This window comes from Panthera pardus, unplaced genomic scaffold (genome assembly GCF_024362965.1).
Source record: "Panthera pardus isolate Hobbes unplaced genomic scaffold, ASM2436296v1 HiC_scaffold_24, whole genome shotgun sequence".
NCBI lineage: Eukaryota > Metazoa > Chordata > Mammalia > Carnivora > Felidae > Panthera > Panthera pardus.
The window spans coordinates 72727121-72849911 of record NW_026526810.1 but is presented as its reverse complement, the minus strand read 5'-3'; the positions used below and the strand labels follow the sequence as shown (position 1 = coordinate 72849911).

The 122791-nt window shown below is 36.4% G+C and overlaps 1 protein-coding gene and 1 non-coding gene across 7 annotated transcripts; one reads left to right on the top strand and one right to left on the bottom strand.

The window, feature by feature from the left end:
• Positions 1 to 1165: 1165 nt before the first annotated feature.
• On the bottom strand, positions 1166 to 65065 carry G2E3 (G2/M-phase specific E3 ubiquitin protein ligase). Of its 6 annotated transcripts, none has more exons than XM_019428047.2 (15): positions 64954 to 65059; positions 45123 to 45163; positions 40024 to 40121; positions 36906 to 37007; positions 33067 to 33191; positions 31041 to 31206; positions 23747 to 23853; positions 22941 to 23057; positions 19689 to 19813; positions 19451 to 19583; positions 16257 to 16564; positions 13419 to 13600; positions 9564 to 9736; positions 4883 to 5073; positions 1166 to 3759 (listed from the first exon to the last, which is right to left on the bottom strand). In XM_019428047.2, exons 2-15 carry the CDS (start codon positions 45157 to 45159, stop codon positions 3503 to 3505), a joined length of 2121 nt encoding a protein of 706 aa, XP_019283592.1. In that variant the 5' UTR covers positions 45160 to 45163; positions 64954 to 65059; the 3' UTR covers positions 1166 to 3502. The 6 variants fall into 6 exon arrangements, with proteins under 6 accessions (XP_019283592.1, XP_053745293.1, XP_019283593.1 ...); XM_053889318.1 differs by lacking the exon at positions 64954 to 65059 and adding an exon at positions 64596 to 64725; XM_019428048.2 differs by lacking the exon at positions 64954 to 65059 and adding an exon at positions 52325 to 52635.
• Positions 65066 to 82583: 17518 nt separating this feature from the next.
• LOC128773354 (small Cajal body-specific RNA 20) lies at positions 82584 to 82714 on the top strand. Its single transcript, XR_008417619.1, has one exon. It is a non-coding gene; the product is annotated as a small Cajal body-specific RNA 20 (non-coding RNA).
• Positions 82715 to 122791: the final 40077 nt, after the last annotated feature.

Below are 122791 nucleotides of genomic sequence, written 5' to 3'. Positions count from 1 at the left end.
TTTAAAATCAGAAAGAATCAAACTATGGCTTCAGAGTGTTAACCCCTTATTTACTGTAGCCTGGCTCTACCTATCCAGATTTTTGGCTTAAATAATTTATCCTGACAAAAAAACTATTATTTTACATTAGGGAATAGTTTTAAGTTTAACACAGAATGTCACAGAATGGCTTACTGAAGAGGTTCTCAGGTGTCAGTCAGAGGATTCAGGATCTCTCAAATGTGAAAAGGATCTTGGATCTAGTATTGTCAGAATCTTAACCTCAATAAATCCTAACAAGTTATTTAATTTAGCTCATATAAGCACTTCACATTTAGTAGCATGAACATATTTATTTAACAAACTTCATTGTAATTATCATGTTTTCTGGTTACATCTGAAGTCTTAAAAAAAAAAAAATGGAAAAATAGGCTGACACATCAACTATCACCTAGTATAATACCTGGCATATGTTGGGCAACTGGAAAAGATAAGAGTCAAAATGAGAACTTGAAAATTGGGTCTTTTCAAAACAATCCAAAATTTTCTAAACTACATACACATTCAAGTAATCCATTATTCAATGTGTTCTTATACTCTGTATTGCATTACTTAAAGCATAAAACTTTGTATTGCATTACTTACAGCATGAACAGTAGTTTAATAGCTTATTCTAAAACTAACAATGAAGCATGTGATAATCCCTATATAAAAAAGAATTACATTATCATAAATAGAATCTTGTTCTAATCATTTTCTTATAATGACTAAATACTAAAGGCAAAGTCATGGAGAAAACTTACCTATTATAATCTCCTTTACTTAGCATTCAGTATTGAGTATAAAAGTAACAATAGATTACATAAATTTAGGGAAAAAATTACTGAAAGTTTTAGCATAAAGTAGAAGCCAAAGTGAATTCTCTGGTTAGTAATCAAATGAAAGCTTTTTACTTGACCCAAACAATGGCTTATTCATAATATGGAAATTAAATATTACAAAGTATAAAATCATAACCCAGTTTGATGAAGTATTTTAAAGAAACTTTAACCTTAAATACTAAAACACTAAAGTGACTAAGTACAAGAATACAAAGAATTGTATAAAAGGTCTTCAGACGAAGTTCCCATAACAAAAGGCTTAAAAGATGTCTAAAAACAAAGAATTTAAAACTAACCAAAGACCATTAGCAGATGTGTAATAGGTGACTTTATGGTTTTCTTCAATATTGAGACCAATGGAAAACAAACTTGAAATATATGGCATTTTAACAACTCAAACAGTTAGGAAATACAAATACACATTGATAAGGTTTCATAGCATAATGACTTTAGAAATTCAATGTCAGTAAGAGTTGTGCACTGGCTATAACAATGAATAGAAAAAAGAAAAAGAACAATCACAATATTAACCATTTGACATAGTAACACTGCAGAAAATAAATATAGGATTCTCTACTATGCCTTAACTATACAGATTAACCTAAATATCAAATTAATGGAACATCCTTAAACCCAGAAGATGCTTTGCAATAAGTATGCTTCACTTTAAAATGTGAATATCCTAAATTATTATTTACATCATACCTTATCCCTAAGTCCCTGTCTACACATAACATAGTGAAATGAGGAACTGAAATACTGTTTCTAGTTATCGCCAACCAAGCATATTGCTTCCATACAAACCCTACCCTACCCAAAAACTGTGTGAAATTTCATCAGTTTTAATTACCACTTCAGGAGAAATTAAAACTACAAATGACCAGAAAATAGCTTTAATTAGGTTTTTTGGTTTATACTGGTTTTTAATTTCATAAAATCTAGGTAGGGTTGAGAAATATCCAATTTATCATCACATTTAGAATAAAAGCTATATGGAAAATTTGAAGTTTATATTAGGTATTCAAACTTTTATTAATCCTTTAATTACTTTTGATAATTTAACAATTCAAGACAAAGACATGCCTTGTGTCAAGTTCTTAAAAACTTCAAGTTGAAATGAAACTGTAATTTGCTGGATCTGTCAGTAAGTGTAACAAAGGAAATTGTATTAGGATTATGTTTTAGTTTTCCTTTGGTATTAAGAGATATGTTGTTTTCCTTTAAAAAGTATCAATAATTAAAGGATGTCTTGGGGAGAATATGATAATAGTTGATTATCTGCTATGTATATTTAAAAAATGTGATTAAAACCAACCTCTCATAAAGATTTACCTCTTATCCAATTTACCTTGGTGGAAAACCCATTTAATATTTGATAACAGATTAGGGACATAAGACTTTTCTACTTTCTTCTTTTGTAAGAACATACACATGGGGACGTGACCATGGGACTATGTATCTTCAAATTGTTATTATATGATTTTTTTGTTACTTTTAGGTGTTCTTTAATTTTTAGTAACATTAATAAAGTTTAAAAGGCAAGGAAAGGTAAAGAGTTTATAGTAAGATACAATGAAACACTATAGTTAATTCTGCATGATGACATCAGAGTGGGTTTTTCATTCTATTTGCATTTCTTTCTCATGTTTCTAGGTTGCTTTTATAATAACAATATCTTTCAAGAGCAAAGAAGATAACTGTATAACACAATGGTACCAGTTTACCTATCATACAACCATCTTGGTAATAAATAACTGTCAAATAGTCAAACCTACCACATGGCGATGCAGACATAACTGAGACACCAAAAATGATTCCGGATCAGACATAATGTGATTTAATACAACACGGGATACAGAGAGGGTAAAAAAATCCTATGATTAAAGACAAGGCTTTAAAGAAGACACTTTCTTAGGTATTTTCAACTATATTTTATCCACCTCAGAAGTGTTTTTAAGACCATACGGAATGTCCATAGATTTTAGAATATTTGTGCAATTCTGCTTTTCATATAATACTTCCCATTAGGCATAATCTAATTGCAGTGAAGGTCTGTTTTAATATAAATCAGTAATCTAAAAGCATTTTTAATCAATTTAGTGCCATCCTAGAAAAAAAAAAAACAAACAAAAAAAAACACTTATAACATGTTCCCTGGAATATATGCCTTTGATTTATATAACAGGATTTATCAATTAGCTTTTCTATTTAATGCTTTAAAATAAAATAAGAAATAATTTGAAAATTTTGTAAAACTAGAAAAAACATTGTGGCATCCTATAGCTAATACTAATTTGCAGAAATAGTGAATACAAGTTTTTTCCCCCATATATATATATATATCTATATATATATCATGCTATTATACTTGAAAAAAGTCTGTACAGCTATTTTAAAACTATTTATATTAAAGTTTATGAAGCATGTATTTTAAGAAAATAGAAAAATATCAACTTTGACTGGTATACTTTAACACAAAAAGTTTTTAGCTTAAATGGCCAAAACATCCCTTTATGTTCATATCATAAATTTTATTGGGCCAAGAAGCTGACAAGTTTGTTCAAAAATGATGATGGACAGATTTCTGAAACAAAAAAGTATCAATAGCAGCTTTTAAAGAAGGATGTCTTTGTTCAAAACATTTAATGTCCAATGTAGTGAGTACTTTCTTCCTTTTCTAGTCTTAGAGTGTTTTTTATGGCAAAATCCATATTTTCTTGAAATTCTTGATATGTATTGGTGATTGGAAGAGCTAAACAGTTATTACACTTGTTTCCAACAGGAAAATCCATATGAAGACACTCAATTGAAGGAGTGGGTTTAAATCCAGCAGGTGGAATGGAATTGCAACCAGTTGCAAAAGTAAGAATGTCTTCCATTGTTACTGCAGATTTACCATCTGAAAAGTTTACCAAAAAATAAATCCATGTTATATATATTGCTATCATCATAGACTCTTTCCCAACTAGACAGTGAATGAATATTTAAAGGCAGAGAATCTAACATCTATCTTAGACAAACTAAATCACCAGATCAAATATAATAAGAGGAAAACTGTACATCCAATAAATGTTTATTTGAACCTCAAAGTAGAACTCAGAAAATCATTTAGTAGAACTACTCATTATACATTCGAATGCCTTCCCTAATTTAAAATTATCATATAATTAAAGAGGTTCAGTGGGCATGATAATAAAAATAATTTTAAACCATTTCCGGATCATCCCTATTTAAGAAACTAGTTCATCAAATGCAGAGAGGAAAAATAAATGGTGTAAAACAACTAAACAGCCCACCTAAAAAGAATTTTAACTAAAATTTAAATCCTTCCTGCTCAATTTAAATGGAATGATTTTACATAGCTAATGCTCAATGATATTTACCATTTCCATAGCCCTAAGCAATGGATGAAGAATAATTTAATTTAACTTAACATTGCAAAAGATGAAATCGATGACTAGTTTTAGGATTACTCTATGCTGTGGCAATCCCCTATTTATTTATTTTTCAAGTTTTTATTTAAATAACAGTTAATTAACATACGGTGTAATATCAGTTTCAGGAGTAGAATTTAGTGATTCACCACTTACATACAGCACCCAATGCTCATCACAGCAAGTGCCCTCCTTAATGCCCATCACTCATTTAAACCATCCTGCTGCCCACCTCCCTTCCAGCAACTCTCAGTTTGTTCTCTATAATTGAGTCTTATGGTTTGCCTCCCTCTCTTATTTTTTCTCCTTTGCCTATGTTCATCTGTTTTGTTTCTTAAAATTACACATAAGAATGCCTTTCACCTCAAATTATCAAGAGGACAATATATTGCAAAATTTAACTTTACTCTGTAATCTTTCCTGATCACTTTTAACTCAGTCATATAAACTTGTCTTGAAATACATTCTGTAAATATGGAGTTAGATGAAAAGTCTTATTACCAAAAAGCAAAACTCAAAGAAATAAACTAATATACTATAACAAATTTTCTAAGACAATTAAAAAAAAAAAATAAAACATCCACATACCCTCAACAGCCTGTAAATAACTGTTCCAAAACCCCAAAGACTGTACATTGGATAATGTGCGGACTGTAAAAAGATCACTAAGGATTTCTGCAGAAAGATTCTCAGGTTTATGACAGAAGATGCTATAAAATGCTTCTGGGTAAGTCTGAATTTTCTCCAAAACACCAAGAGTTTTCAGACCCTGCTTAAAACTTAAGAGAAATAAACAATAAGCCAACATTTATACATGTGTTTGGTATTACAATTACAAATTAACATTTCTAGCTAATTTACTACCACATATACTTACATATGAGGAAAAATATATAATAATATAGATATACATGATATGATACTTTTAAATCAATAACAAACAGGTATACTAATATAAAATTAATATTTTATCTGCTCACATTATTTGAGTTTATAAACTAGTTATAAATTAAGCTAACAACTTTTTAAGAGGAAAAAAGCAGACATGTGAAGTATTTTACACTGCAAAGTTAGTTGGTAGAAGAATGAAGATGCCTGGAGAATGCAAAGAAAAATAGTAGTAATAAATCTTAGCCACATAAAAAAATTAAAATATGTACTGCTAAAAAGAAATTAAGAAGACAAAAAAAAGTGGGAATATGTTTGTTATATACATGACAGAAAACTAATTTCTCTAATATACAAAAAATTGAAGTCATTTTTCTGAGAGAACAATCTAATAGGAAATGAGCTAAATATGAATGGATAATTAACAAAATACAAGTAAACTTTTAAAAATGCACATTCTTACTAGTAAGGAAGAATGGAGGTTTATTTTTGCCTATTAGACTGACTGAGCCCTACCTGTGGCTCTAGATCCCCTACCCACCTTCTTAGGTACCTGCTACAGATTCATCTCCTTTTCTATTGGCTTTTCCTCCAGAGCACAGAAATGTGCTTATCTTTCCCATCTTTAAATAGAAAAAAAAAATTCTTTCAATCCCATCTGTTTTCCTTTCTAAGTAGATGGTCAAGTAGGAGACCACCCACTTGAAAGATTCATGTACATTCACTATCTTCATTTGCTTATTTCCTATTCACTTTTATTCCATTCCTGTCTGTATCTGAGGAAAAACTGCCCTAAGTTCATGAATGATCTCCTTCTACAGCATCAGTCTTCTGGTTTCTCTTATTTCTCTGGCCAGATCGTTTCAGGCTCTTACAAAGCATCGTCTTTCTTTATTTTGCCTTAAATGTTGCTGTTTCTCCCTCACTGATCTGTAACAAGGCCAATTTCTCTTCTCCCTTACCCTCTCCCATGGCTGTATTTAGCAGGTATACACTCACTCATCACTATAAAATCTATTACCTCCAGCCCAGAAATATACCCAACAGGCTAATTGTTACCATATATTCCAAGCAACCAAACAATTATCAAGTCCAAAAGAAAGTTAATTAGCTTGCTACCAGAATCTGAACCATAATTGACAGTATATGACTCCATTATCCCTCAAATTAGGATAGCTAAATCTAAAAGTCATCCTTAACTATTTCCTCTTCCATCCCTTATTACCTAGTCCTATGAATTTCCTTTTCTGAAATCCCTTTTATCTACTCATTTCTCTGTATACCCCTCTACCACCCTATTACAAACCACTTGCAGAGGAATTGTATCAGGCATGCAAATTCCCAAGTTTGTTTCCATGCTCTAGCTCTAGAGATGTGCCAGAAACAAACCCTAATACTGTCAGTCATCCTGACGTAGACTGAAAAGACGTAGACTTTTTCCTTTGGAAAAAAGGTCTAAATAAATATAATTAAAGATCTTGAGATCATCCAATCTAGATTACTTGGGCTGTCTAAATACAATGACAAGTGGATTATAAAGTGTCTCTTTATAAGAGACACAGAGAGGAAAAGGCCATGTGATAGAGATTCTAAACTACAAGTATTTTCTACTGCGGAGTGATCTCCAGAATATATTGCCAATTAAAAAAAAAAAAAAAGACCAGAAAAAAGAGTGGATGGTATGTTACTATTTATCTAATAAAAGAAATTAGTACACATTCACACCAATATTTATCTGCTATCATTAAAAAAAACCCCAAGTAGAGGTGCCTGGGTGGCTCAGTCGGTTAAGTGCCTAATTTCCCTCAGGTCGTATCTCATGACTCATGAGTTTGAGCCTCGCATCAGGCTCTGTGCTGACAGCTCAGAGCCTGAAGTCTGCTTCGGATACTCTCTCCCTCTCTCTCTCTCTGCCCCTCCCCCACTCAGTCTCTTTCTGTTTCTCAAAAATAAATAAACATTAAAAAAAATTTTTTTAAACCCATAAATAATAGAAAGATAAACAATGAAAATCACTAAAATGATTACTTCATCAGGGAATGAAAGGTGAATGTGATAAAGATGAAAGCTATACCCCCCTGAATACAACTGGTATCATAGAGCTGAGTTTTTTTTGTTTTTTTTTTTTTTGAGAAAGAGAGGGTGAGAATGGACACAAGTTGGGGAGGGGCAGACAAAGAAAAGTGGGGAAAGAGAGAATCCCAAGCAGAGTCTGTGCTGTCAGTGCAGAGCCCAATGCAGGGCTTGAATTCACAAACTGTGAGATGGTGACCTGAGCCAAAATCAAAAATCGGACACTTAACCGACTAAGCCACCCAGGTGCCCCTGAGTTCTTCCAATATACTTTCATTATAGATTAGACTTTGGAACCATGCAAATATTTGACATTATTTAAAAATAAAACAAAATTTTTAAAAATAACAAAAATAGAGGTGCCTGGGTGGCTCAATCCATTAAGCATCTGACTCTTGATGTGAGGTCACGATCTCACAGTGGTGAGATCAGCATCACGTTGGGCTCTGCACTGAGTATGGAATGGAGCCTGCTTGGGATTCTCTCCTTCCCCACTTTTCTCTCTCTGTCCCCCCCCCCCCCAACTTACGTCCATTCTCACCCTCTCTTTCTCAATGGAAATAAACATTAATAAAAATAATAAGTAGGGGCTCCTGGGTGGCTCAGTAGGTTGAGCATCTGACTTTGGCTCAGGTCATGATTTCATGGTTTGTGACTTCGAGCCTCACATAGGGCTGTGTGCTGACAGCTCAGAGCTTGGAGCCTACTTCGGATTCTGTGTCTCCTCCTCTCTCTGCCCCTCCCATGCTCATGCTCTGTCTCTCTCTCTCAATAATAAATAAATGTTAAAAAAAAAAAAAAAAAAGAAAGAAAGAAAAAAGAAGAAAAATAAGTAAAAATTATTAAAAATAAAAAATGAAAATAAAATGTATATTCAGTTAGTAGTATAAAAACAGAATATTCCAAATGTTTTTAAAATACAATAATTTACACAGCGCTAGAAAAATGTTAATCTGTTTTCAATACTAATATGGTATTGGTGATAATGTTGGTAATGTTATTTGAGACTGTTATTAATGAAATGTGGAATAAATCAAGTGAGTAATTATTTCATACTTTAATTCTCCTGTGTTGTTGACAACTAAGATTCTCAACATGGAGCAAAGAAAAAGTTAAAAATCTTGTAGTAGTGAATTTGAAGTTATCACTAAAAGCCAATATATTTTTTACCTTAAAAACCTGAAACCAAACCAAAACAGCCCTGTATTTCCTAGTTTGGCTCCACTGAAAAGGCCTAAAAACAGTGACTGATCTGGCAAAAATAAGCATTCCTAGCATCCAGATTGTGTTTTTCAAATACTATTCCCCTTTCAAAGAAACAAAGGTTCCTTAGTTCAAAATGCAAAACAGAACCTGAAAGACCTCATCATACCATACAGCAAGAAAGCTATCATAGATCATTAAGGTTAACATCAGAAGAACTCAAAAAAGAGGCGCCTGGATGGTGTAGTCAGTTGAGTGTCCGACTTCAACTCAGGTCATGATCTCATGGTTTCATGAGTTCAAGCCCCACATCGTGTCACTGCTGTCAGCTCCAAGCCTACTTTAGATCCTCTGTCCCTCTTTCTGCCCCTTTCCCGCTCATGCTTGCACTCTCTCTCTCAAAAATAAAGAGACATTAAAAAAAAAAAAAACTCAAAAGAAACAAAAGAAGATTTACAATGGCAAAATATGGAGACAATTAGAACTTAAGTGTAATGGTTTTGAACGCATCAAATGTATTTAAATCTATGGATTAACAAAGGTAAATGAACAAGACTGGCCACAGGCTGACTAGTAATTATTAGATTTGTGTGGTGATTACACGGTGTCCCAGTATGCTTACTTTCATATGTATTTTATATTATGAGAATAGAAAAAATGTGAGAACCATAAATTTCCAAACTTCTTTTAAGGGTGACTAGAACAAAAAGTTTGAAGACCGGTGTTCTAAGCTAACAAAGAGCAAAGCTCACACCTACCTTCTTAATCAAAGAATGCTTAGTACTTATTACCCAGCAGACAACAGGTGCTCAATAAATAGTTATTAAGTGAATGAGCAGAAGTCGAATAGTTGGCTTATATGCTAAGAAATTTAAAATATTTTTTATTTAGAAAAATAATTATAAGTTGAGACAATGATTACTTTTCCTACCCAAGTATGAGACATTTACACAAGTCCATATAAAAGGGTTAGAACAGTAACTATCCTTAAGACATTAGTTTTAAGGCACTATTTAAAATAGCTTAAATTTTTATCAAATGTATCTAACATTATAAGACAATCACTTTAAACATCTAATTTGAGAGAATCATATAAACAACTTACCTTTCAAAGGGTGCTTGGACTCTCTTAATTACATGGTAAACTAGTATATCTTTTGCCAACATGTATTTGTCACTTATTGATGTTATAAGTCTTAGACATCCAATAAGCTCAAGATAGTTATAGCATTCATTTACTATTGAGTTTAAGTCAGCCACAGTTGTTGCAGTATTTACCTATAATGAAGAAAATATACCCAGTTTACCCATTTACGTGTGAATGATATTTACATTCAAATGACACTTACTACTTTAAATTTAATTCTAGAGAACACCAGAGTGGAGTGAAAGTATATCAAGAATTATTTTTCTATAATAAATGTATGGCAATCCAGTTTAATAAAGTGTAAATTTCTGCCTTCAAGAAACATAAGAGTATAATGCCACTTTAATATAGAAATTTATTTACATCTGAGGCAACAATTGACACAGAACAGTTACATAGCATGAGAGAGGCAAATGAGATAACCTGAGATTTCATGAGAGTATCAGCTAAGACTTAAAAGAGGGATAGAATCAAAAGAATAGTTGAGGGAAAAACATAAAACAAAGAAATTCTTGACCATTTATATGCCAGACACTTCCATATAGGTTAGCTCTTTAACAAAATTACACAGGGAAAGAAAGATTAAATATAGGAAGCATTCAGGGTGCCTGAGTGGCTCAGTCAGTTAATCGTCTGGCTCTGGACTTTGGCTCAGGTCATGGTCTCATGGTTTGAGATGGAGCCCCGCATCAGGCTCCACACTGATGGTACAGGGGCTTGGTATTCTCTCTCTCTGCCCCTCCCTCGCTATAAACAAACTTAAAAAAAAAAAAAAATAGAAAGCAGTCAATAGTCTATTTGAATAGAAAACTTCCTTTTTATTTCTTCCTTCCAAAAGACTTTTTTTCAGAGATTTACATGATTTTCCTCATTCATTTCAGATCTCTGCTGAAATCCCAGAAGTTTTTCCTGACTACCCTCATCAAAATACTACCTTCACACTCAGAGACTAACAGTTGGGTAATATTACCTTATGCCCCCAAACCCAACCTGAGTTTTAGTTAGGCACACAGCCAAACTTTCCTTACAGCTCAATGTGGCTATATGTGATTAAGAGCTGTCTAATGGAATGTGAGTGTCAAACTTCTCTGAACTCTACTTCTATTTCCTCCTTTAAGAACAACCTTCATGTAGATGAAGACGATGTCATGATTACACAAGAGATGAGGGAATCCAATTCCCTAGATGACTTGGTGTATCATAACTATACTGCTAAAATAGAAGCCCTCTGAAAGGTCAGAGACCATTTTACACTTTGTGAACCATAGGGCGTCTATTGCAACTACTCAATTCTGCCACTATAGTGTGAAAGTTGTCACAGACACAAAACAAATGGGAAATGGGTAGGGTTGTGTTCCAATAAAATTTTTATTTATAACAAAAGAGGCAGCAGGCCAGACTTGGCCTACAGCCATAATTTGTCAGACTCTACACTAAAATCTAGATAACAAGTTTTGGAGATATGAGTATCTGTTGGGGTCTCTGTTAGGGAAGCTAAGACTAAGCTCCAACTTATTATACCCCAAACATTATCTCCTCTCTTATTCTGTTTTACTTATTTTTTTAAATGTTTGTTTATTTTTGAGACAGAGAGAGAGAGAGAGAGAGAAAGAAACAGAATATGAGTGGGAGAGGGGCAGAGAGAGGAAGAGACACAGAATCTGAAGCAGGTTCCTGGCTCTGAGCTGTCAGCACAGAGCCCAATGTGGGGCTTGAACTCACAAACTGTGAGATTGTGACCTGAGCCGAAGTCAGATGCTTAACTGACCGAGACACCCAGGTGCCCCCTGTTTTACTTATTTTTATAATACATTTTACTACATGACAGTATATTTATTTATCTTCTGTCCTCCCTCTAAAATGTAAATTTCAAGGAAGCAGGGACTTTGGTTCACTACCCTATCTTCAGTGATGAACCAGTACAGGGTACCTAGTTACTTGTTAACTAAATGAATGAACAAACATGGATAGAAGCACAGAAATAGGAGTAGATAAAGCCATGAGGAGGGCTGGAAGTCTTAAATGCCCTAATGAAGAGCCTAACTTTGTTCAATAGGTACTGAGAAGTCACTGAAGATTCCTGAGGAAGAAAGCAATGTGGTCATAACTACCTTTCAAAGAATCATCCTGAATAAGAGTATTAGAATAATATCCTAATTATTTAAGCCTAGACATAATTTGAGTTTGGTACAGTAAGTGCATTTGAAATAAGAAGGAAGGGCTGAAGATAAGCCACTTTTAGAGACAGATGACTTGACACACACTGATAAATAGAATACGGAGGAATGAAAATGACCCATTCTCCAGAAAGGCATGGAAATAAGAAATCTCTTGAAAACAAAAATCAGGCAAAAAAACCCCACAAATTCTGGGGAAAAAATAGTTCTGTCTTAAATATATTTGGCTTAGTGTGTCAGCAAGATTCAGATCCTATTTGATATAAAAGTCTAGGGGCTCAACAACACAAGTCTGGGAATCATTTAGAAGGTTATGGGCGAGGAGAAGGTTTCCAAATAGTACAGAGTGAGGACTGTTAAGACAAACCTAAAAACTATGCCAAGTTTCAGGAGTAGGAAGAAGTAAATATTAAAAAAAAAAAAAACAAAAAACAAAAAACAAAAAACCCACAAAAACAAAAAAACAAAAAACTGTAGAGATGAATTCCAAGACAGTAGTGATTACAAAAGGAGATGAGGAAAGAAAGGCCTTTGCATATGGTGATTTAGATCCCTGGAGATCAGCTACAAACTAGGGAACTTGGGATAATGGTGGTGGGAACAGAAGCCTGACTATAAGAAGAAATGAATATGAAAGAGAAAGCTGAAACAATGAAGTTATAATAAAGTACATGTTTTAGTAAAGAGGAAAAAAGGAAAAATGAGTTGAAGAGTTAAAGGGTTAATTTAAACTACCATTTTAGGATGAAGTGTTTTGGGCCAAATAAAAAAGACAGACTTCCATCGTTCTTACTTTGTAGTTTTAAAACTGAGGCTTAACAAGATTAACTGATATGCCCAAGGTTACACAGTTTATAGCACTTATTTTAAATTAAAATCTGACTTCTGAGCATGTGCTTTTAAACATTAAACTATACTACCTATCAATTGAGACAACAGAGTAGGCTTAAACAGGAAGGAGGTTAAAGGAAAAAAAGTTGAATGGATTTCAGTGTCTCCATTAGTTTCCAAATCAGTAACACGTATGTAGACAGGGATACTTATAGGGCATTATGATAGTTAAATTTTGTTTGTAAGGTCATATGTAGTACAGGGCTCAAAAAATCGTAACTATTTTTAGGTGGAAACACTGAGTCTCCCCACTGTTTCCATAAAGAAGAAATTCAGCCTTGTCCTTCTCTCCACCTAGCACTCTTACCTCCCTGTAGGAGTTAGAGTAAGTTTTTTGACTGATAAGCCAAGTCCTTGCTCTCTTCATATCCATGTGCCTATAGGAAAGTACACTTTCATCTGCTCTCTAGCAGGCAACAAGGAGCCTGCCTTATGTTGTTTCTAGCAGGGTAGATAAATCCATCTAATTCTGAGGAGTGTTAACAAGCCATTTTGACCAAAGACCAAAGTCACATTATCCAATTGGTTGTATCAACATTAAGCCTGGCCCTTTGATCTCTAGTTGTCTGACCTTACTTAACATCTATCTCTTAATTGGTTGTGAACTCTGCTGGTAAACAGAACTACTGATGTTACACCTTAACTACCACAAAAAGAGAAGTATTATTCTATCATAGGTCCATCATTTATATTCAAATATAACTAGAATATAGTCTTTATTTTAATAAACAAGTACATTTCTTACCCTGATTATCATTTGTGCCACGTCAAAGTCTGAAACATCGTCTAAAATTGGTTGGGTATTTTCTGGTCCATAAACAAGGCAGTTAAACAAGGTTTTAGAAAAGAAACCAGGTGAAGGACCACCATGAACCAAGGAAATGGCAAGGATTTTGCCAGCTTCATAGTAAAGATTCTCTTTCAGAGCTGTAAATACAGATAAAAATACATCAAATATAATTATTTTATTATTATAAGATAACCATCATATGTGATGAATACACATACAGTAAAATTAAATACCCCAAAACTTAGACTTAAATAAATGTAAAATAACTTAATTCACAGAAATTAGAATCATGTATAAAATATAGATCTCACCTAAATATATTTTTCTGAATAGAAAATGACCCATAATAGAAAAATGTAAATACAGAAAATCTTTTAATACAAAAATCACCTATAATCCTATCACCAGAATAACCAGTGTGCACATTTTGATGTAAATTTCTCATATGTATATTACTATATACACAAATAGTTTGACTTCTGCATTTTTTCACTTATTATATTGTAAACTTTTTCTGTTATTCAAAATTATTCAAATTTACAGTTAATAAATGTATTAAGACTAATTTACAAATGTGCTACAATGTAAACCATCTTATAATGGCTATGTTAGCTAAGTTACATTTTCAATTATATGAGACACAATATTAACACCTATTTCCATATTCTTGTTTATATATCTTTGGTTACTTGATTACTATAAATTCCTACATATGCTAGTAGTTCAAAAGACGTAAACATTTTTAAGGTTGTTGATACATAGCGCTAAATTATCTTCCAAATGGCACAAATTTACTCCCAACAGTATATGCTATCTTACCATGTAATCACAGATTTCAATATTTTTAAAATTATCATTTAAAATGTTTTAGCTAAGTGAAGTAAGTCAGAAAAAGACTAATATCCTATGATTTCACTCATATGTGGAATTTAAGAAACAAAACAAACCAGCGAAGGGAAAAATATGACAGAGAGAGATACACACACAAATCAAGAAACAGACTCTTAAGAATAGAGAACAAACAGATGATTACCAGAGGGGACAGAGGTGGGGGGATGTGTTAAATAGGTAATGGGGACTAAGGAGTGCACTTGTCATGATGAGCAGAGGGTGATATATGAAGTGTCAAGTTACTATATGGTACACCTGAAAGTAATATAACACTGTATGTTAGCTACCTTAAATTAAAATAAAAACTTAAAAATAAATAAAATGTTTTAGGTACTTTGATAAATCAAAAAGATATCATGTAAATTTTCCTTAAAATTGTTCTGAGCAAATTATTAATAAGTAACATTATCAATACATGAACTAAATGAAATCTCCTCAACAATAATAACTTTATATGCAATGTATTAGCAGTCACATTTTACAGTTGAACACCCTGAGTTCCAGAGAGGGCTACATAATTAACCTAAGGATGTAAAACTACTGAAGCAGATGTGTACGAAACTGAATTCAGATTTTGTGAATTCATGCACTCATTCACTGCACCAAAACTATCTTGAGTTAACACTGCTGATTATTTGGAGTGTGTTTTGTTGTTGTTTTTTGTTTTGTTTTGTTTTCTTTAAAAATTTTTTTTTTTTAACGTTTATTTATTTTTGAGACAGAGAGAGACAGAGCATGAATGGGGGAGGGTCAGAGAGAGACGGAGACACAGAATCCGAAACAGGCTCCAGGCTCTGAGTTGTCAGCACAAAGCCCGACGCGGGGCTCGAACTCATGGACTGCGAGATCATGACCCGAGCCGAAGTCGGACACCCAACCGACTGAGCCACCCAGGCGCCCCTGTTTTTTGTTTTTTAAAAGGAGTTTAGAATTAAACTCAGTGTAGTGCATATAATACAAATAAATCTTGATAGTTCTCAATTATTTTAATGATTCAGGCAAAAGTGAGGAAGTTCTATGACATACATAGAAGGAAATTCAAATGGAATAAAATGAGACTTCTTTCAAATTTCCTATTACAGCAAAAGTGGTATAAAAGCTCCTAAAGAGTGCTAGAATTAACCATGCTTTTTTTTTTAATTAAAAAAGGTTTTTTAACCATCTTCTGAGATGCATGTTTTAATTCCTTACCAGATAAGTATCATATACATAATTTCACACAAAAAATTCTTGAAAGCAAAAGTACATTAAAAAATCCATTACAGGGGTGCCTGGGTGGCTCAGTCGGTTAAGTGTCCGACTTCGGCTCAGGTCATGATCTCACAGTTCGTGAGTTTGAGCCCCGCATCGAGCTCTGTGCTGACAGCTCAGAGCCTGGAGCCTGCTTCAGATTCTGTGTATCCTTCTCTCTCTGTTCCTCCCCTGCTCTGTCTCTGTCTCTCTCAAAAATAAAGATTAAAAAAATTAAAAAAAAATCCATTACATATGGACCAGAATAGTATCTGATAAAAATCCTAGGTTGTAAAGAAACATCCTATCAGCAAACTCCAAATATGTGAACAAGAAGGGCTCAAATAATCATCCATTCCATTTGGCTACATTATTCAAATGAAATTACAATGAATATAAAGTACATTTTTAAGAAGCTACACTTAATTATGAATTCACTCCAAGGAGGATATTTGTTATAAAGAAATTAAGCATATTCTTAAAAAACGTTTCACTATAAAATTTACTTGTAAAAGTATCACTCCCCCTTCTCTTTTCTGTGATTCAATCGGTATTTTATGAACAAAGTGAACTATACATTTCGACCACAGGACTGAATAGTAATTCTAACCAACTATTTCCTTCTTTATACATGGTATCTTCAGTAGGTACAATAATAAATAAAACAATTACCTTGAGAATTTAGAGACAAGTTCTTAGACAAGGACCCTTCAAATATTGGTGAATTCTCAAGATGCTGCATTAAGAGACTTAGGAATTCTTGCTTTGATCCAGGATGTTCTCTTCCAAAATTATCATTTTCATTAACATATGCTACTTCAATTGTGTATGAAGGATTAAAGTTTTGATTTCTGAATCCATCTAAGGCACTATTCCAGATATTGGCTTTATTAATCCATAATCTTTTAGCTTTTTTTTTAATTTGAAATCCTAATTCCATTATTATTGTTGATATATCTCTTCTAAATTTGCTGCCTTGCCTATAAAACATGAATTTAAACATAAAAGTTAAGTACTCTAAAGTACTTCATGTGACACAGCAGTTATATAGCCAATAAAAAAATAGAAAATTACATTAAAAGGAAGTTCTTCACCAACTCCCACCCAAAAGCACACAATAGGTCCCCTATTATTTGATTTGATTCTAAATTCTTGACTTCTTCCCAATTTCCTACCAAATTAAAATGTAATGTCATAAATGATTTATGAGAACGTTGATAGATCTTTATATCAAATTTGATCATTTTAGTAGATTCAGATATAAGAGTCAGAAGCTCAGAATCTCACCATCTTGGCCAATGGCTATAATAAACAGTTGCTTAAGTGTATTTCAAGTTCACGAGATCCTTTAAAAATAGAACAAATATAATCTTTGCTTACTCTATGAGAAAACCACAGTTGTAAGAGATTACACAATGTATTTTTAATCATAGAGTTAGTTAACAGCAGAGCTAATATTATAAACACAATTCACAACCCTTTAAATTGTACTTTTTAGTATAGGCCAGTAATTCTCAGAGTGTGGTTCCAAACCAACGGCAGCAACATCATCTGGAAACTTATTAGAAATGCAAATTCTTTTTTTTTTCTTTCAAGAAGATTTTATTTTAAGTTATCTTGACACCCAATGTGGGGCTCAAACCCACAATCCTGAAATCAAAAGTTGCATACTCCACTGACTGAGCCAGCCAGGTGCCCCAGAGATGCAAATTCTTGAGCCACACAACAGGTAAACAGAACCAGAACCTCTGAGCGTGAGGCCTAGCAATCTGTGTCTTGATAAGACCTCCAGGCAATTGTATGGACTGACTCAATTGTCCCCGCCTCAATTTCTCCATCTGTACGTGGAATTAATGTACTCAAAATAATTCTGTTTGGAGCAATGCCCATGGATCATCTTTCTACATCAAGTATAATTTTTTCTCATCCTAAAACATTATAATGCGCCAATGTGGGTCAGCCTTTGCTTTTTTTCTTCACACAACCCTCTCACTATTCATTAACCCAAGTTGCAGGAAAACCAGTCTTTTGGAAATTAAGACTATCCTTCAGAAGTATGCCTTCATGTAGCAGGTTGATTTCTTGCTCCTGCCTGGAATGGAAATGCCAATGCTATTCTTTTAGAATATGATGTTAAAGCATGGAACAAGGAATCAAACTTCCCTGGTATAACATCTTTGGAAACCTACATATTAAAATTTTTAAAACTAAGGTGAACATCTTTTTTGATACTAAAAGTAATATAAAAACATTTTTAACAGATTTTCAGTTAACACAAGTGGTATCTTACAACAGCAATTCTTTACTTTTTGAAATAACTTCATATTCAAACACTTTTGGAATATTCCATATTCCATTTCTATCCATAAATCTAGTTATCAAATATTTTCACAGAAATTCTTTACTTTCTCAGTTTAAACTCGATACTATTGTTAACAAAAAATATTTCAACATGTTTAGCTACTATAATGTTACTTGTCTGTTTTTTTTCATAAGCTCCTTTGTAAAGTTATATATACTTAAAAATCTTAACTTCGGCTGAATAAATACCTGACACAGAATAAGGTTGTAATTCTAGTCTTATTTAAATGTTTATGAATGATTTTAAAGTTACTTATTTTGCTTTTATGAAAATATTTAAGCATCGCTGAGCGCGGTGGTGCGCGCCTGTAGTCCCAGCCATTAGGGAGGCTGAGCCAGGAGGATAGCTTGAGCACAGGAGTTCTGGGCTGCAGTGCGTTATGCCAATCGGGTGTCTGCGCTAAGTTCGGCATCAATATGGTGACCTCCTGGGAGCCGGGGACCACCAGGTTGCCTAAAGGAAGGGGTGAACCGGACCAGGTAGGAAAATATTTAGGCATTAATACAATACAATAATACTTTTAAGTATGTCTTAAACTTTCTAAAGAGGTGACATTTAGACCTCTGACATTGACAGCAAATATATTAAGCAAATGATTATAAAGTAAAAAAATAGTATCTATATTAAATGATTCCTTCCTTTTAATAAAGTAACACGGTATACTTGATATTTTAAACTACCTTTAAAATGATCTATAATATGTATTTTACATCATGATTTAGTACACAATAAATTTCATACACATTCTTTCTATGTGCAGTGCAATCTGGTATTTTACATTCTATTTTAGCCTGTTTTTCTTTTTTTCATGTCGGTTACACTGACTTCATGATGATATGTTGGTCCTATAGTTTAAAAAACACTCTTCCAGGGGCACCTGGGTAGCTTAGTTGGTTAAGCTCCTGATTTTGGCTGAGGTCATGATCTCATGTTTTGTGAGTTCAAGCCCCACATCAGGCTGTGCACTGACAGCCTGGAGCCTGCTTGGGATTCTCTCTCTCCCTTGCTCTCTGCCACTCCCCTGCTCTCTCTCTCTCAAAATAAATAAACATTACAACAAAAATAAAAACGAAACAAAAAAAGCCTTTCAGGGATGCTTGGTGGCTAAGCTGGTCAAGTGTCCGACTGTGGCTCAGGTCATGATCTCTCTCTGCTGTCAGCACGGAGCCCGCTTTGGATACTTTGTCCCCCTTCCTCTCTGCCCCTCACCTGCTCACAGTCTCTCACTCAAAAATAAACATTAAAAAAAAAGGAAAGGAAAAGAAAAAGAAAAAACACACTCTTCCAGAATACTAAGATCAGCTAATATGCTAAGTGTATAAAGCTACTTCCTATTGTAATTTTTTTCAAAATAGAGTTTTATAGGGATTGCCTGGCTGGCTCAGTTGTTAGTGCAAGTGACTCTTGATCTTGGGGTCATGAGTTCAAGCTGCACATTGGGTATAGAGCTTACTTTAAAAAAAAAAAAAAAAGTTTATATTTTTCTCCAATTCAAAATACATACCTCAGAAGATCTTTATGCTGGGCTCCAGGTGACTGTCTGGGTAATTTAGGTGATGATTCTTCCAACAAACAATCAGTTATTCCCACATTATTAGTGTTGGGTAATGTATGCTTTTTGGCTTTTTGGAAATCCTCTGCAGATTTAAAACCCTATGTTAGCATTATAGAAATATAGGAAGAAACTTTTCAATAATATACATTTGAAAAAAAAATCTTTATTCAAAATTGCAAAATATTACCTGAATTGTAGAGAATACCTCTACATTCCAAACACTCCCAATTTTGCTCCCATGATCGTAATGAGGAACAAGCTAAATGTGTTCCGCTAGAACCACAACACTGACAGCGCTTTATTTCCCATTTGCTGAGGATATAAAGAGAAGCAGATGTTTACATTTTGGTATTAACTTGGTCTAATTCCAACCACTAGCACTACCATAGGCCAGCACATATAACCACATATAACCAGCTCTTCTACAAAAGGAGGAAAAATAGATTATCTGCTTTGATACTATATTACTTTTTCTTCAAGTATTTTTTCCTATTTCATTTATTATGTTTATAACCTCCTCCTCTAAATATTCGCTAATTTAAAAGACCTAAACTAAATATCAACATGTACATGCACATACACAAAAATATAAACACTAGAAAGAATATGATTAAGAAAGAAAAATTTCTTTTACATTTGGAAATTACTACAGCCAAAGGGAGATTGCTATGTGAATGTGTCCAACATGGAAGAAGCATTCAGTAAATATATTATTTACCTAAAATATCTTTCCAATTCAATGTGAGGAATTACTTCCTACAAAAGATTGTTCAGACACCGATACTGGGCAGCTCAACAGGATCCAGATCTTACTATCTTGCCCATATTCATATTCTCTTATTTGTTCCCCTCCACCCCCACCCCCACCCCCACCCCCATGTTTCCCACTAGGCTGTGTGGTATGTGTGTTTTCTGTATAGGTGTGGGTATGGGTTGTGGTGTGGTGCCTACTTTTCGTTTGATTATGAGTAGACCCTCAATGAATCAAAATGGATATACATTCCGAGTGCATGGATGTGTAGGTGATGAGAGAGGCAACTGGAAACCCTCCTGTCCAGTAGGTATAGGTGAATCTCTCTCTGTGTGGATATGGGATATGGGTCTACAGCTGTGTGTCTCCCCAGCTTCCCCCGATAGTTCTGCCAAATGATGATGAAGAGAAAGAAGAGCACAGCGCTTAATATACACTAGGACCAGTTCTCACTCTTATACGAAAAGTTTAATCCTTGTAATTTTAAAACGTAGGGAAAACCACTGTTACCCTTCATTTTAAAGAAGCGGAAACCATAGCATAGACGGGTAAATAACTTGCCCAATTAAATTTACACTGCTAGTAAGTCTCAGTGAGGCTTCCAACCTAGTTTACCCGGCTTCATTCAGGCCCATGCTCCTAACCACTACACCATGGTGCCTTTCAGCAAAACTGCTTTTCTATCACTAGGATGAGGGAGTGAGATTACTAGAAAAAGCATTCAAATGGCAGGTATTGTGCCCCAGGAGAAATGAGAAGGGATAGCAATCTCGAATAACTGCTAGAAAGAAAACGGAGCTTGGTAACTACTGACTGGGTGAATAAATTTAGAAAATATCAGCATTAATGAATGTATTTGCTTCTTAGAAATCTAAAGTGCTGGGGCGTCTGGGTGGCTTGACTGGTTAAGCGTCTGACTCTTGATTTCAGCTCAGGTCATGATCTCACCATTCATGGGTTTGAGCCTTACATCAGGCTCTACACTAACAGTGTGGGGCCTACTTGGGATTCCACTCGTGCTTGCCCCCGAACCTGCCCTCAAAGAATAAATAAATAAATAAGCTTAAAAAAAAAAGAAATCTAAAATACCTTATTGTTTACAAAGCACATCTATATACATCATCTTATCTGTGTGTCAGCACAACTCTTCAGAGGGGGATTATTGGTGTTTACAAATGAATAATCAGGATCACCAGTCACATAAGAATATACAACACTTGCCATCTTTGATAAGATCTCTGCCCTTAAAGAATTTTTAGTCTAATGAAAAAAACAAACTTGAATAATGTCAATCATATTGTAACATGCACACAAAAGAAAAAAACCCAGCCCAGAATGGGAAATCAGGAGTGGTAAGAGCTGCTTAGGGAAATTTTTCAAAGCTGGCAAGACATCAGCTGAGTCTTTGCAAATAAGAGGTATCTTACCCAGCCAAATCACTTTCCATGAGAAACAAGGCTCCTAATATTCTGCTTTGCACTTTAAGTTTCAGCTTGCCATGTTAAGATTGCATAACAGGGATTAAAAATTTATTGAAATATCCTCCATAAATTTCAACAAAACTAGATTGGTTACTGTTTATTCTACATCTTAAAAAATGAAGATACTCTTGATTTCTAGTATCCAACACAGTATAGTGTACACAGAGGGCACATAATGATTATTGATTCAGATTAGAGCCAATATCCACTGACAGTACTTAAGAATAATCAATAAATTTCAAATGCAAAACCCTTTTTATAGTGATCCAAAAGAATACTGCTAGATTATTTTAGTTAAATTAAGCTATGGAATAGTGCCATCCAAAAGAAACACAATGCGAGTCATTTAATTTAAACTTTCCTAGTACATGATTGAAAAAGGTAAAAGAAACAGACGAAACGAATTTCAACATTTCCAAAATATGATTTTGCTTGACATGTAATCAATATAAAAACAAATATAAAAAATTATATTAACAAGATACTTTAAAACTTATTAACAAGATAAAACTTATTAACAAGATACTTTAAGTTATTTTTGTCTTACTGTTATGGGCTGAATTGTGTCCCCTCCAAATTCATAAGTTGGAGTCCCCAAACCTAGTACACCTCACTATGTATCTGTATTTGAAGATAGGGCCTTTAAAGACATAATTAAGATAAAATGAGGTCATATAGATGGGCCCCAATTTAATATGACTGGTGTTCTTACAGGAAAAGAACATTAGGAAACAGGCAGAGGGACAATCATGCGAAGACAAAGTTAGAAGGGAACCATGTGCATGACAAGCAGAGAGGCTTCAGCAGAAATAAAACCTGCCGGTACCTCTATCTGGAACTTCTAATCTCTAGGATGGTAAGAAAATAAATTTCTGTTGTTAAGGCAGGCTTAGCAAATGAAGACACTTAAAACACATCTCAATTTGGAGTAGGCACATTTCAAGTGTTCAACAGTCAATGTGGCTAGTAGCTACCATATAGGACAGTGTAGCTTTAGAAAATGAAGGCTCAGTAAATACACCACAGAAATAAGTTACAACTATGCGGACAACAATAATTTCTCTGTAAAAGTGCATTTAATAAATATACCTGCAAGTTAAAACTTCAAACATTCTAAGAGCCAAACTACATTTCACAAACTAGAAAACTACTTCCTCAACCGACGGTTTAAATAAGGACACTAAATACATGGGACTTCCCAACATACCTATCAGGTGCATTATAGTCTCGCCCTTCTTTGCAACGACATCTCCGGACATCACAATGCTCATAGTGCTGCAGAAGTTCTTGATAAGCATTTTCCTCTAATTCCCAAGATGCATCTCTGTAAATGAAGAAAGATATAAAATACACTTTGAACTAAAATTTTACATAAAAGGATTGGTAATGAATATAAAAAAAACTTTTCACATACTTGGGAATAAGGATAAAACTTTTGTTTTTTAGGATTAATCATTCTCTTCAAGATATATATCTATCAGTGTCATTTTATCCTACAGTTAATTATTCTTACAGTGAATTTTCAAATGTTAAATGAAAAATTAGAAATTTTCTAAAATTTACATTTTTCCTAATATTTCACTTCTAATTTTTAAACGTCAAGTTTAGTGCCATTATTTCTGGATTCCTCCTCTTTAAGTATTAAGAAAATCCTTCTTATACACTTTAAACCACATCCTGATTCTCTTAGATAATTTATACATACCATTGTGAAGTCTGTTACTTGGGTATAAGTCAACCAATTAATATTGTACACACTGAGGTATTTATTAAGAGACTGTAAGTCAATTAATGAGACATTTAAGTCACAGCCCCTGCCCTCAAGAACTAGCAATCTGGGAAGAAGGAGGCAGTTTTTTTTTTGGGGGGGGGGGGCAGCTTTACATTTCCCCATTTAAGATAGCTGCTTATTTATAATTTTAATCATTCATACATGATTATTTTGATTATTTCCACTGTTATTAAATACTACATTTAAATTATCTTTTTTGTCAAAGGCTAAATGGTACTCACTTTTCAGGAATATGAATTCCCATTCTCAACATCTCTTTCTGAAATATATCACTATTATTGCATATTGTGCATCTAAAGAAAAACACTCCTGCATTTATTGCTTGAACCTGTAATAGAAAACAGAAATCCATTGTTAACAATTTAATAAGGTATCAGGTTATAAATTATAACAGCTAACAGAACATGTGCTATTTTTTACTTAATATATTATGAAAACAAATTTTCTATGCTAGTTCTCAAGCTTTGATAAATGAAGTTATTCTATTGCTAAAATTTTGAAATTTTTCCCCCAATGATCAAAAATAATTGTTAATGAATCGGCTATTCTTAGCTTTACATCTATCACTCACATATTTTTCTCAACCTTTGTTATTTTTTCTTTCTTAGGTCATTTTCTTTTTTTACTGTTTACTTATATGAGAGAGAGAGCAAGGAGAGGGGGAGAGAGGGAGGGAGGGAGAGAGAAAGAGAGAGAGGAGAGGGAGGGGGGAGAGGGAGGGGGAGAGGGAGAGGGAGAGGGAGAGGGAGAGGGAGAGGGAGAGGGAGAGAATGAATCCCAAGCAGGCTCCATGCTGTCAGCACAAAACTCAACATGGGACCCAAACCCACTATCATGAGGCCAAGACCTGAACCGAAATCAAGAGTCAGACACTCAACTGACTGAGCCACCCAGGTGCCCCTAATGTCATTATTGTCCTCAAATATTGTGTTATCCATCACTCTCTGTGAATAAAACAGTAAAAATATTGACTTACTTCATCTGGAAGGGTGTTTAAATAAGTATTACTATAAATCATTCTTGGTTCTGTTTTTAGCTCAATCTCGAAGTTACTTTTTTCCTAAGAGGGGAGAATTATAAAACCTATTCTCACTTTCAGCACATAGAAATAGAGCCCTCAGGCAGAGAGTACAAGGAAACAGAAAACTATAAACCTATTAGAAAGAGTAGCCAATCTCTATTAAAAAAAACTAGCAGCACATATTCATTTAATAACTATCTACCCCTCATTGTGTAGGTGCTGAACACTATGCTATGTACCAAAAATAGAAACATAAAATAACTTAGATCCTATATCAAGGAATTTTTGTGAGGTACAATTATAATCTGTAAAAGAGTGTGTCTTTAAGTATATACATGGAAGAGAGAGGAAGAAGTACCTAAGTCTATGTAAGAGCCTGACAAAAATGTCACAGGAATTGCGAGGTCAAAGCAAAATTTGGAAGAGGAAACAAAGGTTTACCAGGAAAATAGGACAAAAGACATTATAAGGAAATGGAATTGCACATATCAAGTTTCCATGGCAAGAGAGAGCACAATGTGATCAGGGAACTAATTAATAATATACTTCGGGATTACATGCTGGCAATACTGAACTCAGTAATGAGGTTAGACAGGTAAATCAAAGCCAGTAATGTATGTGAAAAACTGGTAAGGAATAAAGCATGCAGGAGAAAAGGACAGTTAGTAGGCTCCTTCGAAAGTCTAGCTTAAAAAAAAAGTGTCTAAAGTTGTATCACAGAGGGTTAAGGCAGAGGCTAGCAACAAATAAAGATACACAAAAATATCTACCAGGTTGAGCTGACAGATGGGGAATTTATGAATGATAATGAAAACAAATTATACTTGAGGTTCAAAAAACATTAGTAGTGAGGCACCTAACTGCTATGTCAGAAGAGTGAGCAACTGTTGGTCTCAGGCTCATGGGTTCAAGTCCCACATTTGGTGTAGAAATTACTTAAATAAATAAAATATAAACAAAAGCTCAGGTCATGATCTCAAGGTTCTAGAGATAGACACATGGAGCCCCAATGGTCAGGTTCCGTGATGACAGCTGGAGCCTGCTTGGGATTTTCCCCCTCTCTCTCTACCCCTCCCTTTCTCTCAAAATAAATAAATAAACTTTAAAAATGTGCGAGGGAAGCAACAAGTTACTAAAATCTGTGAACTAAAGGGTTTTTAAGCAACTTTACACAGATACCAAGATCTTCGTAAATAGAGTATATAATACATGAAAGTGTCTAGTATGGAGGAAAAAACAACATGGGGCATATGGAAGATACCAACAAGACCAATGCAATGATGGAGGAATCCAAACTGAACAAGAATAGTGGCAATTCTCTACATACACAGAGTGAAAAGTTTCCATCAATTTTTAAATGCTTATTTTGAGAGAGAGAGACAGCATGTGTGCACACAAGCAGGGGAGGGGCAGAGACAGAATCCCAAACAGGGCCTGTGCTGTCAGCACACAGCCCAATGTGGGGTCCAAACTCACGAATGGTGAGATCATGACCTGAGCCGAAATCAAATTGGACACATAACTGAGTCACCCAGGCACCCCCAATTTTTAAAATATTAATCTGCATGCTCTCCTCACAAAATCCCAATGTAGTGGTCACAAATGATGAAATATGCTTAACCAAATACAATTCTCATTCTATTTCTTCAGTCTGTTTTTCCTTCGACTTTTTTATGTTAATGAAGTTCAGGAATTAAAAAATTTTTTTCTTTGAGGGGCGCCTGGGTGGCTCAGTCGGTTAAGTGTCCGACTTCAGCTCAGGTCATAATCTCACAGTCCATGAGTTTGAGCCCAGCATCAGCCTCTGTGCTGACAGCTCAGAGCCTGGAGCCTGCTTCGGATTCTGTGTCTCCCTCTCTCTCTCTGCCCTTCCCCTGCTCATGCTCTCTGTCTCAAAAATAAATAAAAACATTAAAAAAATTTTTTTTTTAATTAAAAGAAATTTTTTTTCTTTGGGTATTGATATATAATGGGAAAAACTCCATTTACTATTTCAGTTAAGACCTGTGACAGAATGGCAAAGGCACTGTCAGCTCCTTTATTGAACATGACTCAAGAATTAGCTTTTACTGGGCTCTAATCAAGTAATAACGGCATGTTAGTATTTGTCATAGGTGTCCGTGTGGCTGTGATTTTATATTATATTTGCATAAAGTAGGCCTACACTGTTGTAAGAATATTATTTTAACTTTTTAATGACGGGATTAGAAATTTGGTATTTTCAGTGTTCACACAAAGCCATATGAATACTAGGGTCAAGTCTGAGAACCTGTTTCATTATCAACAAATAATTGAAACAAATCTTAATTGTTTTGAAAAATAATATACTCTTACAAATCAACAAGAGGATACATTTGGTAATAATTACATTCTTTCAAATACAAATTCTTAATGAAGAAAAAACTGTTTTTGTAAAATTGTCATAAAATGTGAATTGTTCCTCATTAGGCAAAGATAACTCTTCCTGATATTTATGAATTGCACTCTCTGGATCCTTTTTTACAAACACTTCTTTGTAAGAATTGACAGAATTTATGAAATTTACCCAACAAAATTAGGCTCCGCCCTGCCATTTTTAACTGAATAATCCTAAATATAAAAAAGTTCAAGGCTCATGCAAAAAACAAAAAACAAAAAACAAAAAAAACCCAAAAAAACACTCAAGTATTTTTCTTTATCTAAATTGCATTTTATTAATAATACAAATAAAAACTGATTTATCAGATGAAGCTAAAAAACAAGGCCTCATTTTAAAACATAATGTACCATATTAAGGGCTTTTGGGTCTATGGTATAACTAGGACTGTCATATTTCTTCCCAGATACAACCTAGAAGTCAAGGTTTTGACATTCATCTAAGATTACCTGTAATAATCCTAACTCACATAAAAAATCTCTTTTGCAGACATTTACAGTGGGTGACAGTTAACATTATCTCCTACCTTTTGTTACATTTTTGTCACATCCCTTTACCCCACTGTTAAGTGAATATGAATATATAATTTCATAATTGTTTTTTAAAATGCATACTGTTGTTTCTTTATTTCATTTAGTTATATACATTCCTGATCATCTGATTCACTTTATCAAAATATATCATCAAAATAAAGATATGTTTGAGGTTGCTTCAGTGTTCAAGTTTGCGTGTGCTTTTCTTTTTCTCAGCTTTTAATTGTCCTAAACATGACTAGCTTCATTTTACAAATATACATGATATTGCTACCAAGTCAGGTTTGATACTGATTGTCCCGACAGTAAAGCATTTAAGCTTCTCCCCAAAAAGAGCTGTAGGTACTGCTGCTCTTGCAGGTTTTGAAAACTGTACTTTCCCAACAGTAATCTCTTATGAAAGTTCTGCTTAAGGTTGTTGTTCTTTCAGTGGGTTAAAAACCTTTTGTTTTAAGCTTCCCTGTGGAAGACTAACCGCTGTGTTGTGCCACCCACTGCTAAACTCAGTATACAGTGTGACTTAAAGACATAAGTTCTGTAGTATTTCCTGCAATACACTGGCCAGCATCTGTCTGTATGTCTTCACAGAACACTGGCACTCATGAGGACAAAGTACAGAAAAGTTGTGCACGGTTTCATTTTATTAATGCTTTTTAATTTTAAGGCACTGCTTTTCTCAGGTAAAGCTAAAAAGGGACATCAATATGCTTAATCACTAAGACGAAACAAGAAAATAAGTTAACAAAAGATTACCACACTATACACATAGAAATAAAGAAAATAATAAAGAAATCCTTTAAAGCAGACTCAAGATTGGTACAGTTGGAAAAGCTTTGGGATATTTCACTGCATGTTTGTACAAACAACACACGCTGCTTTCCTTTTCATCCTTAGATCCCAGAAGCTGGCTTTACCTAGTGGAGATGTTTTCGGGACAACAAAGACAAGGCCAAGAGTTCCACGAATTCATGAAGTTCTTCCCCTATCCACTGGCACTATGAGGCAGCAACAGTTTTTAAATAATTAAACCTTGTTCTTTTTCTTCACGTTTGTAGTGTTTCACTGAAAACTTTTTAAATTTTATTTTATTTTATTTTGAGAGAGAGAGAGCACATGTGAATTGAAGAGGAGCAGAAGAGGGAGGGAGGGAGGGAAGGAGGGAGGGAGGGAGGGAGGGAAGGAGGGAGAAGAGAGAAGAGAGAAAATCCCAAGCAGGTTCTGTGTCAGCACAGAGCCCAGCGTGGGACTCAGTCTCACAAACCAGGAGATCATGACCTGAGCCAAAATTAAGAGTCCGACACTTAACCAACTGAGCCACCCAGGCACCCCCTCACTGAAAGCTTTAAAGAAAGAAAGAAAGAAAGAAAGAAAGAAAGAAAGAAAGAAAGAAAGAAAGAAAGAAAGAAAGAAAGAAGCCATCATTCTACTCTTTCCTCCCATCAAAACTCAGTAGTGACATGAGGGTAAAAAGGTAACTGGGAACACCTAGGCATTAATATAACAAGAAATATCCATAATGGGCTACTGGTAACACTGTATATGGTTAGACAGTGGGCAACCAAGATGAATTTCAACTGCCCATGACATTAGATTGAGGTATTATTAGCTCTGTGGGCTGACATTTAACATTAGAGTAACAGCATCTTGTCACACCGTCACTCTGACAAAATCCTATGCAGCAATGAAACTTGGATGACAGACCAGTTTCTTGAACTTCACATGTGACTTTAGAGACATAGGGCTTTTTGGCTCAGATGCCTTGGCATCTCACATTGTTTGCAGCAGATTAAGGCTGGATAGTTCAAAAAAATACAGGCAGTACAATTCCACTGAGACCCCTCACCATCTTCTGTGTCTTGAGTCCTTGGTGTTTTGATAGTGGACCTTTGATCTTTGGGTATTGGTGGCACAGGATCTACAAATCCCATATTGTCACAGAAGTTATGAATAGTGCTGAGATTAAAATGTGGTCTTCAGGTTTAAAAAAGATCAATTTCTTTGGTTAATGTCAAGGTCAATCTGGAATGGTCTACTACAATTCTAAACTGCTACATTTCTTTGAGAGAAGATATTTGGGGATGTGGAATTTAATCTTTTCGGGTGCCCCTGAGTTAGAATATTTTCCATTTCAATGACCTCAGATTTTAGTTTAACCAGCTTTTTCTTTTGAATTTCGAGTTCTTTTTAAGTTGTTCTATTCTGGCCTTCTGGTGTACCAAAAGAGCTTGAGTGTAGACACCATCATCAGATCCCACACTCAACTTCTGTGCTTCACTCATTCTATTCACATGTGCTACAAAATAGGGTCCAATAGGTGCATTTGAATATTCTCTATTTCTACATAATGATCAGGATGGCTTAAAAGATTTGTAAGTTCAAAGGTAGGGGACACAACCCCTGGTGAAACTGCAGAGGGTTTATTACGAGAAACTGTAATTTTGAAAGTATATTTTTTACTGGGCTGAGTGACCACTACTTGAGAAGAAACTGAAGTTATTGCCTATTGTTTGATTCATTCAAGTACTTTACTATTATTAATACTTTTAAGACTGTCTTGAAATATGAGAATTTATAACATCTTTTAACTTTAAAAAGTACTTTTGTGGATAACCTATAATCAACAATAATATTATATTTTACTAAACAATAATAAAAGCCAAACTTTAATAAAAGCATTAAACTTAAATCCTTTATTATTTGGCATTCTATTAACTATAACTATCAGTTGGCCGGTTCACACATGTACATTATTGTATATGATGTTATCAATAAGTGAGATCTTTTTAAAATCTTCAAGAATCATCTGAATCAATGTTCAATTACTTAATGTTATGTGTTGTATGGTATTTACTTAATAACTTGTCATCAAGTTTAACATACAAGGTGGCTTTCAAAAAGAACTAATGCTTTTAATTCATTAAATAGTAATCAGTCCCTATCAAGAAGCTGTCATATAGTGTTGACCACAGTTGTTTCTGTTTTTTTGTTTTAAAGGCCTCTTAACATTTAAGTATCTTAGCTTACAGTTAAATTATCATTTCACATATCTTGGTCTTCTAAGCTTAAATATGTAAATGAACTTGGGAATTAAATCTGTGTTTTATTCACTGTGAAATACAAACAAAAGCCTTAGGTAAAAACAACAAAAATGTTCAAGCATAATAAAAACTAAAAGGTAGTATTCTAAACTATTTATTAAAATATTAGTTTGATATTCACTTCAAAAGAGTAAATTTCAATAGAGTAATTCTTCAGTACAGTATATTTCATATGTAAAATATGCTTTAATTAAGCTGTTTTTAAGTTACAAGTACAGGTAAAATACACATGTCAACTCTTTCCAATTTAAAATTCAAATCAGGGCACCTTGCCATCTTCAGTTGGAGGAGCATATGACTCTTGATCCCAGGGTTGTGAGTTCAAGCCTCATGTTGGGTGTAGAGATTACTTAAATAAGTACATAAACTTAAAAAAAATAAAATAAATGAAATTCAAATCAGCAAGCAACAAATTTTATATCAGAAAAAGTTTACAAGATATCTTACCTGTAAACAGTCTCTATGAAACCAAGCATTCTTACAACAAGGACTTCGTAATATGCTGTAAGTTGGAATAGGCTCAATAAATTCCAAGCAAATGGTACATGGTAAGGAGTCTCTATAATTATTAGATGTAATTATTTGAACAGGTCGATGGTTCCAACAAAATGACCTAAAAATATAAATTATTTAAAAATAACATCTAATTAATTGCAAAGCACAATCAGGCTAGCATTGTAATTTGCATTTAATAAAAGAAAACTCATTTGTATCATAATTAACCTACAATAGACAGGAACCTTGGCACTATAAATCCATCTCACAGGGAGGGGGGATGGGCTAAATGGGTAAGGGGCACTAAGGAATCTACTCCTGAAATGACTGTTGCACTATGTGCTAACTAATTTGGATGTAAATTAAAAAAAAAAAAGAAAAAGTAAAGGAAAAATAAATTCGTGGTTGTAAGACATTCATATGAATGGGTATCATTTAAATTTAACTTCATATTTCTCTCTAAAGGAGTGATAATGAATAAAAAGTTGAGAAATACTATTGTAAGATAATGAGAATTTGAAGTTGTTCTGTCTCTACCTCTTTACCTAATAAAGCTTGACTATTACTAACTTTTAAAAAAAAACTGGAGAGTGTTATGCTAAGTGAAATAAGTCATACAGAAAAAGACAGATACCATATGTTTTCACTCTTATGTGGATCCTGAGAAACTTAACAGAAGTCCATGGGGGAGGGGAAGAAAAAAAAAAAAAAAAAAGAGGTAAGAGAGGGAGAGAGCCAAAGCATAAGAGACTCTTAAAAACTGAGAACAAAGAGGGGCGCCTGGGTGGCGCAGTCGGTTGAGCGTCCGACTTCAGCCAGGTCACGATCTCGCGGTCCGTGAGTTCGAGCCCCGCGTCGGGCTCCGGGCTGATGGCTCGGAGCCTGGAGCCTGTTTCCGATTCTGTGTCTCCCTCTCTCTCTGCCCCTCCCCCGTTCATGCTCTGTCTCTCTCTGTCCCAAAAATAAATAAAAAAAAAAAAAAAAAAACAAAAAACTGAGAACAAAGTGAGGGTAGATGGGGGGTGGGAGGGAGGGGAGGGTGGATGATGGGTATTGAGGAGGGCACCTTTTGGGATGAGCACTGGGTGTTGTATGGAAACCAATTTGACAATAAATTTGATATTTAAAAAAATCCATTTCACAATCTATGAGCAAGGAGAGCTGGACATTCAGAATGTGTACCTTTTGTTGGTTAAGACTTAACTCACAGAATTTCAGTAACTAGTATTATGTTGAGAATCCTATGTAATAATATTGTTAGCAACACCATTATACTCAACAATGCACAAAAGAAGGAATTTAAACTTAAAAAATATTTTAATCAAGTAACACATAAAATGTAAGTAAAAACTTATTTTAAGTCACTAAATTTATTTCCTCTTGTATTTTCTAAACTGCAGTTTTATACATGGTAACAATCCATTAAATAGTTCAAGAACACAAAGACCACAAGAAATAGGACACTAATAATATCAAATACAAAAATTCATAAATTTTGATGTTTAAAGCTTGATTCAGGAAGTAAACATTGTCTGGGGCACTCCAGGGCATAATATTTTTTTTTGGACTCCACCAAATTTAAATGCCTTCAATTTACTCAATGAGAAATATATCTGGCCCTGTGGAAGAAAAGTGGATCATAAATCTAAAAACATGACATAAAAATCTAGACTTATGAAAGGTGGAAATTTTTATTAAATATGAATAATTTAAGGGTTCCGTATCATAGTCTAGAGTTGAAAGCTGAAAGTGAATATTAATTGTTATGCCCATTCTACACTGGCAATTTCAAAGACTTTGAAGACAGTGATGACTCCATAAAAGAGGGGAGTATTTAAAACATAAATGTACATATATGTGTAAACTCAGTGTAGCTCTGAAAAGAAATTTTACAAAGGAATTATCATTGGGATATCCATATCCATTTTCTACTTTTCCCTAACATTCATCGTTCATATTCAATAGTTAATTAACTTACGCAAAATTGCCAGTAAATTGGAAAATGCATTCTCTCTGAAGTCCACATGGAAAATGATAACTTCGTTTACATCGGGGTGCAACACATCCAATTGAAGCACCAGTTTTCTTGCAAATACAGCATTTCTAGAAGAAAATATGAAAACAGAGATCATAACATATAAAAGCTGAGTACTATAATATGACCCAGGTATAAATGAATATTCTTTGTGGGGAGTCTGAAATTATTTTCATCTTACAACAGCTATGATGATGGTATATTAAAGCAATTTCCTGAAAAAAACTGTCCAACCCAGAAACAATCTAAAGACACTAAAGATTCACTACTGTAACAATTTTTCATAAAGGATTCATCTCCCATCTAACATGTGGATGAGACAGAGATGCTTCTTTTCCTTTCTACCTGGCTAAAATACTTTCAACTAAAGGATTTGTAAACATAACGGCTATACATTAAAATCTCAAATCTCAGGGCGCCTGGGTAGCTTAGTTGGTTAAGGATCCAACTCTTGTTTTGGCTCAGGTCATGACCTCACAGTACATGGAGTCATGCCCCATGTCGGGCTCTGTGCTGACAGCATAGAGTCTGCTTGGGATTCTCTCTCTCTGCCCTCACCTCTGCCCCTCCCCCACTCTGTCAAAATAAATATATATAAACATTAAAAAAAAGGTCTCAAATCTAATAAAAAACACATAACTAGGAAATACTCATCAAGGAGAACAGTCGAACAATACTAGAAACCAATCTGTAAAAAAGAAAAAAAAAAAAATCTGCTAGGATCAATCACTCTATCCTAACTAAATGAAAAAAGTGTTATATACTCAAAATAGGTTACATAGTGACCTCCCCCCAACAAGGTATGTTCAAGTCCTAATTCCTGGTACTATGAATGTGATCTTATTTGGATATAGGGTCTTTGTAGATGTAAGTTAGTTAAAGATCTTAAAATGAAACCATCCTAGATTTAGGGTGGTCCCTAAATCAAATGACTAGCGTTCTTATAAGTGAAAGGAGAGGGACATTTAAGACACAGACACACAGAGGGGAAAGCCATGTGAACATGTGAAGCTGGAAGCAGAGACGGAAGTTATGGTGCCACAAACCAAGGAATGCCAAAGGTTGCCAGTAGGCACCAATAGGTGGGAGAGAAGCATGGAAGGGATTCTCCCTCAGAGCTCCCAGAAACAATCAATCCTTCTGACAGTTTCATTAGGAATTTCTGGTCTCCAGAACTGTGAGGACAAATTTCTGTTTTAAGCGACCTAGTCTGTGGTAATTTATTATGGTAGCCCTAAGGAACAAACACAATACCAATGACACTAACTAAAATATAACACTGGTATATGAACACAAAGACTAATATTAGATAATTCAATCATTAATAAAATACAGAGCAGTATCTAAAACATTTTGGAACCCTTGAGACAGCCGTTATAAAATGGTCACTGATGAAGGGAGTATGTAGTCTTATTGCTGACCCTGAAGTACCATTAGGTCACTGGAGAATACCTTGCCAACCTGAGGCTCCTCCCATAAACTGACATATGGAACTCTAGCTTCAGGTCACAAATGGAGACAACTCAAGGATGAGGATATTTTTAAAGGTTCACAATATGTTCACAGAGGATTAAGATGTTTTTAGAAAACAGGTATTTCCAAACTGCAAGGAGACCCTTTCAGGTCATATTTCACCACAAGTTCACTAATCATCAGAAGGTTGAGGAATTCTGATACTAATATTCTCACATAGTCCTTAGATAAATGCCACTGCTAACCTTTCGCCCAAGGTTTCCTTTTATGCCCTACAGTTATATCCCACCATCTAGTCCCATGCCTCCTCAACATATTTAAAAATAACTGTTTCCCCCCCCCTTTTTTTTTTGCCTCAACTAAAATAAAGGTCTTGCTTCCCTTTCAGAATTTCTTGGATGAAATTTCTTATTTTCCCATCGTCTTTCATTTTCATTCAGACTTGGCAAGGGTTGGGAGGAGGGTATGGAAAAAAGCAAGGGGGATATCAAAATATTATTTTAGTTCTCTATTACAGACTATAGTCCACAACTCTACCTTCATACTTTAAAAACTCTGGTCCTTTGAGCCTAATGACATCTATCCTCTGTTACCTACTAACTTCTCCCACCTTGAGACTTTGGTGCCTTTCTCTGTATCTAATTCTTGCTATCATTGTAAACAACTCCTACATTGATGAGACAACCTTTCTTCGACTTCTTCAACTATGATGTGTCAATGCTCTTCATCTCTACTCCATAAAAATCATCAGTTCCAGTTATCATTTCCTCTGGACAGAATTCCCTATACTTCCAACCTTCTCATTTTTTTTTTCTCATTTTTTTTAACCTTCTCATTTTCTAATTCTCCTTATTTCTACTCACACATGGAAACCTGTAATTCTTTCCTTGTGTTTAATACAGTAGATATCACACAGAAGACTCACAAACTAATTAGATGAACAAGGGGTTAAAGTTTAGAATACAGTAAAACCTTGATTTGCGAGCATAATTCATTCCAGAAACATGCTTGTAATCCAAAGCACTTGTATATCAAAGCGAATTTCCCCATAATAATGGAAACTCAGATTATTCATTCCATGACCCAAAAAAATTCATATAAAAATGATTACAGGATTGTAATATAATACAAAATAATAAAGAAAACACAAAATATGAAGAAAAATAAACAAATTAACCTTTGAAGACCTTCATGGCTGAAGTGGGGGAGACAAGAGAGAGGAGGTTTATGTGTAGGACAACTTCCACTATCTCTAACAGAATCACTGCTCTTGGCTCAATGGAAACTTTTTCTGCACAGGGGCCACTGTATACACTCGCACAGATGTTGACTATAGTACAGTACTAATAAACACTTGTCATATACCGTATTTAATATAACTGGCAATAAGGCAGAGGAGGAAAGGGTCTGTTATCTGCAGGCACCCTGACCTAGAATGAAACAAAGCATTCCTAACCTAACTCTCGTATGGAAAGGCAAAGGACTGTAAATAGTGTTCTGAAGTGACAAAAAAAAACCATGAGTGCCAGTTGTGGGCACCTTTCAACGTTCTGAAAAATCACTGATTTCTGCCAAACACCACGAGCTGAGACAGAGCATCTGAGCATGGGAGATGATCACCTACAATCTCACAGTGAGAGCAAGAGAAGAACCACTGGTTCAGTTGTGATCATGTGACATTCAGTGTCACATACTACTTGTATAGCAAGACATCGCTCATTTATCAAATTAAAATTTATTAGAAATGTTTGCTCGTCTTGGAGATCACTCACATAACAAGTTACTTACAATCCAAGGTTTTACTGTACTTATCTTGGAGAACATGAGAAGGAAGTGAACAAAGGTACACAATGTCACAGAATGGCCACCACAAGAGGTATAGAGATCATAAATTACTGGTCTGCCCAGCTGCATAATTTCCACCTCAACCCATCATGCCAACTCAGTAACTGAGGTATAGGAATGAAAAGTGAATGACTGGGTTGACTCAGGATTAAAGATTTGAAGAAGAGCAGAGTAAAAGTATGTTCACAATTCTGATGGTAAGAGTAGGTGAAATGATGGATAGGTTGGAATAAAATAAGGATATGAAACCAGCATTGTCACATGTATTATTGAGGGTTGGTTAACCTCACTCTCATTGCAAATATACAAAGTGTTCTTTTAAATTTACTGTATTTGACAAAAATAAGCATTTGAACATAAAATCAAAGTCTTGTAAATTTCCAGTTGGGAAACTGATGGGAAAAAACCTCCCTAATATGACATACTTATAGTATTTAGTGTAAAGAGTAAAACAATTTACTTACCAGTTTAGAAGCTCTGTTCACTTCTTTCCTGATGTCTTCTATTAGAAAACCGTAAACTCCTTCTTCTTCTTTACCTCTCTGCCAAATTCCACTTGACATCAACTATAAATATATTCTCAATTAGAAAACAGACTCTAACAAACTAGTTTAGAAATATATGTATGTGTGTGTGTGTGTGTGTGTGTATATATGAAATATATCTGTGTACACATATACATATATGTATATATACATGTATATAAAATGTATAAATATATATATACATATATATAAAACATGTGTATGTCTGTATATATAGAGAAGATCAATAATGTTCCAATGAAAAATGGACATAACTCCAATTTCAAGCGCCTCTTATCTATAACAGTTATTTTTCATGGTCAAAGTAAGAGGCTACTCAAATTCTTTGATTTGGAAGACACTGTATATTAACAGTTCTTATAACCAAACTGGTTTCTAAAAGCATTCCAGAAAATAATAGAAAAAGAGAGAAAGAAAGGAAGGCAGAAAACACCTGTTTTAGAAAAAATAGTGGTAAATACTGTAAGGTGTAAATGTAGTATCAGTAAATGTTATGGAGGTAATTCAGTTTATCAGTGATATTTCAGGCCAACTTGAAATCTAGCTGGATTCTGAATCATAAAAGGAGTATTTACAGGGAAACCTACTGAATCATGGTTAACATAAATGTTTGAATTTTTAAAAATCTTTTAACTTCAGTTTAAATACGTTAAGGAAACATGAATCAAGAAAACACATGGGACTATGAATAAATCCTGGCTTGCAAACCAGGCTCTGTGTCCTGGAACTTTCTGGAACTCTAGGCAAGTAATTTAGTATCTCTGACCTTACACACAAAAATAAAAACACTGGACTAGATTGTCTCTAAGTCTCTCTTTTTTTTTAATTTTTTAAATATTTATTTTTGAGAGAGAGAGAGACAGAACACATGCAGGGAAGGAACAGAGAGAGAGAGAAGGAGACAACAGAATCCGAAGCAGGCTCCAGGCTCTGAGCTGTCAGCACAGAGCCCAATGCGGGGCTCAAACCGTGAACTGCAAGATCACGACCTGAGCCGAAGTCAGAGGCCCAACCAACTGAGCCACACAGGCGCCCCTATAAGTCTCTTTCAACTCTAACATTCCATTACCATTTATAACATTACTGTACTTTCCTGTTCACAATGAAATGGAATCTTTGACGTGTTGAGCCTTGGGTATGTTTTGAATTATCATACTCATTAAAGACAAACAATATAAAGGACATTTTCATAAAATTAAATATATTTAATAATTTAAAAATACTTTAAATTTGTGATTAGAGGATTATTTTAATCAATATAATACATCCTAAACCTAAAAAATACACATTACTTAAGAATTGGTTATGGGGGCGCCTGGGTGGCTCAGTAGGTTAACCTTTGGACTCTTGGTTTCATCTCAGGTCATGATCTCATGGTTGTGAGATTGAGCCCCGCACTGGGCTCTGTGCTTGGGCAAGCATGGAGCTTGCCTGGGATTCTCTCTCTCCCTCTCTCTCTGCCCCTACCCCACTCACGTGCTCTCTCTCTCTCAAAATAAACTTGAAGGAAAAAAAAAAAAAGAATTGGCTATGAAAACATAACCCAATTACTAATAAAATAGCTCCCCTGATTCTTCTGCATAAAAAGTAAAATAAACTCTTAGAAAAATGAAAAGGTTTTCTTTGGTGATACAAAATTTAAGACTTCCAACTTACAAATAAACTTGGAATGCCAAATTCAAGTTCCCTTAAATCTTGGTACAAAGTAATTAGGTTCCTAGGCCAGTCCAGAAGTCTATTTAATGCATAGGGTACCTGAGACACAACCCTATAGTCTTAGAGAATCACCAAGAAATATGTTAAATGGTTTCTCAAGAAGTATCTAGAGTTTTAACAGGGATGCTGGGGTGGGTATGAAAATAGATGTACATATTTATTGATACTTCATCCTTTAAGAGATGGGGCCTATTTCCCTTTGCCTTGAATGTGGGCTCAACTTAATGACTCACTTCTAACAAAGAGAATAAATTAAAAGTGACAGTGGTATGGGACAGTGAAGACTAGGTCATATGGTTCTATCTTGGTGTCTATCTATCTCTCCATTTTTTTCTCTTTCTCTCTCTTTTACCACTTCTTCTAAAAGAAGCCAGATGCCATGCTGTGAGTACCCTACAGAGGTACCCAGGAAGTAAGGAACTGAGGCTTCCTGCCAATACGTAGAAAGTACTAAGGCCAAAAGCCATGTAAAGTGAGCCATCAGAGATGGATCCTGTGCCCTCTCTCACCTTTATATGACTGAACCCATATTGCAATTTATATGCAATATGAATTGCAACCTCATTAGAGCCCCTGAGACAGAACTACCAAACTCAGCCAATACCAGATTCCTGACCCTCAAAAAGTGTTTGAGATAATAACTGTTTAAACTGCTAAATTTCAGGATAATTTGTTAAGAAGCAATATATAACTTACATACTATCAAGAAATATTGTGTCTACTGATGCAACCTTGGCATGCTACGGTAGTGAAGGTGCTATTAATATAAGGCACAGACTGAGTGAGGTGAGAAGTTGGTAAAGGAAAGGGGAAACAAATGAGAGACCAATTCTCAGTATGAAATCAGTTTTTCTTTCTTCCAAGTGACCCATAAACTCACCTATTTCCTCTTCCACAAGAATTTATTACCTTCATTCAAAACTTTTTTTTGCAGGTTCTCTGTGAAGTAAAATACTTTCCTTCTGTTCCCTGAACCTTCAACAACTCTTTTCTGAGATTTACCACTTGCAACAACAGAAACAAAAAAGTGAAAAAAAAGATACCACCTTAAAGCCCTAACCATTTTCTCCTTTATTCACTTAGGCCCTAAAGGGTTAGACAAAAATACAGATAATGATGACAGGTCTTCCTTCATACATACCAACTAATTTCAGGATCTTAGAATTTGATAAATGAAAAACCTTATTTTAGATATAGGCAAAATGAGATCCAAAAAGAAGTTAAATGACTTATCCAATTCTCAGAAACCAGCCATCAAGATCTAATTGTCTTCTTTAGAAGAATATCAAATTTCCAGGATTTAATTATAAATTATACTCACCAAACAATAGTAATGTACAGTGAGATTCCATTTCTCATTAGTTTTCTTTTCTCCATATTTATTAGGACAGTCATCATTTTTTCGACAAAAAACACAAGCTAACAGTGAAAAAAGTAAATAGATATAAAAAATATTTTTAAATTTTTAAAATAAAACCTATGGAACTGGAGCTTCTCTCAAGTGAGGTGTTCAATTCTTTCTGAGAGAGCAAATCACATTATACTATTATCAGTAACTTAAAATTTCTAACACCTATTTCTAAACAATAAACAGTGTTTTAGACTTTGCACTTTTTTTAATTTATCTTTAATGATGAATTCCAGTGTGTCGTCAAAATGGCAACTAGTAGGGTAATCACTGAAAATAGATTAGGAAACCCCAAAACACTATCTCCCCACTAAGACAACATTTAAGCTGCCAAAAACTGTCAGAATCAATTTTTTAGAAACTCTGAAATCTAGTTTTAAAACTTACAACACTTAGGAGAATGCTCAATAAAGAAACAAGCTGGTAAATTCTGATGAGCACTTTGTGGCATTTTAACTTACCTGCCTACCATCCCCCACTCTCCAGCTGAGCAATGGCCTTAGGTACGATGGCCCATGTTCCAGGTTTGGCTTGTCCAAGAGGAGGTGAAATGAACCTTGTTCTTAAAGAAATGTGATTATGTGTTTTGATCTGTGTGGTGGATCCCTGAGGGATGAGCTCAGATGCATGCTCTTGTTTTGCTTGCCTCAGAACTTTCCCAGGGCTGGAGTCTCACCGTTTGTCAAAAGCGCTTAGACAAATATACTAGCTGAAGCAGCTTGCACCAAAGGGTAACAGACAGGACAAGCAGGTAACAGACCAAAACACCCAGGAAAGAAGAGGCTGGGAAAAGGGGACACAAGGATAAATAAAGGCTTTGAAAAGCTCCCACAGATACCTGGGAATCTAGAAAGACACACACATGCTCAGGACTAGATACATGCTCAGAAAAAGACCCCAGAAACCCTAAGCTTTCACCTCTGGCTGATCTCTATGTAAGCCAATATGAAAAAACAAAGACCCCAAATCAATAACAATTTTAACCTTAAAGAACTAGAAAAATAAAAACATATTAAACCAAAAGCTGGCAGAAGGAAGAAAAAAATAAAGATTACAGCACAGATAGATAAAATAGAAAACAGAAAAACTATAGAGAATAAAAACTACAGTTTATTCTTTGAAAAGGTCAACAAAACTGACAAAACTTTAGTTAGACGGATCTGGAAAAAAAAAGAAAGGAAACTCAAAACTTAGGAAAAGCCACAGAAATCAAAACAGTGTTGTAGTGGCCTAAGGACAATGATATAGATCAAGTGGGGAAAAAGAGTCTAGAAATAAACCTATACATGTTATCTATGGTCAATTAATTTTGAACAAGGATGCCAAGATCATTCACTGAAGGAAAGAACAGTCTCTTCAACAGATGTTACTAGCACAACATGATAGCCACATGCAAGGTAATACAACTGAACCCCTACCTGACACCACATACAAAAATTAAATCAAAACAGATCAAAGACCTAAATGTAAGCACCAAAACTAAACTCTGAGAAAAAAATATAGGGTAAATCTTTATAACCTTGGATTGGCAGTGGTTTCTTAGGAATCACATGATACCAAAAGCAAAAGTAAAAAAGAAAAAATAGATAAATTGGACTTCACCTAAGTTTTAAACTTCTGTGCATCAAAGAACACTCAAGAGAGTGGAAAGACCATCTACAGAATAGGAGAATATATTTGGAAACATATATCTGTTAAGGGTCTAGTGTCCACAATGCATCATAAGAAATTCTTATAACTCAACAACAAAAATACAACCAATTTAAAAATGGAGCAAATGATTTGAATAAACATTTTCCAAAGAAGATATATAGCCAGTAAGCACATTAAAAGATGTTTAATATCATCTGTCATCAGGGAAATGCAAATCAAAGCCACAATGAGATACCACTTCACGTCTACTAGGATGGCTACAACCAAAATGTCCAAAAATAACAAATGTTGGCAAGGATCTGGAAAAATAGGAACCCTCATACGTTGCTGGTGGAAATGTAAAATGGTACAGCGACTTAGGAAAAATATTTTTTGTTGCTTAAAATTTTAAACATAGTTACTATATGACACAACAATTCCACTCCTGGGTATATACGCCAAAGAACTGAAAATGGATGTTCAAACTAAATACTTGAATACTAAGATTTATAGCAGCACTATTCTCAAGAGCTAAAAAAGGAAAACAAACCAAATGTGCATCAATGAATGGATGAATGAATAAATTAATACATTATATCTGTACCACGGAATATTATTCAGCTATAAAAAGGAATGATGCTCTAATACATACTACAACCTGGATGAGCCTAGAAACATCATGCTAAATAAAAGAAGCCAAGCACAAGAGGTCACATACTATATGACCCCATTAATATAATAGATTACATTATCCAGAATAGGTAAATCCACAGACAGCCCAAAAAGCAGATTGGTGGTTTCCAGGGGCTAAGGAGAGGGAAATGAAAAGTAACTGCCTAACAGGTACAGTCTCCTTTGGGGATGATGAAAATGTTCTGGAACTAGATAGTGGTGATGGTTGTACAACACTGTGAATGTACTAAATGCCACCAAACTGTATACTTTAAAATAGTTACGTGTACTTTGTGTTATATGTATTTTACCATAACAATAATAATTTCATAAAGGCAAACTGTAGAGTCAAGGAGATCTGAGTTAAATTTCAGCACCACACTCCTGCTGTGTAATCTTGGACAAGTCACATAAACACTTTATGGCTCTGTTTCTTCATCTTAAAAATGAGGACAAGAATACTTACCTCAAACTATGCCTTAATAAAGATTAAATGAGATGGTATACCGTAATATAATTAAAAGGGTGTGGCAGCTAGATAGAGCTGAATAAACATTAGTATTATAATTATCAAACTTTTCTACCTTATATTTACTTGTAAAGAAAATTTCTAATAACATACTAATAAAACTATGAGAAAATCTTACCAGCTGAAGAAAAAAGACTCTGAGAATCTCAAGGTAGCTGACCAATATAAGATGAAAGGAGCTTGAATCTCTTAAGTGATTGCATGGAGCAGAAACCCCCTATCTGCTCCAATTCCCCTAACCAATTCACACTGGACTGTAACTTAACCAAATAATAAACTTTCGTTGTGTTAAACCACTAAGACTTCAGCATTTACCTATTACAGCAGCCAGTCTTATTTACCTTTAGTTAATACATGTAATCAAGAATGGATGTTATGCATTGAAACGGTACAACATCTGGGGAGCCTGGGTGGCTCAGTCGGTTAAGTATCTTCAGATAAAGTCATGATCTCACGGTTTGTGAGTTTAAGCCCCGTGTCGGGCTCTATACTAATAGCACAGAGCCTAGAGCCTGCTTCAGATTCTGTGACTCCCTCTCTCTCTGCCCCTCCCCTACTAACACTGTCTCTCTCTCCCTCAAAAATAAACATTAAAAAAAAAAGAAAAGAAAAAGAAATGGTACTGCATTTAACAGTGTACTCACAAAATAGATTCCAGGACTGGAAAAAAAACATCATGAGCTAATATTTAATATTATGAAATATCCCCCCCTATATCTGCCCTCTGTCACTAAAGGTTAGCCATAACTGAAAGCCCTTTCCGCAATCTTTCAAAATATGTCAACTCCCCTTCTGTCCCCATACAGAGTAACTGACCACATCAACTCCAGCAAATTGCCATTTGTTTACAGGACATCTTACACCAGCAGCTCTCATCTGCTCTCACCTTAAATTCTTTCATCCCCAGTGCCTGTAATTTTAGCTGCAACTGTGCATGCAGCTATCAAGAGGAAGAAAAATACAAGGAATTAGCTAAGACTAAAGAATGGGAGTCCTCATGATGAGCACCGGATGGAGCTGCATATGCTATGATGCCATGAACCTGCAGCTTTCCATTTGTCCCCTTCCTACCTTCACCCAGTAGATGGAAACACTGGATGTAGAACACACTAGTTTTCAGGCATCCATTTTTATATGTAGATTGCTTTCGTTTGTATTTGTACTTTGTTGTCTTTTACTTTTAATATTTAAAATGCAGTAACAGTGTTCTTTCTGACTTCACTATATTAAGATCACCTTATAACTATAGCAAATGATATTAGCTGTATTAAAATAATGAAATAAACACATTCAGATACGTAAAAAACTGAGTCAATCTTAGGGAAAATATTAAGTAATAACAGTAAAGGCAGTATTTGCAGTTAACAAATACATGAAGGTAGTCTATGAATTACGAAGTTTCTGAACAATTAACATAGTTGGTAGAAGTCTGTAGGTAAAAGCAGAAAAGCAAAGTACAGGGAGGAGTAAGAGCACAAATTTCTTTATCAACCATGAAGGTGGAGTTAACAGACACTCTTTATTAGTGATGGTCAAGACAGAGTTTTAAGTACAATACTTTTAATTTGAGAGAACATCAAAAATTAAATCTTACAAAGGGTAAATGAGTGGAGTAATGGCAGAAGAGCATAACTTAAATTTCTCATTTTCCATGGTAGCAAATCAATATATTATTGTTTAAACTAACAAATGAAGAACAAGTAAAAGCAAAGGTATGCATCTATTTGAGACTGTTACGAGCACCTACAGATAAGTCTTCCTTTTCATGTTAGGTTTTGTGTATTGTTTAAAATGGTCTTACCTGCATTTTTCCTTTTCTAAGAAAAAGTCATACAAAAAAGATGAAAAAAATTGTGTTTATTAAATAATGCTGTTTTATTCAGATGAAACGCATACCTGATAAATACATATAGAGAATATGAATAAAATTTGACAAACTGTTATCTTACAGTGGATTTTTCTTGAAATGAATACACACGATATTATTATTTTAGTATATGGGTGTATGAACAAAGCATGGACCAAGGAACTCATTCCTATTTTGAGTCAGCACTCTACAAAGTTTTAACATAATAAAAAGGCAAGAGTAGAATATCTTAATATTATATTTGTTTATATTATATATAAACAATATATTTCAAATAATTATATCTGAAAATGTTTTAAATATTTTACTTACCAAGATTCTGTGAAGCACCGGGTTTATTTTCATTCATTTTACTAGGAAAAATAAGTACATACTATAAGCCATCTTAATTTTTAAAGTTTCAAATTACCCACTTTAATGAAATTTAGTCACTCCACGATTACAAATAAGTTGCATAATCATTTCTTTCTCTAGAATTTGATTTCCTTACCTTTCATACATCTAAACCCAATAGTTTTAACAAGTATGGCAAAGTTTGGGAACATTATTAAAGTTGGAGGAAATGTTTTTTTAGTTGTCAAAACATTAAGATGACTACTGGCTTTTGGTGGAAAGAGGTGAGGATTGCAGGATATCCTGTAATGTACCAAAAAGACCTACATAACAGTACAGACTTTCAAATTTCCAGCTGGAGCTCTGAACAGGTAAAAAACAAAAAAGAAAAAACAAAAAGCAAAAAACAAAAAAAACCCCAAAACTATTATAATTACATTAACCTAGAACTGAAGCCTATTTGACACATAAATACAGTCTTTTTTTCCTTGCTATTTTAGAATAAAATGAATTATTTCCAAACTAGAACTCCTATTAAATCAAGAAAATTTGTATTTTACTTTTGTTTATAACTTTACCAAGAATTTGTTCATTGTGTAGGGGAAAAAAAGTCACAGCATCAATAGCAATGCCATTCACATTTAAGTAGCCTACAAACCTTTATCAGACTACATTTGTGACTTGCATTTGCAGGGATTCTATACAGAGCTTTAAGCATCTGACTGCCATATCACTTCTTCTAGTACAACATTCAACCACGTACATACTGAAAGACACTGTTCTGCCTCTGTCTCCTCACTCCTTACTAATTAACAAAGTTACTTATATTCATTACTGAAATATACCTTCTCTAACTTTTCTCTAGTTCCAAAAGATCAAATAGAGGAAGGACATTATCTTTTTTTTTTTTTTTTAACGTTTATTCATTTTTTTTTTGAGAAATGGAGAGAGACAGAGCATGAGTGGGGAGGGGCAGACAGAGAGAGAGGGAGACACAGAATCTGAAGCAGGCTCCAGGCTCCGAGCTGTCAGCACAGAGCCTGACACAGGGCATGAACCCATAAACTGAGATCATGACCTGAGTTGAAGTTGGATGCTTAACCGACTGAGCCACCCAGGCGCCCCTGAGGAAGGACATTATCTTAACATCAAAATTTCACTTTACCAAAAATATATAAATAGCCTACTTGAAATGTTATGAGATTCAAGTAGATAATGTATGTGTAAGCTCTTGGAATTTAAGTAGAAAAGAATTAACTTAAAATGCTACTCAGTAAATGTAATCTCATTTTACAATTTTCAAACCAATGCTCACAGAGGTTAAATAGTTGTCCAAGGTCACAGAGCTCGTAAGTGGGAATAGACTAACCCATAACTGAGTGACTATGCCACTTCACATGAAAATAATAAAAGGACACAATAAATAACAGAATATTAAATATCAAAGGAAGGACAAAAATACCCACAAAGATGGCTATCAAATTCCATCAATGCTTTTTTACAATTTAGAACTTAGATTTCATACTGATTGTAAGAACTGATTTCTTATATAAAAAGTCACTTTTGTGTTTTTATAAAAAGTCATAGGCCAAATCTTTTGCATTATTTTGTCTTCAAGCCTTCATTATTTCCTGGTTCTTCCTTACAAAACCATCTGTGCTATCAATATTGGTATTTCTTAAAAGAATCTATAAAACAAAAGATCCCCACATTGAGCAAGCTTTGCCAATTAAGTAGGTCCAGCCTACCTTTCCCATCTCCTCTCCACACCATTAATGCAATGTTAAAGGAGTATTTTAGTGTTTTTAGGCTTTTTCTTTTTTAGAGGCACAGATCATACTCTATATGCATATGACAATACTTTTTTTTAAATTATTTTTTTAATGTTTATTTATTTTTCACAAAGAGAAAGAAAGAGCATGAGCAAGGGAGGGGCAGAAAGAGAGGGAGACACAGGATCCAAAGCAGGCTCCAGATTCTGAGCTGTCAGCACCTAGCCAGATACGGGGCTTGAAGTCATAAGCCATGAGATCATGACCTAAGCCAAAGTCGGACGCTTAACTGACTGAACCACCCAGGCACCCCAACACTTCTTTTTATTGTTTATTTATTTTGTGAGAGAGGAACATGGGGTAGGGGTAGAAAGAGAGGGGGAGAGAGAATCCCAAGAAGGCTCCGAACTGGCAGCATAGAGCCCGATGCAGGTCTCAATCCCATGAACTGTGAGATCATGACCTGAGCAGAAACCAAGAGCCAGACGCTTAACTGACTGAGCCACCCAGGTGTCCCAATGCTTTTGATGTTTGTACATGTTCATGCAATGACTGCAGACTGCCCCAGTGGCCAAAACTGAAAGAGGACCATAACCTAATTTTGAAACATGTTAAAAGGTGCATGGGGGTAGGGGTTCATCTTAAAACTAATGAAATACAATAGGAAGATAAAATGCCTCTTTTATTAGGACTTCTTTATAATTCAACCTCTGATGATGAATTCTACTTATCATAAATCCATTCATACATAAGAATCTATTGCAGAAAAGTCCATAAACACATAACAGTTCAGTTAGAATAAACATAAAAATTTTAATTTATAAATGATATTTAGTCAGTATCCAGCACCACAGGTTTACATTTGAGAGTCACTCTCTACAGTTTATAATTCCTTACCCTCTACCCTCTGTGGGTAAACTGAATCTATTTTTTACTTTTAGATTTATTGTAATTCAGAATAATGACTGAGGTCCACAATACAGACACCTATAATAAAGATATTTTAAATTCTCTCAATGACCTTAATGCAAATATTAATCACATATTACTCTGTATTATGTTTATTTCAATTTTTTTTTTAATTCTTCAGCTATACTGGCAAATGCCCTGAGGGTAAAATTCCCACATCATTCAGCACAGTGCTAATAAATATTTGAACGCAACTGATACATATTTGATACTGACATGATGGGCAAGGTTCTAGACTAAGCTTTCTAAGTGGCTACATCTTCTCCTCCTTTTCCCTTTCCCACTACAAAGACCCAGAGCATCTCTTGATGGACAGTGTGATGGAAGTTCTACCTAGATCTTTATAACACACTTAAAGATAACTATGTTACCTTAAAAAAAAAAAAAGGTATCTGAACTTTTTGGTTAATTACTAGTCTCAGAACTCTGCACTAAACAAGAACTTTCTCACACTTACAAATAAATATAAGAATTAAAAGTGAACATCAGTATCACAAGACATAAAAAAGTATCATAGAAGTATGTACAAAACCATGCTGAAAAGCCTCCAACAGTCATTGGCTATAAACTGATCTTAAGAAAGATCTCCTGGAATTCCTGGGTAGCTCAGTCTGTTAAGCATCCAGCTCTGATTTTGGCTCAGGTCATGATCTGTGTTGGGCTCTGTGCTGGGCGTGGACCTTGGTTAAGATTCTATCTCCCCCTCTTCCTTTGCCCCTCCCCTGCTCACACATGTGGTATGCACTCTCCTCAATCTCCCAAAATAAATAAACATTTTTTAAAATGCTATCAGGGTGGCTGGGTAGCCACCCAGACCACTTGGGTGGCTTAGTCGGTTAAGCATCTGACTTCAGCTCAGATCATGATCTCACAGTTCATGGGTTTGAGCTCCATTGCTGGGCTCTGTGCTAACAGCTCAGAGCCTGGGGCCTGGTTCAGATTCTGTCTCTCCCTCTCTCTCTGCCCCTCCCCTGCTCACACTCTCTCTTTCTCAAAAATAAACATTAAAATTTTTTTTCAATGCTACCAAAACATGTATGGTAAAGACTTTTCCCTACATATGCCAATATCTAATAAGCACTTTATGTAGTTTTTCAAAGTGTAGTAATATATACTATTCCATGGGTGCCAGGGTGGCTCAGTCGGCTGGGCATCCAACTTCAGCTCAGGTCATGATTTCGTAACTCATGGGTTTCAGCCTGGCATCAGGCTCTCTGCTGTCAGCGTGGAGCCTGCTTCGGTTCCTGTCTCCCTCTTTTTCTTACCTTCCCCAGCTTGTGCTTTCTGTCTCAAAAATGAGTAAGAAGATAAAAAAAATTTAATACACACACACTATTCCATATAGACCTATGGAACAAAACTAAAAAGCCCAGAAATAGATATTTTTCCAGTCATTCAATTTTCAACAAAGGTAACAAAGCAATCAATGGCAAAAAGTCTTTTCAAAAAATGGTGCTGGAAAAACTAAATATCCATATGGAAAAGAAATGAACAAATGAAAGTTGATCCATACTTTGCACCACAGAAATATTAATTTCAAGTAGATCATAGAACTAACTTTACAAGCTACAACCAAAAAAATTTAACAAGAACAGTAGTAATTATGGAGTGCTTGGTGGCTCAGTTGGTTAAGCATCTGACTCTTGATCTTGGCTCAGGTCATGATCTCATGGTTCATAAGTTCAAGCCCCACATCAGGCTCTGTGCTGACAGTGCAAAGCCTGCTTGGGATTCTCTCCACCCCCTCTCTCTCTCTGCACCCCCCTGCTCTCTTTCCCTGTCTCTTAAAAAAAATAAGTAAACGTTTAAAAAAAGAAATTATGCTTCATCAAAATTAAAAGCTTTCACTCATCAAAAGATACAATTAAGAAAGTAAATATGCATGCCACAGACGAGGAGGAAGTATTTGTTTGGTTTTTTTTTAATTTTTTTTTTAACGTTTATTTATTTTTGAGACAGAGAGAGACAGAGCATGAATGGGGGAGGGTCAGAGAGAGGGAGACACAGAATCTGAAACAGGCTCCAGGCTCTGAGCTGTCAGCACAGAGCCTGACATGGGGCTTGAACTCACAGATGGCGAGATCATGACCTGAGCCAGAGTTGGACACTTAACCGACTGTACTGCCCAGGCACCCCAGTTCCTATTTATATATTCATTTGTTTGTGTTTTAAATGTCTCTCTCCCCTATAAGTTCCATGGGGGCTCGGACCAGGTCTGTTTTGTTCACAACTAGGTATATCTGGTGCCTATCACAGTTCTTAGAACAGAGTAGGTACTCAATAGAGATATTTCTTGAGAGTGAATGACTCCAAAGTGTTCTCTTTGCACCATGTTGTGCTTCCTGTGACTTATAAAGAGAATGGTGATAGGATTCTTATTTTTAAACCTAGCCCGTACTGCTGACCTTTTTTTATATTATGATTTTGTGGACTTGGATTTAGTTTATGGTCAAACTTTATCCTGTTGTTTTCTGCCATGCTTGTGACCAGAGCCTGACGCGGGGCTCGAACTCACGGACCGCAAGATCATGACCTGAGCCGAAGTCGGACGCTTAACCGACTGAGCCACCCAGGCGCCCCGAGGAGGAAGTATTTGTAAAAGTTGTGTCTGACAAAGACTTAACACCTAGAATACATAAAGAACTACAACTCAACAAATATAAAGAAAATAATCCAATTTGAAAAAATGGGCAAAAGACATAAATGGACACTTCCTGAAGGAAGATATATGAATGGTCAATAAACATGAAAAGATGTTCAACATCATTTGTAATTAGGTTAATAAAGATTAAAAACAGGGTGCCTGGCTGGCTCAGTCTGTAGAGCATGCAACTCTTGATCTCAGGGTTGTAAGTTAGAGCCCCACATTGGGTGTAGATATTACCTAAAAACAAAATCTTAAAAAAAATTTAAAACCACTATGACAGACCACTTCATACCCATAGTAATGGCTAAGATTAGAAAGACTATCAACACCAAACACTGGAAAGGATATAAATCAACTCAGAAATTCACATAAATTGTTGGTGGAAATGTACAAAGGAACTTTTCATTCTGAAAAGTTTTTGCACTTTCTTAAACATATACCCAGACACTAGCCTTTGATGCAGGAATTTCACATCTATTTATCTATCCAAGAGAAATAAAAACATATATAGACAGAAACCTTATGCATGAATGTTCATCCCAGCCTTCTTCCTGCTCCAAAGCTGGAAACCCACCTGTCCATTACTAAGAAAATGGATAAACAAATTGCAGTTTGTTGATGAAATGCAATACTACATAGCAATAAAAAAGTAAGAAGTGTTGCAAGATGCAACAAAACAGATGAACCTTACAGATATTATGCTGAGTGAAAGAAACTACATACCATTCATACCTACATTATTCCATTTATATGAAGCTCTGAGGCTGACAAAATTAATCCACCATGAAAAATATCAGAACAGTGCTTGTCTCTCAGACAGGGAAATGACTAGAAAAGGACATAAGGAAACTTTCGCAAAGAGGATCTAAGTAAATAACTGATACAGAGAAAAAAATCTCAATTGCCAACAAGGTACCAAACACAACTTTCCTCCTTTCTCTTAATTTTGTAGTTTTCAAGGAAACAACACCATAGGTCCACTGTGCAGTCCAGATCTGATGCTGACTCCTTTACATACAGCTTAGCTGTGGCTTTGCTTTAACACTATCGGAACACTACTTCATTTAAATGTCACCTAGATGCCACTCTTCTCCAAAATCCTTTAATAAATCTGTTTTACCCTACAGTGAGAAGTCAATGGTTCCTCTGATCTTCAATCTCTCTCACTACAATGAGTTAATAAACCTAACTGTATCACACTACAGTTTTATGCCTGGAGGTTTTAGGCTGATTTTTAGGTTTTAGGAGAAAAATTAACAAGGCAAATGTCACAAAACAAACAACTGCTGAATCTGAAAAAAGGCTGTTCTTCAGGAATTCTGTATATATTCCTGTAACTTTTCTATAAGTTTAAAATTATATCAAAATTAAAAGCTACTCCCGAATTGGATGTTCTAAAGACAGCACTTATTTCATACTTTTGACCAGTTGACATTAGCCTTCTTTCTAATCCCCAGTACCTGAAATTAAAATTTTTGCTGGTTCCTGATTAATGACTGCTTTATTTCAAACAGTCTCCAAAACAAAACTTCGGGGGTGGGGAGGACTATTCACATATTTTTGATTGATTTTATCATTTGTTTTCCTTCCAGTGCATGAACTTTGAGACTTCCTAAATGGGAGGAGGAAAACAATGATATGTAAATATGTCTCAATAACAGCCCAAGTCTTAACAAACTTAGTCTTCAAAATAATATCAAACAATTCTCTCCTTCCTTGAGACATCAACAATTTAATGAAGAGTTCCAAGAAACCACTGTCAAGAGGTATTCTGAGTCTCTTCCACTGCTTACCTCTACTTGGTCAGTCAGGGATATTCACATTTTGATACTCCTCCCTTCAAAAGTTACAGCCTGACTTCCCTCCCTTTCCTTTACTGTGGCCATACTTAGTAACTTGCTTCTACCAAGACGCCTGGAAGAAATGGCAATGTATGACTATTAGGTCATATTAGGTCATATTATGACTACTAGGTCATAAAAGGCATTGTGACTCACCCCTTACTCTCTATCATGGATCACCTGTGCTGGAGGAAGCTAGCTGCCAAGTCATAAGGACTTGAAGATGCTCCTTACAAAAGGCCCACTTGGCAAGGAAATAAGGCATTTATCCACAGCCATGCTGAGTGAGCCATTTTAGAAGCAAATTCCCCAGGGTCGCCTGGGTGGCTCAGTTGGTTAAGCATCCGACTTCGGCTCAGGTCATGATCTCGCCTGTGGTTCGTGAGTTCGAGCCCCGTGTCAGGCTCTGTGCTGAAGGCTCAGAGCCTGGAGCCTGCTTCGGATTCTGTGACTACCTCTCTCTCTGCCCCTCTCCTGCTCACAGTCTGTCTCTGTCTCTCAATAATAAATAAAGGCTTAAAAAAAAAATTAAAAAAAAAAAAAAAAAAAAAAGAAGCAAATTCTCCAGCCTCAATTAAGTCTTCATATGACTGAAGACTAGCTAACAATCTGAGAGCAACGTCACAGGAAACCCTAAGTTAGAACCACACAGCTAAGCAGCTCTCAAATTTCTGACCCACAGAAACTGTCAGATAAGGTTTGCTGTCCTAAGTCACCATGTTTTGGGGTGATTTATTGTATAGTAATAGGTAATTAATAGAATAAAGTAAGCCAAATCCCCTCTTAATTCCAGGTGGATAGCTATTCTAAAAGTTTTTTGGTAAGATTTTTAGGATTTTCAAAATAGAAGATCGTGTCATCTTGCAAATAGGCAATTTTACTTTTTCCTTTCCAATTTGGATGTCTTTTATTTCTTTCCCTTGCCTAACTGCTTGGGCTAGGAATTCCGGCTATGTTACATACGAATGGTGATAATGGGCACCTTTGTTTTATTCCTGATCCCGGAGGAAAAGCTCTCAACTTTTCACCACAGAGTATGGTGTTAGCTGTGGGCTTGTTATGTTTGACCTTTTATGTTGAGGTATGTTCCTTCTGTACCCAATTTGTTGGGAATTTTTATCGTAAAAGGATGCTGAATTTTCTTAAATGCTTTTTCTACATCTATTGGTATGACCATTTGATGTTTACTTCTCATTCTATTAATTTGATGTGTCACACTGATTGATTTTCATAGATAGAACCATCTTTGTATCTGGGAATGTATTCCACTTGATCGTGATGTATAATCATTTTTTTAAATTAATGTACAGTTGACATACAGTATTACATTAGTTTCACATGTACAGCATAGTGATTCAACATTCACATTACAAAATGCTCATCACAATAAGTCTAGTTAGCATCTCTCACCATACAAAGTTGTTACAATATTAAGTATATTCCCTATGCTGTACTTCTCATCCCTTGACTTATTTATTTGACAGTTCTAAGTTTGTATCTCAATCCTCTTCACCTATTTTGCCCATTCCCTCCCACACCCCTTCTGCTCTAGCTACCATCAGCTTGTTCTTTGTATTTATGAGTCTGTTTCTGGTTTTTTAGTTTTATTTATTTGTTTTGTTTTTTGGAATTCTACACATAAGTGAAATCATATGGTATTTGTCTTTCTCAGTCTAACTTAGTTCACTTAGCATGATACCCTCTATATCCATCCATGTTGTCATAAATAGCAAGATTTCATTATTTTTTATGGTTAAGCATTCCAATGTGTATATAAACACACAATATCTTCTCTACCTATTGATTTATAGAGAGAAAGTTAGGTTGCTTTCACATCTTTTAAATAATGCAATAAACAGAGATGCAGGTATCTTTTTGAATCACGTGTTTTCATTTTCTTCAGATAAGTATCCGGATGTGGAATTACTAAATCATGTGGTATTATGATCCTTTTAATGTGCTACTGACTTTGGTTTGATAGTATCTTTTGGAGAATTTTTTCATCTACACTCATCAGGAATATTGACCTGTAGTTCTTTTCTTGTAGTGTCCTGATCTGGCTTTGGTGTCAGGGTAATGTTGGCCTTATAAAACAAGCTTGGGAGTTGAACACATACTTTAGAAGAAATATAAGGCCAACAAACACATCAAAGAAGAAAAGCTGGAAAAAAACACAAAAATGTGGAGATTAAGCAACACATCTTAAACAAACAAAAGACAGGAAATCACAAGGGAATTAGAAAAGATATAAACGAAAACAAAATACGCTAAAACCTAAAGCATATAGCAAAAAGTAATCAGTGGAAAATTTACAACTATAAATACAGACATTAAAAATTTAAAGACCTCAAAATAGTATCATAACTTTATACCTGAAGGGACTAAAAAAAGAACAGCAAACTGAAATGGAAGATAAAAGGAAGTAATTCAAAAAGATTAGAGTAAATATAAAAAATAGAAAAACAGAATAAAATTACAAGTTGCTTCTTCATAACAAACCTTTAGTCAGACTTACCAAGGTGTGGGGGGAAAGACTCAAATTACTAAAATTAGAAACAAAAAGGAGACATGCCACAGATCTTACAGAAATAAAAAGGATTATGTGAACTGTATGCCAACCATTTAGATAATTAACTAGGCTAAACAAATTATATAATCTTACAAATCAGACTCAAGCAGAAATAGAATATTTCACAGACCTATATCAAGAGATTGAAATCAGTAACTGAGACTCTTCCAACAAAGTCCAAGCCTATAACTTCACTGGTGAATTCTATCAAATATTTAAAGAAAATCTGGCAAAGTTTCTCAAAACCATCCAAAAAAAAAAAGAGGGAACACTCTCTAATTCAATCTATGAAGCCAGGATTACCTTGATACCAATGCTAAACACATTACTACTCAACAAAAAGTTAGCACACTGAATCCTTGTTAAGAGAATTATATACCACAACAAAGTGGGATTTATCCCAGTAATGCAAGGGTAATTCAACATAGGGAAAATTAATGTAATACACCACATTAACAAAATAAGAGAAAAAGGTCACATGATCATCTTGACTGATGTAGGAAAAGCATTTAACAAAACTCATTCATTTTTCATGATAAAAACTCTCATCAATCTAGGAATAGAAAACTTCCTCAGCATGAAAAGGCATCTGTGGAAAACCTACAGCCAATATCATATTCAATGGTGAAAGACTGAAAGCTTTTCACAAAGGATCTGGAGCAGAACGATGCCACTCTCACCACTTCTATTCAAAACTGTACTGGACATTCCAACCAGAATAATTTGGTAAGAAAAGAAATAAAAGGCATCCACATTAAAGCAAGAGGTAGCTCTATTTGCAGAAGACATAATCTTACATGCAGATATCACAATGAATTCACAAAAAAACGTTATCTAATAAATTCTGCAATGTTGCAGGATGCAAATGAACATGTAAAAATCAGTTGTATTTCTATACAATAGCAAAGAACAATTCATAAAGGAAATAAGAAATGAATTCCCTTTATAATAGCATCAAAAAGAACCAACTACTACCAATGAGTGCAAGCTCTGTGCACTAGAAGTCACTAAGCATTGCTAAAAGAAATTAAAGAGTCCAAATAGAGGACAAGACACTGTGTTCATGTTTGTAAGATTTAATATTAACATGGCAATGCTCTCCAAAGCAATCTATCTATAGTTCTGATGCGACCCCTATTAAAATCCAATATTCTTGTTTGTAGAAATGGAAAACCTGATCCTAATCATATGAATTGCAAAGGACCCTGAGGAGTCAAAACCAAAAAAGAAAAGGTGAACGATTCATACTTTCCAATTTGGAAACTTACCATAAAGCTGTAGTAATTGAAATAGGGTAATACTGGCATAAGGATAAACATATAGATTAAATCGAAGAGTCCAGAAATAAAGTCACACATCTATGATCAATTAATTTTTAACAAGTGTGCCATGACTATTCAATAGGGAAAGAACAATCTGTTCAACAAATAATTCTGGGACAACTTGGTAGCCACATGCAAAGCAATGAAGTTGGCTCCCTAACTTGCACTATATACAAAAATTAATTCAGGGGTGCCTGGGTGGCTCAGTCAATTAAGCATCCAACCTCAGCTCGGGTCATGGTCTCACGGCTCCTGAGTTTGAGCCCTGCGTCGGGATCTGTGCTGATGGCTCAGAGCCTGGAGCCTGCTTCGGATTCTGTGTCTCCCTTTGTCTCTGCCCCTTCTCTGCTCATTCTCTGTGTGTGTCTCTCTCTCAAAAAGAAATAAACATTAAAAAAAAATTAAAAACAAAAAACAAAACTCAAAGTGGATAAAAGACTTAATACGAAAGAGCAAAAACTATAAAAATCTTGAAGGATAATTCATGACCTTGGATTTGGCAATGGTTTCTTAGACAGGGCACCAAAACCACAAGCCAATAAAAAAATGAAAAAGAAACAAAAAAACAAAAATTAATTTGGACTACACAATCAAGAGAAAAAGACAATCTTCAAAATGGGGGAAAATATTTGGAAATCATATACCTGATAAAGAGCAAGTATCCAGAATATATAAGAAACTCTTAGGACTCAACAACAAAAGCAACAAAATTTAAAAACAGGCCAAGCGGTCTGAACGGACATTTCTCCGAAGAAAATATTTAAATGGTCAACAAGCACATGAACAGATGCTCATCATTAGTCATTAGAATATTCAAATTAAAACAACAATGAGATACCACTTAATGTCCACTCAAATGATTATAATTAAAAAAACAAGAATACAGAGAAATTGGAAACTTCATATGGGGCTAATGGGAATGCAAACTGGAACAGCTACTGTGGAAAGAAGTTTGGCGGTTGCTCGACAAATCACATGTAGAACTACCATATCACCCAGCAATTACACTAAGGACTTATCCAAAAGAATTGATAACATTTTCAAACAAAAACTTGTACTGGTTCGTGTACTTGAATATGTTCATAGCAGTACTATTCACAATAGCTAAAAAATAGAAATGACTCATTTGTCCATTAAAATGATGTTATACAAAATGTGGTCCATCCATAGAATAGAATATTATTTAGCTATAAAAAAGAAAGAAGCATTGATATATGCTACAACCTGGATGAACCTTAGAACCAAGCTAAGTGAAAGAGGCTAGACACAAAAGGTCACATAATATATAATCCCATTTATATGAAATATCCAGAATAGGTACATCCATAGAGACAGAAAGCAAATTTGTTGTTTCCATGAACTGGGGGAATAGAATATACAGAATTACTGCCTAATGGCTATCAGTTTCCCCTTAGGGGCGATAAAAATGTTTTGAAACTAGATGGAGGTAATGGTGATGGTTGTACAACACTGTGAATGTACTAAATGTCACTGAATGGTTAAAACGGCTAATTTTATAAAACTGAATTTTACCTCAATAAAAAGCTAAATGTGCAACCTATCATTTGCTGCATTATACACAAATATCCACAGTGGCTAAAAATTTTTCCTAGTTTTATAGTCAAAACCTGTAACCTAATTGTCCACCAACAGATAATGGATGAGATAAATTGTGGTACATTCATATAATGAAGTACATTTATTAAAACGAAACTGCATACCACCTCAAACTAGTCAGAATGACTAAAATCAACAACTCAGGCAACAACAGATGTTGGTGAGAATGTGAAGAAAGAAGAAACCTTTTGCACTGCTGGTGGGAATGCAAACTGGTGCAACCACTCTGGAAAACAGCATGGAGGTTCCTCCAAAGTTAAAAATAGAACTACCCTATGATCCAGCAACTGCACTGCTAGGTATTTATCCAAGGGATACAGATGTGCTGTTTTCAAGGGGCACACACCCCCCAATGTTTATAGCAGCGCTACTGACAATAGCCAAAGTATGGAAAGAGCCCAAATGTCCATTGACAGATGAATGGATAAAGAAGATGTAGTATATATATACACAATGGAGTATTACTTGGCAATCAGAAAGAATGAAATCTTGCCATTCGCAACAATGTGGGTGGGACTAGAGGGTATTAGGCTAAGTGAAATTAGAGAAAGACAAGTATCATATGACTTCACTCACATGTGGAATTTAAGATACAAAACAGATGAACATAGGGAAGGGGAGCAAAAATAATATAAAAACAGAGAGGGGGACAAAACATAAGAGACTCTTAAATACAGAGAATGAACAGATTGTTGGAGGGGTTGGGGGGAGATGGGCTAAATGGGCAAGGGGCATTAAGGAAGACACTTGTTGAGATGAGCACTGGGTGTTATGTGTTGGAGATGAATCACTGGAATCTACTCTTGAAATCATTATTGCACTATATACTAACTAACTGCCTAATGGCTAGTTAAATAATAATAATTAAAACCTCTCTATTAGAAATGGACAGATCCAGCAGGCAGAAAATCAGTAAGGAACTTGATTTGATAATTGAACTCAACATCATCATCAAACAACTAGATATAATGAAATACTTTATCCAAGAACTGCAGAAAGCAGATTGTTCTCAAGCTTACATAGTCACCAAGACCATATACATATACTAGGGCATAAAACAGTCCTTAACAAACTTAAAATCAAAATGATACAAGGTCTGTTCTCAGGCCACAATGGAATTAAACTAGAAATCACTAACAAAAAGATAGTGGGAAATCCCAAAATATGTGGAGATTACACAACACATTTTTAAATTTTTTTAATGTTTATTTATTTTTAAAAAAATTTTTAACGTTTATTTATTTTTGAGACAGAGAGAGACAGAGCATGAATGGGGGAGGGTCAGAGAGAGAGAGACACAGAATCCGAAACAGGCTCCAAGCTCTGAGCTGTCAGCACAGAGCCCGACGCGGGGCTCGAACTCACGGACCGCAAGATCATGACCTGGGCCGAAGTCGGACACTTAACCGACTGAGCCACCCAGGCGCCCCTTATTTTATTTATTTTTGAGAGACAGAGAGAGACAGAGCACAAGTGGGGGAGGGGCATAGAGAGAAGGAGACACAGAATCCAAAGCAGGCTCCAGGCTCTGAGCTGTCAGCAAAGAGCCCGACGCGCAGCTGCAACCCACAAACCGTGAGATCATGACCTGAGCTGAAGTTGGACGTTCAGCCGACTGCACCACCCAGGCACCCCTACACAACATTTTTAAATTACCTAAGGGTCAAAGAAGAAATCTCATGAGAAAATACAAAATATTATGAACTAAATGAAAATGAAAACATAATTCATCAAAATTTGACAGGTACTGTGAAAGCAGGCTTAGAGGGAAATTTGTAGCACTAAATGAATATATTAGAAAAGATCTGGGGCGACTGGGTGGCTCAGTCGTTTGGGCATCCGACTTCAGCTCAGGTCATGATCTCTCACGGTCTCTGAGTTCAGGCCCCAAGCCAGGCTTTGTGCTGACAGCTCAGAGCCTGGAGCCTGCTTCGGAATTCTGTCTCCCTCTCTCTCTGCCCATCCCCTGCTCATGTTCTGTCTCTCTCTCTCTCTCTCTCAAAGATAAATAAACTTAAAAAAAAAATTTTTTTTTAAGAAAAGATCTAAAATCAATCATCTAAGTTTCTACCCTAGGAAACTATAAAAACAGTAAATTAAATCCAAATTAAACAAGAAAAAAAGTAGTAAGAATTAGAGCAGAAATCAAAATTGAAAATAAGAAATCAATAGAGAAAAATCAATAAAACCAAAGCTGGTTCTTTGGAAAGATCAATAAAATCAGTAAGCTTCCAGCCAGGACAAAAAAAAAAAAAAAAAAAAAAAAAAAAAGAGAAAGGACACAAATTACTAATATCAGAAATTAAAGAAGAGATACCATTACAGATTCTATGGACATTAAAAATATAATAAAGGAATACCATGAACTCATGTCCACAAATTTGATAATGTAGATGAAAAGGGCCAATTCCTTCAAAGACACATTTTGCCAAAATTCACACAAGGAAAATAAACTCGACTGCATCAGAAAAGCTGACTCAGTAATTAATAACCATCCAAAACAGAAAGCACCAAGCCCAGATGGGTTTCCTGGTGAATCCTACCATACATTTAAGGAAGAAACTATACCAATTCTCTACAACTTCCTTCAGAAGATTAAAGCAGAAGGAATGCTTCCTAGCTTACTGTGTTATGCCATCATTACCCTCATCATACCAACACCAAGGACATGACCAGAGAACTACAGACCAGTATCTCTCACAGAGACCAAAATCTTCAACCAAATATTAGCAAATCAAATCTGTTTGTTTGTTTATGTATTTATTTTAGAGAAAGATGGATAGAGTGCAACCCGGGGAGAGGGGCAGAGGGAAGGAGAGAATCTTAAGCAGGTTCCATGCTCAGCAACGGAGCCTGATGCTAGGCTCCCATAACTCTGGGATCATGACCTGAGCCAAATGAATTGGTTGCTCAATTGACTGAGCCACTCAGGGGCCCCAAATCTAACAATGTATTTAAAAAATTATATACCACAACTAAGTAGGATTTACCTCAGTTATGAAAGGATGCTCCCTGATATTTACCCAAAAGAGGTCAAAACTTGTGTCCACACCAAAATGTTCATATGTATGTTTACAGCATCTTTATTTACCATTGCCAAACCTTGGAAGCAACTAAAATGTCCTTCAGTAAGTGAATGGATAGGTATATTATGGATCATCCAGACAATGGAATATTATTCAGTGATAAAAAGAAATGAACTATCTATCAAGCCATGAAAAGACATGGAGAAAACTTAAATGCATATTACAAAGTGAAAGAAACCAATCTGAAAAGGCTACATACTGTATGATTCTAATTATATGATATTCTGGAAAAGGCAGAACTCTGAAGACAGTAAAAAGATCAGTGGTTGGGAAAACGCAGAGGAGCATATCTTTAGAACAGTGAAAAAACTCTATATGATACCATAATGATGGATACCTGTCATTATACATTTGCCCAAATCCAAACAATGCACAAAATCAAGAATGAACTGTAACTTCAACTATGAATTTTGAGTGCTTATCATGTGTCAGTGTAGGTTCAACAATTTTCACAAATGTACCATTGTAGTGGGATACGTAGATAATGGGAAAGGCTATGCATGGGGTGGGAGAGAAGGGATACACAGGAAATCAATATTATCTTTCCCTCAGTTTTACTATGAACCTAAAGCTGCTCTAAAAAAATACAGTCTTAACAAAAAAAGGAAAAGGAATAAAGTTATACGTTTATACTGACTTTTACAACTAGTCTCTGGAAGACAGGTTCCTCTCCCCCACTGTTCATTGGTTCCATATGCAACATTTTTCATAGTCACAATTCCACTGTGATCTCAGCAATATAAAGACCTTTTTGGCTTGGCTCTAATAGTTTTTGCCATCTCAACTCCAAAATTCAAGAAGAAATATGAATGGTCTAGCCTGCATCGGATATTCAGCTCTGATTCAAATACCTGGTACTACTTTGGCTGGAGAAGGTGTGTAGAATGGGAGTCTATATTAGGATCACAAGCTTCTTACACCAAACCCTACCCAATGGTCTTTAGAATAATGTCCTTATATTATGGGGCAGCTTTTAAAAGAAAAGGTAATGGGCAAAGAGGTAAAATAACAGCTATTCACACTCAAAAGGAAAGGCAAATTTTGCTGTTTTTTAACTCCCCAATATTTTCTTAATTTAGAATTGAATTAATGTAGAAATGAATATTCATGTATGTACAAGTGGTACTACATCTCTATTATAATTATGTAATTACACTTAACATATATTATTCTTATACTAATAAAAAAATTCCACCAGGAGGAAGTTAAATGCAAAAAGGTTTTTTTTAAGTAACTACATCTTTTGGTGCCTGGGGGATAAGAATAAAATGACTAGAAGGATTAAGTGAGAAAATATATACAAAGCATGTGGAGTTCCATGAATGTTAGCAAATACTGCTTTTAATTTTTTCCCACTTGAAATGTCTTCTGAGCCTACAATTTCTATACTTACTTTTCCATACTTGTGAAATATACAAACCATATGGTATCACTAAAATCTCTACTAAACTACCCAGAATTACATACTATCACCTCAGAATACATTTAAAAACTTCTTCAGCAATGATGTGACACAATGTATTAAATTGTTAAAATAATAAGCACTCATTGAACATAACACAGTTTCAGAGTACAAGGACACTCACTGTTCCGAACCAAGAAACTGCAGATATAAAGACAAAGAGGATAAGATCTCTCAGTCTAGTGCTATGTTTACAACTAAATTGCACTGAGGAAGAAGCACTCTGCCTGGGGAAGTCCACCAAATTACTTGAAACCCATTGGGTAAAATCTTAGAGGAACATAAAAAAGTTGATGTTAAGTACACATAAAAACAATAAAGAACGGATCTGGGCAATGGTAGTAGTATGACTAGAACATCACAGGTTGGAAAAGAGTGGTAGAATATTACGAAGTTGATGCTTGTAAACAGAGATTGGAACCAGATTGACAAGGGCTTTGGAAAGAAAGAAAGCAAGCAAGCAAGCAAGCAAGCAAGCAAGCTGAGAATTATATTTGGTAGACAAAGCATTATCAGAGATTTTTAAGAAGCAATATTTGGAAGGATAGACTGCAGAGAAAGGCAGGAAGCATTATTTAAAATGATAATAATAATAATAATAATTAATAATAATGGAGCACCTGGATGGCTCAGTCGGTTAAGTGTCCGACTTCGGCTCAGGTCAGGATCTTGAAGTCAGTGCTCTTAAAACCCTTGTCAGATGTTCTAACCTTCCAATTAAATTTACAGATTCCTCAACACCATCCTCCAGACTTACTGGATCACCAATCTATGAGATTTGAAGTGTAGGAATCAGAATGTAAGCCCTTCAAGGTAATGTGTACACAATAAAATTTGAAATTCACAATGGTTTAGGTAGAGAGAGCAAAAACTCAGTAAAAAAAAAAAAAAAAAAAAAAAAAAAAAGTCTAGGTAAGGACAAGTAACAGATTAAAATGTAGAGATGGGGCGCCTGGGTGGCTCAGTCAGTTAAGCCTCTGACTCCAGCTCAAGTCAAGATCACACAATTCAGGGTTTGAGCCTTGCGTCGCGCTCTGTGCTGACAGCTCCGAGCCTGGAGCTACTTCGGATTCTGTGTCTCCCCCTCTCTGTCTCTCCCCTCTTTGTTCTCTCTCTCTCTCTCTCTCTCTCTCTCTCAAAAATAAATAAATAAATAAATAAATAAACATTAAAAAAAAAACTTTAAAAAATGAATAAAATGGAGAGACTAATTTTTTTTCAAATTACTATTTGCCCCTAGCTTCTATAAAATGAGAACAGCTGTCTGCAATTCTTAAAAGTAAAGCTCAAGTCTTTGCTGAAGTCTCACCCAAATGTTTAAATTTCAACATTCGTAACTACTCAACATTTGAATCTATTTTACCTGGTTAACAGTGAAACAAAAGTTTACTAGTAGGATGGGAAAGCAGGATTAGCCAGTAATAGATGAAAGAATACTTTAAAAAAGATATTTATACATTTTTATGGTATGATACCATAAAAGAAACACAAAATATCACCTTTATGTTTAAAAGAAACACAAAATATCAGTTCCTATAAAGCAACACAAAATTAGTGTGACAGTCTTCAATAACATAAAATTTCTCTACATTTAAACTCATTTATATTTTAGACGTAGGGTACGCATTCAAACTATTCCAGAAGGCATGGCTTTGCTATGGGGTTAAATAGTTTGATATCTGAGGTAGTTCATCACTAATAATAAAACAGCAAAAACAAAACAAAACCAAACAAAGACCAATGCTGGAAACATTAGTAGAGCGTTTCCATTATGACTCCACAATAACCCAGTTGGCCAATGAATGAAGGAGGTGAAAAGGCAGATCTGGGGAGCTAACTAAACCTTAACCCTATTGTTAGCAAACTAAGACCTTTGTAAATTATCACTGTTACCGTCGTCAGTTTAAATCAGCAAGAGTCTCGAATTTTTGCGGTTCACGAAAAATGTCACTCGTGAAAGAAAAATATCCGGGTTTTAAATACAAAGGATACTCAGATTTCAGTTTAAATCCCCACCGGGCATTTCAAAGGCTGTCACTTCCATGCAGTCCAAAGTCATAAAGACTACTCCGAATATCCCTCTTAGGAGAAACGCAGAGCCACGTAGAGCATCTCATTCTAAACCTGCCCCTAACCTTCCATCTTTAATAAAGGAAGATTCTTTTACCTGTGGTAACGCTTTCGCAATTAGATTTAACTACTGTTACAGCTTCAGCATTCGAGTCCAATTGGCGGAAATACTAAACTGTATTTACCAGAAAGTCAGAGATTGAACAAGGCTTAATCTCAGGGACGGGGGGGCCTCCGAATCCTCAATACTTAGAGTTGGCTTGTGAGCGCTGGCCCGCGAGACGCTTCCCAGCACCTCGACTTCCCAAAGTCTCCACGCCCGGCCCTACCACCCGACACTCCCCAAGGCCCTCCGATTTCCGCTACACTGTCCCGCCTCTCGACCCCTGTGCCATCCGACGGTCCGCATTCTCTCCCTGGAATACTCAGTTTCTTCCCTTTCCCCATTCACTCACCAAGGCACGCTGGGCAGAAGTTCCAGAGCGGTCGTATCAGTTTTCCCTTCTTTCGCAGAGCCGCAAAGCTGACCTCGAGCAGCCCCATCCAACGGCTCACAGGATTCAAATTCGTCCACTTCCGCCTGCAATCCGGAAATAGAGTTAAGCTCCACCCCCACAAGGGGCGGGGTCCCCGGCAACGTGTGACGTTGCGGGGAGGGACGAGGAGACCCCGGCTCTTTTCTGGTGGCATGTTGGGTCTGGTGTGCTACCTTCGCTTCAGAGTCTTTTGTCTGACTCCTTGCATATGTTCACAGAAAAGTCCGGACGCAGCGTTGGTGTTCCTGTCCGGTGATTCTTGAGGGGATGCTCGTTTCTAAAATGGACAGAGACGCGTCCTTCAAGGACTGGAGAGAATGAAAGCACTAATGGAGCCCTGACGTTTTTACCCCTCCCATCGCCCTCCCGTAAGCAACAGCTGCAGCCCAGAGGAAAAAACAAACCCTACACAAACCTGCTTTCCCTGGCCCTCCTCAATCCCGGCACAGTAGGACATTTAACCTCTTTCCCTCCCCTGTTTAAGGAAGACAAAAAGCCAAGTGCACCAATCACACTTATTCGAGCCAAAAATTAAAAATTAGTGATCGGACTAGTTGCTGGTTCCAAATAAAATACTTGAGGATACATGTTAGAAGGCGACAAATCTTTTTTCTTCGCCTATAACGAGACTATTTTACATGATTATTACGCAGTTGTCCTGTGAAATTCTTGGGACAATAGTGTTTAGCAAGGACCGCTTCTGAAGGGATATATGTAGGAGCTATAAGGAAAAGAAGGACCGAACATATCTTAGCCCCAATCCTCCTCAAAAAAAAGGGAACTAAACTCTGATTTTGGCGTTGCCACCAGATCATCCTCACACCTAATATTATGGATTTACGTAAACAGGTCATTTCAAACCAATCCATCCATGACAGAACACCCCCAGCCTCTGTCAAAACTACAATTTGAAAGATTAGAGTTCTACAAATTTATTTTACAGATAATCTGACAGAAGGGAGTGTAAACCTATTAACTGGTGTACTGTTTTTAATAGTGGGAAATAGGAAATAACCTAAATGTCTATCAGTAAGGGAATGATTAAATAAGCTATGATACTTTAGGATCTGATATTGTGCAGGCTCTAAAAATAATGAAGTAGATCGGTAGATACTCAAATGAAATAATGAAAAAAAAATCAGCTGTAAAAGGACTATGTACATAGTATCCTTCTTTTAAAGTATGTGAACGTGCCTCGCACACAAAGTTTCTGGATGGATAGTAAACAAAAAAGTTATCTCTGTGAGTCAGATGATGAATGAGGATGTAAAGAGACTTTTTACCTTTTGCTTTATAACCAGTTGAATTTTTAAACTAATAGCATGTTTTACTCTTGTAATTTGAATTCTTTTTTTAAGTGAAGATTGTTAGAAATTGAATATATTAGAAATTTAATATATTCTAGATATAGAATCAAGTTAATAAATGTATAAAAGTAAAATGTTTGAATAGTCTGTGTCCATTCATTCATAGATTTATTCAACAAATTATATGGTAATGGTTTGACCACACATTTTGTCATTTATAATTTGTTGTATTATTTAATGCCACCACATTTCTAACGTGGCCCCACTGAATAAATATATTGCTCCTTCAAGTTCTTTGAAAGCAGAAACTATGTCATATATTTTCCTATTTCTTTCATATGTCTTGGCACCTTCCCACCATTAAGTTTTATTCCTCACATGAATTACATCCTCAACTTATTCACAAGCAAAAGTTAAATACTCAAATGGGGGAGGGGAAGCTCCCAAGACAATTATAAAATACAATAAAAAACATTATTTCTTAATACAACTAAATAGGCAAGTTTTGCTTTGTTTTAATGTTTTATTTAAATGTTTGTCATCTGAGTTTTCCTTACTCAGTTCTTCTTGGACTCTCAATAAATTCTTTAATTTCTTGTCAAGATGTTGACAAAATATCACCAGCAGCCCTGTCATCAGTCAGACCAATGATATTAATTTCTCATCTGCAGTGGAGGGTCCCTTAAAGTCACTGACATTTTTTTAGGCTTAATTGTATAAATTTTCTAGGGCTGGTGTCTATTAAGTGGAATATCAGGCTTGTTTGCACTTTTTAAACTGTTACTCCTTCCCCTCCCCACTTCAGAATAACTATAGGTGAATTTGAATAAAATCAGTATTCAAGTACTGCTACAGCATTTCATTATCGCAGAAGATCTACAATAAATACTCACTGACTAAATCGAGGAGTCTGAGTAACCTCAGACTTAAAAACATTTTAAAGAATATATTCACTGCAGGATATATTTAAACTAATAAATCTGGCCATCAAACTGGGCATTCAGATAGCTAATAAAATTCTTAAATTAAGTAAAATACATTGATATGAGTATTCCACTTACTAAAAGCTGCAAAAACTGGAGAGAAAAAAAACACACACGCAAGAGAGTCTTACTTAGTTTCTGGTAACTGCTCAGTAATCTGAACTAGCTAAGAACGGAATCCTTAGAAATTGTGAACCACAGCTAATATAACCTTCTCTCTTCCCTGCTTTCCTCCTCGTATTCACTCCATATGCCACAGAAAACAGGACAAAAACACTTCTGGGACCAATAGTCATCAGCTCACACACAAGAGCCAATACAAAGTGTGGCAGAAGAGCTCCTAGAGCTTCCTTTGAAAGATTCTTATCATAAGCAATGTTACTGACAAGAACAATAAAATGCCTAGAAATAATTTTTTTAAGTATAGGATATGTAAAAAGTTGGACACCATAAGTGATTTCAATATTTGCAAATGGAAGATGAATGTTTAAGAATAGTTTAGAAAAAGAAGAGTAGCAGAGGCCGAGAGTAGTCAATGTGTGTTACCAGGTAGTAAAACCTAACACAAAGTTACTTTGATCAAGGAGTAGTAGGGAAAAAAATTATTAGTATAAAAAAGATAAATACATAGAGAATCCAGAAAAATTCAACTGTACATAGAATATGAATATAAAGGTGGCATTTCAGTTTAGTGGGCAAGGAATATTTTCACTCACAAATTAACAAGAAATGGCAGTAACTGGCTATCTGGAAGATAAAAAGTTAGATCTCAACCTCGGTAGAAAAATTCTACAAGAATTATAGATTGAAATATAAAAAATATAACAAAAATGTGTTGGGAGAAAAGTTAGAAGAAACTGTTACTTTAGGTTAAAGAGATTTCCTAAAGAAAGAAGGAAACTTAGAAGCCATAAAATAAAAGATGAATGTGCCATGCCAAAATGTGCCACTTTGGCATAAAGATTATTTTGAACTGAAGGTAACTGAGAAGCAGACATGGGAAGAATTCTCTGCCTTCTGTCATCTAACAAAAGCAGGGCATAAATTTCCCTTTGTGAAGATGTTCCCCTCTTCCCTGTACCAAAAGAAGAATATCCCTTATCAGTGGAGGTGGAGATGGCATTGATGAGTCCGCATTAAAAAGCCTCATTAGGGGGGCGCCTGGGTGGCTCAGTCGGTTGAGCGTCCGACTTCAGCTCAGGTCACGATTTCACGGTTCATGAGTTCGAGCCCCGCGTCAGGCTCAGGGCTGATGGCTCAGAGCCTGGAGCCTGCTTCCTTTCCGATTCTGTGTCTCCCTCTCTCTTTGACCCTCCCCCGTTCATGCTCTGTCTCTCTCTGTCTCAAAACTAAATAAGCTTTAAAAAAAAAAAAAAAGCCTCATTAGGGGTGCCTGGGTGGCTCAGTCGGTTAAGCGGCCGACTTTGGCTCAGATCATGATCTCATGATTTGTGGGTTCAAGCCTACATCAGGCTCTGAGCCTGCATCTTGCTTTTGATTCTGTGTTTCCTCTTTCTGCCCCTCCTCTGCTTGCGTTCTGTCTCTCTCTCAAAAGTAAACATTTTTATGGGGTGCCTGGGTGGCTCAGTCGGTTGGGCATCTGACTTCAGCTCAAGTCATGATCTCACGGTGGGTGGATTCAAGCCCTGCATCAGGATCTGTGCTGGCTCTGTGCTGACAGTTCAGAGCCTGGAGCCTGCTTTGGATTCTGTGTCTCCTTCTCTCTCTGCCCCTCCCCAACTCATGTTCTGTCTCTCTCTGTCTCTCAAAAAAAAAAATAAATTTTTAAAAAATAAAAAAATAAGCATTTTTAAAAATTAAAAATAAATAAATTACATTAAAAGACTTACTAAATAACTTTTATCTACCATTAGTTTCCCTTATATATTTACCTCCCTACAATATACCACTCCTAGAAGCCCACACTCCTCTTCCTTTGCCTAGTCATTTCACAACCTACTGCCCTTCGTTAAAACAGTATATAAGCTCTGAAGCCTAACCACTTCTTTGGGTTTTTACTTTTTTTTTTTTTTTTTCTTGTGGACCCCCTGTGCATGTAAAATTAAAAAGAAAAAGTATATACCTTTCCTCCTGTTAGTCTGTCTTTGCCAGTTTAATCTGCAGGACTCCAAGTTCTGAATATAAGAGGGTTGGGAAAAAAATCTTTCCTCTCCTGCAAATACAAATGACTATGTTACAGTTTAACGTATTTAGTTGGCAAGATTCACCATAAAACCTCAAGAGATAAATTAAAGACTGTGATAATATTTATAATATATACGATACAGGTTAACAACTCTAATTTAAACAATTTTTATAATTTGATTTTTTTCAAAAAAGTTAATCACAATGGGCAAAAGAAGTGACCAAGTAATTCACTGAAGAAGAAATGAAAAAGGACAATAAACAAAACAATACTCAACCTTACTACCACCCAACCAAAATTTTCTTGGACTGGCAAAAGTTAAAACAAATCATAACATCCAACACCTGGAAGATGTGGTGGTAAAATATGTATTCCCATCTACTGGTTGCATGCACTACTACAACTCTTTTGAAAAGTAACTCTTTGACCAAATTTTCTCAACTTTGGGATTCTCCTATAGAAATAAACATGCACTGCTAATTGGAAAGAACTGTTCATCAAGAGGGAGGTGATTATATAAGTTAGGATACATCTATGTTATCAAGAATTTTCACAAAGCTGTATATTGCTTTGCCCCCAAACCATTGCCTCCAAAGTTAGGGCTATTGAAGTCTCAAAGACACACACACACGAAAATGAAGACTGGTATTATTTAATTAGAAAACTAATAATTTTCTTTCTTTTTTTCTTTCTTTTTTTGTGCTAAGTCTTCAAAATTGGTAGACACTTGACCTTTGAACAACATGGGTTTGAACTGTGCAGGTCCATTTGTATGTGGATTTTTTTTCAATAAATACAGTATAATACTCTAAATGTCTTTTCTCTTCCTGAAGATTTTCTTAACATTTTCTTTTTTCTAGTTTACTTTATTGTAAGAATATAGTGTATAATACATAAAATATAAAAAATGTGTTAATTGACTGTTTATGTTCTCAGCAGGGCTTCTGGTCAATAGGAGGTTATTAGTAGTTAAGTTTTGGTGAATCAAAAGTTACATGTGGATTTTTGGGGTGCCTGGGTGGCTTGGTCAGTGAAGCGTCTGACTCTTGATTGAAGCTCAGGTCTTGATCTCAGGGTCACGAGTTCAAGCCCTATGTTGGGTTCTGTGCTGGGCATGAAGCCTACTTAAAAGAAAAAAAAGTTGTACATAGACTTTTGACTGTGGTGGGGAGAGGGGAGAGGTCACTGCCCTTAACCCTCGCGATATTCAAGGGTCAACTCTACATTTTATACTTACATCACATCTCAACTGTACTAACCATATTTCAAGTGTTCATTACTCACATGTGACTAGTGGCTATCAGCCAGCACAGTTTAAAATACGTCACAATTAGTCCTTCTGAAGAATACAGGCTATCATGAGACTATTCCCAAAATTCTATTTCTCTAACATCTGACAAGCATTTGAAAGTATGAAATAGAAATAATTATCTCCCCAACTAACTCTGTATCTTAACTATTCCTGCTCTTCTGTATTTACCTCAGATTTGTTGTTTCCACTTTCTTTTTTAATGGACGTTTTTGTTCTTACCCTCTGTGTAAGAGGCTTTCCATAGGTTGTCTGTTCCATAGGCTTTCTTCTATGATTCTCAGTAATTTTCAAATACTTTAGAATATACTTATTTGCAAAACAAATTAGTTCATTTAATTGATCACCTCTTGTGTGCAAGTCATAATGAGAACACTGTAACAAATAAGTATATGACAATAAGTATATGACATATATACATATGTCAGCAGTACTAATAAATTTCTGTGTGGAGTTTTCACTATGTAACCAAAATACTCCTTATATTAGGTTGCCTGGCCAGTCTTTTTACATCAATTTTTGAACTTGAATCAGAATGCATTTTAGGACAAGTAGGCTGTTTGCTACCAAACAGAATTCTTTCCCTCAATGTCTCACTCACATAAATGTTTTGATCTAAATTTTTAATCTAACTGTGGTTTGCTGTCTTTTAAGTCAAACACACCACCTCCTGGCAGCAGGAAGTACCACCCAAAACAGCAATTTCAGGTTTCTTGTTTCAGGGTTGTTTGGATAATAAGTAGGTTTATTAACAACAGTGATTTGGAATGATACCATTCCCGCTGGGTAACTGCATGATTTCAGCAAGAAGGGCTCAAAGTTTGCTTGCAGCCATTATGAGACATGGTTTTTTATATGGGTTAAAGTTATGATGTGTTTATGTTAGCATTCCTCCTCTCCATGTTGGTGATTCAAATGGTTGTCTGGATTGCTTTTTTTTTAATTGCTGTCCTTTGGCCTGAAGTGTTTACATAGAAATCAGAGCCTTTTTCCAGTTAAGAGTAACTCCACGCACTGGTAATGCCACCCAGAATAAATCAAGTAATGAACAACATGTTTGAACTGAATCTTAAAAATTCTTGGATACAATTGCTGGCAATCAAAACTGTTTTCAGTTTATATTGTGTACTTTGATTTTTTAATCCCTCCCAGAATAGTTGAGGGAAATGACTTCTCAAGTGAGTTGATAAAGTGAGTCAGTTATAATCAGCCTGGTCCTCACCTGCATGTTTTGATGGGGATGGAAGAAAATTTCAAAAGTCCGGAGCACAGAATTGCCATTTAGGAGGCAGACACTTGCTTAAAGCCTAGCTTAGACTTTATGACTGCTCTTTAGGGAAAATTCTTCAAGGAGACCAATGGTATAGTGGTAAGAACTAACACTAACTAACACGATAACTAAGTGGCCTTTACATCTAGACAGGCTGGGATTTAAATACCAGCACCATTACTTACAAGCTGCATATGAAGGACCCAATCCTCTGAGCATTACTGTTGGTTTATAAAATGTAAATCATAGTAACTACTGCACAGGTATGTTGTAAACTTTAAATGAGAGGCTATTTTAAAGGTAATTACAATTAGGCAAAATGGGCACAACATATAGCCAACATAATCTTCCTTCTCTCAGTAGCATGAAGCATTCCACGTCCAGTTTCTTGAGTCTGGCGGTCCACTTAGAATCACCCAGACTTGCCTCCCAAGTGGATCTTCACCATACTCCTTACCTCTTCCCTTAGAGCCTGTGATAAATTCCTCAGTGACTTGCTCTCTACTTTCCACCTTGGCAGCTAACAGGAAAAGTTTATCCTTGTTAATATAAAGAGTGAATGCATTAGTTTTAATAAACTCTATCTGTTGCTCAAAAGGATAGTGAGAATTTGTGGGTAGTCAAATATGATGTTTTTGGTATGTAACTCTCCCTCCTCCTTTTTTCAATAATTTGGGTTTACAAGTCTGGTATCTCAAGAAGCAGTTCACCTCTTTTCTGGTGTTTGTACGGTAATAGATTTAAACCTCAGCACGTGGGCAGTGATTATAATGCTCAATCAGATTTCTCAGAAACGAGATTAATGAAGGGGATATATGATAGGAAAGGAGAAAGGACACTAACATTTATTCAGTACTTTCCACATTCCAAACACTGGGCTAAAACTATTCAAAAGTTGATTTACCTAATCCTGACTAATAAAATAGGTAATGAAACTTAATGCAATTAAGTAATTTGCCGAAGGTCACAGTAGACAGAACTGTTTACAGACACAGTAAACACTGGTATTTAAACACAGCTCATTTGCATACACAGGCTGTTCTTTATCCATCACAGCATTTTAATTCACACACCCCATGAGAGATATGAGCAGCTATAAAAAAGCCTGACATTAACCTAAAACAATCAGTGAATATTATAGTTTGCCTTTTATGGGAAAGTTGTTTTCTTATCTGCAAAATTGTGGATGTTAATTTGGTAAAAGACCTTAGATATCATCTATTCTCTAACCCATAGCATGTAAAATCCTCCCAACTTTCTAGGCCTTTTGTAAAACATGTATTCAAGAGAACTGAGGAGAAAAGAAAGCAGTCCAGAATTCCCCTTGAGTAGAAAAAGTTTGGATCTCAAATCAAGCTCAAGTTTTCTGCCCATTTAATGAAGTTATCTAAAGATTTCTTTTTCTAAGAGGGGCATTCATGTCTAAATTGAGCCCTGATTGATGTCTGGCCTCATTTTACCAAGGTGCAATCCCTGCCGCATTTCAGGTAGTGGCCAGTATGCTTTTGTAGTGCAAATCCCATACCACATGTTCGTTGAAGACCACTTGATGATATATTCTCTACTAACATACTCCCAGGAGTTGTCAAATAGCGTGGTAACATTTTGCCATCACTGGCACAAGGAAAGGCTATCTGTAGTATTGAGATGCTTAGATAGATTTAAAGCCAAAGAGAGAGGTAGTGTAACTCATTTGTAAAATCTGTGGCAGCGAGACAATCTCCAAATGTACATTATCTGCTCCTTAGAGCTCTTTAAAGTTGTATTCCTGTAAATAATTGGTTACAAAAGCTAGTTCCTATGAAAGCACCTTAATTATTATTTCAGCAAAGATGGAAAACTCCATTTCTATCATAGAGATGATTTGATAGGGGAGTTTAGATTTATGGCTGTCTGGCCTGTTATGTTGTTTACCATCTAAATATTCACCTAATGATTGAGTTCAGTTACCCAGGAAACCTTGGGTTTCCTTGATTCATTACAAGAAACTGTTGCCAAGGAATGCTGAGTGTCTCTCAAAGGAAAATGTATACAAACCCATGAGTCAGTAAGATTGTATGATTTAGTCAATCACAAGTAAATTACAGCCAGGTGTTAGATTCATACCAGCAAGTGACTAAAAACACAAAAACTAATATTAAGAACAAGGGCTTTAAAAATCAATCAATCAATCAATCAATCAATCGCATTCTTTATTTGCAGACAACAAGATTGTCTATGTAAAATTCTGAAAGAATTTACAAATAAGCAACTAGAGTTTTACATGAGTTTAACAGGTTTTCGGATATACAATCAATACACAAAAATGAGCTGTATTTTTATATACTAGCAATGAATAATTGGAAATTGAAAATTTATAAAATTATCTGGATTAGGTAATAATTTCCGAGACTCAATACCAAAGCACAAGTGATAAAAGAAAAATTTGATAAACTGAACTTCATTATTAAAAAAAAATCTTTTTAACATTTATTTATTTTTGAGAGAAAGAGAAAGAGGGTGAGCAGGGGAGAGGCAGAGAGAGAGGGAGGGAGATGAAATCTGAAGTAGGCTTCAGGTTCTGAGCTATCAGCCCAGAGCCCCATGCGGGGCTCGAATTTACTGAATTTACGAAGTTATGAACTGTGAGAACATGACCTGAGCCTAAGTCAGAGCTTAACTGACTGAGCCACCCAGGGGCCCCTGAACGTCACCATTTTTAAAAACATTTGCACTTCAAAGAATACCACTAACAAAGGTAAAAGACAAACCCATAGGCTTGAAGAAAACATTTGCAAATCATATAATTTGACAAGGAACTTATATTCATAATATAGTAAGAACTTACAACTCAATAATAAGAAGATAACCCAATTAAAAGATGGACAAAAGATTTAAAAGAACAGTTCTCAAAGAAAAATTCACAAATCACTAAGCACACGAGAGAATGCTGTCATTAAACAGTAGGGAAGTGCCAATCAAAAACAACAAAAGATAATTACAAGAAATATAGCCACTAGAATAGTGATAAAACAAACAAACAAACAAACAAAACAGAAAATAACTAGTGCTGGCAAAGATGTGGAGAAAACAGAGTGTTACTGTGTCCCATGCAACCTGAAGACTACATATTTCTAACTCACTGACCTGTGGCCTTCAGCTCATAGCTTGATTAACTATAAATTCTTTGAGATTTCAACAAAACACTGACTCTGGAGAGACAAGGAACACTAACCACTGTTGCCAATGTGACCAATTGTTGGATCCATCATCCAAAGCTTCTATCAGTACGGTCATTCTAATCCTAGAGTTACTCTTGTGTATAATTTCACTCATGTACCCCCTCGCACAACAGATTTACAGAAACCTGTTTCCCCTGTCACTTATCAGGTCCGTCTAGTAATCCCCTATTCAGAAGTCCCATGTTTCTTTCTTACTCAATCCCTCATCAAACATTATATTCAGAATAGTAGTAAAGACCCACAAGCTTACAAATGTACTTTCTATTGGCCAAATGGAATCCCTAAATTAACTACTTACTGTAAAAGTTCTATTATGGCCTTTGCAGAATCACCACCTCTAAGCTATTTTATTGAGAAATGCTTCAACTCCTCAGATGGAGATTATCAGACCCCCATTTGTAACACAGTATGTCAATATAAAGAATGTTTCTTGGGGTTTGGGAAAATTAACTGTCTGCCAAGTCAGGAGGAAGAAGTCAGCTCCCTCAGACAAACTCCCGGTTCAGAAATTTAACACCTATTATGCCTAAAAATACCTCTATAAATCTTTGGGCAGGTACTGTCTGCACGCTCCCTGGATGTGTTTTTGGCTGTGAGGATAATAAGAGGACCTCATGGGTTTATGATTGTTTGAACAGTGGGACAATGGGAGGCATGTGCTTGTTAGCATTTATCACTCCCTTCTTAGTACACAATAAGTCGAAAGTGGCCCCCTGGACTAGCTCAAATTATTTACCTGGGCTACTGGGTATCTCCCTGGAGAAATACCAGGTGGAGATGAATATTTCTTTGGATATACTCTGCTCTCTGGTAGGGAGTTGCAATTCATAAACATGTGTTAGAAAATGTGTCTAAAATGTTAATTCTTATTGCTAACAAAACAGTAACTCTCTTGCCATTCTGCAAAAATCTTTGGACTCCTTGGCTAAAGTGGTATTAGACAACAGAATAGCTCTAGACTATTTTTAGCAGAAGAAGGAGGTGTATGTATAGTAGTCAACTCTTCTTACTGTACTTAAAATAACAGCTATAAGCAGGTTGAAACCAGTATAGACAAAATTAGACAGCAGGCCATTTGGTTGAAGGAGACCTTACATTACACCCCTCTGCTTCAAAAGGGTTGATTGGTTTACCAGCCTTTTTTTTTTTTTTTTTGATCCCTCTAGTATCAGATCTATTTTAGAAGAAATAACTGATACTTACTGGAATGTAGTTAGGGGAAAAACAATAATGTTATGTGTCACTAGATTATGCAAAATGGTGTCCAAAGTTGTAGATAAAGAACCGCTTCTGATATCCAGCCCCCCTCACTTAAAACAAGGGACCAAGACTTCCATCCTACACCATGTCAAGACCTTCCATTCCAAAATCCCTTCTACACCCTGATTCAGCTTGAAGTAGCTATGGAAGACAGACCCATATTCCCCATATTCCATAGAAATGGAATGAAGGAATGACAATCGGGATTTGTAACTGTGTCCCAGGCAGCCTAAAGATTACATATCTCTAACTCACTGACCTGTGGCCTCTATCTTATAGCTTGACTATGATAAATTCTTTGAGATTTCAATAGAACACTGACTCTGGGAAACAAGAAAGCAGAGGTTCCTTGGAGATTAAGGTTGACCATGCTAAAAAATAGCCTTCCTTCGTGCCAGCAAGTCTGCTTGAGACCATACTGAGAATGATTAACCGCTATACCACCACTTCCCCTGCTTGTGGAACGTCACTACTTCTCTGTGTCCCCCTCCACCCCCCCAAAAAAAACAACTTCCCTGCTTGATCTGGAACTTTGGAGATGGTCTTTGGACATTAGTGTGCCACCTCCCCAGGTTGCTGGCCTCCTGAAAAAAGGAGCAACCTTTCCTTTCCAACCAACACTTGTCTCTGGAGTATTGGCTGTTCAGGCACAAGCTGCTGAACTTCAGTTTCGGTAATAAGAACCCTTATGCGTTGCTTGTGAGAATGCAAAATGGTGCAGCCTCTTCAGAAAACAGTTTGGCAGTTTCCTATAGGGTTAAACAGAGTTATCATATGACCCAACAATATTAGTCCTGGGAATCTCCATAATAAAAATGAAGTATGGGGGCACCTGGGTGGCTCTGGGTTAAGGGTCCAACTCTTGGTTTCGGCTCAGGTAATGATCTCACAGTTTGTGAGTTTGAGTCCCACATCGGGCTCTGTGCTGACACTGCAGAGTCTGCTTGGGATTGTCTCTCTCCCTCTCTCTCTATGCCCTTCCCCTGCTCTCTCTCCCTCTCTCTCTCTCTCTCCTTCTCTCAAAATAAATAAATAAACATTAAAAAATGAAGTATAGGGGAGTCTGGGTGGCTCAGTCGGTTGAGTGACCGACTTCAGCTCAGGTCATGATCTCACAGTTTGTGAGTTCGAGCCCCGCGTCAGGCTCTGTGCTGACAGCTCGGGGCCTGGAGCTTGCTTCCGATTCTGGGTCTCCCTCTCTCTCTGCCCCTCCCCCTCTCATGCTCTGTCTCTCTCTGTCCCAGAAAAAAATAAACATAAAAAAAATGAAGTATGAATGCTCACAAAGAGACTTGTACACAAATGTTCATAGCAGTATTATAATCGCCAAAAAGTAGACACATCAACTGTTGAATGGATAAACAAAATTTAGTGTATCTACACAAATAATGCTACTTAGGAATTAAAAGGAATGAAGTGTTGATACATGCTATAATATGGATGAGTCTCAAAAGGATTATATTCAGTGAAAAAATAAGATATAGAAGATCATATATTTTATGATTCCATTTATGTGAAATGTTCAGAATAGGCCAATCTATAGAGACAGAAAGGGATCAGTGATTGCCTAGAGCTATCAAGAGTTGTTGGGGATTGACCTCTAATGGGCACAAGTTTTCTTTGTTTCAGTGATCAACTGAATCAAAATATCCTAAAATTAGATTGTACTGATTTTTGTACAAGTCTATAAGTATAATAACTGCCATTGCATTGTAGACCTATCATGAGCAACTTTTATGGTATGTAAATTACATCTCAGTAAAGCTACTTAAAAATAATTATAACTTTTGTGGTTTTGGATAAGTGTTTTCTGAAAAAACAAGTCATGTCAATAAAGACAAAGGAATAATAAAGTTTTTTTAATGAAGACAGAATAGTAAAGTCATATTTATATAGACAGTAACTTATGGCATTTATGGTTTCAGATTTAAAAGCAATACATACCTTTTTAAATCATAAACACATCAGATACTTAAAAATGTAAGGCAAGAATTAAAATATAGTGTGTGATAGAATGAATGCGTTCTAGATGAAGCATTCAGAGAGGACTTTTATGAAAACAACTTCTATTTATTTTATTTTATTTGCTAAATGAGAGATATGAATGATAAAGAGGAGCCAGTTTTGTGAATATGGCGGTGGGTGTGGGTAGAAGTTTGGGAAGAGCATTTCAGAAAAGGAAATAGCTAGTGCAACTGGGGCTATTTCTTAGTTAATATTTCTCTAAGGCCCTACATTAACTCTTTAATATCCATCTCTCCAGACACCCAAACAGTGCATTTCTCTAGTTCCTGTCAGTGCTCAGCAAACTCTTGAATGTATTGATCTTCCTTTAACTTTTAAAAAACATCTTTATTGAATTATAATACGAACACCATAAAACTCACCCATGTTAGGTATACGATGTAATGATAGTGTATTTACAAATTTGCTCAAAAATCACCACAATCCAATTTTGATGAGCTCAAAAAGAAATCTTGTAAATAATGTGACTCCTCCTCATACTTCTCTCCTTTTTTTCCTTTCCATCTCTCATCAACCAAAGGTTGTTGAAAACTTTTTCACTCTTCTGCATTGGCCCACTGACCAGTTGTTAGGAACCACTATTTTACAGCATTTTCCAACACTAAAACTTTGTGATTCTCTAACTTACCCATTCTTTCATTGTGCTTTTCTTTCTTTCCTGAACTTCCTAACTTATTTTCTAGTTGACAGAGTAGGCGCCAAGGGTAGGCTTGCCCCAAGATGGGCACTTTGGCAAGAAGATCATTCTGAGCTGAAAGCAATTGAAACCTAATATCCTTAAGAGAAACTTTTGCTCCGTCCTTAACTATATAGAAGGATCTAAATTAGGGGTCTTTTCCAGAAAAAGGATTATTAGCAAAGATAAATTCTACCTGAGTGACCCCTCTGTATGGCAGGGCAAATATCTAATCACCAAACATTTACTCTTCTTATTGCCGTGTGAAGTGCATTTCTTTTCTCTGAAGTCCCACCCCCTCCCCTCTTCTCTTTAGTTCAGGATGACATATATACCTCATTTTGCCTGACTGTCTTTGGAATTTCCATGTCTGTGTGGATTCCCCATATATATGCTATTAAATCTAAGCCATGTCGATTTGATTCTTACTTCAGCTAGAAGAATCCTTGATGGGGACAGGAATTCTTGCTCCCACCAATGGCATTATCTTCATTACCTCTGGGAAAATTAAAATCTTATAGCAGAAATCAATGCAAGTTTTACTGTTATTAAGACTTCAGCTAAGTCTCTTAAGAATAAAATATTAGGGTTCTGAAAGGATGGAAATATAAAATCAGTGCCAAAACAAAGATGAAAGACTAAAATACATGCATGTATACCTAATCTCCTCCAAGGCCCCTTGCCACTTCCTCCAGACACCTAGTTCTGCCATGAGACTTTGTTGAGGATACAATTGAATGCACTGCATGAACATTTTCTTTTTCTTAACAGAGTACTAGTAAGCTTCTTCCCCTATTGGAGAATGAGGTCCTTAATCTTCTACACGTCCCCATGGGTGGCGGTGGCATAGAAGGGAACGCCCTGGTGGGACCAGAGGGAGTCAGAATAGTGGGGAAAGCTTCCTGATTCTAATTCATTTAGTAAATATTTATACTAGGCGTTTCAGACTCTGACTGTGCTCTGACTTTCTGACAGTGAAATTGTAGGTGAACAATGCACTGTAAAGAATTATAATTTGGTACATTTTGCAATAAATATTCATGAAATTTATTGTTTATAACATTCTGGAATAAAAGTTTCACTATGTTTCCATCTATTCAAGTAAATTAATGTCAATAGCCCTTGTCAATGTTTTTACAATGAAACTAAGCTTTTAAAAAACGATTAACTATCCACTAACTAAATTCCACACTTCCTCATTTGCCTTTTGAGAATAGTAAAGTCAGCAGGAGAGGAGTTTATTCAGGTTCCCTCCTGCTATCCCTCTCTTGCTTCCAATCAACACTTGCTAACATTTTGTTTGTAGAGAGAAGATATAAATAAAAATTTTCATTGAAGAAGAAATAATAGGCTTATTACAATAAAAATTCTGATTAGAAGCCAAATACATGGTGCTTTACCCCAGATCCTAATTTTAAATGAATTTTTAAGGCAGATTTTTCTAGATAGCTAATACATTAGATTGTCCATAAGAATTTATAGCCAAATATATGCCAGAAAAAGTCATTTATTTTTTACCTTAGTGTACTTCATATATTATCTTTTTCAACAGAGAGAGAGAGAGAGAGAGAGGGAGGGAGAGAGAGAGAGAGAGGGAGGGAGAGAGAGAGACCATGTGAGCAGGGGGAAAGGGGCAGAGGGAGAGAGAGAATCTTTTCTTTTAACTTTTTTTTAATGTTTAATTATTTTTGACTAAGTAAGAGAGACAGTGTGTGTGGGAGGGGCAGAGAGAGAGGAGAACAGAGGATCTGAAGTGGGCTCTGTGCTGACAGCAGAGAGCCGCACGTATGATCATGACCTGAGCCAAAGTCAGACACCCAACCCACTGAGCCACCCAGGAGCCCTGAGAGAGAGAATCTTAAATAGGCTCCATGTTCAGTGCAGAGCCCAATGCAGGCCTTGATCCCACGACCCTGGGAACATGACCTGAGCTGAAATCAAGAGTCGGTTGCTCAAATGACTGAGCTACCCAGGAGCCCTACAACAAAAACGTTTAAATGTGTAAAGCTGTGATTTTGATATGACTAAAAGGAAAATATCAAAGATAAAATTATTATAAAGATAATTATTAATGTTCACAACTGAGTTTTTTCTTGATGGGCTAGCAAGGTAATAAAAAGTACAAAAATCATAAATTCTATAATAAAGAATAAATAACAATAAACATTTATATCTATCTATTTTATAAAGTGCATTTTCTCACCTTACTTTCAGAAATTCCCTTCTCCAATCACTTCAAAATCCTTTAAAAGACTATTTCTTGGGGCACCTAGCTGGTTCAGTCAGTAGAGCATGGGACTCTTGATCCTGGGGTCATGAGTCTAAGTCCCACATAGAGCTTATTTAAGACTTTTTTTTTTTTTAAGAATATTTCTTTAATATCCAAGCATTATATCTCAATTGTATTTTAATAAAACTGGAAAAAAAATCCAAGCTATTAGTCTTGTTAAATCCATTTTTAACAGCCTCACTGAGGTATCATTGACATACAATAAACTGTATACATTTTATGTATACACCTGTGAGACCATCATCACAATCAAGATATTAACTTAGCATTAACATATCCATCTTCCCCAAAAGTTTCCTCTTGGACCCTTTTGTAGTCCCTCCCTCCATTCTTTCCTTTCCCACTGCCCTATTCTGTCTTTTTTTTTTTTTTAATTTTTAAAATGTTTATATTTATATTTGAGAGAGAGAGAGAGAGAGAGAGAGAGAGAGAGAGAGTACAAGCAGGGGAAGGGGCAGAGAGAGAGGGCTCTCATCTGAAGCCGGCTCCAAGCTCCAAGCTGTCAGCACAGAGCTCCACGCAGGGCTTGAACTCATGAGCCAAAGTCTGCTGCGTAACTGACTAAGCCACCCAGGCACCCCTGCCCTATCCTGTCTTAAGGCAACCACTGATTTGCTTTCTGTCACTATAGGTTTGTTTACATTTTCCAGAATTTTATAAGAATGGAATCATAGAGTATGTACTCTTTTTTATAAAGTTTCTTTCACTCAGCATAATTATTTGGAGATGCATCTAGTGTGTGTGTTTGTGTGTTTATGTATATTTCCTGTATGGATATACAATCTGTTTACCCTACTGATAGACTTTTGGTTGTTTCCATTTTCAGGCTATTACATATAAAGCTGCTACAACATTTATATGTAAGTCACAAGTATGGATATAAGATTGCATTTCTCTAGGATAAACCCCTAGGACATTGCAGGTGTATGTAAACTTTTTAGGTTTTTCAAAATGTTGTATCCTTATACATTCCATCAGCAGCAGTGCATGACGGTTAAAGCTCTTCTGTACCCTTGACAATATTTGGTTTGATTAGGCTTTTTTAATATTAGTTATTATAAGGGCCTCTCTCCCATGGGGCTGTGAGGGGTCCCTTTTCTCCTCAACCAGGGCTGGAGGCCAACATCAGTCCTTGAGGATCGTTGTGAGGGCTGCTGGGGGCTGGCAGCCTTGTTTTCCTGCCTTGGACATCTGTAGTTGCTGGGAGCCCCCACTTGGTCTATTCCAGGCATGCCAACTCCACAGCCAGACTAGGGGCTAAAGTGGCAGCACTGGGCCTCCAGCCTCTGGCTGTCCTTGGGTAGTGCCAGGCTCTCATGAGCTGCCCCTGGCCTGTAGCTCAGTCCCCTCCCTGCCCCTCAGACAGCACCTAACAAGAAAACACACCTAAACAGGAACATTCTTCTTTCACAAAGTTGTTTTGGCTATTCTTGATTTTTTTCATTTCCATCTGAATTTTAGAATAAGCTTGTTAATATCTACAAAACTCTGTTGGAATTTTGGTTGAGATCACGTTGCCTCTATCAATCAAATTGGGGAGAATAGATATTAACAACATTGGGTCTTCTGACTTGAATACAGAACACAGTATACATCTTCATATTGGCTCAGTTGTGATCATGTGACACTTGGTGTCATATACTACTCGTATTGCAAGATATCACTCGTTTATCAAGTTAAAATTGATCAGGAATGTTTGCCCGTCTTGCAGGACAAGTTACTCGCAATCCAAGCTTTTATTGTATATTGAAAAACAAGAAGAACCACTGTCAAACCAGAGTTCCATGCCTCATGAAAATCTCTTTCAAAAATGAAAGAGAAATAAAAGTATTTCCAAACTTTTTCACACTTTTATTGCCAGAAGACCTGCATTATAAGAAATGTTAAAGGAATTTCTTCAGACAGAGAGAATATATACATGATACCAGATGAGAATTTGGATCTATGCAAAGAGATGAAGTGTTCTGGAAATGCATAAAACAGTGTCAAGAATGAGTAGAGCATTATAACTTGTTTCCAGTAATTGTCCATTACTCATGCCTCACCAGCCTTGATCATAGCATAAAAATTTAAATATATTTGAGCAAATTTATGATAGATGAAATAAAGGGAAAAACATTTCTTACCCTCTGAAATATTACCAATTTGTTTTCCTACATCTCAGGATTTTCAGGCTGTATCTTTCAAGTATGTAATATTTTTCATCTCATATATGCAATTCATGGCCAATGTTTCATATTAAAATCACTTTACAAGCCTTGTGTTTCTGTAAACAGAAATGTAAGTCATAGAGCTAATATAATTTACTAACACTTTGAATGAAAATCAGAATGAGTATACATGACATCTTGGCTGAGTAAAACCCAGAAACACATGGTTTAAAACCATTTATGTCTTGGCTCTCCTCTTTTAAAATATTCATTTGTTTAAAAAATCTAGGGGCGCCTGGGTGGCTCAGTCGGTTGAGCGTCTGACTTCAGCTCAGGTCATGATCTCGCAGTCTGTGAGTTCGAGCCTCGCATTGGGCTCTGTGCTGACAGCTTGGAGCTTGGTGCCTGTTTTAGATTCTGTGTCTCCCTCTCTTTCTGCCCCTCCCCCACTCATGCTCTGTCTGTCTCTCTCTCTGTCAAAAATAAATACACATTAAAAAAAAATTAATCTATTTATTCATACTATCAACAGTGATTATTGAGGGCCATGTACTATTCTAAGCCCTGAAGACAGAACAGTAAACAAAACCCTTATTCTCATGCAGCTCCTATTCTAGTGGAAAGAAACATAAAACAAGTAAACAATACATATATAATATGGCAGATGATGGTAAGGGCTGTGAAGAAAAATACAACAGAGCAAAGTAATAGTGGGGAGGGAGGTTTTAAAGTGAGAGGTCATGGAAGTCCTTTCTGATAAAGCAACATTTGAATAACTATGAGTAAAGTCAGGGAATGAGACACTGACACATAAATGTGCTTGAAATGTTCTAGGAATAGGAAGGGTGTCAACTGGCTGCAATAGAGTGAATGAGACAGAGTTGGAGGAGATGAGGTAGCCAGGGGCCAGGTTATGCATGCCTGTGGGCCATAGTAATGACTCACATTTTATTCTGTGTGAGATGGAAAGCTACCAAAGGGTTTGGGGGAGGAAAGGGACACTATCTAATGTTTTAAATGTCTAACTTTAGCCAATGTTGTTGAGAATGGAGAGCATGAGTGTCAAGAGAAGAGGAAGGGAGACATGTTACAAAGATAAATAACATGACATAGCAAAACTTTAGGTCAACTCTAAGTTCTTTATGCTCTGCTAACAATATCATCCAAGTGTAAATTTAAGGAGCAACTGAGCCTGTTGCTACTTTGGAGCTTTCTGGCTTTAGGGCTCTGCAAAATGACCTTTGTGTCTGTTTGGCAGCTTCTCTGAGGAACTGTTCTTAGCATTTGGGTTGGAATTCATTTTGGTGTTGTTCCAGCTATCTACTGCTACCTAATAAATATCCTTAAAACTTAGTGGCTTAATATAATGACATTTGTTTTGCTCACAAATCTGTCATTTTGGCAGGGCTTGTCAATCCAGATCTCTGCTCCACTTGGCAACAGCTGAGAGAGCTGGAATCATCTGAAGGCTGGGTCACTCACATCTGGCATTTGATGCTATCAGCTGGGTCCTTGGCTGTGGTTGTGTTCAGAACACTTACATATAATTTTTCCATGTAGCTCCCATGGTGTCCTCACAGCATGGTAGCTTAGTCCTAAGAGCCAGTATCCCAATGGTGGCTGGGGTCCAAACGTGAGCCACATGAAGTGATACCACCTTTTCTAACATAGTCTTGAAAGTCAGGCAACAACCCTTCCACTGACTTTGATTCATTAGAAGCAAGTTTGTAAGGCCAGCCCATATTCAGGAGGCAGGAAATTAGTTGCCACCTATTGATATAAAGAACATCAAGTCCCACTCTGAGGCAAGTTGAGTTGATAGACTGGATGGCCTTAGTAATATCTCTAGGCCTTGATAAAACAAACTTTCTTTGCCTAGCTCTAAGAGGACACAGGATTTTGGGAGAAAAACATGTGAAATATAAGGTTAAAAAAAAAGAGGGAAAGCATCAAAACCACCCTTGCTAGTTTATTTCCCCAACAAACAGCTGAATCCTTGTCACAGTTTAGGAGCCCTAAAATGCAAGTCCTTGAAGAGCTCATGATCTAATGAAGAAAAAACACACAGATTGTGAAGTCTTCAGTAGAAGGGCCCATTTCTCACTCATGTATCCTTAGTGCCTAGTATTGTTGGTGCAACATAATAGACACTTAAATGTTGCATAGTTGAACATTCTATTGTAATAAGTGTTACATACAAATATTTAAGGGAGTACAGAGGAGGGGGAAACTTCCCAGAAGAGGAACATGGAAGATTTTTCAGAGTATGTGGCATCTAAATTAGGTCCTGAATGATAACTGTGAAGTCAGGGACATCAGAAATATGTGCAAAGATGTAGAAGCATGAAAGAGCCTAAGAGAAGAGCAAGTTCAGATGACGGTGTTGCTAAAATATATTCTTGACATAGAGTAGTCAGAAAATATTTGCTGAATAAATACATGGATGAAGAGTATTGGATGGTCAGCCTAGAAAAGTGAGGTTTTGGCTGGGTTGTGAATCTTTATGCCATGTAAAGAATGCTGGAATGTATCCTACATGCAATATGGAGCGATACAATGTTTTTACACAGGAAAAGTGCTGTAATTAGAGATGTGTTTAAGAGTGAGAACTCTTGTAACAACAAGAATGGGCTGAGATGGGGAGAGATTAAACCCTGGTAGGCAAGACTAGTTTGGAAGCTACTGTAAGAGTAAAGTAAGATAGTAAAGTAAGAGGAGGAGAGAACAGATAAAAGAGGTAGTTTGGGTGGTGGAATTGATAGGATTTGATAACTTGATTGAATGAATCATGGGGAGCAAAGTGAAGGCGAGGATACTTCTTGGTTTTCTAGCTGGGTGACTACAGGATGATTATGCCATCACATGAGGTACAAAATACAGGGGTCAGGATACGCTTTGCATATTTTGTTTTGTGTGGCTGTGTGATATAATCTGTTCAGTTCTATGTATTTTTTTACTAGATCCTCAAGTGGGACATACAAAGAAAATGACTGTTTTACATTTAGAGTGATATATGTAACCTTGGTTTTTCTAGGGTCCACAGGCTGGGACATAAAATAATATTCAAACAAGAGACTTAAAATTGGATCTCATCTAACTAGCCAGAAATCTAGCCTCGTATTTTTTCTTCTTGGTTCAACGATACTTTTGATCTGTTTAATGTGTCCTAGCAGGCAGTGGTAATAACCTACGTCTTACTGCTCTGAAGTATTTTTTCGGTCTTCCCCTGCTGTTGCCATCAATATTGGGAACTGGTCCCCTGGTTAAGCATTGACTCTTTTTTTTTTTTTTTTTTTAAGTATTTTATTTTTAAGCAATCTCTACACCCAATGTGGGGCTCAAACTCACTCATGAACCTGAGATCAAGTGTCGCACGCTCCACTGACTGAGCCATCTAGGCATCCCATCACTGATTCTTGAAGACAATTCTTGTTTCTGTTTCATTTCTTGATTTTTCACATGCATCATGGGAACTCATGGAGCTCCCATAATAGTGCTAACATGACACCTCTAAAATTTCTGAAGGTGGTGTGTCTGTTTTCCCATACTTAAAAATTTTTTTTTTTAATGTTTATTTATTCTTGAGATGGAGACAGAGACAGAGAGCAAGCAGGGAGGGGGACACAGAGAGAGGGAGACACAGAATCTGAAACTGGCTCCAGGCTCTGAGCTGTCAGCACAGAGCCTGACATGGGGCTCGAACTCATGGACCATGAGATCATGACATGAGCTGAAGTTGGAGCCTCAACTTACTCACCCAACCAGGCGCCCACCCCTTTAAAAAAATTTTTAATGCTTATTTATTTTTGAGAGACAGAGAGACAGTGCAAGCAGTGAGTGGGGCAGAGAGAGAGGGAAGTGACACAGAACCCGAAGCTGTCTTCCATTCCAATTCTGGAGACACCATCATGATGAAATAAGAAAAAATGCTCTCCCCAGCACTTGTGTGGTGGCCATGGAGGCATGTCTCTTACATCTCCCCTCAAGAGAATCTGCTGTTGTGTGCTTTCTGACCGACAGCCTCCAGCTGCCTCACCTTTGGATCTGCTGTGGCATTGATGCTGAGGTGATGCTTCATAAGGGCTGCTCCCACTCAGTGACTGAGCATGGCTGAGGTACTAGAGCTGACCTATCTCGGCCCAATATGGGACTCCTCTAATAGCATCCTTTGTTCTGGGACACCCCACTGGTTTGGCCAAGGCTTTCTCAGAAAGACACTACAGTTTGAAAATCTTCCTGCCTTGTGTTCTGAAGTCTCTTCCCATCTATTCCTGTTCTCTCCCCCTTTATTGTTCACAGGCATTTCTTCCCAGGAAGTTTCTTTAAAAAAAAAAATATTAATGTTTATTTATGTTTGAGAAACTGAGAGATAGAGCATGAGTAGGAGAGGGGCAGAGAAAGACGGAGACACAGAATCCGAGGCAGGCTCCGGGATCTGAGCTGTCAACACAGAGCCCAATGCAGGGCTCAAACTCACGAGCCACTGTGAGATCATGACCTGGGCTGATATCAGAGGCTTAACGACTGAGCCACCCAGGTGCCCCTCCCAGGAATTTCTTATACATCTAGTTCTGTTTGGGCATTTGATTTTTGGAGGATCTGAACTGACATGAGTGGTCCTGAGAGTGGGGTTGTGGGGCAGGAATTACTACTGCCTATGTACCCTCAAATCAAAGGTGAGATTAAAAAAAAAAATTTTTTTTTAATGTTTATTTTTGAGCGTGAGAGAGAGCCTGGGCAGGGCAGAGAGCAAGGGAGACAGAATATCTGAAGCAGGCTCTGTGCTGTCAGCAAAGGCCCGATGCAGGGCTTGAACTCATAAACTGTGAGATCATGACAGGAGCTGAAGTTGGCTGCCTAACTGACTGAGCCACCCAGGTATTGCAAAGGTGAGTTTTTTTTAAAAGGGGTCAAGTAAGTAGTTCCAATAGGCACTTTTAAGATGTAAACCCAAATCTTTCTGAAGAAACTCACTTATTTTTTTTTATTATTTTATTTTTTAAATTTATATCCAAGTTAGTTAGCATATAGTGCAACCATGAGTTCAGGAGTAGATTCCTTAACACCCTTTACCCATTTAGCCCATCCCCCCTCCAACAAGTCCTCCAGTAACCTTCTATTCTCCATATTTAAGAGTCCCCCTCCCTGTGTTTATATTATTTTTGCTTCCCTTCCCTTATGTTCATCTGTTCCGTGTCTTAAAATCCTCATATGAGTGAAGTCATATGATATTTGTCTTTCTCTAATTTCGCTTAGCATAATACCCTCCAGTTCCATCCACATAGTTGCAAATGGCAAGATTTCATTCTTTTTGATTGTCAAGTAATACTCCATTGTGTGTGTGTGTGTGTGTGTGTGTGTGTGTGTGTGTGTATACATACCACATATTCTTCATCCATTCATCCATCAATGGACATCTGGGCTCTTTCCATACTTTGGTTATTGTTGATAGTGCTGCTATAAACGTTGGGGTGCATGTGCCCCTTTGAAACAGCATACCTGTGTCCCTTAGATAAATACCTAATAGTGCAATTGCTGGATCATAGGGTAGTTCTCTTTTTAACTTTTTGAGGAAACTCCCTACTGTTTTCCAGAGTGGCTGCACCAGTTTGCATTCCCACCAGCAGTGCAAAAGAGATCCTCTCTCTCCACATCCTTGCCAACATCTGTTGTTGCCTGAGTTGTTAATATTAGCCATTCTGACAGGTGTGAGGTGGTATCTCATTGTGGTTTTGATTTGTATTTCCTTGATGAGGAGTGATGTTGAACATTTTTTCATGTGTTAGTTGGCCATCTGGATTTCTTTGAAGAAGTGTCTATGTCTTTTGCCCATTTCTTCACTGGATTATTTGTTTTCTGGGTGTTGAGTTTGGTAAGTTCTTTATAGATTTTGGATACTAATCCTTTATCTGATATGTCATTTGCAAATATCTTTCCCCATTCCGTCGATTGCCTTTTTGTTTTGCTGATTGTTTCCTTTGCTGTGCAGAAGCTCTTTTATTTTGATGAGATCCCAATAGTTCATTTTTGCTTTCATTTCCCTTGCCTCTGGAGACGTGTTGAGTAAGAAGTTGCTGCAGCCAAGCTCTAAGAGGTTTTTGCCTGCCTTCTCCTTGAGGATTTTGATGGCTTCCTATCTTACATTTAGGTCTTGCATTCATTTTGAGTTTATTTTTGTGTATGGTGCAAGAAAGTGGTCCAGTGACATGTCACTGTCCAGTTTTCCCAGCACCACTTGCTGAAGAGACTGTCTTTATTCCATTGGATATTCTTTCCTGCTTTGTCAAAGATAAGTTGGCCATACATTTGTGGGTCCATTTCTGAGTTCTCTCCTCTGTTCCATTGATCTGAGTGTCTGCTCTTGTGCCAGTACCATACTGTCTGGACGATTACAGCTTTGTAGTATAACTTGAAGCCTGGGAATGTGATGCCTCCTGCTTTGGTTTTCTTTTTCAAGAGTGCTTTGGCTATTCGGGATCTTTTCTGGTTCCATACAAATTTTAGGATTATTTGTTCTAGCTCTGTGAAGAATGCTGGTGTTACTTTGATAGGGATTGCATTGAGTATGTAGATTGCTTTGGGTAGTAGTGATATTTTAACAATATTTGTTCTTCCTATCCAGGAGCATGGAATCTTTTTCCATTTTTTGGTGTCTTCTTCAATTTCTTTCATAAGCTTTCTATAGTTTTCAGTGTATAGATATTTCACCTCTTTGGTTAGATTTATTCCTAGGTATTTTATGGTTTCTAGTGCAATTGTAAATGGGATCCATTCCTTGATTTCTCTTTCTGTTGCTTCATTGTTGGTGTATAGAACACAACTGATTTCTGTGCATTGATTTTATATCCTGCAACTTTGCTGAATTCGTGAATCAGTTCTAGCAGTTTTTTGGTGGAATCTTTTGGGTTTTGCATATAGAGTATCATGTCATCTGCAAAGAGTGAAAGTTTGACTTCCTCCTGGCTGATTTGGATGCTTTTATTTGTTTGTGCTGTCTGATTGCTGAGGCTAAGACTTCCAATACTATGTTGAATAATAGTGGCGAGAGTGGACATCCCTGTCTTGTTCCTGACGTTAGGGGGAAAGCTCTCAGTTTTTCCCCATGAAGAAACTCACTTTAAATTCAGTCCTCAAATAAATTTCATATTGAAGTCCCAATAACTGTGAGTTCGCAATAAAAAAAAATCACAAAACACATGAAATATATACCTTTCAAGAATAAAACTCATACCTGTAAATGGGAACAAATGGAGTAATATTGTCATAGGCAAAGATTTATCACAATTGATAGTTTAATAATACATATAAATGTAATAAAAGCAAGAATTAGACAATTTTATCATAAAGTAAACTAGATATTTTAGTTCATAACAACTGAACACAAAGATAGGATTCTTGAACTCTGATTTTGTCAAAAGAAAGAACATGGGATAACAGGAAGCAATAAATAATAAAATTAGTAAATTCTTCAATGCCTAGAAATGTTTGGAAAATATACCCCCTAGGAGTACTTTTGCTCTCCAAATGGTATTTTTACAATTGCTTAATAAAACTTCTCTTCTTTTAAAAAATGAGTTATCATCTTACATTTGCAGAAGTTTTGACACTGATGTCTTAAAAAAATCCAATACCCTTGAGACTGGTGTACCTAATTAATAAAATGCTCTTTGCAAACAAAATAAATTCAGAAAAATTCATACCACAATTATAACATTGAGATAAACATTTGCATCAAAGCAATTTGATTTCAGATGTTGCATCAAATAACAAGCTGAACACTTCACACTGTATTTATAGACATTCCAAGAGACTAAATTATGCATAATTTATTGTAACTTTGAGCTTGCCACTCACTATGTAGTGTTAGCAGCAAATACTGTGGAACACATATAAGTATCAAAACAAATTATGGAAGGTGGGAGAATATGTCTTTAAAGCTAAAAGCCTCATCAGCTCTTTTTGTATTTTCTACAAAACAAGAATTAAAGCACTGTCCATTATGTTACTGAATAATGGTAGATAAAAATACTCTCATGATAACTTCCTTCTAGAGTTTCTCACCACAAAGATGCTTATTTTTCCAGGCTCATTTGACAAATACTTTGGTAAGCTTGAAAGTATGAGTATTTGCTTATGTTTCTCTCTTCCGTCTGTTGGATCTATCTTCTTTCTCCAGATGACTTCTGTTATGGACTTCTGCTGAAAACAGTAATGCAGGCCTAGATTGTATTATGAGCACATGGATATCATACATCATTAGACACTTAAGCTAAATCACCACTAGCAGGTCCAGTTCATAAAACTGTTCATTCCTTTCAGCTGTGGCATATGTGGGACCAGGGACTTCTTCTGCTATGAAGATGGAAGGAATGGCTTGAGGAATTTCAGAGAAGGCAGGAGCAGCAGCCTCTTATAGCCCTATGCCCTCAACATCTGGGGATCTAGTTGCGGATGGAGGAAACACAGAAGGAAGTGCAGGAGATTAGGAGTGTGTGAATCGCCTGATAGAAATGTGGTGTTCTTTGTTCATAAGGAGGCATGGAAACTGTTTTCAGGAGAGACCACTGTCAATTCAGACTTGGGCGCCAGGAATGTAGGGACCAAAGAGAGATGGAAAGAGAAAATTTGAGGTTTTAAACATACGGGATAGATGGTAGGTGGAGAATGGGGCTTCAGAAAAACACTTTTTGAATAGAGGTATCCCAAATGCAATTTCTAAAATGTGAAAGAAACCAGGAGTGTTTCAAGGATGTATTCTCTGAGAGAGGCAGTGTGCCAATATGCATAAATGATGGATTTCCCATTGGCTTCCTCCTTCCCTTCTGGATGAGGAGTTCTAGCGTCCTACCTCCTCATGGGCTCTTTCTCCTGGGTGAAATTTAAGTTCACAGATGGGGGACTTGTGACAACTGGCATGGATTGACTAGCATCCTAGTGAAACTGAAAGTTTTTTTTTTTTTTCCTCTCTTCTCTCTCTCTTTTTCTTTTTGCTATAGTTTATGGCTGGTAAGAATTATGTGGACCCTGATTTCAGTATTTCCTCTTTAGTTTGGGAAATTATATTTAACAGGTAATTGATACTTGTGCTATAAATTGCTGAAGCAGTGGTCACATTTGTTCTGGAAGTTAATTGTGTTTTGCGATTTTTTTGTTAGTGAGAGGTTTGCAATCATGTTCTTTATTGCACCATGCTGTACCTCCGGCATTAAAAAAAAATAGACATGAAATGTTTGTGGTCAGAGAAACTCAATTTTGTAGGTACTGAAGGAGCTACATTAATTAATTCCAATGGCAGATTGGAGGGAGTTTATTTTTAGCATTGTAGCTTGCTTAAGCCTACCATTGTGATAACCAGTTTTTCCCCAACACAGGACACTGTTCTGTGGTGCCTTTAGCAGGAGTGTTACACAGTAAGGGAATTCTTGGTCAAACAAGTTTGAGAAAAATTCTCTTGAGCTGACTTACCCCATTTTTCTTTTCCTACAGAACTTCTCAGTTTTTAATATACATTTCTATTTTTTGTTATTTTTGATGTTTATTTATTATTTAAAATGTTTATTTATTTTTGAGAGAGTGCACGCTGGGGAGGGATAGAAAGAGCGGGACAGAAGATCCCAAGTGGGCTCTGCGCTGACAGCAGAGAGCCCAATGTGGGGCTCAAACTCACCAACTGTGAGATCATGACCTGAGCCAAAGTTGGATGCTCCAGTGACCGAGCCAACCAGGTGCCTCTGTTTATTTAATTTTGAGAGAGAGAGGTGGGGAGAGGCAGAGATAGGGAGACAGAGGATCCCAAGTAGACTACACACTGACAGCAGAGTTGATGTAGGGCTCAAATTCACAAAATGTGAGATCGTGACCTGAGCCAAAATCAAGAGTCTCATGCTTAACTGATTGAGCTTAACAGGCACCCCTGTTAACGTGCATTTTTAAATGCCAAGAGGGAAATATAAAATGCAGTATTTCCATGATTTTTTTTGTCATAGAATACTTTAATATGGCATACCAATTAATATCTCTTAAATAGTTCTTAGGAAAAGAGTTTGAGAACCATCAAGCTGTGGAAAGGGACTTGGCTACTGGTATCTGCTTAGTTCATACTCTGGGGCTTTGGACAAAAGCTCCGTAGTAATAAAGAGGGCACATTTACTTGATGGGCTCTGTGCCTGGGCTAGGGGGCTGGGAAGGTATGGGTAGTTTGGACAGAGGGAAGGGAGGGGAGAAAAGAGGTATGGTTATGGCTGGACAAACTACAGGCATTCAGAAATCTTGCATACTAGCCAGATATTGTTTCACTTCCACCTTTGATATGTCTTACTGAATCAGAGAGATCTGGGTTGAAATCAAAGCTATACTAGCTATCAACAAGGCAACTAAGGGAATGTTACTTAACCTTTTAAACTTCAGTTTCCTTGTCTATAAAGTTGGGGGAATATAACTCACTCATTGAATTGGTGTAGGAATTACTAAGAACCTACCTGGCATGTAGTAAGAATTCAATAAGTATTTATTCAACAAGTGTGCCTGGTTTAGTTTCTGGCATATAATCCTCAACAAATAGAAATTTTTATAATTACTACTATCATTATGAGGTCTGAATCTCAAATATACATGCAGTCAGAATGGACATCAGTGTTGAAAAAGGTATGTTTACTAAACCTAATTTTAGACATACTTATGGATATTTTTTGAAGGGCTCATATATGGGTCTAAGTTATCATAGAGCTAAATCTAGACTTATAACATATCATGAGGAGGTATTAAGTTCCCAGATTCGGGGTGGGGGGGAACAATGCACCATGTAACCAGGGCAGCTGACGTCTCATCATTGCTTATGCTAGGGAAATATATGCCCCCAAATGTGAATAATAAGTTCTTTTCTCATATCAAACCATCCTACACACCAATGCCAGAGGAATCCTCAAATCTCAGTATATCAGGTTGCCACTCAAAACCTTTAATATTTGCCTATTAACAGAACAATGAACCCCACTAAGAATCTAGTGATAATTATGGAAAGTCTCCCTAGGGAAATGAATATATGTTCACACACAGAATAACTACCCTATTCTAAGAAATTCTTGGACACGCCTGAAGCCCACTATGAACCATGGATGCCACAATCATAATTTCTGGGATTGAATCTAATGAGATGTGGTCTAGCATTTTAATCTTTACATGAAGATCCTGTACAACAAATCTATAATTACTTTATTTTCTATCCTTCCCCACCTCTGTTGACCACACATACAGAGACTCATTTTCGCAGGGAAAGGATTTAGCTGCTGTCTTTCAAAAATGCCAGAGCCAGAAAATTCTTGTCTCCCAATCGTGTTTGTAACCGTCCCTCTAGCCTGAAATACTGTTCTCAGTCTTCTCTGGTTACGTAATTCTCACTCTCTCTTTAAAGACCATTTTAATTCCATGTAATTCTTTGAATTCCATTTTAATTCCTTGAAGCCATTTTTAAGCAAAGGTGACTATTGAAAACCATACCTTTCTCAGAGTTCTTATAGTATCTGCCTTTAGCATTTGATAATTAATATTCTCTTTTATCTTCCTTTTTATACAAATGTCTCAAGTCTCTGTGACTTGACCCCAGGGACTGTTTCATTCATTTGGACTCAGGGTGAAATACTAGAGATAGCAATGCCATGTTTCTTCAGACTGTAATAAAATCTTTCCCAAAACTAACAAAATTTAGCCTAATTCTTCACATAAATACAATTTATCTGATACAAGCAGGAATATGAAGACGAAATGGCATTTTTAAAAAGCTGAAATGTATTTTAGAATTTGGGAGAATTACAATAATTTACCACTAGATGGAGGAAGTGATTTTCTTAGTCCAAATTAGAAGTTTTTCGTATGAAGAATTGAAAACACATGCTTAGGCCTCAGAAGGTAATGGATAGGAATTTGTCAGGTTATCAATATCTTTCAGAAAACTAGTTTTCTTCATAGTTTTATAAAGAGTATTTTCTATCTTTCTTTCTCAAATGCCCACTGGTAACAAAGGCCAAACAAAAAAAGGCAAACAGATATAATTTGTGTGAAATGAAACCTACTCAGTAAGTGATTTAAAATATACCTTTACACTCTGGGAAAAATTTCGTTATGATCTCATCATGTGTTAACATAATTAATGTCTCTTTGTAATAAGATAAAATAAACGTGCTGATGTGTATAGACATTTCCAGACTTCGGTGTCTTTCAGGGTAACATGCTGTTTGACTGTATTTATTGCTAGTGTTGCATTTTAGACATCAAACACGCCAACTTTTGCTTCAATTTACTTCTGTTTTGAAAAGCCCTTTGTGTTCCTTCAAAAAGGTAAACTTGCAACTTAGAAAAAAATGAAATCTATATAACTGTGAAAATCACTTTTCACTAAGAGCAAAATTGGTATCATTGCAATTGGTTAGAAAGTGAAACCCTTCACCTTTCTTTCTCTTTTCCTTTTTTTTTTTTTGTAAATGTTGTTACTTTTCTATAACTCTAGCAGAAATGTTAGAATTATCATAAATGAGCTTTTGCGCATGCTGTTATTTCATCTTCTGTAAAAAATTTCAATCATATTCTTAATGTTTCTGTTTCCAAGCCAACTGTTTAATGCTCAAGGCTTTATTTCAGATTGAAGCTCAGACTATTCATTTATGCTAACAGTAGAGCTTGAACAATACTCTAAATTAAAGAAAATGTAATTTTGGGATTTGTCTTATAATTTACCATTTTCAAAAAGCACTCTCTGGAGAAATTAATAGCTTAAATATTACTGGAATAATGAGGATCAAGTTTGAGGAAAATATAGCTTGAAAGTCTATTACTGAAAATGATGGAAATAGGCATTTTTGTATTGCTATCTGAACAAATATAATACCATACCATTTATCTCTAATTATCCCTAAGAAAAAGAACAAGAAGCACTGAAAAAACAAAGAGTAAAGATTTAAATGGATCTGTTATTCTCTTGCTTTCCCTCACCTACTATTTCTGTTATTATAAATATTAACAAAAATCAGCAAATAGAACTAGAGAGTAAAAACAGAAGGCTGATATAGTCTTTGGGCCAACAAAGAGCTTCTACCTAGCACATTGAAAAATCTTGAGCCTATTATTCTGGGAAAATATCCTCACATATAATCCAAATGTTCATTTTCAAATCCATTCATGCTCGATGAAGTGTGTGATTTTTCTATTCAAGTTAAAGAAAGCCAGATTGCGAATTTATCTAAATTCAGCTAATTACATTTGGTCAAGCATTGTCCTTGGCACAATTAATCTTCAGATCTAAATTTTTGTTCTTTTAATCATCTATGGTTGCAGGGGCCATTGGCTGCAAAAATAGAAATTTTCATTACCTCAGGATACAGAGCTTCCACTAGACCTTTATATTTTGGGTTGCTTCTTCCTGTCCAAATAAATGGTTAGGTTTATGCAACAAATGTGTCCTAAAGAGGTAAAATAGGGACAGACAACGTGGAACAGTTCAGTGAGATTAGTTTGTATCTTAGTTCAGCTTTGTCAAGTTTCAAACTTAATTTCTGAATGGTAGGTAGCTTCTACCTGACAGCCATTTGCATTGTATCCTTTATGGCATAGTCATCATTTGGGCTGGGTAGTTGCACCACCACCCAATTCATTTTTAAGTTATACCAAGGAATTGACACATTGTCTTGATATCTGTGATCTTGAAGCTTTGACGCCTCACTTTACCACAGCCCTCTCCAACTTGTGAGAAAGACTTCTTTCCTTTGTAAAGGCAGGGATATGAAACAGAAAAGAAGCAGGTAGAATTTTTAGACCTCCTCTTGTCAGTCTGGATGATTCACTAAGCTTGGTAGGCTGCATGCCCTGTATCAATACAATTACATAATCATTACCTGTAAGTTAAATCACTTCACACACCCACTGGCAAAAATATAACAATAAAGCTATTCTTATGATTTTTCCCCTTCAAAGTAATTATATATAGTTGAAAAACTAAACTGCCTTCAAACTAATGTAACTTCAAACATTACCTTTCCCCTTATAAAACTTCTTGCTCTTCTTATCTTGCGCTATACTGAATTAAAAAAAAAAAAAAACTAGTTATGGTGAATAGATAAAATGAATTTTTCAGCTATTCAGCAGATAGAGTCAGAAAAAAAATAACGGAAACTGGTAGCATTTTCACACTGCCTAACAGGTAGTAGGTGCTCAAAAAGCAATCAACAAAACAATGTTAAATACATAGATTTCTTTCAAAGTGACTTGAAACATGCCAAGATTTCCAAGAATAAAAATGTAGTTAGGGGATCATTTTTCTATAATAAATGCAAGCATTAATAAAATTTCCATGAATTAAAGGAAATAAGGATGGCTTTCTGATTTTATAATTAGTTAGCTTTGAAAATTAGGGTGCCTAAGTTCTGAGCAATGAAAGGATTTCATGATAGGAGAGGAAGCCATGTAATTTCCAAGGGCATGCCTTTGAATCCAATGAAGGTTGTCACAGAAAGTTGATACCATTTGACAACTATTTTGTGAAATGAGCTGGTCTCAGTCCAGTGGACAGATGTCCATATCACAAAATGCTCTAATTGGCAGTCTTAGTGGAGGAGCCAAGAATTGAACACAGACAGGCCTGGAATCTGAACCCTTTTCTCACTCTCTAGAGGGGCAGAGTTTCATTCATAAAGGAAACTTAGAAATGCTGGTGGCAATCAGATATATGTTTTACGGCTGAACAGACAACTTCATGTTTCAAAGCTGTCAAATTTTTCAATAAGCTCAAATACTTTTAATAAGTGTCCCCCAAGTTGAAGCAAGTGTTCATTACTTTCTGCTGCAAAGTAATATTGCAAGCTTGCATGTTGTTAAAGAAAAGCCAGAGTTGGACAGTATTTAAAGCAGCAGAAACAGATTTTTATTCAGGAACTGTCGCAATATGGCAAGAGGACCTCACTATAGAACTGGACTCGATTCTATATACAGCATGGGCAAGTGAGGATCTATAGCCAAGGAGCAGGATAGGGGTCAGTGGATAGAAAATTGCTAAGAGGAAACATTAGCAGTTAGGAAGGATTCTGGCTAAACCAACTTGATAGGATTCTTGTGGAAAGCTGGTGTGGGTGATCAGATATCACATGGGGGATGAGGAATTTGATCAGATATCAAGGGTGATCAAACATTGTGGGGGGGGGGGGAGGGTGGGATTCTTGCTAAACTGACTTAAAAGTGTTTTTGCTAAAAATGAGTATATAAAGTTAGACAGGGAAGTCTGAAGGTTGAGGCCTAGTTGAAAAGACAGTTCAAAGAAGCCTGACTAAAGTTTGGTCAAGGAGAGAGTCTTTGTCAAAATACTAGTGTGTTTCTCATGCAAAATGTGCACTATTGTTGGGTTTAGTGACTATCAGTAGTCAGCTAAAAATATCACACATGCCATGAAAACTGGCAAGTAAAATCCAGTAAGTACTTGAACTTAGAATATTTTGCCTGTGGCTCAAAATATGCCCAATCTGCTATAGCTTTTCTGTGTGCTACATTGAAGCAGATATTCCCAAGGCCTGGAAAATCAGATGGACTGAATTACTGGCCATATCCTTTTAGAATTAATGACATAGCAGTAGGCTTGATCAGGGCCTTCATACTGAAAAATGACAAATGACTGCCTGTTGATATGATTTTAGCAGTTATGAGAATGCCTACTGTCTCCATATGCCTAAAATTCCAGACCTGAAGTGTCATTCTTTTAGCTTCGGTTTTGATGTCTTGGGGAGAGGTCATTTTCCACAGTCCACAGAATGAACACTACTAGTTCTATAGCTTTTCCACTAACTTCCTCCCTCCCTCCCCATCACAGATGTGCACACTCACTAGAAATGGGGTGTGCATGTATGTGTGTGCATATGTGATTCTGTGGTCATTTAAATTCAGGAAAAACTTAGTTAAATAGGTTTATTTATGCAAAGTTTACAAAGACTTTAACATACAAATACATCTTTTGACGCTCAAAGAAGAGAGAGTATGCAGCATTTCATATAATATATCTCATTCAACTCAAGCCCAAGGCGGCCCCTGATGGGGCCCCATTAATAACACAGGGACCAAGCCCTGCCCACAACAGGCAGAGAGAACCATTGCAGACGACTGGACTGAAGGCAAATTCAGCTTAGCCACAATGGCAGGGAGCATGCAACCCACATAGGAGACACCTCTGAAGCACAAGGTTCTGGTGAACAGGGGACATCGCACTGTAGGACACTAGAGGAACTCCTCTTCAAAAGGCCACTGCTTTCAAGAGCAAGAGATGTAGCTCACTTTCTTAACACATAGAAACAGACATAGAGAATTAGATAAAATGAGGAGACAGAGGAATGTATCTCAAATGAAAGAATAGGACAAAATCAAAGCAAGAGAGCTAAACATACAGAGATAAGTATATGCCTGGTAGAGAATTTAAAGTAATGGTCAAAAAGATACTCACTGGACTTGAAAAAGAGGAGGACCTAAATGAGACCCTCAACAAAGAGATAGAGAACATTAGAAAAAAAAAATATTAAAAAAAAAAAGGGCATCTGGGTGGCTTAGTCAGCTAAGCGTCTGACTCTTGATTTCAGTCATGATCTTATGGTTCCTGAGATGGAGCTCCACATCTGGGCTTTGTGCTGACAGTGTGGAGCCTGCTTAGGATTGTCTTCTCCAATGCTCGCTCTCTCTCTCTCTCTCTCTCTCTCTCTCTCTCGAAAAAACAAAACAAAACAAAACAACAACAAAAAAAAACCCCAGCAACATAAAAAAGGAGGGGCACCTGTGTGGCTCAGTCAGTTAAGCACCTGACTCTTGATTTCAGTTCAGGTCATGATCTCACAGTCATGAGTTCGCGCCCCACCTTAAGCTCCACACTGATTGTGGAGCTTGGTTGGGATTCCTTTCCCCTTCTCTGCCCCTCCCCCACTCAACATGCTTTCTTGCTCTCTCACTCTCTCCCACAAAATAAATAAACAAACATTAAAAAAACATAAAAATGAACCAATCAGAGATTAAGAACTCCATAATTAAAACATATAACACCTATTAACATTGCTGGAAACTTGTGTTCCAAGGACCACAGATTGACAGATGCTCTTCTCACTCATTTAGAGTTTGGTGTGCACAACTGATAATTGATACCTGACAGCAGAATTTTCAAAGGAAAGGGGAGAAACAGGCAAAATGTATTACCTGGAATTACTGGGGGACTACCCGTTTTTCCACAATTCTGCTGGCATCAAAACATTGTTAAAAAATAAATAAATAAAAACCTTCCTCGGAATGAAAATGGGTTTCTCTCTGAGAAGTTTAGTAGATTCTCAGCAGTGTGTTGCTACAGGTAAACTATTCTCAGTAAATCATCAGGACAGTTCAATTTCTTGTTATCAATTTTCTTCGAAATGTTAGATGAGGAAAGTACTGTTCAGAGTCCTTCAGTGCCCTTTCTTGTTAAGCCTACAGTCCTCCTCTGCTTGGGATTGGCATGGCAGGCTACCACCAGTAACATACAGGTAGTAGAGGAGAAATTGTAATGAGAAATTGTGTTGAGTAGGACTATCTGTGGAAAATTCTTTCAATCATCATATGTGGGAAATTACAGGATTTTATTCTCACTGACTCCAATCAATTTTTCTCCTGTCAGACATATGTTTGATAATGGAGCAGAGAGAATTACAATTACAAATGTGCCACTCATTTTTCTTTGTTAATAGGAATTGCATAAGATGGAACTTATTTCCTGTTCCTATTTGTGGGGAACAAACTTGTAGCAATACTATTATTCTTTCTACAGAGAATATTGTGAAATCATTGCTTATGAAGAAGATTCAAAGAACATGAAGCCAAAAGATGTGGGTGAAAAGTGTCATAGATGTCTGTCAGGTAATTTTGAGTCACAAAAATATATTATTTTTCTGTCATTTGAGATATACATGGCATTTGTAAACTTTTAATATTTTTAAATTGTTTTGATTACTCTCCTTAAAAACAAATATTTGCTTTCATATTTAATTTTGTACTGTTTAGCTTTAGGCACAAGAAAATCTGGATCTCTCCCTCATATACTGATCATAAAATGAATTCAAGTAGTATTCTTTTATATGTTCTTATTAAATTTTATTTAACATTTATTTATTTTTGAGAGAGAGAGAGACAGAGCATGAGTAGGGGAGGGGCAGAGAGAGAGGGAGACACAGAATCCAAAGCAGGCTCCAAGGTCCAAGCTGCTAGCACAGAGCTGGATGTGGCGCTCAAACCCAGGAACTGTGAGATCATTAACTGAGCCAAAGTCAGCGCTTAACCAGCTGAGCCACCCAGGCGCCCCTAAATGTTACTATTCTATTGAGCTAGCATGCTCTAGGTCAAAAAAATATGAAAACAATTTCTCTCTCCTCCTTTGTCTCTGTCTCTTTCCAATTAAGAAGGAAATGCTTAGTTTATGGAAGTTAATTAAAAAAAAAAAACTGGGGTAGCTCCTCAAAAAGACATATGTTTTGAGTGGGCGAAGAAGAGGAGCTCAAAATAAGACTAGGAATAAAGAAGATGAGGGAAAGATGAAAAGAGGGACAGTGAAATTTGATAAGGAGAAGATAGGTAAGGCAGAAGAGAAATAAAAGAATTAGAGAACAGGGGGAAAAAAAGGCAAAAGAAGAAGAGAGGTTGGATAAAATACTAACTGGCTTTATAAAATAGTTCCATAAATTATAGCTGACTTCCATAAACTACGATCTCTGTGAGTGGGACACATAGTGTAATGATTACTTTTCTAGGGCTTTATTTCTTCCTGAGTATCATTCTCTGTGTTTTACACCATACACACTCCCCTCCCACATGGTCTGATGCTCATTCATACTAAAGTGCTAGAGACAGAGCACCTGGGTGGCTCAGTTGGTTAAGCATCTGACTTCAGCTCAGATCATGATCTCCTGGTTCATGAGTTTGAGCACCGAGTCAGGCTCTGTGCTGACAGCTCAGAGCCTGGAGCCTGTTTCAGATTCTGTGTCTCCCTCTCTCTCCCTGCCCCTCCCCCATTCACACTGTCTCTCAAAAATGAAATAAACATTAAAGAAATTAAAAAAAAAAATAAAGTGCTAGAGATCAAGCACTTATATAAGAATTGCTACATTTGGGTGAGATTTATGGTCCATCAACTCAGCATTTTGTTTAAATGGGGCCTCCAAGACGTGGGAGAAAGTGTTTTCAAACTGAGTTCATGTAAATTTGAAACTGCTATAAGTATTCTCTATTTCAAGCAGACTGTAAGGAAAAGTTAGACCAAGAGAGTTTAAAGTATTCTGTTTATCAAGGGAACCTAAGTAATACAGGACTGCTGAGTTAGTACATGCATAGTTTAAATGGACAGATTTAATTTCTCATAACGATTCTACAGAATAAGTGGAAAAATACAATTTTCTTTTTTTTTGAAAGATACAATTTTCTATTAAAATGTTTATTATATACTTTGTGATTAAAAATACTTAATGTATTGCAATAATTAAAAAACTGTAATTCAGGAACTGGTGAAATATTTGCATCACTGACTCCTGATTCTCTATTTTTTTCCCCCATTTTTATTGGTGGAAACATGATCTCTCCAGTCATTTAAATCATAAACTTTGGAGTCCTCCCAAATTTCTCCCCCCTCAGTTACAATATCCAATTGGTCACCAAGTCCTGCCATTTCTATCTTCTTAATGTTTCTGGAATTGTCTCCTCTGTAATTTCATGTCCACTGCTGTAGTTCAAACTCTCATTATAACTCACTTGGATTATTGTAGTTGTTTCCTAATTGATCTTGTTGCTTTGGGACCCATCATCTAATCCAGGGGTTGGCAAACTATATAGCTCATGGGTCAAATCCAGCCTGTTTCTTGTTTTGTTTTGTTTTTTGGAAATAAAGTTTTTGTTGGAACACAGCCATATCTATTCATTTACGTATTGTCTATGGGTGTTTTCATGCTACAACAGGAGACTAGTTGTGACAGAGACCTCATGGCCCACAAAACCCCAAATATTTACTATCTGGCCCTTTATAGTTTGCTAACTTCTGATACAATCCATTCTCCAGTCTGCAGCCAGAGTGGTATTTCAAAAACTCAAATCTGATCATTACTCCCGCTTGAAATCTCACACAACTTCCCATAATCCATAGAAGAAAATTCAAACCCATGATTATTATTATTATTATTATTATTATTAGACTCCTGCCTACCTTTCTAGTCTCACCTTCTACTATTTCTCCACTTGGTTACTGTATTCAATTGTGAAAAATATTTGCAGTGCCCTGGATTTGCAATGCTTTTTCCTCAAGTTCTTCCTTCTGGCAAACACAGTCATTTCTTTAAGTTCATGCACACTGTTGACCCTTAACTAGACTTTCTAGTTTTCTCCATGCAGAATTAAATTCTTCCTGTGAATTTATCATATTTAAAATACTTATCACCAGTAGTACTCATTTTAACTTGTTGTCATTTTTAATTACTTCTCTGACCTTCCTAATAGATTATGAGCCTTTGGAGGATCCGGATGGTGTCTTATTATTTCTAGTATCCCTTGTGCCTAACAAAGTGCTTTATATGTAATAAACACTTATGAAACATTTGCTGAATAAATGAATGAAGGAACTTTAGCTGAATCTTTCTTGCATAAACCTTAATGTGATCTGTGGGAAAGTGAACTCTTTGCCTCAAAGACTATGAAACACTACTGAATGCTTTTATACCAAAATTTACTGAGGATTGTAAAAGTAAAACAGAGAAACAACACTTCTCCATAAATTTATGAAGTAGAACAAAAATCAATGTTTTACAATCAGAGGAATGAGGGGCGCTTGGGTGGCATAGTCGGTTAAGCATCCAATTTTGGCTCAGGTCATGATCTCGCAACTTGTGAGTTCAAGCCCTGCATCAAAATCTGTTCTGATACGTTGGAGCCTTGGAGCCTGCTTTGGATTCTGTGTCTTCTTCTCTCTCTGCCTGTCCCCGCTTGTGCTCTGTCTCTCTCTCTCAAAAATAAATAAGCATTAAAAAAATAAAAATAAATAAAATCAGAGGAATAAAAAAATGTTAATGAGAAAAACAAGAAAATGTTTTTGTTATTGATTGTGACTATAAACTATTATTTAAATTAAATTATGTTGTTATAAGTTGAATTCATTAAGAGATTCCATTTGGATTCATAACACAAATGATTTTTTACCTTCTAATAATGCTTTGCCAGGTTTTATAGACTGAGCTGATTGTATAGACTAATGTTAGGACTTGAAAGCATTTACATTTCTTGTGTGAAGATCAAACTAAAGGCTCTGAATCCAGATAACCAACAGATATAATGAATACACCTATCAGAGCACATAAAACACATCACATAGTAAATATCCATGTAAAAAGCCAGATGATATAATAATAATTGGAAGAAAAAGAATATGAAAATATATATTAGATTTAGGCTTTTAGAAACAGCAGAGTAACTTAGCCAGAATAATCTTGCAGATAACAATTATAATATACATGAACAAAATATATTTAACACTCCTTCCCACCCCCCAACCATTTAAAAATATTGAAGAACACGAAAGAACTCAGATACTGGAGGGAGCATACCCTTGAAAGACAGAACTGTAACTAGTGAGATTTGGGAATGTGTACTTTTGACTGAGGGTACATCCCAATCTGTATCAGGCTGTGGGTAACAGTAAATTGCAACCTTACTGGCGTAAGGTAAAAGAAGACAGAGTTCTCGGCTGGCAGAGAAGCTCAAAAGATCAGGGGGGAAATCCTGGAAGAGAGTGAGCTGCAAAAGGAGTGAAACTCAGGATCTGTATATAAATTCCACTCAAATCCTTGATTGACCACTAAACTGTACACGTCCCAGAGATACTCTAGTATGCCTGGTGAAAAAGTAGCCCCTGGAAGAGGAAAGATTTGGGGAGAGATTCTAAGTGTAGCCAAGTTAACTACCTGCAGGAACAAAAATCAATACTCTTCAAAGAAACATAACTGAATCCAGAATTTCATAATGTCCAGGATATGATAAAAGGACACCAGATATACAAAAATACAGGAAAATGTGATCCATAGTCAGGAGAAAAAGCAGTTAGTAAAATCCAGTCCCATAAAGCCAATAGCAATTTTGAGAAAAAAGCACATAGCTGGAGTTATCACAATCTAAGATTTCAAACTATATTACAAAGCTGCAATAATCAAAACAATATGATTCTGGCACAAAATAGAAACATAGATCAATGAAACCAAAATAGAGAACCCATGAATAATACTATGCTCATATGGTCAATTAATCTATAACAAAGAAGGCAAGAGTATATAATGGAGAAAAAATAGCCTGTTCAATAAATGGCATTGGAAAACTGGACAGCTACATGCAAAAGAATGGAACTGGACCACTTTCTTACACCATACACAAAAATAAACTAAAAATGGATAAAAAACCTAAATGTAAGACTTGAAACCATAAAATTCCTAAAAGAAAACATAGGCAGTGAACTCTGGACATTGGCCTTAGCGATATTTTTCTGGATATATCTCCCTAGGAAAGAGAAACAAAAGCAAAAATAAACAATTGGGATTCTATCTATTTTGGATACTAACCCCTTATTGGATATGTCATTTGCAAATATCTTCTCCCATTCAGTAGGTTGCTTTTTCATTGTGTTGATGGTTTCCTTTGCTATGCAAAACTTTTTAGTTTGATGTAGTCCCAATTGTTTGTGTACTTTTAGAAGTTGTAGGTTTTACATATAGGTTTTATGGTTGTAGGTGTTACACTTAGGTTTTCAATTCATTTTTAGCTTATTTTTGTGTATGGTGTAATAAAGTGGTCCAGATTTATTCTTTTGCATGTAGCTATTCAGTTTTTCCAGTACCATTTAATCACTGAATAAAATTCTTATTTCTTTTTTTAAATTAAATTAAATTAAATTAATTAGTTAACTTTTAGAGAGAGAGAGAGCACGCACATGAGCAGGGGAAGGGAAAACAGAGAGGAAGAGAGAGAATCTCAAGTAGGCTCTGCACTGCCATTGAGCCCAATGCAGGGCCCAATGCGAGGCTCAAACCCATGAACTGTGAGATCATGATCTGAGCCAAAACCAATAGTCTGATGTTTAACTGACTGAGCCACCCAGGTGCCCCTAAAATCTTCATTTCTTGATCTGGGTGCTGTTTATAAGGATACATATGCTTTGTGATAATTCATGGAACTAAACACTTAACTTTTTGTGTACTCTTTTCTATGTGCATTATACTTAAATGTTTATTTACAAAAATGGGCTAGTATCAGGCTGTGAAAATTTAGAAAGATATTATACAATTAATTAATAATTTAACTAATAAAAGCATATTAGTGAAAAAAGAATGTATATATATATATATACATATATACATAATATATATACATATATACATAATATATATATTATGTGTATATATATATACACATATATAATATATATATATATATATATGTATATATATATATATATATATATATATATATATATGAAAGAGAACACAAGTATGAGCAGGGGAGAGGGGCAGAGAGAGAGAAACTTAAGTAGGTTCCACATGCTCAGTGTGGAGACCTATATGGGGCTTGATCCCACAATCCTGGGATCATGATCTGAGCTGAAATCAAGAGTCAGGTGCTCAAGTGACTGAGCCACCCAGGTGCCTCAAGGAAGAGTATATTTTAAGTGAAATGAGTAAAAGCAGTGTTCAAGTATAAAAATTAAATTTTAAAAAATTTCCATACTTCACAGCTATGGGTAGTGAAACTTAATTATGGGTGACTCTATAGAATCCTTTGTAAATGTTTTTGAGGTTCACTAAAAAACAAAAACAAAAAAAACCACCACTAAGAAGGAGAATATCGATGCTATTTTGCATACCTTAAATCTATCATCTTTTTATTACCATTTTGCTCTTCAAGATTTCTTTCCTTCTGCATTCTTTTACAAAATACTTGTAAATTTGTTTTGCAATGTTGCAGACAATATTAAGAGCATATTTTTCTTTGTGGTATTATGACTCAGAACTGCCAATTCTCACTCCTAGGGTCATGTTTTTTTTTTTATTTTTATTTTTTCAACATCTTTTTATTTATTTTTGGGACAGAGAGAGACAGAGCATGAACGGGGGAGGGGCAGAGAGAGAGGGAGACACAGAATCGGAAACAGGCTCCAGGTTCTGAGCCATCAGCCCAGAGCCTGACGCGGGGCTCGAACTCACAGACCGCGAGATCGTGACCTGGCTGAAGTCGGACGCTTAACCGACTGAGCCACCCAGGCGCCCCCTAGGGTCATGTTTTTGGTGTCAGAGATCTGTAGTTACTTGGATGGTTGAGACAGAAAAATCTTTGAATTATCATTATTTAATTAACTCAGCCTAGCTGGACTCATGTTTTTCAAGCCTACTTCTCAATATATGAGGTTATCTGATATTTTGCTTACTGGTATCTTGCCAAAGCACATGATTTCAGCTCCTCCTTCATCTTTAGTTCCCTTGAGCTAACAAATGCACAAATACAGTTGTAATTTCTGAGTCTTCTTTTCTTCCAGCTTTAGCTATCTTAGAGTTCATTGCTAAGTTTTCCACTAATTCTTAGCCAGTTTTGTTCCTTTTCCTTTTGAGTTCCAGGTCTTTTTTTCTTGATATTCCCATTAGGAGTGACTCCAGTTTGGACATATATCGAAACTTCTATGGCTTCCAGAAAGGTACACTGGAATGAACATACATATTTCAAAATTCCTCGTAATTTAGTTATGATAGTTAGTTATGATAGTTACTTATGTAACTATCACTATCATGTCACTATAGACACTAGTACCATATACCATATTAACAATGACTATCTTTGGCTTTTAGAAGTGTAGGGTACTTTCTTCTCTTCTTTTTAGTATTAATGATCTCCAATTTTGTGTGCCAATTACTTTTATAATCAGAAAAAAAAAAAATCCCTAAGACAGAGTCAGCAACTAGTTGTGGAGTGCTGGAATGGACTCTTACTGGGTCAGGCAGGCAGGTACGTAGATCTCTTCCCAACTTCCTGCTCAGTGATCTCATGTTGGCAGCTTGAAATCAGACATGGTGGGAGCATTTAATTTACACCATGAAAATTGGCAACATTAAACATGGGGCTTTAGTTTTAGAAAATCTGCTTACCGGTACACCATATCTTTATATGACTAGGATCTTTATATGAACTGCAGGAGTAGTTAGTTGGCTCTCTAAACAACTAGAAAGTCCACAGACACACAAGAGTTGGAGCAGGCCTGCCCTTATACATCACTAAGTTTGGTAAAACCCGACCCAGGAAACCTTGGTGAAGGGCTCACTAGAAATTAAAACATTAAACTGCTGGCTAGTTGGGTAGTGAATTCTGGAATCAGAAAAGCAAGTGCAGCTCACAATTCTTTGACTCACTGTAAACAAAGCCACAAAAGGCCTGAGAATTATTTTATTCTTTACATAAAAAATCTATTAGCCTTATTGAGGGTTAAGTCAGAAAAGGTAAGTTGACATTTAACCATATGTGCGGTTTGGATTATACACAAGTGTTGTGAACCACTAAAACAAGTGACAAAATTAATCACCTAAAGTCTCTTTTTTGGTGACTTTTCAGATAATAGAATGCTGTTATTTGGGGGGGGGGTCCTGAAGACAAGGGAAATTACATGACATTTTCGTTTCCTTTGGACTTTTGTGCTTATAAAAATTATTTTGTTGGACATATTTTGTAAAATTTATATTCACTTAAAAATAGTGGAAGAAATGCTATTTTCTTCTCAGTCAGAGTTACTGGATCTTAGTATAGTGCTTTTCTCACCATGGTAGTGTCAGGGAGAGGGGCTACTGCTGAGGATGCATTATTACTACTCATAGCAATATTTAAAGACACAAAAATAGAAATGTTGATATTCAGCTTTAATGCACTAATCAAAGCGATTGGAAATTGCTTAAGTGGACCAATTTTAAATTTTCTAAATGCATAAGACTTCCTAACCCAATATCAAGAAAGAAATGTGCTAGAACCTAATGATTAGAATGTTGTGCTTGAAAATGACTTTACTTGGAATTTAATTTGGTTAGATTAAACAGACATTTGGGAGTATTTTTTATGTGGTGGCCACTCTTTTGGAAATCAGAGAACATTGGAGGGACACACAGTGCTGGCTCTCAAGGAGCTCAAAGACTAATGGCAGGGGCTGTCATGTAAAAAACAAAACAAAACAAAACAAAAAAGAAGCCACCATTGCTAGAGACCTACTCAAATCCCAATAATGCTAGATTCATGACATTTGATAAAATCTGTCTATTTGCCTCAGCCCTCAGAGCCCTGAAAAACAGGTTGCCTGGTTGTCTCCCATTGTCATATAATAATTACGACACTTGAAAGTCTTTTTATATGCCAAAGTAACCAGTCCATTAAGGAAAAACAATCCAGTTTTACCGTACAATAAAAATGTTACTGAAATTGGTTGTTTTATAAAATTCAAAGAAAATAAATTGATTTATTTTAATAAAATGTTTGTTAGATTATTCACATAATTGCTTTTCTGATTCTGTACTGACTGCTTGACATAAGGAGTGGAGTGAACTTCAGGATCCTGAAAATAGTGCCATTGTGACAGAGAAGACAGCAAAATAGACATACTTGCCATCCGCTGCTGGCAAAGGCAAAATGAGTGGCTTGTGGATGTTATGAGCACAACCTATTTGAAGTTATCTAGACAGAAGTACCAAGTTTTGCTTCCACATTAGTTTAGTTTAGGAAAACTGGGACTAAAGTGTCTTTTTTTGTAAGTTGTTTTCTTAGATGGGGTTATTATATTCAAAATATTTTTTCCAAATATGAAAGTTTAAGTTTTATTTATTTAAGTAATCTCTATACCCCACATGGGGCTTGAACTCACAACCTCAAGATCAAGAGTTGCATGCTCATCTGACTGAGCCAGTCAGGTGCCCCAAATATGCGAAGAGTTTTATGTATTCTGTACAACAGTTAACAATACCTTAATCTGCTAAGTGAGTAGGGAAGAGAGTAAAGAAACCATTTTGAAAAGGAACCAGAGAGATGAAAGAAGAAGTAATTTTCATAAGAAAACAAAGCAGCATCTAAAAAGTAAATTGTGGGGTGCCTGGGTGGCTCAGTCGGTTAAGTGTCTGACTTTGGCTCAAGTCATGATCTCACAGTTTGTGAGTTCGAGTCCCGTGTCAGGCTCTGTGCTGACATCTCAGAGCCTGGAGCCTGCTTCAGATTCTGTGTGTGTGTGTCTCTCTCTGTCCCTCCCCCATTTGTGCGCGCGCGCTCTCTCTCTCAAAAATAAACATTAAAAAAATTTAAAAAAATTAAATTGTGATCTATCTTGGACAGAACATTCAATGTATCAAGTTCTCTGATTTCCAAGATCTTTCTCTTCTAATGCTCCTCAGATTTACATAGAAGTCACCTTAGATTGACAAGTTAAAAAGAAAGTAAGGTTCTGTGCAATAAACCCATTCTGTTCCTCTCAAAAAATGAAATATGGATAAACTAAATCAACAGAAACTTTCACATCTCATTTTAGATACTACTTTTATCTTCCACCTCCTCACCTGAAAGTAAAGGGGTCAGAGAAAACCACCCCCTGCAAGTTTCAAGTTTTCTCTTCCAATATTTCCTGATCTATTCTTTTTTTTTTTTTTTTTTAGAAAGAGAGAGAGAGAGAAAGAGAGAGTGTGTGTGTGTGAGTTGGGGAGAGGGCGAGAGAGAGAGAATCTTAAACATGCTCCATGCTCTGTGAGGAGACTGACACAGGGCTAGATCCCATGACCCTGGGATCGTGACCTGAGCTGAAATTGAGTCCAATGCTCAACCAGCCGAGCCACCCAGGTGCCCTTCCTGATCTATTCTTGATTGCAAAAAAATTATAAGGAGCAAAATAAACAAAAGCTCAAAGGAGATGTCAAGAAACTGAACAATCAACAAACCTGTCAGTCTTACCCTAGAAATTAGAGAATTGTCCTTAACGATGAAGAGAATAAACAGAAAATGCTGAGCCTGTAGCAGAATATTTTTCCCATAGAAGAACATTAGCAACAACTAGGTCTCAAGTGAAATGACCTACTCACCACAAGAAAGTATTACTGATACAGCACCCAAGTGGGTTTTGGGGGTAGTGCCTTCATAGCATTTCACACTGAAGAAGGGATCAGTTTCAACATCTATTACAGAAAGTCTTTTGGTTGGCTTATTACGTAGGTGTGCTATAGATGTAAAGATATAAATTAGGTTCTTTCTCAGTTCAGTTAATTAGTTTTACAGGGAGAACTCAGAGTTATTTAAAAGGAAGGTGGGGTTTTTTTTTTTTTTTTTTTGGTGTTCAGTGCAGGTGATATTTATTAACAAGTAGACTGTGTGCATAAAGAATATGTTTGTATGCATGCAAAGTGGTATTTTATTGAATAACGCAAGGTAGGTTGTCATGGAGATTAAAAGCCTTGAAGTGCTATTCACTGGTGCTAGTTATGGTTGCTGGGCACTAGGATATTAGGTTCTGGCACCCTGAATCTTTCATTGTTGTAAAAATAATTACACTTTTATCTTCACTGTAAGCGCTATTCAAGTAGGATAAATAAATACAGACACAGGAACAGACCTAACTTGAAGGTAAATATAGCAACCCTCTGACCCATCCCAGTGTAAAATTATGTAGCTGTAGTTACCATACCATCAAAATGCTTGATTTTCATTGCTGGGTCATTGAAGCTGTTTATAAGATGAAATTACAAAATGCACAAAATCTGCACTTACATTAAAAGGCAAAAGAAGAATGAAAGCTATTGACCGTTAGTACGGTCACTGGTAAATATAAAGGTTTCCTTCAGAAGCAGAGGAAACAAATGAAAAGCTTGTAATATGTTTTGCTAGCATTTTCTTGAAATACTATATTTATGTGAGATTTCCAACCTCACTTTGAGCTCTATGTAAAGCACAAGAGTGATTTTTCTGGTGTTCTTTTCTCTTTGACGATTAGATGAAATGATCTTGACAAGTTTACCTCAGTGAGAAACTATGTATTTTCTGGATAAAGAGAACACTTATGTCTGGCAGAATCAGTATGGACATTTTCTTAACCAATAAATCAATAAAGAGAGTGGGACTATAGCACATTACACAACATAGACAATCTAACACTGACATTTGCAGCAGCAAGTAATGTGGTTTTCAAAACCGCCTTAAGTGATGATTAACTAGAATTATATATATTTATATTTAAACTGACACCACAGAATTCTTTTAAGTCTTGACAGATATGTGGAATATTTAAATGTAGTAATTGTGGTTGCTAAACCTCCTGGGATTAGCCTGCTGGAGAGATAGTGATATCTTAGGCAGAGAAAAATGATTTATACTACGGGGGAAACACTAAAAATGAAGTAATTCCATGTGTGTTTTATATAACTCTTTGGAAAAAAAAGTTTATTGTAGCTAATGAATTGGTAATATTCTATAATAATCCACCATGTGAATAATTATATAATTTATATACATGTGGGTGTATAATTTAGTTTTTTCAACATTGATTTTTAGGTTTCACGATATAGCACACTTCACAAAAAGTAAAACAGAATGAGAAGTAGCTCAGCTTTGGATTAATGTTAATGGTAGGAATCTCAGAGTTTTGTTTAAAGGCGGGCTCCATATCGTTTTATCTTTCATTAACGGGGAAGCATGTAACACAGTACTTATCAGTTCATTTTAGGAAATAATTGTTACGTGCCTGTATGCTTCAAGTGCATGTTTAGGTGAGTTTAATTGAAATCAAGGAGTAAAATCATTAATAAAAGGAGATACTATTGATACGGTTTCATCAGATTAAATTATATAGAAATAAGTTTACAGCATTGCCATATTATCTGTAAATAGCAGCTGTAATAGTCATAAGATTATCTATTGCCCCTGGTGTTTAAAACTTCTGGGAAAGTTCTTTGAGTGGTATTTACATAACATAATCAAATAGTCTGCAACTTGGATTCAGAACTAATTTTAATGATGTTGGCAAGACATAAATCTTTGTGAATAAGTATAGAGAAAGAAGAAATCAGCAAATCACTGGATGGGTGGATACTTTCAAAGTTTAAGCCTGTCTAGGATTCTAAATATCAAATTGTATCTCAAAGCTTTAAAACAACACTAAAATTGACAAATTTATATCCATAATATACCTGAGATAGTAGGATAATCTGTTTCACATTATGGTAGATTGAGGTAGATATTTAGTAGAAATGCATGTTGCAATTGTACACGAGAGATAGGCTATTGGCTTGAGAACCATAAATCTTTTTCTAACGTTTATTTATTATTGAGAGACAGAGAGAAACAGAGCATGAGCAGGGGAGGGGGAGAGAGAGAGGGAGACACAGAATCTGAAGCAGGCTGCAGGCTCTGAGCTGTTAGCACAGAGCCCAATGCGGGGCTTGAACTCAAAAACCATGACCTGTGCCAAAGTCAGACGCTTAATCGACTGAGCCACCCAGGCGCCCCGAGAGAACCATAAATCTTAATTACAACTGTGCTACTAGCCAACTGTGTGATTTAAAAGAATTTGTTCATTTCTTTGGTGGAAAAATGCTGGGCCACTGTGTTATGGAAATTCCTCTAGTGTGGCTGCCATTACTGCCATTGGAAAAAGGAACATTTTTTCATTCAGCAACCTGAAGGTTGGTTTTCCTGACTACCTGTTCCCAGAATCCCTACACTGTAGGGAATCTTGTGTTTCCCTTCCTAAGGATAGAGCAATACTGTCCTCATGAAACTTACAATCAAGTAGAGAAAGACCAGCATTGAACAAGCTTTACAAGTGTGAGAAGATTTACAAAAGCTAAGTGCAGGATGCACTGAGAGTATACACCTGCCTGAAAGAGCTGTAGATGGAATATCGTCTCCACTAAAAAGACTCCAAAATGGTTTTAACTCTAATCACATCCTCTTTTCAGAGTTATGGACCTACGTTCCCAATTACACACTTGCAATTTCAACCTTAATGGAATTAGCTCTTCCAACTCCACATTTCTAAACTCAAATTCACCATCTCTTTATCCAAACAACCCTCTTTCTAACTTTCCTACTTATTAGAGTAGCCCTCTCCTTTCCCCAGTCACTTAGGTCTGAATCATCAGCAGACCTAAGATCCATCTTTCATTCTTTCTTGCAATGTGTCTTTCACAGCCATTCTGTTGCCATGTGTTAAAGATTCAATTTTGATAATGGCTCTCCTGTGTGATTATGTTTTCCATTCCTGTATCCACCAGCATTGGGCTTTCAAGTAAGTTAAAAATCAATATTTTTCATCCAATAAATATTCAGTTGTTTATTGAAAAAATATTTAAGTGCCCATTATAGACCAGGCTTTGTGCTAGGGATACAATAGCAGGCAAAACATCTATTGTCTTGCTTTCATGGAGTTTACAGAGTCATAGATAGAGTATATATTAAACAAATAACCTTATAGTATACATATTATCTACTAACTATAAATGCTATGAAGGGAATGTATGGGTTATCATGCAAAAGGATAACAGGGGTACCTGACCTACTTTGTTAGGGAAGTCCTCTCTGAGACCTAAGGGATGAGGAGTTAGTCAGAGGACTGGAAGGAAAGGCACTGCAAGCGGAGGGGAAAAGTCTTGCAAAGTTTCTTTTTCTAGAGAGTGTAGGGTGTTTGAAACTGGAAAGAAAAGCAGAAGTCAGACTGTGCAGGGTATCAACAGTTTTTCTAAGGAGTTTGGATTCTATTCTAAGGTAGTTGGGAAACCACTGAAGTGTTTTCAGTAAGGGAGTAAAGATAGAGATTTGAGATACATATGAAAAGTTGAAAGAGCAGAATTTGTTGAAAGATTGTATAGGAAGTAGTAGATAAGAGGCTAGATTTCTGACTGAGGTAATTGGGTAGTTGAAGTGCCATTTGGTGAGACAGGAAACACTGGTTTGGAAGGCAGGATGACGAGCTCAGTTTTGGAAATGTGAAGTGTGACGAAAATAGGGGTATCTAAGTATCTGTTTAGGAAATAACTGGATATGTGGATATGTACCTGCAGTCAAGGAGAGCATACATCTAACAAGTGTTAAAGCATGTAGGATAACTGCATGACGAGGTTTTATCCTTAATGTTTATTTTTGAGAGACACAGAGAACAAGTGGGAGAGGGACAGAGAGAGACACACATATAATTGAAAGCAGGGTCCAGGATCCAAGCTGTCAGCCCAGAACCCGAGATGGGGCTCAACCCGACATGGGGCTCAAACTCACGAACTGTGAGATCATGACCTGAGCCAAAACGATGAGTCGGACACTTAACCGACTGATCCACCCAGGCACCCAAGATAGGTTATAGTTAATGCCATATAAACTGATGACTCAGGGAGAATCTTTATGGAAAAAGTGACATTGAGAGGACCTTGAAAGAGAGACAGCATTTTGACAAATAAACCTTGGTTGTCCACATTTGAGAATGATGCCCTTTAATGCTGACAGGATGTTCTAAATTTTGAGTTAGTTTACTGCCTGGTGTAGAATGGTAGGGAGTATGTAGATCCTTTCTTTGAAGGGTCCTCAAATGACAGTTTCTATAGATTATCTCTTTTGGGTGGATCGCTTTCTTTCAGTTTTTTGCCTTGGAGGTTATAAAGTTGGCTGCCAGTGTTCTGGAAGTCAAATGGGGGAAGGGAGTTCTGGGTATTACCATGTCATATATAGTTTTAGTTAGTTTCTCTGTTTTATTTATGGCACCTCTGCCCTTAGCAGCATCTGATGGATGACCCAAGACCAGAGTTCTCTAGGTTTAACTTCCCTAAACGGTAATCTCTGCCAGCTGGTAATCTCTTTCCAGCTTCCAGACTTTTGTCTAGCTCTTCTGTTCTCTTTGCCTTTGTGTGCTGTCTTCCTTCACTGTTTGCTGTGGTCTGAATGTTTGTGTCCCCCTCTCCCCCAAATTTATATGTTGAAATCATAATGCCCAATATGATGGTATTTGGAGGTGGGCTTTTGGGAGATGGTTAGGTCATGAGGGTAGAGCCTTCATGAATGGGATTTGTGATTTTACAAAAGATACCCCACAGAGCTCCCTAGCCCCTTCAGCCATGAGAGGACACAAAGAGAGGTCTGCAAGAGGATGAGGACCTTCACCTGACCAGGCTGGCACCCTGATCTCAGGAGTTCCATTCTCCATAACTGTGAGAAATAAAGTTGTGTTGCTTAGAAGCTACTCAGTGTGATACATTATTACAGCAGCCCAAAAGGACTAAAACACTGCCATTCACAAGAGAGTTGGAATAAACTTGGGTTTAATCTGTCATGTGTAATAGTAATGCAATTTCTAAAATGTGTCCAAGTATAACAATAGTAAGTATTAGAAGATGATAGATTAATAAAGTATATATTCTAACTTCCTCCTATAATAACATACTTCTCCAAAGGAAATATTTTATAAACTTGGACAGCATTTTGAGCTTCAATTATTTTACAGTTGGTTTAGCGTCACTCATTAGTTCTTATACATGCCTTCAGGCATCCCTTTTCTCTCTTAAGTCTATTTGCATCAGATAATCACTAAATTAATGAAAGCATATTTACATGAAACTGTTTTTAGAGAATAGGCTTTGGTTCTACAGCTATTAGAAACAAAAGGCACAAGGACAAAAAGAGCTACATTTAATTAACACTAAATTGTGACATCAACTGACAACAAATAATTAAATTGGGAATTTAGGCTGGTGCTATAGACTGAAGTATAATCATTGTGTGACTGAGGGTGTGACTTAGAATGATGGCATAAGGTAATATAGGTGGTAGGATGGTCCAAGAGTGATTTATCAAGAGTCTAAGTTAATGGCTGCTTTAAGGAAATAATTGAAGACTGTGTGTCTTTTCCTTTTTTCTCCTCATTTCCTTTCCTATCTTACCAAATACTTTATTTAAACTACAGATTTAAGGGGCGCCTGAGTGGTTCAGTTGGTTAAGCATCCAACTTTGGCTCAGGTCATGATCTCACAGTTCGTGAGTTTCAGCCCTATGTTGGGCTCTGTGCTGACAGCTCAGAGCCTGGAGCCTGCTTCAGATTCTGTGTCTCCCTCTCTCTCTGCCCCTCCCCACTCATGCTCTGTCTCTCTGTCTTAAAAATAAATAAAACATTTTTAAAAATTTTATAAAAAAATAAAAAAATAAACTACAGATTTAATTTCTTCAAATCTTCATAATTAAACCTTATGACAATAAGAACAAGCTAAGGCTTTCATAAAATTTTTCTTACTTCTGTTAGCTTGTGGTCCCAAACTCCAGCTAGTATAGATTCATTCATCCCTCTGTCAATTCATTCATTCATTCATTCACTCATTCAAGAAATAATGAGCATCACTTTTTAAAACACCAATTCTGTTTGGCATTTTAGAAGATACTGGTGGACACAATGGTGAGCAAAAGAAAATGCAACCAATCCCTGTTGTCAGTCAAGGAGAGGAGACAGATGTTAATTAACTAAACCCAAGAATCAAATAAGCTGAGGTAAGTATCCTGAGGAACAAAAAACAAGTTTTGTTGGCAGGTGTATAATGGAAGAGTCTTACCTGCAGTGGAGAGCCAGGGAAAACTGGAAGGAAATGACAGTTGGGCTGAGATTTTAAGAATGCCAGCTTCACTAAGCTAAAGGGGTAGTGGCGTGATGAGAACAGTATTTACCAGCACAGTAAGAGGGAAGAGTACAAGGCATCTGAGAGAGAAGACAAGCCCAGTGTGGGCAGGGCTTAAAGAGCACAATGATGGGGCTGGGGAAGTAAAATGATGAGATCATAGAATAATGAGAAGCCTGCAATACTAGGAGTGGGAATGAAGGAGTAATGTGAAAGGAAAATTTTCTTCAAATAGCAGTACTTGCATAGGAGATATTAAAATTGACTTTTATGTTTCGTCACAGCTATTCTTTTTTTTTATTTTTTTTTAACGTTTATTTATTTCTGAGACAGAGAGAGACAGAGCATGAACGGGGGAGGGTCAGAGAGAGGGAGACACAGAATCTGAAACAGGCTCCAGGCTCTGAGCTGTCAGCATAGAGCCCGACCCGGGGCTTGAACTCACGGACCGCGAGGTCATGACCTGAGCTGAAGTTGGCGGCTTAACCGACTGAGCCACCCAGGAGCCCCTGGTTTTTAAGTTTTTAGCTTAAGTGTTTTTTGTTTGTTTTGACAGTAAGATGTGGAGGAGATGGGCCATATCATATTTGAATCAGATAAAAAATCCTCGGGGCTCCTGGGTGGCTCAGACTGTTCAGCGTCTGACTTCGGCTCACGTTATGATCTCAAGGTTCATGAGTTTGAGCCCTCCATCAGGCTCTGTGCTGACAGCTCGGAGCCTGGAGCCTGCTTTGGATTCTGTGTCTCTGTCTGCCCCTCCCCCACTAGCACTCTGTCTCTCTCTCAAAAATAAACATTAAAAAAAGTTTAAAAAAATCCTCTCTGGTTGCAGTTTGGAGGATGGGTTGAAGAATGAATCAGTGGATTCCTTGAGCCAAATTAGACGGTTGCAGTAGTCCAGGTCAGAGGCAGTAACAGCCTGCTCTAGAATGGTGGCCGTGGAGACAGTAATGGGTAGATGTGAGAAATATGCGGGAGACAAACCTGCAAGACTTGGGGATGGGTTAGATATGGGGGTGGCAAGAAGGGTCATAGATGACTTCTAGTCTTGAAGGGATGGTGATGTCAGTCACTAAGATAGGGAACACTGAAAGATGTCCAGATTGGAGGGTGAAAAGAGAAGGTGTAGTTCAATATTGCTGTTTAGCTGTTTATCAACATCCATATTATTTGCATGGGAATCAGAAGCTTTTTAAAGAAAGAATCCTGAAGAGCGCCTGGGTAGCTCAGTCAGGTGAGCATCTGACTCTTGATTTTGGTCTGGGTCATGATCTCATGATACATGGGTTCAGGCCCTGTGTCAGGCTCTGTGCTGACAGAGCAGAGCCTGCTTGGGATCCTTTCTCCCTTTCTCTCTGCTCCTCCCCAGCTTGCTCTCTCTCTCTCTCTCTCTCTCTCTCAAAAATAAATAAATAAACATTAAAAAAGAAAGAAAGAATCCTGAACATCATGTATATTGTGGTTCAGAGTCATTAGACCTACAGTTTTTCCTATGTAATACTCTTGATTTATTTGTTATATATCTCTCTAGATTTTCCTTGGGCAATCCTATTGGTGTTTTCCACTAATAACAACCATAGTCATTTCAAACCATATCTTAAAGGAAGTTATATATAGAGGCATTGTGTGGTTTTGTTACAGATCATTTATGTAGAGTGGAGCACATACTGAGAGTTCAATTCAAAAAATAAAACAAATGGGCGCCTGGGTGGCTCAGTCCGTTAAGCAGCCAACTTCGGCTCAGGTCATGATCTCGCGGTCCGTGAGTTCGAGCCCCGCGTCGGGCTCTGTGCTGACAGCTCAGAGCCTGGAGCCTGTTTCAGATTCTGTGTCTCCCTCTCTCTGACCCTCCCCCATTCATCCTCTGTCTCTCTCTGTCTCAAAAATAAACGTTAAAAAAAATTAAAAAAAAATAATACAAAAAAAGCAAAGGCTTTCTTAACATTAGTGCATTGTAATGTGTGAATATTGGTTTGGATGGATGTAATTGTAGAAATCAAATATGGGCATGGGGAAATATTACTTATTGCTCACTTGGCATTGATTTGTAGCGACAGCAGGTTTAGATAAAATCTGTGATCAATAGACTGTTACAACTAAATGGTTTCTCTCATTTCCAAGAGAGGAGAAGAAACCCTGATTGTTTTTCTAAAATTTTCTTTTCTTACAAAAGCGTTATGCTTTCAATGTAGAAAATATGGAAAACAAAAGTTTCTATTCTAGAGTCTTCCCCCCCCACCCCGCCAGATAGATGTCAGTTGAGAGGCTTAGAACAATTCTCCCCAAAATGTTCCACTTTAGCATGTGGACAATTTTGAGCAGAAAGCATTTGAGACCCTGGAGCCTGAAGAGAAACTTTTGCCCCTCTCTTAGCTACCTTGAAGAATCTAAATTGGGGGTGTTACCCAGAGTAAGAGTTATTACCAGAGATAATCGGACTGACCTATCTGTATGGCAGGGCAAACATCCAATTACCAAATTTCTACTCTTCTTTTTGCCCTGTGTATTGCACTCTTGCCCTTTGCAACCCCAGACCCTTAACCCGTTCCTTAGGTCATGATGGCATATGTATCTCGTTCTACTTTTTTGTCTTTAAATCTCTCTTGACTATGGGGTTCCCATGCATATGAGATTAAATTTGAGTTTTTTCCTGTTAATCTGTCTCATACCAATTTAATTATAGAGTAGCTGCAACAACCTTTGAAGACTAGAAGAAAATCCCTGCCCCCTCCCCATCACATCAGTGAGGCTTTTGGGTTTTCTTTCTTTTTCTTTTCTTTCCTTTCCTTTCCTTTCCTTTTCTTTTCCTTTCTTTTCTTTTTTTTTTAAAGGTACACAGGGAGTGGGAAATAGAAAGGATCTAAACAGAATCTCTCAATCCTGTTTGTGACCCACAATTCTAATTGTTTCAAAATTTTAGTTCCCAACTCGATTATCCTTAACACCACACTGTGACTGGATGAGAAGTAAAATAATGTGCTTACATCTGTTATTCCCCCTCTGATGGAATTGACTGTTAAGGAGCTAATGTTGGTCATACTTTTGGTAAATCTCTAGTGTTCACTTTTTTTTTTTTTAACGTTTTATTTATTTTTGAGACAGAGAGAGACAGAGCATGAACGGGGAGGGTCAGAGAGAGAGGGAGACACAGAATCCGAAGCAGGCTCCAGGCTCTGAGCTGTCAGCACAGAGCCCGACGCGGGGCTCGAACCCACGGACCATGAGATCATGACCTGAGCTGAAGTCGGACGCTTAACCGACTGAGCCACCCAGGCGCCCCTCTAGTGTTCACTTTTAAGGTATTGATGTAGTTCTTTTTAAAAAATAACTTGTTGTTCTTGTTTGGTATTATCTATCACCTTATCTCTTTAAATTTATTTATTTATTATCTCTTTAAGTTTATTGATTTAAGTTTATTTATTGTATTTATGTTCTTATATCTTTCCCAATATTGCCACTTTAACTATATTGTAGAGGCCAGTTTTAGGCAACGGGCTTGAGCAATGGAAACCTGAATAAAGTAAAAGGGCCCACAGTGATCTGAATGCAAACAGGCTCATCAAGTGACCCACCTCAAAGTATCCGTAGGCCCTAGCTGATCAATGAACTGCTTACAACTAGGCACAGGTACTGGGATACCTGGGTGGCTCGGTTAGTTAAGTGTCTGACTTTGGCTCAGGTCACGATCTCAAGGTCTATGAGTTCGAGCCCCATGTTGGGTTCTGTGCTGACAGCTTAGAACCTGGAGCCTGTTTCAGCCTGCCTGTGTCTCCCTCTCTCTGCCCATCCCTCACTTGTGCTCTGTCTCTCTTTCTCAAAAATAGACATTTAAAACAAAACAAAACAAAACAAAACTGGGTACAGGTACCAAAACAGGAAAATTCCATATGTTCCCATACCTCCTGATTCCTGGCTTTAACCAAAGTTCTCCACCACTGCCTCCTGGCAGACAGTCTTTTGCTGTACTGCCTGCTGCTCCCTTCCAGTGTATTCCATAGACTTGTGTCTCCTTTGTTCTGCCTTGGTGAATTCTTTCACCCCACCCCGAGCTGCTGGCCTCCACCCTTCCACCCAATCGGGGCGCCTCAATGTGTTGGTTGACGTCCTTAGCTGTCTCAATATTCTGGCCTTTGAGCTGAAAGGGAGCAGAATAGGACACCCCAAAATACACTTTCTGGCATAAGGATTATTTTGAGAAACTGAGGCTGTATGCTTGGTTCCTGGTGATGAAGGAGCATGGGTCAAGCTGAGAGCAAAGCACAGGCTAACAGCAACCGCCCCCTCCCCCTTCAAGGTGGGATATGTGTGATATTCCTCGGACACTCTTGGCTACCCAAGAACAGGGGAAAGGAAAGAAAACAAACTGTTGACTGACGGAGATCACAGTCATCCAAGACAGGAGTCTCCTTCAGTTTACAGATAACTT

Bases quoted from the DNA above. Each gene is read 5' to 3' on its own strand.
- G2E3 (XM_019428047.2), bottom strand. From the start codon at position 45,159: ATGAATGAAAATAAACCCGGTGCTTCACAGAATCTTG. The intron at 19,584-19,688 runs GTAATATTTTGC...TTAAATCTGCAG, and splicing joins AGGTATTCTCTACAATTCAG to AGGATTTCCAAAAAGCCAAA. The intron at 9,737-13,418 runs GTAAGAAATGTA...TCTTCATTATAG, and splicing joins TGGCACAAATGATAATCAGG to GTAAATACTGCAACAACTGT.